Raw genomic sequence first — 121,896 nt, 5'->3', positions numbered from 1 at the left:
CTGGCTGTTCCTCATGCCTGGAATATTCTACATCCTCATCTCCACCTCCTGGTTTCACTGGTTTCCTTCAGGTTTCAAATAAAATCTCATCTTGCCAGGAGAAATTTCTATAAATCCCTCTTATTTTAGTCCCTTTCCTCTGTTGGATAATTCCAAATTTTATCACATGTATAGCTGGTTTGTTTGTAGTTAGTTGAATATCTTTTTATATTACAGTTCTCTTTTTAATTTTTCCCCCCAATTATATAGGATTTTTAGCGTTCATTTTTGTAAAGTACCCTTCCCTCCCCTCACCCTAGGCTAGCATTTGATATAGAGTATACATGGACATTCATGTTACATATATTCCATATTAGTCATGCTGTGAAAGAAGAATCAGAATAAAAAAGGGAAAAAACATGCATGAGAAGGGAAAAGCAAAAATCAGATTTAAAAAATGAAAATAGCATGGTTTTTTTTTTATATTCACAGGTATTTAAATGCTGAATTAAGTTTAGGTGTGGTGATGATGTACTAAGATGAACTCTCCAAGTGAGTATTCACTGCTATTTCACATGCTATAGAACATGTCTGCAAACTTTAGGTTCAATAGGTCTTCAAAGTGAATCCTAGGGCACAACTGACCTTAACACAGGTACTAAGCAGAAGATTCTATCTCAAACTGAATTCATCTGGGCTTCTTCAGTCCCACAATGATGGGATATTTTTTACTCAGGATCCTTGGATACTAAAATACACTGGAATAATTTCAATAATTTAAAGGGCAATCAAATCATTATAATGAAGCTATTTATGCATGAAAAGTTAAGGAATTAAAGTTGGAAATGCTTAGGTTTGATTTTGATTCAATAGAACTTTCTTTTGGACAGGTTGGGACACAACTTTCCCCCAAGAACAATTCCCCCACCCTGTAGGCTTTCCTTATTGTTTAGTAAAAGAAGCCAGATTTAATTAAAACTGTCTGAGATAGAGGTGGAGCACAGTACCTTTGATTAAAAAAAATTACCTAATCAAATCTTTTAAAATAAACAGAAAAGCATGAAAGCTTGGTTGTGACTGGAATTAGGACCAAAACAGTGGAAATAGAATCATTCTCATTTAAACACAGGCCTAACTAATCTACTTAATTTCTCTATTAGGACTGCTGAACAAAATTTTTAAAAAGTAATTCATTATCAAAGTTCTCAGGTTGATGAAACCAATTTAAATAGGGTCATTATGATATATGTTAAAAAAGAAAAGAAATCTCATCATTAGAAATATCTCTTTTTTAAAATAAGGCAGCAGACAACCAATACTCATTAGTGGCATTTTTTAAGATATGCTATCAGGTTGGCCCTATCTCCCTTCTTCTTGATGCCTACAAAGATTATCTTTGTCCAAGGGAATGTATTTCTTTGGGTTTTCCAAGTATTCCATCAAAATATCCTCTCTCCAGGTGATACCTTTCTTTTTGTTGGTATAAGTATATTTCTCTGTGTAAGAGAAATCTGGAGATTGATGAGTCTTTCAGCCAAAAAGTCCTTTCAGATTATATCCCATCTTGTGCTCTCCTCCCTTTTCAACAGTGTGGCATTGTGTACACTTCTGAACAAAACTCTTGCTCTTCTCTGTATCACCTATTGTGAATTCAGCTCAACCTGCACAGCCACATGTGCTCACCATCTCTTTCTCCAATGCGCTAACTCTTGCTTCCTCTTGAAATATCATATATACATTTTTAGGTTTTTTGCAAGGCAATGGGGTTAAGTGGATTGCCCAAGGCAACACAGCTAGGTAATTATTAAGTGTCTGAGGCGGGATTTGAGCTCAGGTACTCCTGACTCCAGGGCCAGTGCTCTATCCACTGTGCCACCTAGCTGCCCTGAAAATATCACATTTTGTCATCATTCAGATTCCATATTTCTTTCTCTGGATGTGGATGGTATTTTCCATCACAGGTAAATTTTAGAATTTTTATCACAGTCATTTAGAATGTCTTTGATTGTGTTAATTGTTGAGAAGAGCTAAGTCTCTCATGCCTGATCATTGCACAGTGTAAAGTGTTAAGATTCTCCTGGTTCTGCTGATTTCACTCACATCAGTTCATGCAAGTCTTTCCATATTTTTCTGAAATCTGCCTGTTTATCATTTCTTACAGAACAATAATATTCCATTATATTCATATATAATAATTTGTTCAGTCATTCCCCAATTTATGGGCATCCCCTCAATTTCCATTTTTTTTTTTTGCCAATTCCATAAAGAACTATTCTTGTACATGTGGGTCTCTCCTTCTTTTATGTGTTCTCTTTGGGATGCAGACCTAATGTATGCACAGATTTATTGCCTTTTGGGAGTAGTTCCAAATTGCTCTATAGAAAGGTTGAATCAATTGACAGTTCCATAAATAATGCATTAGTGTCCCAATTTTCCCACACTCCTCCAATATTTGTCTTTTTCCTTTTCTTCATATATGTCAATTTTATAGATGTAAAGTGATACCTTAGAATTGTTTTAATTTGCATTTCTTTAATTATTGGTGATTTGGAGAATTTTTTCAATATGTCTATAGATATAGATAGCTTAATTTCTATATCTGAGAACTAGATGTTCATGTCCTTTGACCATTTATCATCTGAGGAATGATGTGTATTCTTATAAATTTGATGCAATTCTTTCTGTATTTTAGAAATGAGATCTTTATCAGAAATACTGGTTGTCAAAATTATTTCCCAACTTTCTATTTTCCTTCTAATCTTGGGTCCCAAAATTAACCAAATGGTTTAGCCTGAGACCCATTTTTGGCCAATCAAGGAGAGTAAGAATGATTTGGGGCTTGTAAACCCCAAGCAGTCTTACAACCCTAACCACTATCTAGGTACCCAAAACCATAGGTCATGGAGTTTCCAAGAAAATGACCAAACCCCTGTCCCACTTTTTTATTTTAGGTGAGAGAGTGAGGCAAAGGAAGAGTTATAAGATCTATCAACTATCTTCTATTGTCCTTCCCCATCAAATCCTACTTATCTTCCAAACTTCCTTCTTTGTTAAGGTCATTACCATCCTTCTTCCCAACCTCAGGGTTTATCTTCTGCTTCTGCCTCACTCTACACATCCAATAAGTTTTTCAGTTTAGTATCTAAAACATCTTTCCTGTTTCTGTCTCCTTCTGGTACAAATCTAATTCTGCTTCTCAGATTTGTTGATTGTTTAAAATTTCCCCAGATGTGAAAGAGCTCTAGTCAGAGCCAGGAAACCTGGTTTCTAGTTCAGGTTAAGTTTTATGATCAAGGGTTACCTCATTGTAAGATGTGCTGGAGTCAACTCAAAAATTATTAAATTTTCACTATTTTCACTTCTCAGAATCAGCAGTGGCTCCAGGACTTGATTTTTTGTTTTGATGACTGTTAGGATTTAAGAAAGCAATGGAAAAAAATGTCAATATTGCAGATTAAAGTGTATTGAACTGCCCCCCCCCTTTTGAAAACTAGTTAAACATTTACCAGTACACTTCTGAATTTAAGCCTCTCTGATCCTGAGTTTTCTCATCTATAAAATGAACTGATTAGCCTAGATGACCTCTAGGATCTCTTTGAAGCTCTTAAATTTGATGCGTCTACAAATTAGTAGTTAACTGACTAGAACTGACTAAATGTACCCTACCATTTGAGATCAGATGATTATTCATCCATAAAAGCAAAAATATTTTCCAGTTTGTTCTAGGAACTTGATATAGTAGATCAAGTGAATTATTGTTAGTTTTTGGTCAAATTGACATTGATTGAGGGTCATCTTGTACAACTTCTTTACTAAATTGAAAATCTCACAGTTCTCTTGACTCTGCTAATTAGAAAAAATGTTAACACCTAGTACTGATTTGAGAAAGAACATTCTCTATTAGAGTATGCTCAGAGAACGAATCTATGATATCCTTTATCTTAAAAGGATATAACTAATTATGATAACTTTTAATCCAGAAATTCAATGCTAAGTATAAATCTAAACTGATGCATAATAAAACCAAAGGCCTCCTATACACCAAAATATTTATAAGAGCAAAGAACTGGAAACAAAACAGATGCATAATTATTGGGGGGAAATGATGTTTTTGCACATGTATATAGTGGAATATTATTGTGTGGTAACAGTATGACAAATACAGAGAGGTATTGGGAAAGCATCCATGAATTGATGCAAAGTGAAATAAGAAGAACCAGGAAAACACTATATGTGCAAGGACAACAATAAATAAATGGAAAAAACTTGAAACAATGCTGAGAAATTATAATGATATAACTCGGTCCCAAAGAAGAGTAGAGGAACCTCTATAAGTTCTTTTCAGAGGTTGACAGATCATGGAAAAAATCCTCCCCTGCAAAAACAAAAACCCCAAAGCATTGTTTTTAGGGACAACTAGGTGGCACAATGGATACAAGTACAGGCCCTGGAGTCAGGAAGACCTGAGTTCAAATCCAGCCTCAGACACTTAATACTTACTTAACTGTGTGACCTTGAACAAGTTACTTAACCCTATTGCCTTGCAAAAATAATAAAAAATGTTGCTTTTGTCAGACTTTTTAAATATATTAATTTTACTAAACTTTTTTATTCCCCTCTTTTATCCTTTGCCATAAGTTTTTCTAAAGGAGAGAAGAAGAAGGGATGCATGGGGAAATATATGTAATATAAAAAGAAAAAGAATAAATAAAAAGTAAGTGAATAGGGATGGGATTAGACCTGTGATTTCACAGAAATATGATTAGAAAGCTCCTCTACCAATGATGCTAATTCAGACCTTCTTTTATAGTTTTAGAGAGTTTGATTTGTCCAAAGTCACAAGGCTATTACGTATCAGAATTGGAACTTGAACTCAAGTTGGAATACCTGGCTCTGAAAAAAGTTCTATGCTTTAATCTCTGTTTACATGGACATCAGCCTATATGATATGGCTGTCTAGAAATACCTTACATTCTAATCCTATCTTTCCATGATCTAATCCTTGATATACAATGGGGGAAGGAGCTGAGGCAGCACTAATTCCATCTTTTATTGGAAAGTATGATGATGATGATGATGTTGATGATGATGATGATGATGATGATGATGTTGTTTGTCCATCATTCTCCAAGACCATGACATCAGGGAGGTGATGCCTTAATAAGCAAGTGATTTAGATTTGAGTGAGGAGGTATTGTGCTCACTAGGCTTACTTTCTCCTCCAGAATTAACATGATCAAGGTTAAGTTACTTGTCCAAGATCACACAATTAGTGTCAAGTGTCTGAGACCAGTTCTGACCTCAAGTTCTCCTGACTCCAAATTTGGTGATAAATCCATTGCATCACCTAGCTGCTCTATTGGGAAACAAAACAAAACAAAAAAGGGTACAGGATTGTCTTGCCCTTATGTTATTTACTATTATCTATAAAAAGCAACTCACAGTTTTAATACCAGAAGGCTGTACTCAATCGCATCTTCTTTAGGATATTAAAATCTTTTTGCCTTTCAGTGGAAAATCATTTGTTCCTTATGCTGTAAAACACCAGTTTATCAATTTATCCTTTTCTAAGTTCATTTCTTATATTGATAAGATATATCTAGGAGTTATACACAAAGCAAATGTATGAATTTCAGCCTAAGAGCAACAAATAAAGCAACAAAAAAATTCTGACTCCTACTCATTCAGAGGCATTGACATCCATCTGTAATCTTAATTTGCCTTCCCTACACTCATCTATGGTCAGTGGTTTGATGAGAAACTAGGATTTCTCACAGTTGAAGTAAAAGGAATTACAAATTTCCTTAGGGGCAGGGTGATTTCAAAAAAAACTGGAAAGACTTCGAAGAAACAGGAGAACCAGGAGAACATTGTCCATAGTAACAGTAATATTGTTGGATGAAGAACTGTGAATGATTTAGCTAATCTCAGTAATACAATGATCCAAGCCAATCCTAAAGAACCAAGGGTGAAGCAAACTATCTGACTCCAAAGAAAGAACTATTACTGTTTGAATATAGACTGAAACATGTCATTTATCACTTTCTTAAGTGTTTTTCTTTCATTTGAGTCTTCTTGCACAAAATTGATGAGGTCAATTAACTTCATTCAGTGAAGCACCTTGCAAGGACTTGGTAAATTCCTGCTCAGTTGATAGAATACCAACTCTGGAGTCAGGAGAATCTGAGTTCAAATCTTGTCTCAGATACTTGACAATATGTCCTAGGGTTATATCCAGTTTTCCTGATCCACATCTGGTCACTGGACCCAGATGGCTCTAGAGGAGAAAGTGAGCCTGGTGACTTAGTACTGCCTCTTTCCTCTCACTCAAATCTTGCTTGTCATGGAATCATCTCCCTGATGTCATTGTCTTGATTGAGAATGAAGGACAAGCATCATCAATCAGTCAATCAATCACTAATTTGACCAGTCAAGATATTCTCAAACTTAACCCCTCATTATTTACTCCTTAATCCCACCCTAATGCTGCCCTAACTCCTCCCTTAGCCCTTTTCCAAATGTACTCACTAATATGGAAATGGTTTACTTACTTGCATATGTATAACCTATCTCTGATTGCTCACCATCTAAAAGAGGGATACAATTTGGAATTCAAAACTTTTAATAAAAATGTTGAAATAAATAAAATTAAATTATTAAAAATAAATGAAAATGTTGTAATATTGAAAAAACAAAAAATTTCACCAAGGTTTAGTCTTGGGTTCGTTCACCTGTTAGGATGAACTTCTTTTTATTCCTCTCTTTTTACTATTAAGAGACACTTTTTTCAGAGCTAAGGTCCACCAAGCAAGATGTACCCTGAAAACAAAAATAATTTGCACTTGCCCTCTAGATGAACTCACCCAGAACAAAATCCCAGTATTGTTTCACATCAGCACCAGGTGATCTCTGAGTTCTAAGCAGGGCCTACAACACTTATGTTGCAGTCATGATGTCCTGCTATGAATCAAAATTGTTCTCATTGTTAATGTTAACCCTCATTGTTACTGTTAACCCTCATTGTCAGAACTAGGGTTCATTGCATAGCCACTAGTTTATGTATTGTGATTTGCCCGCACTAAAGCAGGTCCTGGCACACATGTATCTAGTTTCTCTCCTCCACTGGAATAAAGTTTTTTGTTTATGACCACTAGTTTTTTTATTTTTCAGAGTTCACTGTAGTTGTACTAACCTATGTAAGCTGTTTGGTATTTTCAAAGTTAATATCGATTGCATAACCTCTGTGACTCTTTGGTCATTTGTTTTCAGAACTGACAATGCCTGTGTTTTGGGTTTCCCAAATTTGAATCTTGATGCTTATTGGTATACCTCTCTTTGAACTTGTGCCTGGTAACTGCTAAGTGCTGTTCCTGCTAATACTCTTCCCTGAAACTCTATGTAATGGAAACCTCTCAGAGACTGAGTAGGGAGACTTCTGACTTTCCTCTTCTATGAAACAACTTTTTCAAATTATGGATTCATTCTTATAACTAACATGCCATGATTGAATCTCTTAGCTGATTTCACAAATAACAAAAGCAATACAGCTATATACAAAGAAAAGCAAATGATAATTCCTGACCTTAAAGATCTCACTTTCTTAGTGAGGAGTCAGCATGCAAACAACAATGTACAAAATTGAAATTCTTTACTGAACAATTTTTAGCTGTTCTATTTTGAGAATGAAGAAACTGAGTCTGAGAGAGTTTAAGTGACTTGCCCTTGATCACAAACCTATTAAATGTCTGAGGTCATATTAGAAACTCAGGTTTTCCCGAGATTTGTGTCACCTAGATGTCTAGAGCACAATACCAAGTCATGAGGTAACATAGTTTAGCTAAGAATTCTACTTTATCAAACCAGAATTATATAGTAGCACTAAAAATTCTTTTCGCTTATTAGTTGTGTGTTTGAATAGAATAGTGGATGAATTTGGACACTTTCTTATACTTCTCCCTTTATAAAAATAATTATTTTGGACTCCCAGTCTCCTTGGAATATCTGAGACAGGGCTAAGGGTACTAGAGAGGCTGGGGGGACAAGCAACAGGGACAGGCTTTCTCTACCTTCTTGATATGTTTCTGTTCTTGAACAATCTCATTTACTTCTTTTGTTTGTTTTTGTTTTTTAGGTTTTTGCAAGGCAAATGGGGTTAAGTGGCTTGCCCAAGGCCACACAGCTGGGTAATTATTAAGTGTCTGAGACTAGATTTGAACCCAGGTACTCCTGACTCCAGGGCTGGTGCTTTATCCACTGCGCCACCTAGCCTCCCCTAATCTCATTTACTTCTGAATCAGAGCATAGGGAAATGGCCATGTTGGACTTGAAAGTCATGCTCTTTGGGACAGGAAAACCTAGAATGTATACATATATTCTATATATGTAAATATATTCATATATACATATATTCAATATACATATATTCAATAACATGCTCAAAGTTTTATTTAGTTTCATATTCATTTAATTCCAAGGCATTTCTAGCTTAGGGGGAGAGATATCCAAATGGGCAAAGTTTCCCATTCTTTTCAACATGCCTGCCCCAGAACAATTTCAGGTTCTTGATAGGACCCTTGATAGGAATTTGGAGCAAGGAAAAGTTATTTTAAAATATAGTCTGGATAAACATTCCAGACTTGATCTAACAAGTCATTATCTCATTAGTCTCAGACTACTTCCTCGCACCCTTGACTTAAAGAGATCTCTTTCTAGGGGTGTTCTGTAAGACAATTTGCTAAATTTTCAGGGTTAGCATTTTTCCTTACAAATTGGCAAACACTACAAATCATAGATTGATTTATTATTTTGTTGACTGTCTAGACTTTCAAAAGTGATGAATAACATGTTAATAATGCACATTAAATCTTAAAGTATGTATGTAGTGGGTGCCTTTGTTTGTTTAACTGCTGTTGTTCATCCTTTATACATCTCCTGTGCAAGTTTTTATTATTTTTATTATTATCCCTTCCTCCCTCCTCTCCCTCAGTTCACATAGGCAATCATATCCTTACCTGCTCTGACCAAAGGAACATAAACTTGGATCATTCAACTCTTGCAAGATATCTTGGGCTTTACAGCTAGTTTTCTTTCTTTTTTCCTTTTCCCTATTTATTAAAAATAAAAAGCTGGAACAATTAAGTCTTTTGCTCCATGTAGTTTCATTTATGATTTATTGAAATATGCACTGGAAAAGTAGGCTTTGATAAAATTCATTGGGATTCAAATCCAGCTACTTATCATGCCTTCATCCCACGGCACTGCCTGTCATTGATTGTCCAACATTAGGTCCCAGTCCAAGCCTCATGTAGTCATTGGGCTTTGATGGCTCAGAGTTGTGTAAATTGCAATTGTTTCTTTTCTGTCTCACTTAAATCCAATTTCCTTGTAAGTCATGATGTCACCTTCCTGGTGTCATTGGTCCTCTTCGAGAACAAAGGACAAACCATAGTAATATTTGGCAAGAATCTAAGTCAAACTGATCGCTCTATAGTTTATGAATATTTCTCTCTTAATTCCTCCTCTCCCTTTTTTTTTGAAAATGAGGACATTTCCCCCTTCCCCCCCCCCCTTATAGAATATCTTTCAAAAATCACTGACAGTGGCTTAGAAATCTCAAATCTCAATTACAGGTCTCACTGTCTAGGTTTTTTTTTTTGCAAGGCAAATGGGATTAAGTGACTTGCCCAAGGCCACACAGCTAGGTAATTATTAAGTGTCTGAGGTCATATTTGAACTCAGGTACTCTTGACTCCAGGGCTGGTGCTCTATCCACTGTGCAACCTAGCTGCCCCTAGGTCTCACTGTCTAGAAATATAGTTTGTATGGTGACTGAGAAGTGCTCGTTTTTAAGTTTGCAAGGAGGGCATAACTTTAGAATTGTCCTCCTTGGTCCTGGTGGGTCATTTTATTTGTAGAATTCTTAGTTTAGTGCTTGTTATTTGATAGGTACTTAATAAATACTTGTAAAAGAAATGTTCTATTTTAGGCTTCCAGTCTCCTTGGAATCTTTGGGACAGTGTACTGGAGATGTTGGGGGGACAGGAGAAACAGATGGAACAGAATCTCTCTCCCCCCTCTATATTTTTCTCTGCTTGGGCAATTTCATTTCCTTCTGAAGCGGGGAAATGACCATGTTGGACAGGGAAGACAAGTGTATATAGAACACCACCCAAGTTCAATGAGTACTGTCTTAGCCAGTCCTTAGGGGGCTGCCCCTTTGGAGAATACTTGGAACCAGGTGCTAAACCACTCCCTAGAAGAATCACTCTTGTCCAACTCACTATGGAAATATATTAAGTAAGGGCTTCTGGAGTGAAGCTCTCTCTCGTTTTTTCCTCTCTTTTCTTCTTTGCAGTTTACTTTCTCTCTCTAAGCTAGAACCATGCTCTCCTTGCCTGTCACTGGAGCAATATGGTCCCAGCTCCATGTGACCAAATTGATGTTGATCTAAGCTTTTCTTCTTTCTTCTCCTGGACTCCCTTTCATTTCCTTCTCTTTTCTTTTCTTTAAGTTCTTTTCTATGTTATTTCTGGACTTGTAACTAAATTCTTTCCTAAGTCAGTGTTGTTTCTGTGAACTTTTCCAGCTGGTAAAATAAAATAAAACCTGAGTTTTTCCAATTCCAGAGCTAGTCATGAGTTTTTACTTTTAAGAACTCTCATCTTTATGGTGCCATCACCAATTTCCTATCTTCACTTACATTCTTAAAATCTATAATGATTTCCTTTCCCTAATTCCTGCAACTCTAGGGACCTCTTATAACACACACATACACACACACACACACACACACACACACACACACAATAAAACAAAACAAATTCTCACTTTGTCCATGTAGGACAAGATGATCTCTAAGGTCCCTTCTAGCTCTAAAAATCTTATGATCACATGAGATTATGTGTGTAAAGCACTTTGAAAAATCAGGTTACTGTATATAGTGAATGTCAGTTTTCAATGGTTCTCAGTTTCCCTGTTTCCTAAAATAAAGGTTAATCTTTAAGCTAAGTCATGATTCAGGTATCATAAGAAACTAGAATTCTGACTCTCTAACTTGAACATTACACAATTCTAAGTTTCTCTATTTGACCTGAATTTAGGGGCTGGACCATAGGGAAGGAGAGGGAGAAGGGAAAGGGAGAAAGTTGTCTTGGAGGAAAGGAAAGTCTGAAGGAGGGGTACCTCTTCTCTCACTTTTTCAGTTCAAACTATTTTTCCTTAACCAGTCTACATTCCATGAGACCTGAGGGCAAAAATTAATGGTGTTGGGGAGGGGGGAGCAAAAGGAATTGCCCTTCAAACTTTGCCCCCTGAGATTGCTAGCTAACTCCCTTGGTTAGAAGGTCCCTCCTCAGCTGGGCAAGCCTCTCACCTGTCAATCCCTGGTCTCCTTGGTCACTAAACCTTCAGTTCTCCTCTGGAATCAAATGGGAGGGACAAGGGGCCAGAACTGAAGCCAGAGCTGGATCCTAAACAGGGCCTCTGAAGGTCTTTTGTACTTTTTTCCTGGAGGTAGGATGTCTTTTTTTTCTCTTCCCCATTAGAAGCTCTGTTCAATTCCCTTATTTCATAGCTTGGGGAAGCTGAGGTACAGAAATGGGGAAGCATTTGCCCAAGTTTACATAGTCAGTCAGCAGAAGATGAAAGATTAAAGCCATTTTCTTTACTTCCCTGGCAGGGCTGTGGATCCAAATCTCTAGTTGCCTTGTCCCCCTAGCTCCCCACCACAGATTGCTAGAAGTGAGTACAATGATCAAGAAAGGACTCCAGAGAGCCTTTGGAGTGAATGGGAGGGGGGTGTTGTGGTGGAACTGAGGAAAAAACTCAGGGAAGGGAGAAAGACTCTGGGGGGATGAAATGGGGGAGCCCCTGCTGGGAGAAGAGTCCTTTTCTGTTCTCCAGTCTATCTTTGTCTTGGAAATTTCTAGCTATAAACCTCTCTTACCCTTTTCTGCAAATCAGACCCTCATGACAATTTGGAAGTTTCCTTCTGGAAAATTGAAGCCTTTTGAATTGGGGTGGGGTAGGATAAGGAGGAGGAAAAGCTAAAATGATAATTTTCCCCAAGGGAGGCAGCCCCACACAGGGGAAGGGGCAGGGGAAGGGGCAGGGGGTGGCAAACTGACTAGGATGATTCAGGTTGTATTCCCATTTTTTGGCTTGCTGTATGACCTTGGGGAAATCTTTTCTCCCTCTTTGGACTTCAGTTTCTTTAACTATAAAATAAATGGATTGGACAAGATAATCCCTGAAGGACCTATTTACTTCTTAGAACCATTCTGGCTTTCACATCAAACATTTGAGGTCCTTCTTGGTTCTGAAACAGAGAGATGGCAGTGTATTTACTCCCACTGGCTCTGGGAGCTGCAGTTAGAGCGTAAGATAGAGGGTTTCCAGCACTAGGGTTTGTTCTCTATCCCAGAGAGCAACTTTATTAGGAGTCTGTGTTAAAACTGGAATCAAACTTTTGGTCTCAGTGATGCTTGGGGCTGAGGATGGGGTGGCAGAATCCCTTTTGTTTGGGAGGAAGGGAGGGAGGGAGGGAGGGAGAGAGAGAGAGAGAGAGAGAGAGAGAGAGAGAGAGAGAGAGAGAGAGAGAGAGTTAAGATTTTCCTTTTTTTTTTTCCCTTCTCTCCTTTCACAGGGAAAAAAGTACTAGATCATTTCCGCTTGATAAAGTTTCTCAAGGAGCAGAAAGCTTTGGTCAAAGATCAGAAATCCCACTTTCAGGAAGATTTGAGTATCTGGGTTTCCTGCCCATCCCCTCCAGCTTCTGCTTTGCCAGGACCTTTTCTCCTCCCTTCCTTCCCCCACCCCCACCCCCACTCCCTTCTTTCTCCCCTCCCCATTCTGGTCACCCAAGAATTCTTCCCAAATAAGGAGTTTTTAACCTGGGAATTTATGGATTTTCAAAACAAATATTGATGACTATTTCAAAATAACTTTCCTTGGTAACCCTATGTATTTGATTTATGCACTGGAAAACATTATTCTGAGGAGTTCAAAAGCTTTCCTAGACTACCAAAAAGGTCTTTGATTCTAAGGTTAAAAGCTTTACCTTAGATCCTGGACCCTCCCATCCCTAGTTTCACTACCTAGCATTGGAGGTAGTTTTAATCATGACTTTCCCTTCTCCCTCTTCCATTCTCTTCCTTTTCTGCTTCTTGGTCCCATCTTCCCTTCAGCTCCTGACTTTCTCTTTTTCCTTGGGTTCCAGATCCCAGAGACCATGATTCAACCAGGATGGGGATTGCTGTTCCTGGGCCTCATAGCTATGGCATATGGACTGCGGAAGGGTAATGATCTGCTCAATGTATGCATGGATGCTAAGCACCACAAGTTTGAGCCTAGTCCTGAAGACCAGCTTCATAACCAGGTACCAAGCAGGGAGGAAACCTCCTGGGTCTAGGAGACCACAGTATGGAATTCTGAACAGGAGATGAGACTCTTGGACAAGAGGGGATAAGTAGCACTGCACACCCTTAATTTAGGCTCGGGAATGTTCTTTATGTTCCTACTATCAAATGGACAGTTTAATAGTTTCATCACAACAGCAATAACCATCGAACAAAAGAAAAAAAGCACATTTTGCAGATGAGAAAACTGAGGCTGAAGAAAGATGGAATATGTATGGGGTCAGATAGCTGATAAGTGGTTATGCTGGGACTAATCGATATCTCAGGCAAACATTTCAGGCTTCTGAAAGTTTCATAGAATCCTAGAGTATCAGAACCAGGAATGTTCAAACCACTACATTCAACAAATATTGTGATCCGTGAGCTTGGTACTGAGAAAAGTGGGGGAAGATTTGACATAGCTTACCATCAAATGGAGAAAAAAGAGATTAAAAAATATGGTCCAAAGGGAAGGCAAATAAGGACAGAGAGAAAGTTCAGAGAAAGTTCTTTAAGAGGTTTGAAAAGAAAGATGATTAATTTTTTTTAACCTGATAATTTTAAAAGTTTCATTTAAAAATAAAAGTATATTTTTATCTCCACAATTCCACTATTGGAAAAATAGGAAAACAAAAAGCCCAAAGATCTTGTAAGATATATATTTGTGGTTGCTAGGTTTTAGTTGCTTGGAGAACAAAGAGAAAGCAAGATAATCCGGATTCAAGATTTATATTGATTTGGTTGTATGGTTGTTCTTGCATGAAGAAGATCAAAATGCCATCAGTGTGTTGGTTCAAGGTATAGTGTCTGACTTGGTGGTCATATGAATCTGACTGGGAATGCTCTACAACAGGTGGGATACAAATAGTCCATGTATTCTACTGTATTCTACATTAGATGTAAACAGACAACAACAACAACAATTAAAGGAAACATGAAGAGGGAAAGAACACAGAAATTTCAAGGATAGGATGACTATTTACCAGATTGAATTTTTCAAACCAACTTGGGTCAGAGTAGGTGATGTCTAATGGTTCTGATTTTGGGAGAGGCAACATGATAGATAGGGACCTGGACACATAGTCTTTAGACTTGTGTTTTCATTTTATGTGAAATGCTGACATTGGGCTAGTCATTCATCTTTTAAGGTCCCCATTGTTGTTTGGAAAGATTTGGTAAATCATAAATTGCTTAAATTTTTCTCTGAAAAATAGTATGTCAGAACTAAGCATAGAGCAACAACTCATACCCTATAGCAAAATAAGGTTGAAATGTTTGAAATGGTTGCCTGATTTGGACATAAAGGGTGATATCATAAGCAGATTATGAGAATAAGGAATAATTTACCTGTCATATCTATGGAGAAGGGAAGAATTTATGATCAAATAAGAGATAAAGTAATTTAGATCACATTAAAATAAATTTTTTTTGCACAAACAAAACCAATGCAACCAAGATTAAAAGGAATTCAGAAAGCTGGGAAAAAAATGTTCACAGCTAGTATTAATGATAAAGGTCTCATTTCTAAAATATATAGAGAACTGAAGTCAAATATATAAGAATACACATCATCCCCCAATTGATAAATGGTCAAAGGATATGAACAAGTAGTTTTCAGATGAATAAATTAAGTTATCTCTAGTCATATGAAAAAATATTCTAAATCACTATTAATTAGAGAAATGCAAATTAAAATGACTGAAGTACCACCTCACACCTATCAAATTGATTTATATGATAGAAAAGGAAAATGATAAATATTCAAAAGAATATGGGAAAACTGGGACACTAATACACTGATGGTAGAGTTATTTTTATTTTATTTTATTTTAGTTTTTTTAGTTTTTGCAAGGCAATGGGGAAGTGTCTTGCCTAGGGCCACACAGCTAGGTAATTATTAAGTGTCTGAGGCCAGATTTGAACTTAGGTACTCCTGACTCCAGTGCCGGTGCTCTCTCCACTGCGCCTCCTAGCCACCTCAATGGTAGAGTTATGAACTGATCCAACCATTCTGGAGAGCATTTTATAACTATGCCCAAAGGGCAATAAAACTGCCCATGCCCTTTGACCAGGCAATACCATGACTAGGCCTATTTCATAAAGAGATCATAAAAAAGGAAAAAAAGATTCACACATACAAAAATGTTTATAGAAACTCTGTAGTGTCAAAGAATTGGAAATTGGGTAGAAATGCCTGAATAAGTTGTCTTATATAATTGTGATGGAATACAATTTTATAAAAAATGATGTGCAGACAGATTTCAGGAAATCCTGGAAAGGCTTAAATGAACTGATGATGAGTGAAGTGAGAACATTGTACACACTTACAGCAACATTGTGTGATGTTCAAATATGATGGATGTAGCTCTTCTCAGCAATATAGTGATCAAAGACATTTCTAAGACTTGTGCTGGAAAATGTCATTCACATTCAAAGAACTATGGAGTCCGAATGAAGATCAAGGCATTAATGTCTTTAAATTTGTTTTGCGTTTTTTCTCTTGTAGTGATTCTTTCAAAATATGACTAATATGAAAATATTTAACATGATTTGTATATATATATATATATATATATATATATATATAAAACTTACATCAGATTGCTTGCTCTCATGGGAAGGGGAGGGGAAAAATTCAGAACTCAAAAAAAACTTACAATAACTAATGTGGCAAATGATATTTATGTGTAATTGGAAAAAATAAAATACTATTGAATGGGGAAAAAAGAGATGGGAATTTCTGCCCAGCTCCTTAGATCTCTGTGCCTTCCCTTCCCTCCCTCCCCCACCCCAGTGTAGTCCATGGAAGAAAAGAGCCTGCTGCACAGTAAACACAAGTCTTGCTGCACATGAAGAAACCTCTTACCTGTACAACTTCAACTATAACCACTGTGGGATGATGACCCCAGCCTGCAGAAGGCACTTTATCCAGGACACGTGTCTCTATGAATGCTCCCCCAACCTAGGACCCTGGATTCAGCCAGTAGGTAGCTTGAGGGAGAAACAAGACTTCTGCCTTTATATGTGAAACTCCCCTCCCCTCCCTTACTGCTGTAAGCTCAGTCTCTACCCAGGGATAAATGCCAGTGTTAAGAGTTTGAAAACTCATCTTCCCTCTTCCAAACAAGGTGTCCTCGGGTTGGCGGAAGGAACGGATCTTGAATGTTCCTTTGTGCAAGGAGGACTGTAACCAGTGGTGGGAGGATTGCCAATCCTCCTATACTTGCAAAGAAAATTGGCACAAAGGCTGGAATTGGACTTCAGGTAAGTCTTGTCTCAGGATTTTCCTGAGGCTATAGGGAGAGAGGGCCAGGAACAAAGGAGAAGGTTGGGGAGGGACCCTAGGACAAGAGAGTTGGAGACTGGGGGTGACTTATTTTGCATAATATTGTCCCCATTCCCTTCATTTATGACTCTCTGGGTGAAGGAGAAGCTTAAGAGATTTGGGGAAATGTAGTTGATATAAATACAAGATTTAGTAGAGGGCTAGGGTTAGGCATGGAAAGTTGGGGTTAAAGGGAGTAGAGATGTAGGTAAGTGGAAACCTGGGGGAAGGACCAGAGGGGTTGGCAGAGGGCTGCTTACAATTTGGGTATGTGGCTCTGGATTCAGAAGCTGAAGGTACAGCATGTAATTAGTTGAGGTGGGAGAGGCTCTAGACATTTAAGAGTTAGTGTTTGGGGGCTCAGGATAAGGCCTAGGATCCAGAGTTGGTCATTGTCTAGGAGTGGAGGAAGTCTGGAATTTGGGATTGAAGGCTGGTGGTGAAGTGGATCCAGAGTTATGGAGGAATAAACATGAGTCAGGCTGATGTTCTTCATTTCCTTTCCACAGGGATTAACGAGTGCCCAGTTAAGGCTGCCTGCCATCCTTTTACATTTTACTTCCCAACACCAGCCTCCCTATGTGAAAACGTTTGGAGTCACTCTTATAGTGCAAGCTCTTTTGGCCGGGGCAGTGGCAAATGTATCCAGTTGTGGTTTGATCCAGCCCAGGGAAACCCCAATGAAGCTGTGGCTAAATTCTATGCTTATGGCTCTGCCCCAGGCAGCTTCAGTTGGGGGGCCAGTTTCCCCCTCTTGACTTTGACACTGCTATTGCTTCTCTGGGGTTAACCTTCATCAGGCATGACATCCTTTCTCCCCAGTTTTAAGCAAGACCCAACTCTAGTCTTCCACCTCTTCCTCTGCCTAGCAAAATTCGTATCCTGCCCACCCCACTTTTTAGGGGAAGTTAGATATGTTTTCTACCATTTCTAAAGTAAAATTCTCCTTACTCCTTTCAAGTAGGGATCATTTCTTTGATTATATTTGTATGCCTAGTATCTGGTCCATGTATAAGTAGGTTCTTAATAAATATTGATTAATTTAAAAAAATCTCTTTTCCTTATCCTTTCCAGTTCTTTCCCATGCAACAGAAATTTTCCTTTAGCACTCTGTTGATCAGAGTGTTATTTCAGTTGTGTTTGACTATGACACCATTTGGGGTTTTCTTAGCAAAGATAAATGGTTTGCCATTTCCTTCTTCAGCTCATTTTACAGTTGAGAAAACTGAGGCCATCAGGGTTAAATGACTTGACCAGGCTCACAGTTAGTTTGAAACTAGATTTGAAGTAGGCTTGATTCACTGAGTCACCTAACCCCCCCCCCCCCCTTTAGCACTTAACTCTAGCCTGTTTTGCCTGAAGTTCTAATCAAGTAAGGTCTGGATGATCCCTTGACAACTTTGCAATTAATTACCCCTTGGGAGGTGGGGTATATTCAATGATCATCAACTCTGCTCATCACTATCAGGCAAATAAGACAGAATAAAGTAATAGAGGTGAGAATAAAAGGTTCTTCTCAGCTACCCTCCACCTCCAATAAGCAACTGGGCATTGTTGTTGGTGGGGCAAGTTAGGGTTTGCTAAGGTGATCTTGAAGTGATCTCAACTTCTGTTTCTATGCATTCTGGGTCCCTAAAAAATTATATAGTACGATGCTGATATTTGTCCTTAGTTTTCAAGAAGACCATGATGACATCAACTGATAACATGATAAGTGTGTGACTTGGATTTGAGTGAGGGGGTTGCTGGGCTAATTTTCTCTTCTGGAGCCATCTGAGTTCAGTGACCACATATGAATCAGGAAGACTGTAGATAGCTCAGGATGCAGAACAATCAGGGTTAAATAACTTTCCCAGGGTCATACAGCTAGTATACACTCTACTGAAGGAAGAGGCACATTTCATAAACAGAGTGGTATGAGGGGAAAGAACAATGGATTTGGGCACAGGGTTCTCCAGTAAAAAGAAAGGATTGAATCCTTTGAGAAAGATAGGAGTAGTGGTGGAGTTCAGTTGTACAAGGTCTCTAGGAATCCCTTAATCCAGAAGTATCTGACCCTCCTGAGTACCTGCTAGAAACAGATTAAAATATAATCAGAAAATATTTTGTTAAATTTACAATAAAATGTTAAACTTTTAAACAATTTGCGCTCTACGGGGATTTTTATATACTGATTAGGAGCCCATTTTTATTTAGGGTTGACAGCATTGCCCTATTCCAATTCAGTTTTAACCCCATAATGGTGTCTCTCTTCTTATGTTCCCCTCACTTCAGGGATGATCAAAGTAACAGGTTCAACAATTCTATAATGAAGAAAAGGATTCTGGGACCCAGAAAAGAAGAGAGACTTTTCTGAGTCAACATTCAAATCAGAGTATTTTAGAACTGGATGATATTTTTATTTTTATTAGTATCTATTTGTGATTTCATTGCTATCAGGAACTAACTAGTGAGTTCCCTTTACTCAGGCAGCTCTACAATTATAATTTGTAGGAGGGAGTTATAAGTTAGGTGACTTTTTCAATTGGGTTCCATAGCAAGTAGTATCAACTCAGAAATAAAAAAAAATGAGCTACCAGAGGTGATGAGCAAAAAACTCTCTTTATTCTGTTGGAAGAAGGAAACTTGACTGTGGTGCCCATATTTGTTCTAGGATTGAGGAAACCCAAGGCATCCACACTTAAGTCTCTCTCACTCTCTCTCTCTCTCTCTCTCTCTCTCTCTCTCTCTCTCTATATATATATATATATATATATATATATATATATATATATATATATATAGTTGTGACTAAACAAGGAATCAAGCAGTGAGATTTAATCATATCAGTGAGGGGTAACAGCATCAATGAAGCAAGTTTGTGTAGTGTAAAAAGTCTATTCATAGCAGGATTTCATGACAGGACTTCCTGCAGAGGTTTATTTGATCTCAGAGACCACCTGGGGCTGGCTTGAGCCAATTCTGTGATTTAACTGCAGCAAAGTTCATCTGAAGGGTGAGCACAAAGAATTGTTATGCCCAACTCAGGGCATAGTTTGCTTGCTGGACCTTATTTCTGGAAAACAGTGTCACTGAGCAGTAAAAAGAGAGACATTACCCTTTTAGCCAAAGGGGGCAATTAAAATAGAACCTCCTCTGCCATTCAGGTCAAGAAAGGAGAGGCAGGTATAAGCTGTCAAAAGTGAATAAGATTTAACTTAGATTTCTATAACAAGTGACTGAAAATTCCCCTATTTCAGAAATATTATTGATCAAATTAGGGAACAGAGAGGAATTGTCCAGGTCTAACCAAAATATCTCCTGGCAATTAGGTCAATTAGAGTTTGAGTATTTAGAGAAGATTCCCTTACTATAAAACAAAGCAAAGGGTTCACCTTCTAACCCTAGAAACTCCTCTAGGTATATATATGTATCTATCTATCTATCTATCTATCTATCTATCTATCTATCTATCTATCTATCTATCTATCTAATAAGGTCTTCTAAGACTCTTCTGTTGAAATGCATCCTGCATCATCTCTAAGGCTTCTTAGATCTGCATATCTTGCCTCCTCCCCATCCTTATACTGGGGATTGTACCCTTGGAGTGAACAAGCAATTGTGATGTTTCAAATCAGTTCAAATGGATACTGCTATTTTAGTAAGAGGACCCACCTATCTGTGAGAGGTCTGGCCATTGAGCTTGACCCCTTCACTCTAGCTTAAAAACCTCTGTTAACTTTTGTCCTTGATTAGGACAAACTCTGGAAAATTTAACGAAAATTTCTTTCCAATGGGATAAATTCAACCAGGACCTCTCATTTGGGAGAGATCTATCTTTTTTACTAAGCCAAGATGCCACAAGAGGCTAGTTGAGAGATTAGAGTTGAAGGACAACTGAGGGTAGCAAATCTTAAAATTTGTTATCTCCTCCCCCTTAGCAATGATGAAACATAGAAAAAGAATGGCAATTTTTATCCCAGAAACCTATCAGAGTGTCTTTGAGTGAGTAGATAAAGCAATAGGTTTTGTCTAGCCATTGTAACATGCAGAAAAAAAATGAGGGGGAACCAAAATGTAGATGTAAAAGGCTTTGGTGATTAGACACAACAAAAGGGAAGAGGGAAAAAAACTCAGCCCTTGTCCAGAATTTGTTGACACCTATCTCATCTGGCTGTCTATACTTGAGGTCCCTCGAAAGTTCTTCCATTCAGTCAAGAGCAAGGGCTTTTTTTCAGATGATCCAGAAGTCTACAGCCACAAATTTGGCAACTCTGAAGGTAAGTAGAAGAACATAGTAGAATGTCTTAGATTGAGGGGATGAAGTGAAAAGGTACAATCTCCTGAATTCAGAATAGGAGGTGTAACACTCCCCAAATATCTAACATAGCAACAATGACTGATCTGTAGGATCCAGTTTTCAGAGAAAAGGTATGGGTTACTTGAGGTGTACAATTTTGAGAAAACTCCTTACATCAATCTATGGATCTAAGTTTTTTTAAAAGCATAACCCATGTCCTTAATTAAGGGACAATTAAAAAGTACATAGAGTCAGGTTACAGATTAAACTACTTAGAGTGCACACCATGACCTTGTTACACCTCACTGCCTGGATCTTTTGTCTAGCCACAACTGAATGTTTCAAGGCTTAGCATCTATACTTTGGGTCTCCTCAGTACTAGAGCAGACTTGGACACCTGTCTAATTTTCCTAGTCTTATGTAGTTTAAGAAAGTTTTTTGCTTATAACCTCTTTGAGCTCTTTTATTTTATTTTTATTTTTCAAAGTTGACACAGTATAAAGCTTTTGCTCTAACTTCTGTGGCTTTTTGGTCAGAGTTGACAGTTGGTGTAATAACCTCTGTGGTTCTTTGGTTTATTTTTTTTTTTTCAGAATTAGCAGTTGGTGTACAACCTCTGTGAAATTTTTAGTACTTTCAGAGGTAATGCTTACTGCATAACCTCTGTGATTCTTTGGTAATTTATTTTTAGAATTTGATAGGTTATATCTTTTTTAAAATTTTATTTTATTTTTCCATTTACATGCAAAAGTTTTCAATATACAGGTTATTATCTTCATGTTTACCACGGTAGAAATTAAAACTTGCAGAAATGTTTACTAATTTAGTTAAAAGTCACATCCATTATATATTAACACGAGTCACATTTTAATGAAAAATATGCTTTCCAAAAAATTAGGAGAGTTGTTTTTTTCATATTTTTTGCAAATTTCTTTTAAAGGTCTGACTTATTAAGAAACAAGAATTTTTATCTGAGTCAGTTTGTTGAAGTATATGAAGAAAATTAAGTCTCAAACAATATAATTGTGAAAGGGAAGGGAATTCTAAAGGTAGTATTTCAGTATTATGAAAATAGTTTTGACCTCAAGGACTCTTTGAAAAGATCTCAGAGTTCTCTAACCACACTTGGTAGAACACTGATTTAGTCTAATCCCATCACTTAAATGAGGAAGCTGAGGGAGCAAGTCATACAAGTAGAAAGGAGTGCTTCGGCTTTGAACCTAAGAAACCAGGCCTCCTCCTTGCCAAGCATCTCTGGCTCCTACATCCTGCCCACTTGAGGACTGATAGTCTGGGTCCTGCGGTGCAGCCCTAATGCCCAGCTTCCTAATTTCCAAGTGAAAGTGCTTTGAAAACAAAGTGCTTGTGGCGGTGGGTGGGGGGCTCTAAGGCTTTGGTAATGCTACCACTTTCTGCCCCTCTTGCTCAAGGGCACACAAAGGGGTAGGATGGGAGCCAGCAGGGGAGCAGAGTCGGGGTGGCTGCACCATGCCCCGTTTTTCTCCAGCCCGGGAGACGTCCTGGGGGGCCGGGCCAGGAAGTTACCACCCCATAGACCGGGCCTCGGGCAACACATTCTGGCCGAGATCCGCCCGAAACTTCTCTGGCCCAGACTCTGGGATCCAGAAAGTAGACTTGAATGACTCGGGGGGGGGGGGGGGGGTCGGGACAAAGGCGGCGAAGATGGAGAGGCAGGATGGGGAGGGGTAAAGCAAGGAGGAGGGAGACCCGAGGGGATGGAGGGAGCTCGGGAAGCCGGGACGAGGCGGGGAAGACGAAGGAGAGGGCTGAGCAGAGATGGGGGAGGCGGCGGGGCTGGCACGGGCAGGGCAGGCGGAGGAGCGGCCGGGAGAAGCCGCTTTCCCCAGGCCGAGTCTCCCAGGAGGCGGGGAGAGGCAGAGCAGGGCGCGGGGCGGGGGGCTGCGGGGCCGAGCCCGGCCGGAGGAGGGCCGGCGTCCGGCCCAAGGCGACCCGCGGCCCCGGCCCGGCCCGGGGAAGAGGGGCCCGAGGGGCTCCCCAGGTGGGCGCCCCCAGAGCCCGGGCGAGCCCTCCGAGGGGCCCTTTTGGGGAAGAGGAAGGAGTTGCCCTTCGGCGCATCTGCCGGGCGGGGGCCCCTTTCCCAGGCCCGGGAGAGGCCTCGGGGGCTCCGGGGAGGGGAGCCCGAGAGGAAGCTGCCCCGGGGCTTCTGGGGGGCCGGAGTTGGGGCGTTGGGGTGGCGTCCCTCGGGAGCGAGGCCGGGGCTCCTGGGTGGGGGGTCACACTAACGGGTTTTTAGGGTCACGCTAAAGTGGTCTCGAGTGATTTTGGAGGGTCTTGGGGTGACCCGAGGCTCCCGGATGTATGAAGAAAGTCCGTGAACAATGTTTAGGGGATACCAGCAGCGTTTAGAGGTTCTTCTGAGGCAGAAAGTTGGGGGTCACTTGGGGGCCGACAGGCACAGGACCTCGGAGTGCAGATTTGGGGGGAACTTGAGGGATATCTTTGGGGATGATTCGTGGGGGCTTTGGGGAACTCCGAATAGTAATCGCGGAGGACTTGTATATGTCGAATCCCCGGGAATGTGTTTTAGGGGTTCATTGGGCAGAATTTGGGGATCCTGGTGGTCTGGAGATTATGGGGAATCTCCGAGGGTATCTTCTGAGGGTCTCTAAAGGGTACTGGGGCATAATCGGGCAGCGCTCCGTGGATCTTGGGGAGGTGCGGTGGGAGGCGGCTTGCCCGAGCATCCGAGGGGCGCCCCAGGGGGTGCTCGGGTGGCGGGGGCGGGGGCCCCGCAGCTCCTCCTCCCTCCAGGCCCCTCCCCCTCGCGCCTCCTGGCTCCCCTCCCCCCTCGGCCTCCGAACAAACTTTTCTTTCTCTCCCAAGTTGCCGACTGAAGCCCGGGAGAGGAAGGCGCCGAGCGGAGCCCGCGGGGCCCGGCCAGCCCGGACGCGGAGCCCGGAGTCCCGGCTCCCCTTCCTCCGGCCCAGGCCCGGGCCATGGCGCCTCCGCTGCAGCCTCGGTGACCGCCCTGCCCGGCCCGGCCGGCCGCGGGGCCCATGGCGTGCGGGGGCCCGAGCCCCGGGGGGCCCGGCGCGGCGGGGCTGGGCCCCGGGGCCGCCCTGGGCAGCCCGGCCCCCGCCTGGTACCACCGCGACCTCAGCCGCGCCGCGGCCGAGGAGCTGCTGGCCCGGGCGGGCCGGGATGGCAGCTTCCTGGTGCGAGACAGCGAGAGCGTGCCCGGAGCCTTCGCCCTCTGCCTGCTGTGAGTGGGGCCCCGGGGCGGGGGGCTGTGGGGGCTGGCCCGCCCGGGGCTCCGGAGCCGCACTGGGGTGCCAGCACCAAGGGCAGGGGCAGCGGCTGCCCTGGCGGCCCGGGCTGTCCGGGCCCTTCTTCACTTTGCTCTGTGGAGCTGCGGGCACCGGCACCAGGGCATGAGGCTGCGGGAGGGGGCTCCTAGTTGTGGCCTGCTGGGTTTTCCGCAGGATGCAGCGGGCAGCCTTGAGATTCCGGGAGTGGGGTCGATCTGAAAAGGCAGCTCGGTGCAGATGGTGGTCCTTTGGGCGCTCAGTGTGTTTGGGTTTATGTGGGGACCAGGAGGAGCCTATACACGGGGGCTCAAAGTGTTGAAAGGGGCACCAGGAAAGGCTTTGTGCCTGTTGGTTGGGGTGGTCTTAGTATCTGGAATGCCTCTAGGTCCATTAATTCTGTCGAGGTTTGCCATATCATACTCCCCTGGGGATACTGAGCTGGGCCTGACCCTAGGTGTCCCTCCCTTTCTTTTCTTACAAGGACCCAGCAGCTGCTTGGCCACAATCCCAGCCCCCCAAGTTCCTGGTGAAGCCGAACTCCATTTGCTCTTCCTCCTTTTACCTCTTCTCTCTGTGTAGTGTTAGGCAGCACTGGGTAGAATTTTGCTCATTTATAAAGGGGGAGAGTACTGGGGAGAATGAGATAGTCACAAGATCTCAAAATTGGAGGGTGTATTGAGGATGTGTGTGTGTGTATGTGTGTGTGTGTAAATGTACAGAACTGTTAGGATGATGTGAGTTAGGGTGTAAATAGGAACTCCTGTGTGTGTGAATGGATACAGTGGGGGTGTGAGGAAATGTTTATGATTTTGAGTATGAGTTTTCATAGGCATGTATGCTTGTATGAGAGGCAGATATTGGGGAGTCCACCAATGAGAGGACAGATGTGAATGGGGAGAACCAAGCAAGAAGTGTTTTTTTTCCCTTGAGGTATTGGCTTTTGGGTTTAGGGGTGCCTCTACCTCTTTTGTTGTCTCTGGCTCCCTTTTTTTGTCACATTTTCCCTGGGGGCTGTTATATTTAGTTAGGCTCTGAATCCAGTCTTGGTGGGGCCCCTTGGTCTTTGGATTTAGGACTTTAGGTTTCTGGGCTGGGCTTTGGGTTAATGTGGGCACCATTCTCTAGATTTAAGGCTGTCACCCTTGGGTTTGGCTCCGAGCACATCTGGAACAAAATAGTTTAGGAAATCTGAAGAAGCTGGCTGAATCCTTCCTCTCTCCCTCTCATCCCCCCCCCCCCCCCAGCCTCAGCTTTAATCTCTGGGGAGTCTCCACAGAGGCCTGAAAGGCCTGGACTTTCATTGTCTCATCCGTGTTTCCCTTCATTACTATGCCTTGAATAATTGGTCTTGAACTGAGTATTTTCCTTGAGACCCTAAGATTAGTTCCATTTTTAAAATTTTAAACCTGGTCTTACCTCTGTTCCAGTGTCTTTCCCCTGTCTTCCACCTACTTCTCTCCTATACTGTCTCATTTATTCAGTTCCCCACTTTATTTTCCCTGTTTCTTTTCCCTTTATTCTCCCCTCCCTATTTCTTTTCCTCTTTTTCTCCCCTATATGCACATATACACACTGTCCCCTCAGGCCCCTAGTTCATGCTTCTACCTCATTCCTCTCTCATTTCCCTCTCCCCTATAAATTCTTAATCTTTTTGCATCTTCTCCCCCATCACGCCCTCCTTTTCTGCTGCCTGTTACCTCCTGCTAATGAGGATGGGGTAGGGCTTAGTATGGGCAACAGAACCTGGGACCTTATTGGACCAGCTGTCTAAATAACATGGATCCCTTGCCACCCCTTCCCCAATGGAGCCAGTTAGGGAGTAGGAATGGGGGGATGAATATAACTCATCCTCCTCTTGAGGAAGTCTCCTCCCCTCTAGGGTCCCAGATTATGAGGGCTTAGGGGTTGGCAGGTCAGCTGCTGATGGGGAATGGGGGACAGCTGTGATCAGGGGTGGAGAGTTAGACCTGTTGTTGACTAGGACCCGGCAGCCAGAGAGGCCCTGAGACTGCCTCAGGGTAGCTCTGTCTGTCTGGAGACTTCAGGCTCCTTGTTCCTGTCTTGGAATGGAGTCTGGGATGTCTGGGATTTTCTGCTCTACCTGAGTCCTGAGCTGGAAAGTGCTGTGGGAGAGAAGTGGAGCAGAATAAACAATGGCCTACCTGATAGTTCTCTAACCTTTATGACACAGACACCTTCAACTTTAGTGTGGTAGAGAGGCAGAGGACTGGGCATTCAGAAACCTGAATGTGGGGCTCTCCACATGGCCTTGGGCCAATCCCCTTATCTCTGAGTCACAATTTACTCATTTGTAAAATGGGAATGATGCCTCCAAAAGCAAGGAAAGCACTTTGTAAGTTTTGATGTCTTTCTGTAAGTGCCAAAAGAATAAGAACCGTTATGCTTACTGCCACATGGGAGTTTGCAGACACACTTTCACACACAGTCACCATGGACTCATAATTAATACATGGCCATAGGTGGAAACATAGACCCACAGATATAAACATTGCCCAATCATATTAATACATACACACACACACACATACACATACATACAAGGATAGAAACAGCTGTCATTTGCCCATTCTAAAGATTCCTAGTAGATAGAATTCACCGAGTATGTATATAGGGATCTTTTTGGGGCAATGGTAAACAGGATTGTCCATGCCTTTCCCCCATAATTAGACATATTCTCAGGTGATTTCCATCTCTAATTCCAGTTCTAATCCCAACTCAGTCACTTTTTGAGACTCCATTGGGCAAATTACTTGTACTTTCTGGGTCTCATTTTCTTCATGGGCAAAATAAAGGGACTGGGCAAGCTGATGCCTTCTAACTTGGAATCCTGTGATCTGTAGCAAAGGAACCCCTCACTTCCCTCCTCCATCCTCCAGCCCTCCCCACCCTCCGAAGTCATTGAGTCAAGATCTGACTCTTGGTGCTGCCAGCAGAGCCACTGGGGTGACAGCTGTCCTTTCCTTCTGCTCAGCTGTTGCCCTTTGTCTGTCAGTGCCCACCCAGCACCTTCTGCCCCTGTCAGTCCCACCTCCCCAGCCTGGCTAGCCCCAGTCCTTCAAGACACAGATCTTTCTCCTTCCAGTCTGGGCAACAGTAAATGAACATGCCTACCTCTGCCAGCCAGGCACAGATGCATACAAAGACAATATGTTTATGTTTGTACACACATGTATGTGAATTATGCCTATATTCAGATAGACACTCATGTGTATGTGTATTCACACATGGTACCTTTTCCTGGGACTGTCTTGAACCTTACCTGGTTGGGGGTAGGGAGGTGGGGAGGGTAAGGTGGTGGAGGACAGTGTTTAGACAGCTGGGAAGCTGACAAAGGCCCTGCCTGTCGCCTGGGGCACCACAAACAGGGCATGCTGCCTGCTCCTAGCCTGGACTCCTCCCTACTCTGCCAACATCTAAGGGGCTAAGTGGAAAGTTTACTCTGGTCTTTCTGTTTGTATTGGGTTTTTTTTGGGGGGGGAGGGTAGCAGCTGGGGATTGAGTATACCAGTCCATGTTGGAGACCTAATCCTTTACCCTGTTCATTGCACCCCCTCAGGTACCAGAAACATGTTCATACCTACCGAATCCTACCTGACGGAGACGACTTTCTGGCAGTGCAGGTGGGAGATTCTGGCCAATTCTTCCCTTCCCCAGGCTTGCATCTGCCTTGGACAAGTTGTGTTGCTTTGTGTGAATCACTAAACCTTTCTGAGCCTTTAAAATGAGGGGTGGAACTCATGATCTATGAGGTCCCTTCAGGCTCTGAATCTGGGATCTAGATGCCCCCCGTAGTCACTTCCACAAGTACTTATTAAAAGCCTGCTGTAAGCTAAGCCCATAGCCCTCTTTCTCACCTGCCCCTTCCCTCTTTTCCAAGACTAACTCGGATTCCCACCCCTTGATTTTCCCACAGTCATCCCAGGGCATTCCCGTCCGCCGGTTTCAGACACTGGGAGAGCTTATCGACCTCTATGCACAACCCAACCAAGGTCTGGTTTGTGCCCTATTGCTGCCTGTGGAGCGGGAGGCTGAGGTCCCTGATGAGCGAGACTACTCGGGTAGGTCATAACCCCTGAACTCATCTCCTGAGTCTCTATTATCACTCCCCTTTACACCCCCTTCATCCTGTTAGATTGATAGCTGGGAAAAGAAGCTGCAGATGATGGACTGGAGTTGGGTTAGGCTGTCTATATAGACAGCTCTGCTGGGATTTTTTTCAGATGGGGAGGATGAGAAGCCCCCACTGCCTCCTCGCTCAGGTTCTACCAGCTTCTCTGCGGGCAGTAGCATTAGCAGTGTGGCTAGGCCCAGCAGTCCCCCACCAAGCTTGGAGTCCCCCACTACTCCTGCTGCAGAAAGGTAAGTCTCGTCTCCTTCCTTAAAAATAACACCTTCCTTCACAGAGAAGTAGACTCCTCCTACCCCACTGCAAACACACACATAAGTGAACCTGCCTCAGTCCATGAAAATATCAGATTCCTTTATCACTTATAGAAAGACACCTCTCCATCTCTAGCCCAGGAGATGTGAGTCCTATCTCCCTTCCCATCTGCTTCGCTACAAAGAGATGAGATTTCCCCCTAGGAGATTGACTTCACATGAAGTTGCCATTACCTCCTTCTTGTTACCAAGACATTGACATAAGCACCACCCCCTTGCTATCAGGGACCCCAGGGGAACAAAAGGAGATGGGGGTCAGAACTGAGAACATATTGGGGTCCCTTCCCCTGAACTTTCTTCTTCTGCCTTCTGCAGTGCCCCCAATGGGTTGAGTACTGTCACAGTTTCCCATGAGTATCTGAAAGGCAGCTATGGGCTGGACCTGGAGGCTGTTCGGGGAGGGGCCAGCAACCTTCCCCACCTAACCCGAACTCTGGTCACTTCCTGCCGAAGGCTACACAGGTAACCCCTCACCTCTGATTTCTCAAATCTACCTGGCCTGTAGTTACCATTTCCTCATCTGTGCTGTATATTCTTTCTTTCTTTTAAAAAAAAAATATTTATTTATTTAAGGCAATGGGGTTAAGTGGCTTGTCCAAGGTCACATAGCTAGGTAATTATTTATTTAAGCTTCTGAGGCAAATTTGAACTCAGATCCTCCTGACTCCAGGGCCGATGCTCTATCCACTGCACCACCCAGCTGCCCCCCCTGTATAGTCTTTCTACCACAGACCAGAAGGTAATTTGAAGAACTGTCCAGGAGACTGGGGACTGAACTAATATAAGGCAGTAGGATCAGGAGAAGCAATGGAGTCAAACTTGACCCTGCTTCCCAGATATCTGTTTTTGTTTTTGAATCTAGTAAATCTTGATTAATCATTTCTTCCTTTCAAAGTCAGGAAAGTAACTCTCCTGTCATGGAACACATAGTCTAGTGTGAGAAAGCAAGGTCTACACAAGAAAGTAAAAGCAAAGTGCACACAAAGTTATTTTGAGGGGAAAGGGGCAAGAGTTTGGATAACCGAGATGTCTAGAGCTACGGGCAAATGTTCATTGGGGATTTTGTTGTCATATAACATACCTAAGTTTGTTCTGCATTACTAACATTTCTAGACAATCTACAAAAGATAAATTAAGTCCCAGTTTCTGGAGATGCAAATGTTCACACTGAAAAATTTAACCACAGGCTCTCCAGAACACCCCCAAGGATTGTTCCAGAAAAGTTTCTCAGGGTAGTTGACACATAAACAGTGCCTTAAAGAATTCTCTGATTCCCATTAGACTGTGAGCTCCTTGAGGGCAGACTGTCTTTTACCTCTTGTGGTAAACAATAAATATTTTGTTTTTGTTTTAGAGGAGAAAGCATTGTAGACATGCTTCTCAGGCATCTTCACTTGGATGTCCAAATAGAATTTAAATTTTCCCTCAGACTCATCTCTCCTTATTTCCTCAAACTTCCTTATTTCTGTTGAAGTCATTATCACTTTGTATCCCTCATGTTCATAAGCCCTGAAGTCATCTTTGACCCTTTCCACTTCCAAACCCCCCATTTTGAATCAGTTCCCTGATCTTCTTTTCGATGCTACTTCTCCAACAGCTTTCATACCCATTCCCTTCTGTCCATACATATTCACATAATCTCAAACCTAGCTGAAATCCTTATCACCTATCTCCTGGGTTATTTCAATAATCTTGTTTTTGTTTTTGTTGTTGTTTTTGCAAGGCAATGGTTAAGTGACTTCAAGGTCCCACAATTAGGTAATTATTAAGTGTCTGAGGTCTGATTTGAAATCAGGTCCTACTGACTCCAGGGCTGGTGCTCTATCCACTGCGTCACCTAGCCGCTCCTCGATAATCTTCTAATGGACCTCCTGCTCTCATCTTTTCCCCCTCCAATTCATCCTCCAGTCAAATTTCAAATTGACAGCTCTCAAAAAGTAGGTCTGGTTATTTGTCATCTTCAGTAGCTTCTTTATTACCTTCAGAATAAAATACAAAATTCTCAGTCTGATATGTAGAACTCTCCATAATCTGGCTCCCACCCACTTTTCCAGTCTTATTTTACTTTCTTCTTGCTATATGGTCTCTGTCTGAATCAAAGTAGCATTCTGGCTGTTAGCCATTCATGACAGTCTCTCATTTCCTGTCCTGTACAAATGGTCCCTCATGTCTGGAATGCCTTCCTTCCTGACCTGTAGCTCTTGGAACCTCTAGCTCTTTTCTAGGTTTTTTTTATTTTTATTTTTAGGTTTTTGCAAGGCAAATGGGGTTAAGTGGCTTGCCCAAGGCCACACAGCTAGGTAATTACTAAGTGTCTGAGGCCGGATTTGAACCCAGGCACTCCTGACTCCAAGGCTGGTGCTTTATCCACTGCGCCATGTAGCCATCCCCCCTTTTCTAGGTTTTTTAAAAAAGAGATTGTAACAATTTTTTACAATCTCCATAAGTCTTCAGTAACTCTCCCATTTGCCAGGGCTTTATTTATTAGTTTGCATTTATTTTGTTGGTTTCTTGTATCTACTTATTTCATTCTGTTTTGATCTTGATTTCTATCACCTAGCATGGTACTTGGGACAACAGTGTGTGCTTCATGAAAGCTTATTGAATGTTAGACAAAACTTTCCAGCAATTAGCACTCTCAGTGGAATGGTCTACTTTGGGAGGTAGTAAGCTCCTCATTATGGAAGGTCTCCAAGCCAAGAATAGATCACTGTCAGCAATGTCATAGAAGGTGTTCTAGAAATTCAGGGGTGTGTTGGACCATTTCCATTCAGGGATTTCTCTTCAAGCAGTAAGGCTAGATTGAAGTCAGGAAGACCCAGGTTCAAATCCTGCCTCAAATACTAACTATCTGTGTGACCCTGGAAAAATCAGTTAACTTTTTTTTTTTTGCCTTTGGCTTTGACTTCATAATGTATAAAATGATGATAATATCTATGGTCTCCTTTATTTTTAATTCCATGCTTTTATAATTAGAGGACTTTTGCAGGTCCTTTTGGTTATTATTCCTAATTGTTACAATATATTTTTCTCCCTTCTCCCTACCTCTTACTCCTGGGCCCAGTGAGGTAGACAAAGTACTGTCTGGCCTTGAGATTCTTTCCAAGGTGTTTGACCAGCAGAGCTCACCAATGGTGACCCGGCTTCTTCAGCAACAGGTGGGTCTGGGACTGGGGCATCTTTCCTTTTTTTCCTGGAGGAGGGTCCTGGTATTAGACCTGGAACCTGGATAGGGGTAAGGAAAGGAGGAGTCCTGGGGCTTCCTCTGCTTGGGACTTGGGGAAGTGAGTATGGATTTGGACCTTCATTAACCTTAGGGGCCCTTCCTCTCTTCCACCTGCAGAGCTCTGCCCAGACTGGAGAGCAAGAGCTGGAGAGTCTGGTCCTCAAGCTGTCGGTGCTAAAGGACTTCTTGTCTGGCATCCAGAGGAAGGTGATCTGGCTTCCTTGTCCTTAGCCTGATCTTTAACTTAACCCCTGAACTCAAACCTTAGTCCCATCTCTGACAGTAACCTGACCCAGGAGTCGTACCTTTGATCTGGATTTATTACCTACCCCTTACATCTGACTTTATAACTCCAACTTTGACCCCAACTCCAACTTTGACCCAGCTCTTTTTCCACAGGCCTTGAAAGCCCTGCAAGATATGAGCTCTACAGCACCCCCAACCCCACTCCAACCGTCCACTCGTAAAGCTAAGAGCATCCCTGTGCAGGCCTTTGAGGTGGGGACCAAGGGAGAGGGAAGGATTGGGAGGATGGTCCTGGTCTCTTTGGGGTGGTCTTAGGGGGCTCCTGAATTTGTTAAAGTGATAGAAGTTTGGTCATATGATTGGCATTTGATCAGGGGAAGGGTGTCTCTCAACATGGGAAGTCCATAGCTTTGATCTGACTGGTTGCAGGTAAAACTGGATGTGACTCTAAGTGACCTTACCAAGATTGGGAAGTCTCAGAAGTTCACGTTGAGCGTTGATGTGGAAGGTGGGCGACTTGTATTGCTCCGGAGGCAGCGGGACTCCCAGGAGGACTGGACCACATTTACACATGATCGAAGTGAGTTCTAGGATGAGGGAGGAAAGGGGAAGGAAGAGTCAGGTAAGGGGCCCAAAGGGCAAGGGAATCTAAGAAAGGCTTGGTCAGTTCAATTCAGCCTACCTGGACCAGCTGGACACAGGGCATTCTGTTAGGGAAGGACAAAGTCTAATCAGAGGGTTAAGACTCAAGTAAAATGGCTATTATTTTCAATAAATCTGACTTTAAGTTCCAACTAAAATTTCATACTTTTACAGGAAGCCTTTCCCAACTCCTCTTAATTTTAGTCCCTTTCTTAATTATTTTCTATTTATCTTGCATATAACTAGTTTTAATATATTTGTTTGCATGCTGTCTCCCCTAATAGATTGTGAACTGTTTTAGGGCAGAGTCTCTTTTCTTCTTTTTGTGTCCCTAATGCTTAGCACAATGCCTTGTTCACAGTAGGTTAATAAATGTTTATTGATTGATTGATACTACATGATAAATGTACCTTGGAACACAAGTAAAACATTAGAACTTGACTTTAAAATTTGGCTAAAAATTCAGCATGTGAAGGAGAGGGAGACTATTTTCAACCTCAAGTCTAGGGAAGAAAGGTATAGATAGGAGGTGAGTACAGGGGGAGTTCTTTGGGCAAAATTGTTAAGTTTTGTTGGAGTAATATGAAATAAAAGTTGAAAATGATTACTGAAGGCATCAAATACCCTGCCAGAAAGTTTGAATATTGCTGAAGCATTTTGAGTGAAGGCCTGATATGAGTAGATGTTTGGATAAATAGGATTATTCTAGTAATTTGGAAAAGGTTCTGATAGAGACAGCCTAAGATTGAGAACCTGGAAGATCTAGGTTCAGAACCCATTTCTAACACTGACTGAGTGGTCCTAGGTAAGTCATTTAACCTCTCTATAGCTCAGGATTTGATGTATTAACTCATAGAAGAGTAGATCATTAGTTTTGTGACTTCAGAGGCCCTTCTAGCTCAATTCCTGTTTTTACAGATAAAGAATCTTAAGGAGATTGTCCAAGGTCACACAGGTAGTAAGCAGCAGAGGTGGGATCTGAACTCTGACTTCAAAGCCATTCATCCATTTTTCTCCTGGACCTTGCTGTTTCACCCTGTGTAATCTGCTTTGATGGAATAATTTTTTCCTACATTGATGAGAAATCACAACTCTAGTATGTGAAAGATGGATTGAAGCAGGGGAGAAGAAGGGCAGGAAGACCTATGAAGATGCTGTTTTGGAGGTCCAGGCTGGTGGTAGTAAGAATTAATATTGAGGCAGGAGAGAGAAGAAGAGTGATTGAAGACCCATTTCAGAAAAGGAATCCATAGGATTTTGTAGATAACTAGTTGGATGTTAAGAGGGGAGGGAGTAGGAGTCCAGGTAACCCAAGGTTATAAATTGGTAAAACCAGTCAAAGCAAGTTTAAAGAGGAACATGATCATACGTTTTGCTTTGAGGTATTAGTGGGACAGCCTAGCTCAGGGGTCAGCTTACTGCTGTTTTTGTACAGGTCCTCAGGGTATTGTCCACTCTTGGCTGATGGCACAGGAGAGAGGTCTAGAGGCTAGAGATAAAGCATTGGGGGGCATCTCCCCAGGGTGGGAGCTGCAGCCAGGGCAAAAACTGATGTTGTCAAGGAAGAGAATGTTATTTGCTTCATGCCTGCAGCAAAGTGAACTTGTAGGGACAATGAGGTTGGAGAATCCCAGGGTGCCTGGGCTACACTTTCCCATACCCTTCCTGAACCTGGGGGATGGGACCACGCAAGAAACATTAAATAGTCAGAGTGGTAGATCATATTCTCTCATGTCCAACAGTGAGAGGAGATGACACAACATGGGGCAAGTGCTTGGGGTGGGACTGGGTGGGGGGGGTAGACAGTAGAGGTTGTTGTGTCTGACATACAGGGCACAGTAGTCTTTGCATATGTCTGTTTGACTTGGCCTTTTCTCCTGGGGTCCCCTCCCCACTCTTAGTTCGCCAACTGATCAAGTCCCAGAGAGTCCAGAATAAGTTGGGCATTGTGTTTGAGAAGGAGAAAGAGAGGACCCAGCGGAAAGACTTCATCTTTGTCAGTGCCAGGGTAAGATAGAGGGGATTGGAGAGGGGTGGGAGGGGGATGAGGGAGAAGGTACAGCTTGCCCAGAATGTGTAACATTGAGGAAAGTGGTGACAGAACCAAAAGAAGGTTGGATCATGTGGAACCTAGGCTTGGGACCTAACTTGACTGGTGTTATTTTGTCAACTACAAAGGAGTAGTAAAAGCTGGGGATAAAAAAAAAAATCTAAAAAATCACCTGAGACCCTAGAATCATTTGGTCCAATGCCCTAATATTACAGAGGAGAAAACTAGGACTCAGGGGGGAAGTGAACTCAAGTCTTTAAGGATCCCACAGGGCTTATAAGTTTAAGGAAAGAAATGGTCAAGGCCAGGAAAATTAGCTAAGGCAGAAGAAGGAGAAAGGATTCATAAGTTGCTATAATTAAAAAAAAATCCATCCCTTAGTGGACAGCCAGATGAAGTAGTTGGTAGAGTGATGGATAGAGCACTGAGTCTGGAGTCAAGAAGACCTGAATTCAAATCCAGCCTCAGATACTTACCTGTCTGCTTCAGGTCATTTTTACAGAACCCCAGAATTGAGGAGGTGGATTTGTGGAGTTAGCTCCTATTTAAGGCCATAACTAAAAGGAGGCTGGGGAGACAGCTTCCATTTTGCTCAATGTTCAGGTGGGAAGATCAGCAGCCTCTCCCTGGCTCACTGTCTTTTTTTTTTTTTACTTCCTAGAAGCGGGAGGCATTCTGCCAGCTGCTGCAACTGATGAAGAATAAGCACTCCAACCAGGATGAGCCAGATATGATCTCCATCTTCATTGGCACCTGGAATATGGGTCTGTGTTCCTTGGGCTTGCAAGGGGCATGCTACAGCAAGACTCCCAGTGGACAAGAGTGGAGGGAGGAAAGGAGTTATGGGGGGTCTTGGGGGGTGATGTGGATGAATCTAAACTGGGAGGCTTAGGAATAAGAGTGGCCTGAGTACTGGAGGTCAGAGTTGGGAAGGCCTGGGATCCTCAGAAAAAAGATTGGCATGGAAATGAATTAGGGTAGACCTGTGGCTCTGTCACAGAAGCCATGGGTACCAGCTTGGGGATCCTGGCAAGATACTTAGCCTCAGTATTCCCATCCATGAACCAGAAATAATTAAGATTTTACTACTGACATCACAGAGTTTTAAGAAAAGCAATTTGTAAGCCTGGTGTAGTAGTTGGAGTTGCCATCATTTTTCTCTGCATTGCTGTTGTTATTTGAGAAGTCCCAGAGCTGAAGAAGTAGGGTCTGGTCACTCTCCTCTGATGCCCTGTCCCTTGTCCTCCCCTAGGCAGCGTGCCACCCCCCAAAAACATAACCTCATGGTTCACCTCGAAAGGCCTGGGGAAGACTCTGGATGAAGTCACTGTGACCATCCCCCATGACATCTATGTGTTTGGGACTCAGGAGAACTCAGTGGGTGACCGGGAGTGGCTGGACCTTCTTCGAGGTGGCCTCAAGGATCTCACTGACCTCGACTACCGTGCGGTGAGAAGTGTGATGGGTTCTAGCAAGGTCACCTCCCTGGACAAGGGCACCATGGGAGGATTTGGTCTTTCCTATTATATTTAACTCCCTCATAGCTCTATCTCAGTCTGGTTCTTTTTTTCCCTTTTATGGACCCAAAGATTCCTTTTATTCAGCCAGGGCCTAAGATACATACTTGATGTTGGGGAAGATTCAGATCTGAGGGAAGCCATAGTTCCTGTCCTCAGAGAGCTTCCAGTTTAGTAGGCTTGGCTATTTGCTGGAGACTGGGGCTCCTCTATCTTCTCCTTAGCTTAGTTCCTGAAGAACAAGGGGTAGTGGCCAACCTCATGACTCCCCCTCTAGACTGCAAGCACAGAAACTGGATCTGGCCCAGCCTTGGAGCTTCTGAGGGAGAGGACAGGGAAACGGACAGTGATTGTGCTAAATGAATAACTCTGGATGGTGGTGTCCAGAGCAGGGGAAGGGATAACCCTAATACACTCAGCTCCCATCTCAAGTGTTTTGTCTTCCATTCTGCAGCCACATTTTTGGGAAGATTTTGGCAGGCTGGAGTTCATCCAGAACAGAGCGACCAGACTGTGGAGAGTTCTGGGGATCATGCAGTAGGAGGATCAGTTGAAGAAGCTGGGAAAATTTAACCCAGAGAAGAGAAAGGGAATTAGGGAGGAAGTGGGCTAGCTTGGGGGAAGAGGGATTATTTTTATTAAGCTTAATCCTAAAGTTTAGAGATATAGAAGATCCCAGAGAATTCAGTTGAGATCATTCTACAAAGAGAAATCATGAGACCCACATTAAGGAAACAATTCATCTGGTAGTTCTTGGCAGCCAGAACTTGAACACAGGCCTCCAGACTCTAAATCCATTGATCTTTCTCTTACACCATGGTACTAAGAGGTCAGAACATATACTAATAGTCAGATAGGTGGGCTTGGAATTAGGAAGACCTGAGTGAAAATCCTGCCTGAAGACACTGTGTGACCTGGGTAAGTCCCTTAACTGCTATTTGCCTCAGTTTCCTCAATTGTAAGATGGAGGTATTAATAGCATCATTTACTTCTCATGATGATTGTGAGGCTCAAGTGAGGTAATATTTGTAAGGCACCAGGTATATAATAGCTACTTAATCTTATTTGTTTTCTAATAGGTGATGGTGATATAGGCATTTATATGTAAATACATTATTTAATGAATATTCGCAGTAGCCCAGGGGGACTGGTTGTATTTTCCCCATTGATTCTAGAAAGCATCAGACCTGGATCCAAGTCCAGAATTTGTTCTGTTCCCCTCCCCTTCCCCTAACACAAACACACACACACACACACACACACACACACACACACACACACACACAAAGTCATGCTTCTCAGAGAATAGGATTAGGACTAGTTTATGTGTTAGTAGTACAGGAGTGACAGTTAACAAAGACAAATTTCAATTCAATATAAAGAATTTTTGGACACAGAGCTATCCACAGTTTACTGGTATTGCCTTATTAGAGAATAAGTTTCCTAACACCTGAGATCCCATTAAAAGCTGAGTAATTTCCTGGCAGAGGTGTTGATGTGGTGGGAGGTTGGATAGGCTACCGGACAAGATTCTATGTTCTAATGAAAAATAGGAAGAGTTAATTGAAAATTTTAAAGTACTGATTTGAGTCCTGTCTCAGACCTCTACTATGTGTCCTCGGGTAAATCACTAAGTCCAAGTATTATCCTTAAAATCTGGAAGGTGGCTGGGAGGCTACTTTTATCATCATCCCTGTTCTCCATTTAAAATATCATTGAGTTAGGTCTCTTTCCCTCCATTCTCACAGGAGGCAGTCATCCCTTTTTCTTGCTCAAGGCTAACCTGACCACTCATGGCCTTGACTTGATTCTTTCCACTCTCCTTTAGGACCTTGCTGTGTTAATCATTCCTTCTTTGTTTTGAGTCCCTGCTGGCTTTTTTCCTTCAGTCCACAAACATGCACTGATCTCCCAAGTCGCTGATCTTACCATCCTATAGAGTTATCGTCCTATCTCATTTGTCCCTAGGACTCCAAACACTGCCTTCACCCCTTCACTGCACACTATAGTCTAAGATGATCCAAGTTCCATCCATACTGCCCCACTCTTTCCAAGGTTTTCAGTGATATACTGATGACCAAACCCAGTGGTCTCTTCTCATAGAATTTAAAGGTGGAAAAAAGATCCTTTTAACCCCTTCATCTTATAGAGGTATAAACCACAGCCTTGAGAAGAAAGTGCTTGATCCAGGGTCATACTCTCAGTTTTTATCTTCACCTCTCTGTAGCATCTGACATGACTGACTTCTCCTACCTTCTGGTTACTCTGGTCTCCCTCTTGCGTCTCAGAAACTGAGTGATGCTTTCAAAGACCAGTCCTTTTGATTAGAAGTTCTTGCCTCTCAAATTCTGTGGGCATCCTTCCCTTCTCCTAACCTTCTGAGAACCTACTAGATGTTACTGCTAAGCATTTTACAATTATTTCAGTTGATCCTCAAAACAACCCTGAGTAGATGCTTTTATTTATTATCATTATTTTATAGATGAAAAAGCTGAGTTAAGTTAATTGGTTTGCCCAAGGCACACAATAAGTAAGAATCAGGCAAGATTTGAACTCGGGTTTTCCTGATTTTAGGTCCAATGCTATGTCTACTGTTCCATGTAGCTGCCTCAGAATCTCCCAATCCCCTTTCTTCAACTAGTTATCTGCTAAGTGAGTATCAGCACACTCACAAGGTTTCAGGAAAACTCATGAGAGGCAACTTGTTTGTATTTAGTAACTAGGTGACCCTGGACAAGTCACTTAACATCTCAGCTTCAGTTTTTTACCTATAAAATGGGGATAAATAATAGTACTCACTTGTCTGAATCAGAAAATCAGAACCAGCATCAGAATATTTAAAGTGCTTTGCAAACCTTAAAGAACTAATTATTAGCTGTTATTATCATGGTGAAATGTATCTCAAAAATAGCTATAGGTGGGAACCATAGGACCATTGAATGTTAGGACTAAGAGATTAAACCCAACTCTGCTCAGTTTGACTGAGGATGAAGCTAGCTCCAAAGGGAAAGGGCTCTCTCCCCAAGGTCTCACAGACCTTAGAAGAGTTGGGTATGTGATAGCTGGGCTTTGGAATTCCCATTTCATAGTGTAACCCTGGCTGGGTGAAGAGAGTTGATCATTTGGGGAATCTAATTAGTGGGGAAGAGCAGGTCAGTTCCCTGGGTCCAGAGCCTGACCCTTCATGCCTGATAGGGAGAAGGAGCCAAAGTCCTGCCCTTGAGGAAGAAGAACGATGTAAGTTCAGGTCCATAAGAAGGGGGTTGCAAGAAGTGTCCAGGGCTGAGAGCTGGGAAACCTCAGTGTCAGCTCTGTCTCTGCCATTGCCTCTGTAACCATGAGCAAGTCTCTTCCTTCCCAGGATCTCAGTTTTCTCCTCTGTAACAAGGGGATTTGGACACAGTTTTCTTTCTTTCTTTCTTTCTTTCTTTCTTTCTTTCTTTCTTTCTTTCTTTCTTTCTTTCTTTCTTTCTTTCTTTCTTTCTTTCTTTCTTTCTTTCCTTCTTTCTTTCCTTCCTTCCTTCCTTCCTTCCTTCCTTCCTTCCTTCCTTCCTTCCTTCCTTCCTTCCTTCCAAGGCAATGGGCTTAAGTGGCAGCTAAGTATTAAGTGTCCAAGGTCACATTTGAACTCAGATCCTCCTGACTCCAGGGCTGGTGTTCTATCTGCTGCGCCACCTAGCTGCCCCATGAACATAGTTTCTCTGTTCTGGATTTGTATATTCTATGCTTTTAATATTACTTCCTGTGCTCTAAGGTTCCACCCCCATTTCACTTTAGTTCTGACATTTGTGCTCTAAGGTTCTTACCAGCTCTGGCATTCTATATTCTAGGATCCCTTCTAGTTCTGGTGTTTTGTGTTCCAAAGACTTTCAGCTTTGGGCGTTTGATATCCTATATTCTAAGGTTCTCAGCTCTGCCCTAGTCTCTCAGGTGTTGTGTGGTAGAGTACTTAGATTCTAGAGCAGGTCTGGGAAAGTGTCCTAGAAAGAACTGAGACTCAGATTGAGTCTACAAGGATAGGGAAGTTTCACCTAGATGAGCAAGAAAAAGAGTATACACCAAGGGGAGATCAGGAATGTGAGAAGATTGGGAATGACTGGAGAAGAACGTGGGGAAGAATTGGCACAGGGGAGGAGGGCAGAGAATTGGACTTAGTGAAGCAGCTAGGTCCCTACCTACTTCACCAGTTCTCTCCCTTTTAAGATGAAGATCTGCAGAAGGTTTGGGTTAAGGTCACCCAGAGAATGTTGCCACCATTTTGCATCCTCCTGCCCTTAGGCTATATAATAAAGAAGGGCAAGTTACCTCCCAAGAGCTTTTAGGACCCTGGACTCTTCCAGACTTTATTCCCTAAGGGTGGGAAGGATGAAGGATACCCCCCAGTTCAGGGCTGCCTAACTCTGGCCTCTCTTCCATGTCCTCAGATTGCCATGCAGTCTCTGTGGAACATCAAGGTGGCTGTGCTTGTGAAGCCGGAACATGAGAACCGTATTAGCCATGTCAGCACATCCAGTGTGAAGACAGGCATTGCCAACACCTTGGGTAAGAGACTGAGCTGAGGTTAGGGACAAAAGCCCTGAATTTAGAGTGAGAGCTTGGGGCTTCTTCTCCTTATTTATTGCATGGCCTTGAACAGGTGACTTCTCTTTGAATTCAATTTCCTTATCTGGAAAAGGAGGGAGGACACGTTGAACTCCAAAGCAAAGATCCTGAGAGTTCTCCATAAGGCCACCCTATTGAGGTTGTACCTTTGGATCTCCCACCTTGTCAATTCTACCCCACCCCAGGATTCCCTATCTTGGGGTCTTCCCGAGGCCCAGCCCATTGAATCCTGCCTTTTGTCTATCTTCCTTCTCCTGTCCTAGCAGTGTCCAGGAATCAAAAGTGATTTGGGGAGGGTAGGGGGACCAGAACTTACTTGAATATTAGGAGCTAGTGATTGAGAAAAAGTTGGGCATGCCTCACCCTTGGGGATACTTGTACCTTTCTGTATTCTTGGATTTCCTGGGATGATCGTGCAGTGGTGAGGAAGATGCCCGGTTCTTTCTCTTCCTGTTGCCAGGCAAGTATAGCAGACAGAATCCTGGACTGGATCATTGACCCTAGATTCTCATCAGTGGCAGAGGCAGAATTTGTTGTGGGACCTCAGCTGGTTCACTGCCCCTCTATGGGTGACAGGTTCTTCTTCTGAATAACAAAAGGATGAGAAAGGACAATTAAGGTTTCTTTAGTTCTAAAATTCTAGGTAAGAGAACCATAGGATCAGACCTGGAAGAGATCTTAAAATCATATATTCCCGGGTCTTTTAATATTCTGTGTGTCATTGTCCCCTTTTCCAGTCTGATAAAACCCAGAATCCATGCTCAGAGTGTAATTTTTTATAATTTATAACTGAAAGAAATGCTACATTTTAATTAGAAAACAAATATGAATTTTTTTCCATATTCAGGTTCAGACTCCTAGGTTAAAGAGCCCCTGATATAGGGAAATCCCCTAATTTCATGGAGGAGGAAACTAAAGGTGAATGACTTGACTAAAACTAGTAAATAGGAGAACTTAGGACCTCAGACTTAAAATCCAGTGTCTTTCTGTTTTCATATTTTTCTCCTCAGATCATGCTTCTAGTCTTTTACCATTGCATTTGATCCACAGGAGTTTCTCCTAGTTTTGATGGCTGAGGTCCTGCACCACTCAGAGATGAACCCTGGCAACCACTGGTCACAAGAAAATAGGGTTCTAGCTGATGGGTCTGTTAGTGTATCCTGGTCAGGGAAGGCACAAGGGAATGTGTAGTGTTGGTGTAGTGTCTGGGTATCTGCAGGCACATTTTTACCTCCCCATTTGGGAGGATTTACATAGTGATTCATCTTGGTGTCTGAATTTAGGGAGATTTCTTCCTCATTTGATCCTTTTCTATAAAAGCAGTGGGTTAGACAAAGTTATCTCTAAGATCCTTGAAAAGGTAGAGTCCGCAGATTCATCTCATTTCTTTCTTGAGTGGGAAGGGGTGGGGAGGTGGGTTGGGGGCGGGGAACAACTCTTGTAACCTCATGTGGTTTTCCTTGATGTAATATGAACCTGCCATGTCTTCATCCTGGTCCTCAATCTTCCCCCACAGGTAACAAGGGGGCAGTTGGTGTCTCTTTCATGTTCAATGGCACTTCATTTGGCTTTGTGAATTGTCACCTCACTTCTGGCAATGAGAAAACTGCTCGGTAAGGAACTAGAGATGGGGGCTGGGCTCTGTCAGAGATTATTGTCTTCCCCTGGTTCACTCATTCTCTGAGTGAACCCTCAGTCACCCCTATCTTCTATCAAAGAGAAAGTTCTTATCCCAGAAGCTAGGCTCTTTGGGTTTTTCAAACAGCAGATTACTATAATCATTTCCTGTTATCTCTTTTGCACCTAAGTCTATTCCACTGACCCACCACTCTATTTCTTAGCCAGTACCAGACAGTTTTGATGAACTGATGCTTTATAATATAATTTTAGATCTGGCAAGGCCAAGCCACTTTCTTTTGTACTTTTTTTCATTAAAAAACCCTTGATATTCTTGACATTTTGTTTCTCCATATGAATTTAGTTACAATTTTTTCTAGTTCATTAAAGTAATTTTTTGGAAGTTTAATTGGTAAGGCACTAAATAAGTAATTTAATTTAGAATTGTCATTTTTATTATATGAGCTTGGCCTATTCATGAGCAGTTGATATTTGCCCAGTTATTTAAACATCCTGTCCTCTAGAAATTCTCTAGTCTCCCTGGATGACCCTTTTCTTCCATTTTCTGCCTTGTAGGAGGAATCAGAATTATCTGGATATCCTTCGACTGCTGTCCCTGGGTGACCGACAGCTCAGTGCCTTTGACATGTCTCTGCGCTTCACACATCTCTTCTGGTTTGGGGACCTCAACTACCGGCTAGACATGGATATTCAGGTTTGGGAGGAGACAGATATAGGCAGGGATGGGTCCATTTATTTACATGCATTCTGTATTTATTAAAAAGTACCTATTATTAATGAATATGGAATACGTGGGTGTGAATGGCCAGGTAAGGACAGAGAATAGATCTATAGATTTTGAAGGAGGTGGGCACAGATTGTCAGAACTGGAAGAGGACTTGGTAAATAGATTGTGGAATGTCATATCTGGAAACATCAATTGGCAGAACTGGAAGGAACCTTAGAACAGAGAATGTTAGAGCCAGTAGAGACTTTAGAACCCTAGAAGATACAATGCTAAAGTTGGAGGAAATCTTAGGACAGAATATCAGAGCTGGGAGGTATTTCACCTCTACCCCCTGGCTTCCTTTAAGACTCAGCTCAAGTCTCCCTTCTGCCGGAGATCTTACCCACTCTTCCTCATTGCTAGTGCCATTCCTCTGAGAGCACTGTCCTTTTACTCTGGATATATTTTGAATGTATATAGTTATTTCCATGTTTCCCTCATCAGAATCCCCATCAAGCATGTTTTTGCTTTTCTTTGTATCAATAGCATTTAACACAGAGACTGATCCATAGCATTTCATAAATGATCATTGACACTTAGATCAGAGAATATGTCCTTAGGACTTAGAATGGAAGGGAAAATGGATGTGAACAACCATTTATTGGGGTTGGGAGGTCAAAATTTGAAGGCTTTAGATTTATTCATTGGGGTTACTTTTTAGGCAAATGAAGGAGAAATTCTCACCTGATTTTTACCTCCCTTTTTCCTTTCACCCCAGGAGATTCTCAACTACATCAGCCGGAAGGAGTTTGAGCCCCTTCTTCGGGTGGACCAGCTCAACTTGGAGCGTGAGAAGCACAAAGTTTTCCTGAGATTCAGTAAGCGTGTGTGTATGTGTATGCAGAGGTAGACTGGGGCAAGGAGAGAGTCAATGAAGAGATGCCTGTCTTTTGAGATGTGCTGAATTGATGAGTGGTAAAGACAAAAAGACTCTGGGGTTAAAGTAGAGGAGAATCTCTTAAGATAGGGTTTTTGTTTTTGTTTTGTTTTTGGTGGGGGGGAGGGTCTTTTGATGGGGGGGGTCTCTTGCTTTGGGATTCCTGACTGCCCTATTTTCCATGCTAGGTGAAGAAGAGATCTCTTTTCCCCCCACTTATCGCTATGAACGTGGTTCCCGGGATACCTATGCCTGGCACAAACAGAAACCAACTGGGGTAAGTAGGGAAGAATTGGATGGTGGTGGGGTAGGGCAATGGCTGATTCTGCTCTGTGATCTTGGAGGAACCACAGAATAATAAATCTCAAGTTACAGAATTTATAATGTTATAATTTTGCAATTTCAGGCTTCGCATCTTAAAGCACTCGGTATTTTGACTTGGTTGTCCCAAGACCCTCAGAGCTAATAAGGGCTTTAGAAATTTCCCTGGGGGGTAGGGGGCAGCTAGGTGGTGCAGTGGATTAAGCACCAACCCTGGAGTCAGGAGAACCTGAGTTCAAACATGGTCTCAGAAACTTAATGACCTAGCTGTGTGACCTTGGGCAAGTCACTTAACTCCATTGTCTTGCAAAAATCAAAAAAAAAAAAGAAAGAGAAATTTTCCCTGGGGGGCTGGTCCTTAGTCCATCCTTTACAACCTCCTTGATACAGGATCATGTAGACCCTGCTTAGAAAGAGGCCATTTAATTTTTCCCATCTGTCAAATGGCACAAGCATCCTCTGCTCTGTCAGCCTCATAATGCATCGAGTGAATACATATGTATAAAAGGGCTCACTCTACACATATGAGAATTGTTGGTGTTATAAGAAGCCCCTCAGAGATGGAGTTGTGATAGAACTAGTTGCCACCTTCAGCCTGGGATGGAATCCAGCTTCCCAGACACTGTCCTGGAGATTGTCACCTCATTGATAGTCTAAGACCTTCAGAGTCAGCAACGGGATTAACCCCCTTCACCCATAAGACTTCCCTCCTTACCCTGGGTTGTTGGAACTCAGTCCTGTTAATTCACCACCACCACCACCAGCTCTAGCTCCTTCCCTGTGGCATAGCCATCGACTGCTGCCCTTAGTCACTTCAAGTAAGGGCTAGTTTTAGCAAGAGTTTACTAGCAATGAGGGATAGAGTGAAATTATCCAGAATATGTAATTTAGAGGGAGTTACGGAAATATTGAGCCTGGGGCCAGAGAATCTTGTCAAAGACCATTTTTGGTTGGATCACACTGTCCAGTTCAAGTTTAGGTGGCTAAAAAAAAACCCAAACCAACCCCACCCCATTCTCTGGGGTTCTGGGCTTCCCTCCATGTGGAGTTGGCCACCTAGCTTCCCAGGGTGACCCACCAAGTATGCTTCCCCTCTCTTGGCTCTGGTCTAGCCAGCATTGAATTGGCAACAAGAAAACTAGGAGGGTTCAGATTCCAACTCAGTCAGTGACTCACTCTATGATCATGGGCAAGTTCTTTTCCCTTATCTCTAAAATGAGAGGTTTGGACCATGTGACCTTAATTCCTTGTCAGCTTGAACAGTCTATGATTTTGAAATTAGATAATCTTTGAGGCTCCATTCCTTCGCTATGGTCTCACCATTCCTACATTGTGTGTTTTAAGGCATTTCTACATTCTACATTATTTTTTATTTAATTAGAAGCGGTATTAAGGACTGGATAGAGGGCAGAGTGCTTGTTATGTAGAAAGGGCTTAATAAATGTTTGGTGATTGACTACCCCAGTTCCATATAATCCTGCTCCCTCACGTTTCCCTGTATTCCTGGACAAAGCAGTTCTCTGTACAATTGTAATAATGAGAGACACACCCAGTTTTTGCCAGCAGTCATATGGAAGAGCCATTCCTGTACCTGGACTACTCCTTTCCTCCACCTTCTAAGCTTCATTCCATCTCCAGGTCCGGACCAATGTACCCTCTTGGTGTGACCGCATCCTCTGGAAATCCTATCCTGAGACCCATATCAATTGCAATTCTTATGGTAAGAATTGGGGTGCCATGATGGTGACGACTGATGGAAAGTGGTGCATCCTAGCCTTGGTGGGGAGGAGGTGAAGGTGACAAGACTTTTGTCTCCTCAATTTTCTTGCTGCTTGCTAATAACCCCATAGGTTGCACAGATGACATCGTCACTAGTGACCACTCCCCAGTGTTTGGAGCCTTTGAAGTTGGGGTTACCTCCCAGTTTGTCTCCAAGAAAGGTAAGAGAGTGAATCCTTGGGATTCGTGGGAATCCTTGTCCTCTCCCATGATAGCATCTCTTTTAGACTCTATTCTCATTCTTGGGACCAAAGATACTAGTTTCTCTTCTTTTGAGACCTTAGTTCTAGGTCCTCTGCTTTGTCCCTATTTTTTTTCCTGCTCTATTGGTGCATTTGGGGTGGGGTTGTGGGGGAGGACATGCCAGGACCTAATCTCTCATATTCTCAGGTTCTAGATTTTCCTTCCAGGATTGAAATTATAGCTTCTCTACTTTTTTTTTAATCTCAATTTTTAAGTTATTTCAGTTATCCTCTGATTTTAGTTTGGGCTTTCCTGGATTCAAGGATTAAAATTCTAGGTTCTGTCTTTTTCTTTTAGGTTCTAAACATTTTCTTTCTCAGTTGAATTGTTCTAGATTCATTCCTTTAAGAAATAATTTATCTCACTGTGTTGTTATGAGGCTTAAATAAGATAAAAACTATAAAGCACTAGGCTAGTTTTAAAGAGTTACATGTAGTGGTCAGAATAATTTTGACTTTTCCTTTCCCCTTGGGCCCATGTTCTTGATTCTCTCCCTCAGTTTATATCCCAGATTTCCCTTTTTTTCCCAGCTCCAGGTTCTAGACTCTCCCTAGACCTTTTAAAGCCTGGTTTCTATATTTCTGTGACTTCAAGTTCTAGATTTTTCCCTGTGGGAACTTAGATTTTCTCTTTCTGGATTTATTGCCCTTGTCCTGTTTCTGTGAATCTGTGGTTTGAGACTCTGTGACTGGTCTTCATCCTATTCCATCTCATCCCACCTGTTTTCTTGGAAAGAAATTACTTTCTTCAAATTCAAAGAATATAAGAATTGGAATAAGTAGCTTGTGTGACCTTGGGCAAATCATTTTCATCAGACAGTATGCTAAGCACTGAAGATATATACAACCTATAGACAAGAGAAATAGGAAATAATCAACAGAGAAGGGCACTAGAATTAGGGGGATGGGGAAAGACTTCTGAAGGAGGTGGGATTTTGGCAGGGACTTGCAGGAGGCTAGGAATCTAGGAGACAAGAGATAGGGAGGGAGAGTCAGGCATGGAAGAAATGGAGAGAATTCCAGTGAAAATACATGGAAGCCAGAAATGCAGTGTCTTGTGGGAGGTGTACAGTGTCACTGGATGGCAAAGTCCCTGTTTAAGAATGAAGTGTAAGACATCTGGAAAGGCAGGAGAGGGAGCCAGGTTATGAAGGGCTGTAAAAGCCAAAGGATTTTATATTTGATCCTGGAGCTGATAAGTAGCCACTGAAGTTTATTGAAGAAGGAGGTGACATGGGTAGACCTGCACTTTAGAAAGATCAATTTGATAACTTAATGGAGCATGGACTTTTTTTTTCTGAGTCATTGTTTCCTCATCTGCAAAATGGGGTAATAATACTATTAGGCAATTAATTACAAGGCAGAGTGAATAGAGTGCTGAAATGAGGAAGACCTGAGTTCACATTCAGCCTCAGACACTTACCGGGCAGGTTTCCTCAACCATTAAATAGGAAACATAATACCTTCCAGGGTTGATGTGAGAGGTCAAATGAAATATTATTAAAATATATAGCACATTTTTGTTGATGTTCAGTCATTTTCACTCTGACTCTTCATGAGCCCATTTGAGATTCTCATGGCAAAGATTCTGGAGAGGTCTGGCATTTCTTTCTCCAGCTCATTTTAAAGATGAGGAAACTGAGGCAAATGGGGTTAAGTAACTTGCAGGGTCACACAACTGACATCAGTCAGTGCTCTCTCCACTGTACCATCTAGCTACCCACCTGATTCATAGTAGGTGATTTATTTTAGCTATTATAATAATAATAATTATTATTATTATTACATCTTTTGAAGATTCATGTGAGGGGAAGCATTATAGAAACAAGTTGCTGTTGTAATTTTTATTATTTTTTATCAGATATATGACTATGGGCAAGTCATATAACTTTTCTAAAGGAAATGAATTTGGCTTCTCACTCAGTCCAGGAGAGCTGGACGAATATCCACCCCAGGGCCTATGATGAATTGAGATCAGTAAAGACCAAGGGACTGTCTTCCTCATCAGATTGGGTCTGGGGGTTGATTATGGAGAGAATAATTAAAACCTTCTGGAAGAGGAATCACCAGTTAAGACTCCCAAGGACTAATCATGGAACCCATGTCTTCTCTGGTAGAGAGGTGGTGGGCTATAGGGACTGAACAAGGCATGTCCATTCAGATATGGTCAGTGTGTCACTTTGTTTTGTAGAACTGTGTATCCGTGTTACAAAGGAGGTCTCTTTGGGGTTGGGGAAATTGGAAAATGAAAGCAGTGATCCAAAAAAGTATTGATAAAATTTCTTTTTTTGAAAAGAAAAAAGAGGGATTAAAGATTTGTTCTGCATGACCCTAGAGAGAACTAAGAACATTGGGGGGGGGGGGGGGGGGGGGATGGTTTGGGTCCATTGTAATGAGAAAGTTCCTAACAGAGCTAAGAGTGAAATGAGTTATATCTGGAGGTAGTCACTGGCAGTCATTAAATGAAGGTTGATTGTTTGTCCAGGACACCAGGAAGCTTTAAAAAAATTCCAATTCAGGGGGTGGCTAGGTGGCTTAGTGGATAGAACACCGGCCCTGGGGTCAGGAGTATCTGAGTTCAGATCCGGTCTCAGACAATTAATAATCACTAGCTGTGTGGCCTTGGGCAAGCCACTTAACCCCATTTGCCTTGCAAAAAAAAAAATACAATTCAGGATGAGATTCTTCTGGTTCAGAGTCTGGGGTTCTGATGTCAGGTTTTGTCTCTCTTCACCTGCCCTTTCCCCTTACCCCTCTTCCCTCTGGTTTAGGACTCTCCAAGCCATCAGATCAGGCTTACATTGAATTTGAGAGTGTGGAAGCCATAGTCAAAACTGCCAGCCGCACCAAGTTCTTCATTGAATTTTACTCTACTTGCCTAGAAGGTCAGATCTGGGAAAAGAGGGATGGTGGGAAGAGGCAATGCCATGGATCTCACTTGGGTAGAATAAGGGCAGGAGAGGATTGTGGAGCATTTAGTGAGACCCTCTTCTCCCTTTTCCAGAATACAAAAAGAGTTTTGAGAATGATGCCCAGAGCAGTGACAACATCAACTTCCTCAAGGTTCAGTGGTCCTCAAGACAGTTGCCCACGGTGAGACTCCTTGTTGGGGAGGGCAGGGAGGGAAGAGGGCTTGAAACTGAGATAGAAGGAAATGGGTCTGGGGGGGTATGTAATAATAGCTTTAAGGTTTGCAAAGAACTTGACAAATATTCTCCATTTGATCCTCACAGCAATCACAGGAAATATACTGTTATTACCCCATTTTATAGATGAGGAAACTGAGACAGAGATTAAGTGATTTGCCCAAAACACCCAGCTAGTAAGTGAGACTAGATTTGAACTCAGGTTTTCTTGATCTTATTGTGTCATCTGGTGTGTGTGTGTGTGTGTGTGTGTGTGTGTTTGGTTGGAGGTATTATATGATTGTATTTAGGAGATAGAAAAAAATGGACATGTTATAGTGAAGATGGGTAAATTCCTCCTTCAAAAAGGAGGAAAAAGGTATTTTTATTTTTTGAAATTATAGGCTGATGAACTTGAGTTTTATTTCCTGACAAAATTCTAGAACTATCTAGATGTTTTTATACTAGCTATAGTGCCTGAATAAGATGAAATGTCATAAGACATAAATGTAAAACTTGAAGATGGGTTTACCAGAGTGAAAGAAGTAAGTGAACCTTATGTGAGTCAGCAGCGTGATTTGACAGCTAAAATAGCTTGATCCATTTTCGGTTTCATTAATAGAAGAGAATGCTCAAAACAAGGGACTGACATTGCCTACCTTTGTAAATCATTTCACCTTTCAGTGCCTCAGTTTTCCCATCCATAAAAGGAGGGAGTCAGACTTGATGATCCTCAAGAGGAGGGACTGAGGGGAGCTCACTGTCTAATGGTTGTGATATGTCTCGGAGGAGGGTCTGTGTTGGAGGGTATATTGGTGTCAGTGGTGTGACCCTAGCTTTTTCTAGAGTGGGGTAGATGATGCAGTGAAGAGATTCCTGAGCTTAAATATGGCCTCAGATACTTTGGGCAAGTCATTTATCCTCTGCCTCAGTTTTCTCAACTAGAAAATAGGATGCTGGCATTGGGAAGTACTTTTCAGGCTCGTTGTGAGGGTCAAATGAGATTGTATTTGTAAAACACTTACCACCTAGTAGGTATTGATAAATGTTCCCTTTTGGACATGTGAGTACCTCCGTAGGTATGTTTGGTCTCACCACACATGAAAGAGATTGTTGTATTTCTATTGGTTGATGGAGGAGCAGTTGTATGCATGGGGGGCAATGTGTGAGGAGTCACTGTCCATGGTGTTATCTGTCTCTCCCATCACCTCTCCCCCAGCTGAAGCCGATCCTGTCAGAGATTGAATACTTGCAGGATCAGCACCTGTTGCTGACCGTTAAATCCCTGGATGGATATGAGTCCTATGGTGAGGGGCAAGGGGTGTGGCATATCTTGGTGGGGGCAGAGAGGAAAGGATTTCTAAGGAAGTTGGAAAAAGGGGAGAGGAGAACCCTCTGGCAGAAGGGATGGATAGTAATCTCTGGAAGAAGGGAGAAGAACATTAAGAAGCTGAGGTCTCTGGGCAAAGGTTTCTGGGATGTGTGCATCTTTGAGGGAGGGAAGGAGGATGCGGTTTCTAGGGCAAGGTTTGGACTGGGGAAGTCTGAGACTGGTGGATAGGGGTGGGAAAGGAGCACAGAATCTAAACCTCTTTGTCCAACTCCTAGGCGAGTGTGTGATTGCCCTCAAGTCCATGATTGGAAGCACAACTCAACAGTTCTTGACTTTCTTATCCCACCGCGGAGAAGAAACGGGGAACATCAGAGGCTCCATGAAGGTGCGGGTGCCAGCTGAAAGGCTAGGCACCCGGGAGCGGCTCTACGGTGGGGGCACTACCAGGGTTGTGGGTGGGAGACTCTGATCAGAGGAAGACTTTAGTTCTGGGAGGGCAGAGCAACATGGGACTAAGAAATCTGAGGCAGACCCTCAGTGGCTGCTTAGCTATTAGGGTCCTGACCATGCTCTTGAACTCCTGCTATTTCCCCTAGAATGGATCAGTGTTGACAAGGATGAAGCAGGAGCAAAGGGGAAACCACCATCTGTGTCCCGAGGCAGTCAGGACTACAGGTAAGGGAGAGGGAAGCAGACTTAAAAGACTGATCTAGTGGCAAGTTTTGTGGCCAACCCTCCTTTCTTCCCTTGCCCCTGAATCTCTCTCCTGCCTTTCAGGTCTTGGAGTCGAAAGCCAGGCCCTGCTGAGACCTCCTGCCCTCTGTCCAAGCTATTTGATGAGCCTGAGAAGCCACCTCCCACAGGAAGGCCTCCAGCACCACCTCGTGGAGCACCTCGTGAGGATCCTCCTTCTACTCCCAGGTGAGGGTCCTCCCCCCCCAGATAAGGATTCTCCCCATTTGAGGCATCGTAGAATATGGCAAAAAAGGGCATTGGATTTGCAATCAAAATCCTGGGACTAGGATTAGGAATCCTACTTTAGCTTCTCCTCTTTAGATCTCCTCATTTTCTTCTCTATAAAATGAAAGGAATAGTTTAAGTGAATTCCAAGCTCTTTCCCAGCTTTGCTGTGTGATCCGTCTATCTCTTCCTTTTCTTTTTCTGGTCTTCCTCCTACCTATGCCTCCAGTTTTGTTTGCCATCATTCTGTAGTTTGAGGTTTGTTGGGATAACCCTACAGAAGCTAATGTTTCCTTTTAAAATGTATTCCTCTGTTTTTTCTAAGTTTCCACCCGGTGGACTATGAATGGGCCTTTTGTGGTTTAAAGAACCAGGATTCCCCTGGTTGTGGCTAAGGAGACAGTGGAGACAGTGTTGTCTAGTGGACAGAGCACTGGCATTGGAATAAGCTCTGGTGTTTATTAACGATGTGACCTTGGGCCCTTTCACACCAATGAAATGGGAATAAGACTTGTACTACCTGCCTACTTCACAGGGATATTTAGGAACTTAAGATACTATATAAATAGGAATTAGTATTTGTCACTTAGCTTTGCCTTTTAAAATAAAAATAGAATTCTATATCAGCATATCTAGGTATAAATATCATTTATGTTAGTACTAATTAAATTGAAACAGGATGCTCAGTTTACAGACATAAATCTTGCTTTTTATATATGCTTGGATTTTTTGTCTATAGACAAGCTCCTAGACTTTTCTCACTACTATTTATTGTTATCAATCACTACTTAATCTAATCCTGCTTCCTTTCCTAACTTGAATAGAAATAACTCACTGGGAATCTTTTAGAGTCAGATGCCTTCTTGGAAAGGCAACAAAAGTCTTCAGGCTGCTTTCCTCAGCAGTCTCTTACTTACCATAATTAAAGGGCTCATGTTTCCATTCCCTTTGGCTCCTAGTGTCCCCTACATGAATTTGGCTCCGGTTTCACTTGGAGTTAAAGGCCTCTCCCCATGCAACTTCCTCTACAGCTGTGGGTTGTCTTAGAATAGAATCCTCATTGGAACAAACTTCAGGGACCATTTAGCACAGCTCCCTTATTTTCCTCAGGAGGAAAGAGAAGTGAAGGAACTTCCCCAATTCAATTTAATTCAGTAAACATGTATTAGGTACCTACTGTGTGCTTAGCATTGTGTTAAGCACTGAGAAAAGTCACACTTTGAATCAGTGACAGTTGGAACTAGAATACAGGACTCCTAACTTCTAGGTCATCCCTTTCCCCTCTTCATCATGCTGTTGCCTTCATCTACCCTCAAATCCAGTCTCTACTGAGCCATCCTTTCTATCCCCAGGTCAAAGCCAGAAGGAGCTCCAGAACCGGAGGGGATGACTGCACCCCCAATGAAGAATAGCTTCAATAACCCAGCCTACTATGTCCTGGAAGGGGTCCCACACCAGCTGTTGCCCCTGGACCCCCCTGCCCCCACCCCTCCTGCCAAGGTTCCTACTCCTTCGGCTACAAAGAACAAGGTGGCCATCACAGTGCCCCCCCTGCAACCATGCCGACGACGGCCCCCTCGAGCAGGAGAGGGGAGCTCATCAGATGAAGAGGGTGGCACCTTGCCACCCCCTGACTTCCCTCCACCACCACTGCCTGACTCAGCTAGTCTGGATCTGCCTGTGGTGGGCCCTGGGGGCCGGGGCCGGGGAGGGGTTGAAATGAGGGGGCCACTGAATCCTAAGTCCCACCCCCGACCCCCACTGCCTCCAAGCTCCTCACCAGCCAGTGCCTTCCTAGGGGAAGTGAGCAGTGGGGATGACCGATCCTGCTCCGTGCTACAGATGGCCAAGACATTGAGTGAGGCTGATTATGCTGCTGGACCGGCCAGAGGGGGACTGATTGGGGGCCCCCTAGACCTGCCTCCACGAGGCCTTCCTCCAGACTATGGCCGTCCCCTTGGCTTCCCCCCATCTCGAATCCGAGAGAGTATCCAGGAAGACCTGGCGGAGGAGGTTTGTGTGTGTATAATTCTGGGGCAGGGGAGATAGAGGGGTGTGTGTGTGTGTGTGTGTGTGTGTGTGTGTGTGTGTGTGTGTGTGTGTATGGGCTCTGGGGGTTCCTGGCTAGCCATAATGTTAGTGGCCTTTGACTTTGCCACCCAAATAGCATCTAGCATCACCTCTTGGGTCTTCTCTCATCTCAGAAACTTGTGTCCCTCTATTACCCACAAGATACATTTTTAGCCTTCAGGGTGCTCCGCAGACTGACTCCAGTCTTATTTCCCATCAGTCTCTTAAATGGAATACCATTTTCCACCCAATTCGACTCTTTGCTTTCATCTTCTATCCTACCCCTGCCCATTTGTCCAGGCCATCTCCATGCCTGAAAAACCTTCTTCCCTCATCTGGGCTTGTTGAAGTTTATCTGTTATTTTAAGGTACCACTTCCTTCTTGAAGCTTTTACTAATTCTCTGAGCCAAGAGGAATTCTATTTCCCCACCACCCCCAATCTTTCATGCTTCTGTTGACTTCTCAGTCTGGAGGAAGGCCTCGTGGAGCAGGTCTAGGAGGCCCCTTGAATTTTAATTATTTATGAATATATTCTACTTCCCCATAGTCTACTAAATTTATTGGGCAAGGACATTTCTTTTTCAATTTTGATTCCCCCAGATAAACACAGGGGGCATTGCAGAGTAGGTGCTTCATAGTGTTTGCTTGAATTGAGTTATTGACCAGGAGCATCACCTGTCTCCATGTTGCCTCTGTTCCTGTCTTGTCTTATTCCACCCCCTACTTCTCCTCCCATCCCTTCTGTGTATCTCTGTCTAATTGGGGATGGGGGAGGTTGAGGAATTGGCTATGGACAGACCAGGACCCTGAGAGTGCTTGGTGTGTGTCCACAGGCTCCATGCCCACAGGGTGGGCGGGCAGGCAGCCTGGGCGAGGGGAGCATGGGCGCTTGGCTTCGGGCCCTCGGCCTGGAATGCTATGAGGAGGGGCTGGTTCATAACGGATGGGATGACCTGGAGTTCCTCAGGTGAGCAGGGGGGAGGGGTCCAGAGCTGCGAGTTGGGGTGGGGTGGGGTTGCATGGGCTTCAAGGCACGGGGAGGGGGCCCCCTCAGGGTAAGGGATTAATATTGAGACAGCTCAGTGACGGGTCCTGGTTCCTGCAGTGACATCACTGAGGAGGACTTGGAGGAGGCCGGAGTCCAGGACCCAGCTCACAAACGCCTCCTGCTGGACTCCCTGCAGCACAACAAGTGACCTTCCAAGATTGAGTCTGCCCTGGTCTGAAGGGCCGAGGCTCCAAGGGCCCTGGTCCAGCCTGGGAGGGCCCGACCACCCAGTGTGTCCCCTTTGACCTCCCCCTCTGCCCCAAGCCCCTGTCATGAAGGAACTTGCCCATTCTGCCTTACTCACTGCTGAGGATGGTTGCCATAGTTACTAGTGTCTCCCTTTGCCTCTTTATTGGGGAGATCCAGCCTCAGGGGAGGAGAATTCTCCAGGTCTCTCTCTTTCTTACCCAGTGGAGCACTCCATCCTTGTTGGCCAATCAGTGTCCCTCTACTCCTGCTTTGACTTTCTCTCCTCCCCTTAGACTCTGAGGCTCTTCTGCTTAATCCAGGGAGACACTGGTCCAAGGTTTTGTCCCCCGAATGCTCCCCCTTCATTGGGGCTGCTGGAGGAGGACCGATTTCTGTTCAGACCCTCCTGTCTCCAGCAGACAAAGGGCACCTGTACAAGGGGGTCCTTGTTACATTTCACATTTTTCCCCTCCTCATCTTAGGGACCCCCTGAGCCACAGGGAGCACTCAGTCAGGTCCTCACCCAGACTGGCATCCCATACAGAAATGAAGGAGCTATCCCCTTCCTCCCATTTGGCTGGGCTGGGGTCCCCACTGCCATGGGGGGGAGGGGAGGGAGGGTTCTGTGTTAATTTAATCGTCTGGGTGGGAGGTGGGAGGGAAAGAGGGATGTGTGTGGACACTTTAATGTTATTTTATGAGGGTGTGGAGTTAGGGCATGTTTTGAGTCTCTAACTCCCTCAACAATAAAGGACCTGTTTGCTTATCCACTGCAACCCACTCACTTCATCTGGGATGCCCACCAAAAGCAGGAAAATTCAAAACTTCACTTTCCCTTTCTACAAAATGAAAGCCTGGTTTTTTAATCTTCCAGCAAGCTTTAAAATTCTTTGTTCTGGATCTAGGAGTCTGAATAGGGAATGGGACACACTGAAATGGGGGGGGGGTAAAGAGTGAGGGAGGAGGATCCAGAGAACGTAGAACTCAGAAAAGGGGCAAGACAGTAGGCTCCCAGAGGAGCCTGTCTCTGGGTGGTCAGAGGAGGGGTGAACCAAACCTCAGCCCTCAACCTTGCCTTCTTACCAATCTCCTACCAACTGATGACCAGGGTTCTTCCTGCATCTGCTCCAAGACCCATAGTGAGAGGAAGTCCATTGCCTGCCCAGGCTGTACCTCTTTAGAGCAGCTCTGTTTGGGGGTTTTCCCTTTGTCAGAAATTTGCCTTTTCCCACCCTAAACCCATTTGACAGCCCTTCCCACACTTCCAGACAATTATCACAGGTTCCTTTCTTTGGGCCAAATAGCCCCAGTTTCATTCTTGTTCTAGCCTCCAAATTCTTTCCCCATCCTGGTTACCCTCTGATGGACAAACTACCTGTTGTCCTAAATTTGGGGGTCCAGAACCACACAAAATAGTCTATCTGTGGTTTGATTATCAACAGACCTGAGTAGTACTGCCTCCCTGCTCTCTCTCTCTCTCCCCTCTTCTTTCTCCCTTTCTAGCCTCCAGTTACCTTGTTTTTTCCGTCATGTCTGACTTGAACTATAGGAGAATAACCTAACCTGGATCTAACCCTGGGACAAAGCCAGTTTGGGGCTATCATACCTTCCTGATAAAGCCCTTTAGGCTGAGGAATTTGGAAGGACTATCCCCTATAGCAAGATTGCATTTTTACCATACTGGAGAGGCTAATAATCTGTCCAAAGAGACCAATTTTAATCAAGGGTCACCTGACTGATGTGGAGAGTGGATTTCTGGTGCTCCCTGCTTGGTGATATAAGGCAGCCTCCTAGTTTCACTTTGGATAGAGCTCAAAGCTTAAGTCTCTCCTGTCTTTCTTAGGGTTACCTGAAATGGTTTCAATAAATTAATTTTATTTGAATTGAGCAGAATTTGATCTCAATAAATTACAGATGAGTTTTAGAAAGGAAAACAAAAGTCAGAAGAAAAAAAAAGTAATTATGCCCTTGCCTGGCCTTTAGGGATCCTGGTCTGGGGCAACAATTACCCTTCCTCCCTGCCCTTGACCCAACCCATGAATGACCCTGGGAAATGAGAGCAAAGAGTTCAGGCAGTTCTGCTCCTTACTAGCTATGTGACCTTGGGCAATTCCCTTCCCTTCTCTGAGCCTTCCTTTCTGCCTCTGTAAAATGAGCAAGGTTCATGGTCTTTAAAGTCCTTCTCAGCTGGGTTCACTTGTCTAGGAGTCAGGACTCATTTTGGGCAGCAGCCTCTTCCCCCGTAGAGTGGTTCTGGCCCTAGTGGTAGATGAGCCACTGCATCCATCTTACTAGTTCCAGAGCCCAGGAAAGGGCCCAGCCGTGGTTGATGACTCCCTCCATAGTGCCTTCTCATACACCATACTTCGGAGTATCTCCTTTTCCCAACTTCATGAGGGCTGGGCTGGTTTAAGAAATTTCCCAAGGGACTAGGGGAGGGAGTGGAGAAGGGGAATCAGAGGAGGGCATACTGAACACTGAGGACGGAGTCCCCAGAAATGGGGCAGTCTCCTATTTCTCCAGGGGAGGGCGTATCCAGACATAGTGGATGTTTGGGATGGGGAATTGCAGGAAAGTGGTATCTCTGGTTGTCATTGATATCCAGGTCCTGATAGCGGGCCTCGGTCATCCAGAGAGAAACATCTTTGGCCTCAATAGTGCCCAGAGTGTGAAAAGGGATACTTTGGAGAGGGTGGCCTCCAGCCATGGAGCATCTCTGCTTGGGATGTAGTCTTGGGAGAGTGGGAAGGGGCATTGATTGGCACATTGAGAGAAGGGTCATCTCTGACTATGGCAAGATCATCCTCACAAGGTCGGGGTGGGGGGGGGGGAAGAAGTGGATGTCTCAATGAGGCAGATCCTCAGAGAAAAAGAGATCTGTCAGGGCAGGGTACAGGGAGTGGGCTCTCTCTCATTCCAAGAGAAGCTCAGGAAGGAAATGCCTGGGGGAGGTAGAAATGGGGTCTCTGGCAGTGACAGAAGGGAGGAAAGGAACATCTCAGTGGAGTGAAGGGCAATGTCTCTGGCCATGACAGGATCCCAGAAGGGAAGGCAGTGACTGCCCGCCCCATCTGGGAAGGAGAGGAAGCAGGAGCATCTCAGCTGTGCAGCTCCCAGGAGGCTGGGGCAGGGGGTGAGGAGCACAGTTAGAAGAGGTTGGCTTTGAGGGCAGCAGTGGCTGAGGCCGAGGTTGGAGCTTTCCGGTGGAAGGAGGAGAGGACGCCAGAGAAGGGACCGGGCCCTGGCTCTGCAGGCTGCCAGGCCTTGAGCAACTCAGCAGGGCTGGGTGCCCCGGGGCCACCTCCTCCTCCCCCTGGCCCACCAGCCCACAGGGGCCCTTTGAGAGGGGCAGGGGCTGGGGCAGGGGGCAGACCAGGGCTGGGGCTGAGGCTGAGGCTGAGGCTAGGACTTGGGCTGGCTAGACCCCCAGGGCCTGGCAGGGAGGCCGTGCTGTCTGGTGTCGGACTGCAGTTGGACTCCTTGGACTCATCATCCTCAGATGAGGATCGGGTCTCCCCCTTCTTGGTGCCCGGAGGACCTGCCCCTCCCCCAGCGCCTTTGGCACTGGCTGCCCTTTCTTGCTTCCGAAACTTCGCCCTGCGATTCTGAAACCAGACCTGGGAAGAAGAGAGGAAAAGAATGGGGGGTGATTAAAGAATTTCCATCTGGTCCACGGGGGGTGCTAGGCAGATGTCTAATGGTTCACTTGCACTGGAGAGATTTGAGGACAGGAGTGAGGAAGAGTCTGATTCTGCTGCATTAAAGCCGGAGGATGGAGGAAACGAATGTTTTGGACCACCCCCTTTCTATCTCTTCTTCCTTGGATGCCATAGTGACTGGGAAAGGGGGAAAACCAGAAGGCAGGAATCATTTGTTAAGTTCCTACTATGTGCCTACTATCTAAAGTGCTTTCCAAGTAATTTCTCGTTTGTAAATATAAGTGGTGGCTAGGGAAACAGAGTCAGGATGGAGCTGTTTTTCAACCAGTTCCCCCCCCCCCCCTTTAGATGGAGGGGAACTAAAGAGACATAGAGGGAGCTTCCCTAGGCTTCTTTTTCATCTCTCCTTTCCTAATCCTTCGGGCTACCTCATTTCCCCCTCCCTCTTCACATACTCTGGCTCTCCTCTCAGCTCCTTGTTCTAATCCTTCTCAGCTCTTAGCTCTTCCTTCACTTTAGAATTATCAGTAAACACCGAAACACTGAAATATTTTCACACATACATTTATTATACATGTCAAATATGTTTTCCCTCTTTCTGCCTGTTCTCTATTTCCTCCTATTTCTCTCTGCCTCACCCTTTGTTTCTCCCATGGAGACCCCTTCATCTTTTCCCCCCTATCTCTTTTCCCATCCTCTCTCCAACTTCCCTCCCCACCCCATTGCCTCCATCCTTGCTCCATCTCTCTCCCTTCATCTTTCTCTTCCATTTCTCCAGTCATTCCCCAACCTCCATTTAGGTTTCTCTGCTCCTCTCCCTTTCCCCTTCCCTCTCCCTTCTTCTCTAGCCTCCTCTCGGCCTCTCCTTGCTCTGCACTTCTCCAGTTCCCTTGTTTCTATCCTCCTCTGTCTCTTTCCCCTTACCTTCCCAAACTTCTCACTTTCCCTTCTCCTCAGTCCCGCACCCCTTGGCACAGGTGAGGTAGAGAGGAGTGGTTCCCTGGTTTCCAGACGCCGGTCCCTGACTGTTTTCGGATTAGCGGGTAGAGACCTGATAGACGCTAGCTGTGGAAGCGCAGGGAGGCAGCCGGGACCGATGGGGAGTTTTCTCCTCAGGAGACTGCCACGGTGCTGGGTTTCCATCCAGCCCCTGCCCCTTCTCCCGTCTCCCCACCCCGCATCCCCGGCGTAGCCGGTGGGTTTCCCGCACCTGCACTCGGGCCTCGGTGAGATCGATCTTGAGTGCCAGCTCCTCCCGTGTATAGATGTCCGGATAATGGGTCTCTGCAAACACTCGCTCCAATTCCTTGAGCTGGGAGCTTGTGAAGGTCGTGCGGATCCGACGCTGCTTGCGTTTCTCGCTCAGCCCCGACGGGTCCGAGAAAAATTTGTACGGCACTGGAGGGGAGACATAGGGAAGGAGAGACACAGACAGATGAGACGTACGGAGAGGGGAGAGACACGGAGGGACAGGAGAGACACGGCGTGGGAAAGAGATGGGATCGATGAGAGACTCGGAGAGGGAACGTCAGAGATAAACAGGGAGGGAAGAGAGACACAGTTGTTGCCAAAGCAAAAAAAGACAAGGGAGAGATGGAGAGAGATGGAGAGAGAGAGAAGAGGCGTGGAGAGAAGGGAGACAAGGGATAGGAGAGACAGAGTGGGGTTGAGACAGAGATGAGGTTGAGGAGTGACTCAGAGACAGGGAACACCAGAGATAAACAGGGAGGGAAGAAAGACACAGTTGGGGCCAAAGCAAAAAAGACAGGGGGAGAGATGAGAAGAGAAGAGGAAACAAATATTGAGAGAGGGGGAAAAGCATAAAAGAGATAGAGATAGAGAAAGAGATACTCAGGGAGGGAGACAAGAAGAGATCATTCAGAGGAGAGTTAGGGAAAAATATGAGTCACTGTGAAAGAGAAGAGAGGCATGGCAACTAGAGAAATAGAGATAGGAGGTGGGACATGGAGAGATTAGGAAAAAGGAGAGATGCGAGATGAGATGCTGACAAGAGAGGGGAGAGAGATGGAGAAAAAGGGAGAGATACAAAGAAAATCAGAAAGAGGAGAAAAAGACATGGGGAAATGGGGAGAAAAGAGATATGAAGAGGATAAGAGAGGAAGGGAGAAATAGGAGAAAGAGAGAAAGAGGAAACAGGGACAGAATAAAGACATGAGGAAAGGGAAGAAGCAAAGTGGCAGGATGACAAGAGAGACACAAAAAGATGGGGATAGGAAAGATAGAAAGACATTTATAAAGAGAAAAGACATAGAAAGACAAATGAAGAGGAGAGATAAAGGAGAGACACACAGGAAAAGAAGAGACAGATGGGAAGGAGAAAAGAAATGTAGATGATAAGAAGGAAAGAAGAGAGAGAGACAGATGGGGAAATAAAGAGAAAAGACAAGGAGAAACAGGTTGAAGGATAGTTATAAAAACACACAAAGCAGAGGGAATGAGAGAAAGCAGGGAGACAGAGAAGGGAACGAGAGATGAGGTGAGACACAGATAAGGCATGAGCCATAAATATGAGGAAAGAATCCAATTATGGAAAGAAAGGAGAGATAGAGAAAAGAGAGACAAGAGGTGAGAGAGAGAGAGAGAGAGAGAGAGAGAGAGAGAGAGAGAGAGAGAGAGAGAGAGAGAGAGAGGAGATATTTATGAGGATAGAGAAATGAAACGAAAGGGTAGGGAGACAAGGGATACAAACAGATGGAAGAAAAAGGTACAGAAAGATGTGGAAGAAAGGAGATATAACAAATGGAGAGAAAGAGAGATGAGAGGAAGAAAGAGATGAAATATAAATGGAAAGGAAAGAGACTCAGAGAAATGAGAAATGGGGAAAGGAGACATAGGAAAGAAGAGATATATGGAGAGATGGCAAGTGAAGAGGAGGAGAATATGGAGAGAAACGAAATGTGGAGATAAAATGATAGAAGAGACAGATACAGAGATTTAAGACTGGAGAGAGGCAGTGAGAAATGAAGAAAAGAGAAGAGAGATGGAATTGAGATAGACAATGGAGAAAAGAGGAAAAGAGGATCTCTACATCGATGAAGGGAAGAAATCAGGAGGAAGAGAAAATTAAGGAGAGATAGATATGTATAGATGGGGACAGAGATGAAGTGATGTGGAGACAGAGGAGAGAGACAAGGTTATTTGAGGCCTGAGGAAAGAGATGGTAGGGAGGAGACTGAGGCAAGGGATAAGGAGATCAAGATGAAGAGATAAAGAAATAAACATATAGAAGAGAGAAATAGACAGATGAGAAGAGAGACAGAGAACAAGAAGAGAAAAGGAGAGAGGAGAGGTGAGGAAACAAAGAAAAAGGCACAGAAAGGCATGGGAGAGAGGAGAGATAGCAAAATGGAGAGATATAGAAAGATGAGATGAAGAAATGAAGATGAAAAGGAAAGAGACTATGAGATATGGGGAATGGAGAAAGAGACATTAAAAAAGACGAGATGTGGAGATAGAGGAGAAACGAGATTAGTAATGAGAAAAGATAGGAGAGAAGGAAAAGAGTAAAGGATGGGGGAAAAGAGAAAAGAACAGGAGACAGAGAAGGAAAATGAGATGGAAAAGTTACAAAGACTAATGCATAGGGGAGAGAGAAGAGAGTAGAGAGCAAAAATACATGGAGAATCTGAAAGAGAAGAAATATGGGGAGATAAGGAGAGACAACGAAAAGAGAGAGTAATTGAAGAGAGACTTTGAAAATGAGATGGGAAGAAGTGAGACACAGAAATAGGGAGACAAATGAGAAGGAAAGAAAAATGGAAAGATGAGAAAAACAGAAGATGGAAAAAGAAACTGGGCAAAAGAGGAGTCACAAAGATAGAATTCAGAGGGAGTGATATGGAGAAGTAAAGGATGGGGGGGGGATTAGAAATAGAATAGAGGATAGGCATGAGAGACATTAAGAGATAAGGAAAAGCAAATTTCCTAGGTAGGGAAAGGTATGGGGAGAAAGTGAGGAGGTGAGGGGGGGATGGGACAGGCTAAATTCCTGGCTCTTCATCTCTCCAGCTCTCTCCTATCAGCATCTCTCCTAGTCTTCTCAACTTTCTCCATTTCTCCTTCTCTCCTGCTCCCTTTCTCTCCATGTCTTCTCATCTTTTCATCTCACATTCTGTTTCTTTTCTGCCTTTCTCTGATCTCAGGTGCCTGGGGAATGTGTGTGTGTGTGTGTGTGTGTGTGTGTGTGTGTGTGTGTGTGTGTGTGTAACTATAACAATGGCAGGAGCCGTTCCCATCAGAATTAGGGTGAAGGGTGCAGGTTAGAATCCTTCCTCTCCCTTACTCCCTTCTCACATTTCCTACATCCCAGGACCTTTCCCATTCCCCCTCCCTCAACCTGCCCTCTGGAATCCCTCCCTCAGATCTGGCCAGCTTTGACTTAACCTGTCTTCATCTCCACTGCTACTGGAGCCCTTCTGCTTTCCTCTTTCTGTCTGTCCTTCCCATTTAGGTCTGACCCTGGCTGCTTCCATTCCCTCCAGCAGCTCACTCTGCCCTGCTCCCCACCTCTCCCCTCCAGATCACTTTGCAGCCTCATTCATGACCTCTCTTGGACTGATTCCAGTGGCAACAAGAACGTGGAACTTTGAGGTAGATGGGTTCTAGGTTGTGATACTAACTTACTATGTGAATTCAGGCAAATCCCTACCCTTCCCTAGGCCTTAGTTTCTGCCCCTTGAAAAAAAAATGAGGGGGATTAAATTTAATGTTTGCTGACGTTTTGTTCTGGGATAAGATCTGGTCACTAATACACATCTTTCAACTGTCATTTCCCCATTTACTCCCTCCTTGTCCTTTCTCCCCTTCTTTTCCCCCAGAAGTTTCTCGCTTTGACCTTGCCCCCCAAATACTCTAACATTGCCTCAATTCTTCTGGCCCCTGTTCCTGTTTTGTTAGCTTGTTCTCCTGTCCTATGGTCCTTATCCTAAATCCCCATTCCTGTCATCTCTGGTCCATGATTCCATTCTCCTTTTCTTCCATCCTCTCCTGATTTTCGTTCTTCCACCTGTTTCCTCAGGCTCCCATCATCGTCTCCCCTATTTTTGCATCTCTTTGACTCTGTTTCTCCAGTCCTGCTGTCTTCTTTGCCATCCTCCTCTTTTCAGTTTTTCTCTATCCCTTTTCCTTCTTGCTCCTACCCCTCCTCCCGGAGTCCTCACTCCACCCTAGCTCTAGTCTCTGTAGCTTTCTCCATCCTACACTTCCACATCTAGTCCTCTATTCCTTCTTAACCCTTCCCCTATTTAGGTTTCAGGTTTCCACTCCATTTCTTTATCCATATCTCTAGCATGCTTCTCACTCCAATGCACCTACTGTCTTTTGGTCTCCCCATTCCTTTACCAAAAAGCCACTTTTTTTACCTCCATCCCACTCTTTCTCAGAGTCTCAGTGCTTAAAATCTAGTATCCAGCCCAGCCTAGACAAATCTGTTCCCACAGGCACATCATTTCTTCTATTCTCACATGACCTCCTGATCTCCCCTCTCTAGTACCTGTCTTTCCCTCCTCTTTCATGGTTCCCATATTTCTTCATTTCTCTGCCAGAGAAATTTCTTCATTTCTCCTCTCTCGTCTACAGGTCTTCACACCCTCACCATCTCTCGCTGGTCCTCACCTGTATACCCATCTCTTTTCTGGTATTCCCATTTTTCCCCCTCAGCACCATCCAGATCTTCTTCCCCTAATTCCCATATCCTTATCGTTCTTGATCCCCACATCACTTCCTTTCCATAATTCTCTCTTTCCTAATATTCCCATCACCTCTAGATGTCCCCTAATTTTCTGGTTCCCAAGTCTCCCTTTTTATATTCATTCCCACCTTCCCTTCTGGTGCCCTTATCCTCGCTCCCCCCCCCCCCCCCAGATTTCTTCCTGTATATTAATCTTTGGTATCAAAGGCCCCTGAATAGTATATGAGCCATATCTTTGGTCTCTCATTTATCTCTTTCATCTGTCTTTATCCTCACATCCTCATATATTCTAGCCATCTGGTCTGGTACCCACATCTTCTACTTCTCCCATCTTCATCTATCCTTACTGGCCTGTATCTCCCCATCTCTTCAGTCTGGCTTTGCATCCTTACATCCACGTCTCTGATCACTTTGGTCCGATATCCAGGTCTTATGGGAGGGGGGTCACCTTCCTTATCTTTCTTTCTTCCTCCCCAAACATCTACATCCCTTCTCCCCGACATCGTGGTTACCGCATCTCCATTTTCTGTGCCCACCTCAATGTCTCCATCTCCTCTGCTCATTCCCAGGTTTGTTTACCTCTCTTTTTGCCCCTTTCCCGTCTCCTTTCGCTGACTGCCACTGGTCTCTTGGTTTCTAAGATCCCTCTCTGGTCCTTCTGTCTCCTCTGTGCACTTCAGGCCTCTCCGGTCCCATTTCCATACCCTGGTCCCCATCTCCATCCCCAGGGTTCTCCCAGGGTGCCACTCGGAGGATCTTGGCCAAGCCTTGGGCCAGGCTCCTGGGCCCCAACCGTGTCCCCTTCCCTTAGATGGCTCCCATCCCGACCCCGGGACAGCTGCTCACCTGTGGAGTAGGGTGCGGGCTGGTGATCCCGCAGGGCGCCCAGGCCGCAGGGAGGCGAGGCAAGGCCGGGGCAGGCGGGCCCCGCTGCGGCTGCGGCGCTGAAGGCAGGCCGCCCCAGGGGGCTGTACTGGAAGGCGCCGGCCTGGCCGCAGGGGCTGAAGTCGCCGTAGGCGGACTCCATGGCGGCCACACAGGAGTCGTAGGAGTTGAGGTAGGAGTAATCCATGGGCGCGCGGCGCGGGCAGGAGGGCTGCCTGGAGGAGGGGGCGCCCGCAGACGGACTGGTGGATGGAGCGGGGCGGGGGGCAGCGGCCGGGAGGCCGAGGCGCAGAGGGAGGAGTCGGAGAGCTGGGCTGCCCAGTCCCGTCCCGTCCCGTCTAGCCCAGTCCCACCCGCCCAGTCTCGGTCCCGCTGTCCCGCCGAGCGCGGCGGCCGCACCTTATAACCGGATGGACGGGGCGGGGGCAGGGGCGGGCGGAGGCTGGGGGAGGGGCCGGGAGCCGCCCCCAGACCCCCGCCTACCGGTCCCCCTCCCGGGTCGGGGGCGGGGCCGCCTCTCTTCCCTTCCCCCGCTGCCTCCCGTCCTACTGCGGGGTCTGGATGTGTGAGTACTTCCAGGGAGATCCCAGGGCCCCCGGCCTCCCTCTCCATCCCTGCCTCAGTCCCCGCCCGGGTCCCGACTGCCGTCGGGGCCGCTGGGTGGCCAGAGCCTTCCCCGCAATGCTCTCTTTTCAGGGAGCAAAGTACCAGATTAGTGCAGGGTTGGATGGAGAGGGACCCGGGGGAGCGGCCCGGGGGTGGGAAAGGGTGCGCCTGGAGGGGGCTTCGTGGCTTGAGACACACGACAGTGCCCTCTCCCAGGCTCTTGTCTCCGAGTCATCTTTCCCACTCCACTCCACATCCAGCAGCGGAAAGAGAGAGACTGTGGGGAGGTGAGGAGAGGACTTCTAGAGAAGGGTGATCGTGTGTGTGTGTGTGTGTGTGTGTGTGTGTGTGTGTGTGTGTGTGTGTAGACTGGGGGGATAGAGTGGGGCAGATGAACAGGGGGACCCTCTGGACCGCTCAGACCGGGTTGTGAAGAAGTTAATTCGATTCCAAGCCTTGATAACTGAGTTACTGCATCTGCTGCCCCGCCCCCAGCCTCCTCCCCCACCAAGTCCAGGCCTGAGCCAGGGATGAGTGACAGAGACAAAGGGAGAGTGACCCAGAGATAAGAGACAAAAGCAAGCCAGAGACAGAGCAGCAGAGGAGAGAGAGAGAGAGAGAGAGAGAGAGAGAGACAGACAGACAGACAGACAGACAGACAGACAGACAGACAGACAAGAGACAGACAGAGACAGACAGATGGAGATAGTGACAGAGATCAAGAGACAGAGAGAGAGAGGTTGGGGCAGAGATCGGAGACTTGACAGAAATATGCCTAAAGATACTAAGTTTAAGGAAGAATGAGACAAAGATGCAGAAAGAGATCTAAAGAGGCCCAGAAAGAACTGCAGAGAAACCAAGATGGAAAATCTGAGACATTGAGAAATCCAGACAGAAGCAGAGAAATGGAGAACTAGAAACAAAAATAAATGTATGTACAGAGATAAGGATCAGATCAAGTTGAAGGGAGACAGACCCATCCAGGAAGACAGGAGACATGGATCTCTGTGAGATCTGTTCTCTGGAGAGCAACAGAGAGAGTCCAGAAAGATGGAGAAGAGAGAAGGAAGACAGGTCTTGAGGACTGGGGATGTCTCTTTTTTACACAAAAGTCTACCTGAGACCTCCAAATCCCAAGTCTGTCTCCAGTTTAGCTCCTTCCATGTGTGCCGTCCCAGGAACCCCAAAGCCCCACGAGTATCCTCTAGGGGCTCTCTCCAACCCCAACGCAGGGGATCCCCTTTATAAGCGAACACATACCTAAACAACTTACTTTCACCTACTAGATCAGAAGTGCTTAGAAAGAGAAAAAACCTTGGGAACATAACCTGTTAGAGAGACCAAAGAATTCGACCTCTAGCCATCCTTTTAAAGAAGAAAAATGGAGGTTTAGAATGGAATTAGGACTTGCCAGGGGACACAAGTGAGATGAACTGTTTGAAGGACCTGGGGAGGAGTCCACTGGGGGATGGGGGTGGGGTTGGAGACCATTGCCTCAAGAATTCATAGAGCTATTTGTGTCAAAGGGGAATTAGGTTTGTTCAACCTCACCCTGGAGAGTGGAACTAGTAGAGGTTTGCCTCGATTTAAGGGGAGATTTTCCTAACAATTAGATGTGTTCTATAGAGAGAAGGGGCTGTCTTTGCAACCACTGTCTTCAAAAGGAATCTAGGTAAGCTCCAGTCAGCTAATGATCTCTGAGAGCCTTTAAAATCTAGAGATTCTGAGGGGAGGGGAACTGGGCCCAAGATGTCATTGGGAGGTGTGGACTCTTACCTTTCTCTGCAAATTAGAGCACTGAAAAGTTAGGTGACTAAACCAAGGTCACTGTCAGATAGCTTGAATCAGAGGTAGCCCTCCAAAGCAGGTTCCCATAGGGTCAAGGTCAGCTCTCCCTTTTCCACCCTGTGATTCTATGGCAGAGATTCTTGTAAAGATAGCTTACAACATTCTTTTTTTTTTGGGGGGGTAAGATTTTAAATTCTACATTTTTCTCCCTCCCTTCCCCCTCCACTTGAGAGTGAGCTATAGGTTATACATGAACAACCATCTTGAACCTATTTTCATATTAGTTATGCTGTGAAAGAAGGATCAGAACAAAAAGGGGAACGAACCGTGAGAAAGAAAAAACATAAAACATAAAACAAATTTTAAAAATTGTAAATAGGATGCTTTGGTTTGCATTCAGACATTTCCTTCTCTGGAGGGAATCTTAACCTAGAGTCTAGGCTAGGAATAAAGTTCAAGGAATCCCTGAATTTGGATGGTAGAAATTAAGTATTTCTTTTCAGCAAACTCTAACTGAAATTTAGCATTTTCTTCAATTATGAATTTGAAAAATAATTCTAAGAAAAGGTCCATAGATTTCAACAGACTGGCAATGAGATTCATGATATGCAGGAAAAAAACCCTTAAGAAACCCTGGCTTCCTCCAAGTCCTAAGTCTAAAATCCCACCCTTTATAGGAAGTTCTTTCCCTACATGTACATATACATTCATATATATATATTTTTTCCCATACATAGTTGTTTTCGTTGGTTATCTCCCCCTATAATCTTCTCAAGGGCAGGAACTTTTGCCCCCTTTTTTATCCCTCATGATAATAATAATAATAATAATAATAATAATAATAATAATAATAATAATAATGATTTGTCCTTCATTTTTGAAGAAGACCATGACATCAGGGGGGTGATGCCATGATAAGCACATGAATTGGATTTGAGTGAGGGGGGTGCTGTGCTAAATCACCAACCTCACTTTCTCCTCTATGGCCACCTGGGTCCAGTGATCAGCTATGGACCAGGAAGACTGGAGATACCCCTGGATGTGAGACTATCAGGGTTAAATCTCTTGCCCAGAGTCACACAGCCAGGGATATGCACAGTGTCATGTGCTCCATCTGCTGCACCAGCTAGCTTCCCTCCCTCAAGCTTAAGAAAAGTTTATTGACTATTCTATGAGATTCTATGATTTGGCCAAAATTCATCTCATGGTTCTCCTCTCCCTACTCCCTTCAGGCACTAATCACCCAATGTGCCAGGTCCCATCATATAGAGCTTCACAGCTCACAGAGGGACACTGTGATATCATGAATAGGGTGCTGGATTTTTTTGAGGTGGTTCAGATTCCATCCATCTATTCTTCCTCTATTAAATGTCAAGCTCATATCTGCAATATCTGGGTTTGGGTTTGTTGTAAGATTTAAAAGTGATAATGTATATAAAGCACCATTGGAGTGTCCATTTTTTTTATCATTACAAAGAGGGTCTCTTCACAACAAATCTTGTGAGAGAATTAAGGAGGGGATTATGATCCCTATTTTACAGAGAAAGAAACTGAGTCTCGTTTTCATGGCCATATTCTTTTCTTGGCTCTTCTCTACTCTAGGTTATTAGGACCCTGCATTCTTGATTCTCTTCTTAGCTCTTTGACCTCTCCTCATTCTCCTTTGCTAGATCATCACTCATGTTCTGCCCCCTAACTGAGGTTACCTCTCCAAGGCTCTGGCATGAATCCTCTTCTCGTTTCTTTCTACATGTTCTCATTTGGTAACTTCATTAACCCCTGTGGCTAACTTCTCATCACTATGCTGATAACGCCCAATCCCATTGTTGTCCTTAATTCTTCAGTCTTCCTAACCTCACATATCCAATTAGTTACCAAGTCTCACCATTTCTACCTACACAAAATTTCTTGAATCTTTCCTTTCTCTCTAATCACATGGCCACTTGTCAAGTCCAAACTCTCATCACTTCTCATCTGGACTATTACAATAACCTTCTAATTATTCCCTTTCCTCTTTAATCCATCCTCCACGTAGCTGTCAAAGTGATATTCTTTTGTTTGACCATGTCACCCCCCCACTTCCAATCAACACCAATGACTCCTTGTCACCCACTGAATTAGACTTCCCCTTTGGAGCATTTAAATCCCTTCACAACCTGTCTGCAGTCTACTTATTTTAGCTGCATTTAAAATTTTTTTTACAATTATATGTAAAGATAGTTTTTGACATTCATTTTTGAATAATATTTTATATATGTATACGTATGTATTTGTTTTTTTTGGGGGGGCAATGGAGATATGACTTGTCCAAAGTCACACATCTAGTAAGTATCAAATGTCTAAGACTGGATTTGAACTCAGGACCTCCATACTCCAGGATCAGGGCACTAACCACTGTACCACCTAGCTGCTCCAACATTTATTTTTTGTAAGAGTTTTGAGTTCCACAATTTTTCTTCCTCCCTTCCTTCTTCCCTCACCTTGACAGCAAGTAATCTGATATGGGTTATACATATACAAACAACTATGTTCAATATATTTCCATATTAGTCATGTGTGAAAAAAGAGTCATAACAAAAGAAAAAACCACAAGAAGAAAAACAAAAGAGATTTTAAAAGTGAAAATAGTATGCTTTGATATGCATACAGACTTCGAAGTTCTTTCTCTAGATGTTGATTGCATTTCCATCACAAGTCTTTTAGAATTGTCTTTAATCATTGTACTGCTGAGAAGAGCTAAGTATTATAGTTGGTCATCACACAACGTTGCTGTAACAATGTTCTGGTTTTGTTCACTTCACTAAATATCAGTTTCCAAGTTTTTCTGATATCCACCTTTGCAACCTGCCTTTTGAGGTTTATTACATACTGTTGATAAGACCATTGATCTAAGGTTAAAAGGAACCTTAGAGATGTTTCTATGGAAGCCCAACATTTTTATTTTGCAGATGAGGAAACTAAGTCCCAGAGACTGAGTGAACTCAGTCAGACAGTTAAGTCAGTAGCAGATGTAAGATCTGAATCCAGATGTACTGATTCCAAATTCTGCTTTCTATCCACTAAACTATAATCTCCTGCACTCACTCTGTGGTACAACCAAAATGACCTTGTGCTTCATTTACAGCTAGTATTATATCTCTCTCTCTCTCACTTTCTGCTTCTTTTCCAAGGCTATCTGTCCCCTGTGCTTGGAATGAACTCACTCCCTCTTTACACCTGGGTCTGGGAATTTCTCCTTAGAATTTAGCTCAGATGCCACCCTCTCTGAGAAGCTTTTCCAGATTGATCAATTTTCCCTCCTCCCAACCCCCACCTTGTATTTACTAAATATATATGGATATCTGGCTGCATGTTTCCTGGCAGTCAACAAACTTACATTTTTTCCCATTTTATTTCCAGCACCTAGGACAGTAACTGGCACATAGTTGATGCTTAATAAACTTTTGTTGACTGTTTAATCATAATTATCATCAAAATCACATTTACATAACAATTTAAGGGTCTAATCTGGAGCTCTTTCTCTTATACAGGAAATTCAGCTTGTCTCCACTGTGGGGGAGAGAGAAGGAAGAAGAAGAAGAGGAAGAAGAGAAGGAGGCACAGCTCTGGGTCCCTTGGGGAGATCAGTGTGACTGAGGAAAATCGAATAAGAAAGATTTTAAGTGCCAAATGATGACTCTCAATCTAGGTACAGAAACATAAAACAGAATGTCAGAGTGTAGAGAGGGACCTTAGAATGAAGAATAGGATAGGATTTTGGAGCTATAAGGAGACTTTAGAGATCACTGGTTTCAACCTCCTAATTTTACAGAAGATAAAATGAGATGGGGAGTGAATTAAAAAGGTCACAAGTAGAGTTAATGTCCAAACCTTGATCCTCTTTCTTCATATCTAGTTCGCAGGGAATGAACTGTAGTTCTAGAGTACTTATGATGAGCCATGCTTTCCACCACTAGTTGGAGAACTCATAAATAGAAGCATGGCTTTTTTGGGGGGGGGACATAGCTAATGTAGGAATTTGGTTTTTTAATTTACATATTTGTGATGGATTTTTTTTCTTGCTTTCTTGATGAATGGGGAAATGAGAGGAGAGAGAGAGAGAGAGAGAGAGAGAGAGAGAGAGAGAGAGAGAGAGAGAATTTAGAACTGAAAATGATTTATTTTGAAGTTGAATGTAAAAAAATCTCGTATTTTTTTCCACCATACCATGCGGCCTTCAAGTACATAGATCAAAGGACATCAGAGCCTTAGAATATAGTGTCAGAATTGGGAAGGACCTTAGAACACAGAATGTCAGAGCTGGGAGTGGCCTTAGAACAAAGAATATAGAATGTAAGGAGAAAGGGACCTAGGAGGCTATCTTATCCAAATACCTCATTATACAAGAGAAGAAACTGAGTTTCAGTAAGTAGTCAAGTCTTGCTCAAGCTCATGAGGTGAGTCATTTGCAGGGATTACTTAGAAGAAAGGGAAGAATAAAATTAGAAAGAGGAAGTAGAAGGTAGTTCAGGAAAGAGATCTTAATCCTGGCACAAAGATATAATATAAAAGTGATGAGGATAGTTCATTTATACTGAAGGACCTAGAGCTAGAAAAGACTTAAAAAGCCATAGAATATAGCCCACTTATTTTATATGTAACCTGGATTTCCTGCCAAGCCTCAAACATTTGGTATATCATCCTTCTAACTGGTAGAGAGAACCATGGAGTAGGCACAAGATCTTGAACCATTCATTCATTTCTTCATGGGAGAGATAGTTTCTTGGACTGCAGAGTATCTGAAACCACAGGTGTATCACTCTTTGATTAATTATCCACACTTGATTGGAAATTGGGTTATAAACAAATGAGGAAACTGAGGCTGGGAGAAGTGAAGGGATTTGACCAAGGTCAGAAGTGGCAAGTGGAAATTTTAGTATCTGGTCCTATGACTTAAGAGTCAAGGGTTCTTACTCTTTAGAGTTCTGGAGATAATCTATTGGGACTTTCTCTTCCAAAGAAAGGGAAGTTAATAATGTCTTAATTAGTCTTAATGATAATTTCATTCTTCAAAAAGTAGAGAAACAAACAAAGGACATTTTTTTAAAATAAAGCTGTTGTTTATTTTTTCCAATTTCACATAGAGATGGTTTCCAACATTCACATTTTTTTTTGATTTTTGTAAAGTAATGGAGTTAAGTGACTTGCTCAAGGACACACAGCTAGGCAATTATTAAGTGTCTGAGGTCAGATTTGAACTCAGATCCCCCTGACTCCAGGACTGGTGCTCTGTCCACTGTACCATCTAGCTGCCCCTCCAACATCCATTTTTGTAAAATTTTTCTCCCTACCTGCCTTCCCTTCATTCTCCCCAAGACAGCAAGCAATCTGGTATAGGTTATACATATACAATCATGTTAAACATATTTCCATTAGTCATGCTATTAAAGAAGAATCAGAACAAAAGGGGAAAAACCATGAGGGGAAAAAAAGCAAAAAGAAAATAAAAGTGAAAATAGTATGCTTTTATTTGAATAGTATACATTCAGACTTCGTAATTCTTTCTCTGGATGTGGATAACGTTTTCCATCACAAGTCTTTTAGAATTGTCTTGGATCACTGTATTGCTGAGAAGAGCTAAATCTATCATAGTTAATCATCAGATAATGCTGCTGTTACTGAGTACAATGTTATGCTTCTGTTCTCTTCATTCAGTATCAGTTCATGTACATCTTTCCAGTTTTTTCTGAAATTCATTTCTTATAAATTCATTATTTCTTAGAGAATGATAATATCACATTCATGTGCCAAAAGTTGTTTAGTCATTCCCCAATTGCTGGGTATCCCTTCAGTTTCCACTCCAAGAGTAGCTGATAAACATTATTGTACATATGAGCCTTTCCCCTTTTTAAGATCACTGAGATACAGACCTGGTAGTGACATTGCTGGATCAAAGGGTATGCATAATTTTATAGTCCTTTTGGAATAATGTCAAATTTCTCTTTCAAATGGTTGGATCAGTTCATAACTCCCCTGGGACAAACCCAGTAGTAGTATTGCTGGATCAAAGGGTTTACACAGTTCTAAATTGCTCTCCAGAATGGTTGGATCAGTTCAGAACCCCACCAATAGTGTATTAGTGTCCCAGTTTTTCCACATCCCCTTCAACATTTATCATTTAAGAGAGAAAATTCTTTTTTTAAGGTTTTTGCAAGACAATGGGGTTAAGTGGCTTGCCCAAGGCCACACGGCTAGGTAATTATTAAGTGTCTGAGGCCGAATTTGAACTCAAGTACTCCTGACTCCAGGGCTGTGACACCTAGCTGCCCCCAGCCCAAGGGAGAATTCTTGATCTGATTCTCTATTAGAGTCCCAGTTTTCACATATTCTTTCCAATAGTTATCATTTTCTTTTTTTGTCACATTAGCTAATCTGATAGTTATGAGATGGTTCAAGGAAGAATTCTTTATTTCTTTGTTTATTCTTCATTTTTTTAATGTTAATGTTAATTAATTAATTAATTTATTTTTAGGTTTTTGCAAGGCAAACGGGGTTAAGTGGCTTGCCCAAGGCCACACAGCTAGGTAATTATTAAGTGTTTGAGACCGGATTTGAACCCAGGTACTCCGGTGCTTTATCCAGTAGGCCACCTAGCTGCCCCTAATTTATTTTTTCAATTATATTTAAAAATAGTTTGCAGGGATGAAACAAGGATGTCCATTATCACCACTACTGTTCAATATTGTAGTAGAAATGTTAGCCTCAGCAATAAGAGAAGAAAAAGAAATTGAAGGAATTAGAATGGGGGGGAGACAAAACTCTCACTCTTTGCAGATGACATGATGGTATACCTAGAGAATCCCAAAAAGTCATCTAAAAAACTATAATTAGCAATTTTAGCAAAATAGCAGGACGTAAAATAAACCCTCATAAATTCTCAATATTTCTATATATGACTAGCAAGATACAGCAGAAAGAGCTAGAAAGAGAAATCCCATTCAAAGTAACCTCAGACAAAATAAAATACCTGGGAGTCTACCTGCCAAGGCAGACTCAAAAACTTTTTGAAAACAATTATAAAAACTCTTCTCACACAAATAAAATCAGATTTAAATACCTGGGCAAACATAAACTCTTCATGGATAGGTCGAGCTAATATAATAAAAATGACAATTCTACCAAAACTAAACTACTTGTTCAGCATCCTATCAATCAAAATTCCAAAATCTTACTTTAATGAGTTAGAAAAAGTTGTAAGTAAATTTATATAGAGAAATAAAAAGTCAAGAATTTCCATGGATTCAATGAAAAAAAGTGCAAAAGAAGGTGGCTTAGCCTTACCAGATTTAAAATTATATTATAAAGCATCAGGCCTCAAAACTGTCTGGTATTAGCTAAGAAACAGAGTCATGGATCAGTGGAATAGACAAGGTGCAATAGCAGGAAATGATTATAGTAATCTGCTCTTTGATAAACCCAAAGAGTCCAGCTATTGGGATAAAAACTCTCTCTTCAATAAAAACTGTTGGGAAAATTGGAAGTTAGTATGAAAGAAACTTAGATTAGCCCAACACCTCACCCCCCATACCAAGATAAGATCTAAATGGATACAGGATTTAGACATAAAAAACAATATTATAAGCAAACTAGAAGATCAAGGAGTAGTTTACCTGTCAGATCTATGGAAAGGGAAACAGTTTTATGACCAAGGAAGAGATAGAGAACATCACCAAAAACAAACCAGATAATTTTGACTATATTAAATTAAAAAAGCTTTTGCACAGATAAGACCATTGTAACCAAGATCAAAAGAAATGTAGTAAATTGGGAAACAATTTTTGCAACTAATATTTCTGACAAAGGACTTATTTCTGAAATATACAGAGAACTGAGTCAGATTTTCCAAAAAACAAGCCATTCCCCAATTGACAAGTGGTCAAAGGATATGCAAAGGCAATTTACAGCTGAGGAAATCAAAGCAATCCATAGTCATATGAAAAATTGCTCCAAATCATTACTTATTAGAGAAATGCAAATTAAAGCATCTCTGAGATACCACCTCATACCTCTCAGACTGGCCAATATGACTAGAAAGGACAATGATCAATGTTGGAAGGGATTCGGGCATCTGGGACACTAATACATTGTTGGTGGAGCTGTGAACTCATCCAACCTTTCTGGAGAGCAATTTGGGATTATGCCCCAAGGGCAACAAAAATGTGCATACCCTTTGACCCAGCAATACCACTACTGGGTCTATACCCTGAAGAGATCATGAAAAAGGGTAAAAACATCACTTGTACAAAAATATTTATAGCAGCCCTGTTTATGGTGGCAAAAAATTGGAATTTAAGTGAATGTCCTTCAATTGGGGAATGGCTTAACAAACTGTGGTATATGTATGTCAGGAACACTATTGTTCTATTAAAAACCAGGAGGGATGGGAATTCAGGGAAGGCTGGAAGGATTTGCATGAACTGATGCTGAGCAAGATGAGCAGAACCAGAAAACATTGTACACCCTAACAGCAACATGGGGGTGATGATCAACCCTGATGGACTTGTTTATCCCTTCAGTGCAACAACCAGGGACAATTTTGGGCTATCTGCAATGGAGAATACCATCTGTATTCAGAGAAAGAATTACGGACTTTGAACAAAGACCAAAGACAGTTACTGTCAAAATAGAAAAAAAAAAAGCATTATATTATTATGTAATTTTACTATCTCATACTTTATTTTTCTTCCTTAAGGATATGATTTCTCTGTCATCATATTTAACTGAGATCAATGTATAACATGGAAACAATGTAAGGACTAACAGATTGCCTTCTGTGGGGGTGGGGTGGGGGCAAGGAAGCAAGAATGAGGGGAAATTATAAAACTCAAAATAAAGAAAATCTTTCTTTTAAAAAAATATAGTTTTCAACATTCATTTTTGTACTTTTCTCCCCCATTCCCTCCCCCCATACTAGGATAGCAAGTAATTTAATATAGACTATATATGTACTATTGTGTTACACACATTTTCATATATCATGTTGTAAAAGAAGAATCAGAATAAGGGGGGGGAATTATGAGAAGGAAAAAGCAAAAAAAAAACCAAACAAACTTAAAAAAGTTGAAAATAGTCTGTTTTTATCTGCATTCCGGTTCCATAGTTCTTTTTCTGGATGTGGATGGCATGTTCCATCACAGCTCTTTCAGAATTCTTTGATTGCTGTCTTGCTTAGAGGAACTGGGTTTTATCATTGTTAATCCTTATACAGTGTTACAATTGAGGTATACAATGTCCTCTTAATTTTGCTCATATCACTCAGCCTCAGTTCATATAGGTCTTTCCAGGTTTTTTTGAAGTGTATCTGCTCCTCATTTCTTATAGAGTAATAATATTCCATTTTATTCATATACCACAGCTTGTTCAGTCATTCTCCAATTGATCGGGGCATCCCCTCAATTTCCAATTCTTTGCCACTACAAAAAAGAGCTTTTATGAATATTTTTGTATATGTGGGTATTTCCCCCTTTTTTGTGATTACTTTGGAATACAGACCCAGTAGTGGTATTGTTGGATTAAAGGCTATGCACACAGTTCCAAATTGCTCTCCAGAATGGTTGGATCAGTTCAGAACTCCACCTACAATTCCTTATGTCCCAGTTTTGCCATCTCTCTTTCAACATTTATCATTTAAGGGAGAATTCTTGATCTGATTCTTATCAACAAGGAAGAATTGGTTGCTGGGTGGAAATGATGGAAAAATTTGAAGGAAGCGAACATCCCATATTAAAATTTGTTGCCGAGGAAAAGAAAGCTGAGGATTGTATCCTAGATTTTGGAAGAGCAAATTTCCAAGGTTTCAGAGGAGAAATAAGGAGGACACTATGACAAGAAAGAATACTATCTGCAGGGATGGCTAGGTGGCACAGTGGATAGGGCACCAGCCCTGGAGTCAGGAGTACCTGAGTTCAAATCTGACCTTAGACACATAATAATTACCTAGCTGTGAGGCCTTGGGCAAGCCACTTAACCCCATTGCCTTGTAAAAAAAAAGAATACTATCTGCAGGGAAAAGTAACTCTTAAGAATGAAATTCTGATGAAAGAAAAAAGGAGTTTCTAAAGAAATAGATGTGTTCAGGGAACTCACCAATTAACTTACGTTTTAGAAAGATGCATACAGAAGATGGAAATTAATGAGTATGAATACAAAAATGTGACACAGTACTGTAGGAGAAATGTCAGCAGTACTAAAGCTCAGAATGAGATGAGAGTATAGAGGAAAAGTAAACACTGAAAAAATAATTTTGATTTTGGGGGTGGCTGGGTGGTACAGTGGATAGAGCATTGGCCCTGGAGTCAGCAGTACCTGAGTTCAAATCCAGCCTCAGACACTTACTAATTACCTAACTGTGTGGCCTTGGGCAAGCCACTTAACCCCATTGCCTTGCAAAAAAACCCAAACAAACCTAAAAAAAAATAATTTTGATTTCAAAGGAAGAAATCCAAGCTTTCATCAGTCATATACAAAAATGCTCCAGATTGCTAATAATAATAAAAAGAAAAATATTTTTTTGGCAAGGTTTTAGGAAAAAAGGCACATTAATACACTGTTGGTGAAACTGGATTTTGGATCAACCAATATGGAAAGCATTTTGGAACTATACTCAGAAAGTAATCTGCACATCCTTTTATCCAGCAATACAAATGAATCAAGATAGATGGGGGGAAAATCCCATTTATACAAAAGTATGTATAGCAGCTCCTTTTGTAGTAGCAAAGAATTAGAAACTAAGCAGGTGCCCACTGAAAAGGAATGAAAGTTTTAGACAGGGGGCAGCTAGGTGGCACAGTGGATAAAGCACAGGCCCTGGAGTCAGGAGTGCCTGGGTTCAAATCCAGTCTCAGACACTTAATAATTACCTAGCTGTGTGGCCTTGGGCAAGCCACTTAGCCCCATTTGCCTTGCAAAAACCTAAAAAAAAAGTTTTAGACAAATTCTAAGAAGACATTTGAATTGATAGAGAATGAAGTAAGCAGAACCTGAAAGAGAATTTATACAATAACAGTAATGTTGTAAAGGAAAAGAATTTGGAAAGACCTGAGAACTTTGTTTTCCCAGTTCTTGCAAGGCAGTAGGGTTAGGTGATTTGCCCAAGGTCACACAGCTAAGCAAGTATTAAGTGTCTGAGAGTAGATTTGAACTCAGGTTCTCCTGCCTTCAGGGCTGGTGCTCTATTCACTGAGCCACCTAGTTGCCCCTCACTGCAATACCTAGCTGCCCCAAGAACTCTTAATAATAAGACGGCAAACTATAGTTCCAAAGGACAGGCGATTAATACTCCCCATCTCTTGATAATAAGGTGGACTCAGGTGCAGAAAGACATGCATTTTTGGATATATACAATATGGGGACTGGTTTTGTTTGACTATGTATAGTTGACATTTTTATTTCTTTCACTGGAGTGGGGAAAGAATTTAGGAGGTAATGGTAGCTAGTGATGAAGTTATCAAAAAGAAAAAAGGAGAAAGTTAGAAAAGAAAGCCATTGTAATATTTAAAAAGTCACAGAAGAGAATGAATTTTAGTAGGAAACAGACAAACTAGACAACTTTGAAAGTAGCAGTGAATGTATTATATATTTAAAAAGAAAAGTAATGTATAATAGAGATTTTTCAAGCAGTCTTCTCTGTCCTATTTTGGTGTAAGAATGCTTATTTAGGGGCAGCTAGGTGGCACAGTGGATAGAGTATCAGCCCTAGAGTCAGGAGTACTTGAGTTCAAATCCAGCCTCGGACACTTAATAATTACCTAGTTGTGTGTGGCCCTGGGCAAGCCACTTAACCCCATTTGCCTTGAAAAAAACCTAAAAAAATGCTTATTTAATTTGATGTTATTTAAATTTAGAATAAAAAATTAAAAAAAAGCTAGATTGTGAAGAGAGGAAGATTGAAGAAGGGATAGAACTATTGAGGGTGGGTGAGATGATAAAAGATGATGAAGGGAAGGTAGAGTTTTATTTCATTTTGTCGAGAATGATCTTAAGACAGAACAAAAATAATTAATGATGGACTTGATACCCATGATAAGTAGAGTAGGGAGAAAGCTTGTAAGAAAGTACCTGCGATGCCCTTGATGATTTCCTGTCATCTGGTGGCAGAGCCAGAACGAGTAATTTTTGCACTCCATACAAAGAGCATAAAGTTACCTGGGGCAAAACAGCAGAAAAATCACTGGCAAGCCATGTTCACCCCTCTCCATTCCCATCCGCAATATTTGTAAAACTGATTCTTTTTGAATCCTTGTATGACTACTTTCATCTCTGTCAAATTTCATCTGATTAGATTTGGCTGGAGCCTTCTTTCCAAGTTGACAAAACAATTAATGACTGCTCTTTGAGTCTAGTCATTTATTCAGTTCTGAAACCAACCAATTGGACTAATGTTTAGTCTCCATCTCTCCCTATCCATTTCATAAGAGTAGCTGGACAGATTCTGTCGACTGCTTTGCTCAAATCAAGGTAAACTGTATCTACACTCTCGCCTGATCTATGAGTCTAGTAACCTTATCAAAAAGGAAATGAGGTTAGACTGATACAGCTTATTCTTGATGAAGCCATGATGATTTTGTGATCACTACCTCCTTGTCTACATGTTCATTAGCCATTCCTACAATAACATATTATAGAATTTTGACATGAATTTTCCAAAGTCAGACTCTAGCTTATAGTTTACTAACTCTCCTTTCTTTTCTTTCAAAAAATAAAAATAAGGACTTTTTTCTTTTTCCATCTATCTTGTATCATTTCTTCATGTCTCCAAAACCTTTAAATATCACTGAAAGAAACTCATAAATGACTTTTGCTAGTTCTGGAGTTGAGTTTCAACAGTTGTACCTCTTAATGTATGATTAGGGGAGAGATCTCATTTGGGTTAGGAAGAGCTAAAAGAAAGGTAGGAAAACTAGGGCTTTGTTTCAGGGTTTGAAAATTCAGAGGATCCAAACCTGCATTCCTTCAGCAAGAGAGAGGCTAGTTATAGTAGCTAGTTCTCCCACCTACTAACAGGTTTTGTCTTATATTATTAATTTTTTTGATAAATGTTTTATTCCTTTTTAACAAATTAAAAACTAGAAAAGAAAAAAAAAGAACACTTCCATGTCCCCAGCAGAATATGAGGATTGAATATAAAACAATAAAATTCCATTTCAAGAAAACCTATATAATAAATACTACACATTGTTTTCAAAGCTACCCAGTTTTTCTTTGCTTTTGTTTCCTATTGTGCATTTTTTACTTTGTTTTTTTTCTTCCCCCCTCAACCCAAAGACTACAGTTAAACTCAGATTATATATAAACACACATACATATGTATATATCTGAGCATATATATGCAAATACATAGATCTATAAACATATATGGGGTGGCTAGGTGGCACAGTGGATAGAACACCTGCCCTGGAGTCAGGAGTACCGGAGTTCAAATTTGGCCTTAGACACTTAATAATTACCTAGCTGTGTGGCCTTGGATAAGCCACTTAACCCCATTGCCTTGCAAAAACTAAAAAAACCAAAAACAACCAGTATCAACACTCAGCTCACTATCTACTGCCCCACAATGACTTGCTATAGATGGGATACATGAATGAGCTCATTCCAACCAGCCCATCAGTTGTATCTCAAATTGGTAGGAGATGGGGGTGGGGTTGCTCTGAGGATGTCCCACCAGTGTGTAATTGAAAGAGCATTGGATTTGAAGTTAGAAGATGTGAGTTCCAACCCTGCTTCTTCCACTTGGTACCTGTGTGACCTTGGGCAAGTTACTTTTCTGGCCTTTAGTCTACTCATCCATAAAATGGAGGGTAGGGTGTCAGGTTTTGATTTGGAAGGGAACTGACAAATCTATGCCTATCACTCAATGATCCTCAGTATCCCAAATGGAGCCTGTCCTTCCTGCTAACCCTGCTCCTAGACATTAATTTTGAAAATGTGATTGGTTGTGGTCTTTCTCATAATAATAGGTCCCATTTAAAAAATTCTTGACAGCAAGTTCTTTGTGAGGGTTAGGTGGCATGGGAATCTTGGCCTCCACTGACAGATAAGGACACTGAGACTCAGAGGGAAAGTGACTTGTCATATGATGAGTGGGCTTTGAACCTGAAGCTGTGGATTTTGAGTTTAGTGCTTTTTCCATAGTAATAGAATGAAAACTAAGGTTTATGTAGCATTTTTAAAGTTTGTAAAGCATTTGAGCTTCACAACAACTATGCAAGGTAGGTGCTATTATGACTTTTACAAGTGGGGAAACCAAGGCAGAGGGAAGTTAAGTGACTTGCCAAGGACCAGTATCTGAAGTAAGATTTAAACTTCGGTTTTTCTGATTAAAGTTCCAGCACCTGGTATTAGGCTCGGTAACTTTTTATCTGGTGCTGCTTGTTATTCTCCCATGTTAAAAACTTGGCATTCTCTTGTAATGCTTTCTTCTCCCTTACCTCTCATATACAGTGGTGGGCAATCCTCTCTAGAGTATTTCTTACAACTTTCTTTTCCTCTCTATAGGTCCCCATTTGGTCATTATTTGGATTCGGACTGGCTAAGAGTGAATGTAAATAGTAATTGTTTTGGCCAGAAACCTTGAGGGTCTTCCCCTCCCAGATTGCTTTTTTTCTGACTAGGTTAAAAAGGCCATTCTCTATTTCATTTCTTACCTAGCTTTAATCACTGAATGGGCTTGCCTCAGTCAAACTGAGTTGTGTTAAAAGACAGCTTAAAAAGGCCAAGGTCTCTCGTTGAGTCTAGGGCCATTTCCAGTCATCTGATCCATGTCTGGCCACTGGATCCAGATGACTCTGGAGGAGAAAGTGAGGCTGGTGACTTTTCACAGACCTCCCTCACTTGCAGGTCATGGCATCACATTCCTTTTTTTCCCCTTACAATTGAGATTTTATTTTTCCTGTTACATGTTATGAAAGTTTTTCAACATTCATCCATATGCATATGCATATTTTAAGTTACATAAATTCCTTCTATCCTCCTTTCCCACCCCCCCTCCCCACAGTGGTGAACAGTCAGGTGAATATTGTACAAACACATTTGTATTAAACATGTTTACAGATTAGCCATTTTCGGTATGAGGAATCAGGGATTGAGGGAAAAGAAAGAACACCATGAGATAGGAAATAAATACATAAGAGAAATTTTTTAAAAAAGTGAATTTAGTGTTCATTCAGATTTTGAAAATTTTGTTTTGTTTTGTTTTTCTTCCTAGATGGGGATACCATTGTCCATAGCTGGTCTAATAGGGTCGTCCTAGCTCTCTGAACTTCTGAGAGGAGCTGTTTCCATCAAGGCTGACCATCTCACAATTTTGTTCTTAATGTGTACAGTGTTCTCTTGGTTCTGCTCCCTTCCCTCAGCATCAGATCCTGTAACTCATTCCATGCTTCTCTAGAGTCCGACCATTTGTGGTTTCTTTTTTTTTTTGGTTAGGTTTTTTCGAGGCAAACAGGGTTAAGTGGCTTGCCCAAGGCCACACAGCTAGGTAATTATTAAGTGTCTGAGACCGGATTTGAACCCAGGTACTCCTGACTCCAGGGCCGATGCTCTATCCACTATGCCACCTAGCCGCCCCCCGATTTGTGGCTTCTTATAGAACAATAGTATTCTATAACATATACTACAACATATACTACAACTTAGCCATTCTCCAATTGAGGGACATTTCCTCCATTTCCAATACTTTATGGCATCACATTCCTGATGTCATAATGTTCTTCAAGAATGAAGGATATTGGGGAGGCTAGGTGATACAGTGGATAGAGCACCGGCCCTGGAGTCAGGAGTACCTGAGTTCAAATCTTGCCTCAGACACTTAATAATTACCTAGCTGTGTGGCCTTGGGCAAGCCACTTAACCCCATTGCCTTCCAAAAAATCTTAAAAAAAAAGAATGAAGGATATTGCCTAGCTGTGTGACCTTGGGAAAGTCACCCTTAACCCCATTGCTTTAAACACAATTTTTAAAAAATGAGGGATAAACAAAAACAGTTCCTACTGCACTATGGCGATAGAGGTCTTCAGTTTCTCCCATCAATTGGAGGATGGCTGAACAAATTGTGTATATAATAGAATATATATAATATATATAATAGAATATATTGCTCTAAAAGAAATGATGAGTAGGGAGATTTCAGAAAAATCTGGAAAGACTTAAATGACCTATTGCTGAGTGAAATGAGCAGAACTAGGAGAACAATGTACACAGCAATAGTAACATTGTGCAATGATCAACTATGATGGACTTAGCTCTTTTTATAAGTTCAATGCTCAAAGACAATTCCAAAGGATCTGTGATGGAAAATGCCATCCATATCCATAGAAAGAACTATGGAGAAGAGGGCGGAGCCAAGATGGCGACAAGAAGTGATCGAGTCTTAGGAGCTCTCTGATAAAACTCACCAGCTAAGGACTCTAACTAAACTTTCGAGAGACAGAACCCACAAAGGGACCCAGTGAGGCAGTTCTCCTACTCAAGGTAACCTGGAAAAGAGCAGAAAGACTCTGCTCCCCAGGATCGGAGGGGTGGCCTGCCAGAGGGGTGGCCCACCAGAGCCAAAGAACTTCAGCCTCCCGGAGGCAACCCCAGGGCGCTGGGAGCTGGGCTCACAGCAGCGGGGAAGTCTGTAGAGCTGCACCCCAAGGAGCACTGGGCACAAAGTGGGGGAACAGAGGGGGACCTCTGCCAGAGTGAGCACGTGGAGCCCAGCCCTCGGGGCACACAGAGAAAAGCTTGGTCTTTCTGCAGCCCAGAGCCAGAAACAGAAGCAGGCGGAGCCAGTAAGCAGGAGCTTCCAGGGCATGAGCCCATTGAGCTGAGGGAGGGGAGTGAAGAGAGAGAGAGACTGCTGAGCTCTGTCCTCTGCCCCTGGAACAGGACTCTGGGGCTCTGAACACATTCAGATCCTGATCACAGTCTAGGCCCCCCCATAGAACAGCAGCCCCCCCCCCCCCCCCACCTCAGCCCCGTGGCAGAGGGAGGTACTTATGGTCATTCACAGACCAGGAGGGAGGACAGAGCCTCACACACTGAGACCCTTGTGGTCTGTGAGTGTCCCAAAAGCTCAGGAAGCACCCCCAAACCAGGCCCAGGCTGGGAAAATGAGCAAGCAGAGAAACAAAAAGAAGACTATTGAGAACTATTTTGCAAATGAGCCCAAGAAGGATCAAAACACTCAGTCTGAAGATGAGGAAGCACAAGCTCCTGCATCTAAAGACTCCAAGAAAAACAGAAATTGGGCTCAGGCTATGACAGAGCTCAAAAAAGACTTTGAAAATCAAATTAGGAAGGTAGAAGAAAAACTGGGGAAAGAATGAGAAAGATGCAGGAAAGACATGAAAATGAAGTCAGCAGCTTAGTCAAGGAAATCCAAAAAAATGCTGAAGAAAATAGCATGCTAAAAACCAGCTTAGGTCAAATGGATAAAAGAGTTCAAAAAGTTATTGAGGAGAAGAATGCTTTAAAAAGCAAAATCGGCCAGATGGAAAAAGAGATAAGAAAACTCTCTGAGGAGAACAAATCCTTCAGACAAAGAATACAATTCAGGGAGATTGATGAGTTTACCAGAAATCAGGAATCAATACTCCAAAACAAAAAAAAAATGAAAAATTAGAAGAAAATGTGAAATATCTCATTGAAAAAACAACTGATATGGAAAACAGACTTAGGAAAGATAATTTAAAAATTATTGGAATACCTGAAAGTCATGATCAGGAAAAGAGCCTTGACATCATTTTCAAAGAATTACTACAGGAAAATTGCCCTGATATTCTAGAAGCAGAGGGCAAAATAGAAATGGAGAGAATCCACCGATCCCCCAGAGAAAGAGATCCCAAAAAACCAATCCCTAGGAATATTATAGCCAAGTTCCAGAACTCCCAAGTCAAAGAGAAAATATTACAAGCAGCCAGAAGGACACAGTTCAAATATCATGGAGCTGCAGTCATGATCACACAGGACTTAGCAGCAACTACATTGGAAGCTCATAGGGCTTGGAATATAATATACCAGAAGGCAAAAATGCTTAGAATGCAGCCAAGAATGAACTACCCAGCAAGATTGAATGTCCTCTTCCAGGGAAAAAGATGGACTTTCAACGAACTAGGAGAATTTCAAATGTTCCTATTGGAATGGCCAGAGCTGAACAGAAGGTTTGATCTTCAGATACAGGACTCAGGTGAAGCATGGAGATTGGAGGAGAGGGGGAAAATATGAAGGACTTAATGATGATGAACTGCATGTATTCCTGCATAGAAAAATGACACTGATAATACTCATATGAACCTTCTCAGTTAATAGAGCAGGTAGAGAGAGCTTTTATAGTTGAAGCACAGGAGAAAGCTGAATTCAAAGATAAAATATGGTGTAAAAATGAAGTCAATAGAAAAAAAAGGGAAATGGAATGGGAGAAAGAAAAAGGAGAGGGGGAATAGGCCAAGATATTTCACATAAGATTTTTTTTTTATTACAATGAGCTATTGCAATGATATGGAAGGGGGTTAGGCAAGGGGGAATGAGGGAACCTTTGCTCTCATCAGAGATGGCTAGGAGAGGAAACAGCATATATACTCAATGGGGTATAGACATCTGAAGTAAGAAGGAGGGGGGAGCGGGGGAAGGGGTGGGATGTGAATAAAGGAGGAGAGGATGGACTGTGGGGGGGAGAGTGGTCAGATATAACACATTTTCTTTCTTACTTCTTGCAAGGGGCTGGGATTGGAAGGCCTGCCCAGGACCATAGGGCCAGGTGGATTCTGGGCCTAAGGGGTGGTGTGGGGGCTCAGGGCTTCTTGGCCCCAGGACCAGGGATCTGTCTGCTGAGCCAGTCAGCAACCCTACAGCAGAGTCAGAGTGAAAGGAGAGAGAAAATAGAGTACATGGTAGTGGAGAAATAAGAAAGGAGGGAGTTGCGATCAGCAATGGCAACAGTGGAAAAATATGGAAGTAACTTTTGTGATGGACTTATCATAAAGAATGAGATCCACCCATGACAGAGTTGTTGGTGTTGGAACAAAGACTCAAGCACATTTTTTGTTATTATTTGGGGGAGGGTGCAGGGCAAGTGGGGCTGGATGGCCTGCCTGGGGCCACATAGCAGGGTGATCTTTGGGTGTCAGGGGCCCGGATTTGGACCCAGGTGCTCCTGGCTCAAGGGCCAATGCTCTGTCTGCCACCCAGCCACCCCTACTATTATTACTATTTTATTTTATTTTGGTTCTTTTTTTTCTTTTTTTTTTTGTTTTTTGCAGGGCAGTGGGGATAGGGTGGCTTGCATGTCCCCCGGCTGGGTGATTGTTGGGTTTACGAGGCTGGATATGGGCTTGGGTGCTCATGGCTCCAGGGCTGGTGCTTCGTCCATTGCGCCACCTGGCCATACCTACAATTATTACTATTATTTTTTAATTTTAATTTTTTTTCTCTCCCCTTTACCTTTTTCACCCAAGCAAGTCTATCTATATTCATGGGGGAGGAGGGGTATTTTGTTTACTTGTAAACAGAATATTTTATTAATGTAAAAAAAATTTGTACAAAATGAGAATAAAAAATAAATTAAAAAAAAGAAAGAACTATGGAATTTGAATGCAGATCAAAACATACAATTTTCACGTTTTTAAATTTGCTTTTTCTTTCTAGTAGCTTACCCCCTTTATTCTGATTCTTCTTTCACAATGTGACTAATATTGAAATATGTACAACATGATTGCACATAAATAACCTATATCTTGCTGTTCAAGGGAGGGAAAAGTTTCACAAAATGAATGCTGAAGCTCCTTTCCACTGGTTCTGCCATATTCCAGAGAGTTGCCAAAATGACAAACACAAAAGGAAAAAGGAGAGGAACTCGATACATGTTTTCTAGTTCCTTTTGAAAACATGGTGTCGTCCCTCTGGCTACATATATGTGTATATACAAGAAAGGTGATATTGTAGATATCAAGGGTATGGGCATGGTTCAGCAAGGAATGCCCCACAGATGTTACCATGGCAAGACTGGATGAGTCTATGTTGTAGGCATTGTTGTAAACAAACAGGTTAAGGGCAAGATTCTAGCTAAGAGAATTATTGTGTGTATTGAGCATATTAAGCATTCTAAAAGCAGAGATAGCTTCCTGAAGCGGGCAAAGGAAAATGATCAGAAGAAGAAAGAAGCCAAAGAAAAAGGCACTTGGGTTCAACTGAAACGTCAGCTTGCTCCACCCAGAGAAGCACACTTTGTGAAAACCAATGGCAAGGAACCTGAGCTGTTGGAACCAATCCCCTATGAATTCATGGAATAAATGACTTAAAAAATAACCAATAAAAGATTTCTTGAATTTTGAAAAAAATGAATGTTGAAAACTATCAATATAAATGAAAAAATAAACATGACTAATCAAATAACAAAACTGAGAGGTGAAAGGATTGACTGAATGCCAGAGTTTCAGATCTTCATATTCTCCCTATCTTTTTACAGGTCTCCCTACCTCCTGTTGATGACTTCTTCAAACCAATCTTCATACAGTGACTAGAAAAATCCATCTTGTGCATAAATCTGATCATGTCACATACTCCCTAAAAAATCTTCAGTAGCCTAATATTGTCCCTTGAATAGACCATGGGCATTCAGGGTCTTCTACACAATGGCTTGAAGCAGGTGGAGGGGTAGAAAGAACCATAGACTTGGATTCTGAAGACCTACTTTCAAATTCCAGCTCTGTCTTATACCAGCAGTATGACCTTGGGTCAATCCTTTCACTTCTCAGTTTTATTGTTATTTGATTAGTCACCTCCAACTCTTTATGATCCCATTTTGAGGGATTTTCTTGACCAGAGTACTAGAATGGTTTACCACATCCTCCTTCAGTTCATTTTACAGCTGAGGAAATTGAGACAAACAGGGTTAAGTGATTTGTATATAATAATTTATATAAATCTAAGATTATAATATGCTTTACATGTAATTTGATTTATCTTTTTCTTATTAGGTTCAACAAGTCAAGCATGATATGGTAGTATCATTCAATTGCAACAAAGGGCATGGTGTCCAGAATGAGGGATGTGATTGTCCTGGTGTACTATTGACCCTGGATGACATGGATAATACCGATATAGCATTGGAAGGTTTGCAAAACATTTTGCACACATTCTCTCACTAGAACTCTCAAAATGACTTTGAGATAGATGCTATTTTATTACCTCCATTTTCCAGCTGAGGAAACTGAGGCTCAGAGATGTTAACATGCTTATTATAGTCATACAGGAAGTAAATGGCACCATTTGGACAGGATCATGCATCCAGTTAAGTGTTTGAAGCAGGATTTTAACCCAGGTGTTTCTGATCTCAAGTTTAGGGCTCTCTATCCACCCTGACATAATCGATCAGAAAAGTAGGCTGTAAAAGGATCCAGCAAAAGGAATTCGGGATGCCTGGTCTGGTTAAGAGATGGCTTAAGAAGGTCTGATAAACTGTCGTTGTTTCTGAAAAAACTTAGCAGTGTCTGCATCTAGTAGGTGCTTAATAAATTGTTTATTGATTGATCAAACAACTGGTGGGTAAAAGGAGCAAATTTGTTCTTTAGGGTCTTTGAGGGCAAAACTAGGATCCATTTGGGGGCAGTGGCAAGTTTCAGTGAAGCAGAATTAGAACTGTCAGAGAAATGCAGAAGAAACTGTGGGATTTGGTATCAGATGAGCTGGGTTCCAATTCTAGCTCTGCCACCCTCTACTCAAGTGACCTTGGACAAGTCATCTGACCTTTGTAAGCCTTAGAGCATCTCTGAGTGTTTGAGCCTAAATGGAATGACCTGCCTTGACTGCACCTCTCTTACCCCTCACATCTCATGGTATCTTTTGAAATTGGAGATAGGGTTTCACCCTTTTTAAACATTCTGAACTTACATACCTTTCTCTCCTCCCTCGCACCCTTCTTCTTTGCTCCTCCTTTCCTTTCTAGCAACCCCCTCTCTAGCTCCCCCTTATCCTCACCATCCCCCAGCCCTTAAAATTGAGGAAAAAGGCAAATAAGATCTTTAGATTTGATATGCACAGTCAAGCAAAACAAATTCCCACACCATTCACATCTAAATGTTTCATTCTTCAGCTTGATCCTGATCTTCTGGAGTCATGGTTAGCTACTGCATTGATAAAAGTTGAATCTTTCAATGTTTATCTCACAATGATGTTGTTAGTGTATAAATTGTTCTGGTTCTGCTCACTTCATTCTGCAATGTTCCATATAAATCTTCCCAGATTGCACTGAATTCAACTCTTTTGTCTTATAGGACAGTAATATTCCATCCCATTCCTATATGATAACCAGCTTAGTGATTCTCAGTAGATGGCTATCCCCTTAATTTCCAGTTCTTTGCCACCACAAAAAAGAATTGCTATATATTTTTTTACATGGATCCTTTTCCTCCCTTTTTGATCTCTTTAGAGGTAGAGGCCAAGATAAACATTAATTCTATTTTATATGAGGCTTTTTTTCCCTTCCTCCATCCCTTTTTTTGGGGGGGGTCATGATTAGGTATTTGGCATTAGGCAATTTTCTGATTGGCTTATTCTTTGAGTAGAAGGAAGATGGTGGAGCTAACTAAGGTTTGGAATTTGACAAGCAATGAACAGTGATAGGACAAGGGGATAAGGGATCAAAGAACCAAGAAAGGATCGTGGCAAGTATACAATTTCCCTGGTAGATTTCCCCTAACTTGCTGTCTTTAAAAATTTTTATTAATGCTTTTTGTTTTAAAAATCTAATTTTTTATTGAGGCCTTTTATTTCTGAATACGGCTCTCTCATTCCTCCAAACCATTATGCCATCTCTTATAATACTTAAAGAAAAAATAGCAATTTAACAAAACCAATGCATCTAGTCTGAGTATAAACAACATTCTTTGGAAAGAAGTAGAAAGATGCATAGAGGAAATATTTATAATGAATAAAAAGCTGCATTTTCTTGCCTTTTCCTCTGGAGTCAACCTCATTCCTTTTAATTACTCAGCATCCAGGTTCTAGTTTTTGGTCTTTCCGTAGTTATTGAGTATATTGTTTTCCTGATTTAGTTTACTTTATCCTGCATCAATTCATATATGTCTTCTCATGTGTCTCTGAATTCTTTAGAATTGTATGGTGTTTTCTTGGTTTGGTTTTCTTTGGCTTTCCTCAGTTTATCTCAATCTTCCACTTTTGCTTTGGGTTATTTCTTACAGTACAATAACATTCCATTTTATTATTATTATTCCATGTTATACTGGTTTGTTGTTTGGAGCACTACTGTCTTTGAAGAACTAAAGAAAAGGTTGGGTGTGAGTAGTCAGAAATAGATAACCAACAAAGAAAAGTAGTTACCCAAAACATCAAGGAATTTGTAAGACAGAAAAAGAAGATAAACTGTTTCCAGAACGAGAGTTGGATATGATGGATGGATATATTACCAGAGACTTCCACAGATACTCTTTGAGATAATGGAGGGAAACAAGGTCTCCAGTATGTTGAGTGGCACTTCTGAGATGAAATGGAGAGTTACACAGGAAGGGAGCAAATGAATTGAAACCTTCATCCCTGGAATTTCCAAGATTGAGATGCATTTGAGTATTTTAATATCATTTGAGAATTCATATGACAATCTGTCCAGTTCAACTGATAGTTCCCACTCTTTACTTTTTTTTTTTTAACAACCACATTGTAATTTGGCATATGAGGCACTTTTCTGTATGACCTCCTTGGACACTTGCCCAACTGTGAATTGAAGGGGATGAATAATCTATTCTTTCCTTGTGCAATAATTGTTTTCCAGAACTGGATATTGACTGGGTCAAGTGTATTGGTGAGTCTGTCTTCTAACACAGGTTGTTTCTGTCTCTTGTCATATTTTTGTGGCTAGTTTTTGTAATGAGGTAAAAACTCAACTGCTTTAATTTTCATTTCTCTCATCACCCTTACTTTTAGTGATCTTGAACTTTGAGTACTACATTTAAATAATAGGATCTTAGGAAAATGGATTTAGAACCATAAAGTTATCTCAGTTACCTAGTCCAACTTGTACCCCATTCTGCAGATGAGACTAAAGCCCAAAGTGGTTAAAGGATTCACCCATAGTCACAGTAAATAGTGGTGCCAAAGTCTGAAACTGTCTTCAGTTGTCTTTTACAGATGAGGAAATGGAGATCAGCAATAGCTAAGTGACTTGTCCAGGGTCACACAGCTGCTAAGTGAACTTTCCCCTTGTGACATCCTGAAAGAGAACCTCTGGCCTCTGGGACACACTAAGGAAGGAGGACAGCTGGTAATAGGCACAGAAGAGTGGCAGCAGGGGTGTGATCAGGGATTCAGGATGGCAGACAAAGCAAAAGCAAAAATCAATCTCATTAAAAGGGGTAGGAAGGACACTTACATCTTCTTAAAAGGCACCATTGGAAATGAAGCTATATTATTATTAAACATGTTTGCACCCAGTGGTATAGGGTTCAAATTCTTAAGAGGAGAAGCTGAGTGAATTACAGCAAAACTTTAATAATGACCTCAACCCCTCTCTCTCAGAACTAGATAAATCTAACCACAAAATAAACAAGAAGTAAGTTAAGAAGAGTGAATAAAATCTTAGAAAACTTAAAGACATGATAGACCTCTGGAGAAAACTTAATTGGGATAGAAAATACACATTTTCCTCTACAGTACATGGTATCCATACCAAAACTGATCATGTACTAGGGCATAAAAACCTTACAATCAAATGCAGAGAAATAATGCAACCAGATCATCGATAAAAATCACATGCAATAAAAGGCTATGTAAAGATAAACCAAAAATTGGAAACTTAATTTTAAAACAACAAATCATAGAAATAATTATTTCATCCAAGAAAATGAGGCATTCCAAAATTTATGGGATGCATATGTGTTCTGGACACCTTTGAGATCTTGGGCAAGCATCTCCCCTTCTCTGGGTCCTTTTCCTCACTTGTGTAAAATAAATGGGATAACCCCTGAAAAATTCCCTGGAATTCTAAATTCCATGAGTCTTGAGAAACTGAGGTGCTGAGCAGAGGCCTAATCCCGTGCACCATTCTACCTTTTCAATCAAGAGTAAATCTAGATCTGTTGCTACTTCTTGTCATCCTCACACTGTAGATTTAGCAGGCACTGAATGACTTGAGTATATACGATTGATGGTCTCCCACCTCTTTCCTTGAGAGGCAAGGTATCCAGGGTCAAGTGGCTGCTACAGATTAAAATAATGTTCTGTTCTGGTGGCAGGAACAACAATGAACATCTCTAAGACTACTTCATGTGCATCCACAACTCTGACCAGCAGTACTTACTTAGGGCCTTAAGGCTTGCAGAGCACTTTACATGAACTCATAACATCCCGAGTCCCCATTTAGAGATAAATAAATAAAACTGAGAACAGGAGAGAAAACAGGTAGGATTTGAACCTGGACCTTCTTGACTCCAAACCCAGCTTTTTTTTTTTTTAAGGTTTTTGCAAGGCAAATGGGGTTAAGTGGCTCCCCCCAAGGCCACACAGCTAGGCAATCACTAAATGTCTAAGACCGGATTTGAACCCAGGTACTCCTGACTCTAAGGCCAGTGCTTTATCCACTGCGCCACCTAGCCACCCCAAACCCAGCTGTCTGTTGTACTGCCCAAGGCCCCAGAGAGGTGTTCATAGGCCCCATGTTTTGGCATGGAGATCTAGGTTGAACCACAGCCTTGATTCTTAGCTACTAGAAAGCCAAGCCTGGGGCTACTCCATGCTCCACCTGAGGTCCAGGGATGTCCCCGACAGTGTGCTCTGAAAGTTGCAGACAACTGGAAGGAATAGTGCTGGGAGGGATGGTGCTTGTCTTTCATTGCCCAACACCATCATCTCTTGCTTTGGGAAGCCATGCCTGACCTTCCTAACAAGCAACAACTTGTCCTTTCAGATCTTTCTAGCACTTTTGCACTTAGACCTAGATGACTGAGTGTAGGTTTCTGTGTTGGAGTCTTATTTTTGTACTTAAATAAGCCCAGTTTATCTAAACATTGTGTCTTGTCCAGCACCAGCCTAGTGCTCTGTACAGATACTTTAGTAATGTTAGTTGAATGAATGCTCCAGTGTATATGGCTCATGACTAATAGACACAAGTTGAGTTTGGAAAATATTTATTTCAGGAAGACCCAATGTGGATGAGAGCAGACATGGCAGATGAGACTGCCTGGCAGACCCTGAATCCCAGTCTGTTCTCGCCAGCCGCCTGAGGCCCCCAGTCTCTCTTGTCCCTAATTCTCAACTTGCAGTCATGCCATACTCAACACAATTTCTCTGGTCCCTTATGCTTTCCTCACCCACCCACTTATGCCCAGTCTTCCTTTCTTCTCTCCTACCCTCCATCATTGACTCTCATTCATTCCCTGAGCTGTCCCAGAAATGGGAAAGAAGAAGTGTAATTCTCAGTCCTCTTGCACCTGGGGCCCTGGACTGGCATGGAGTCTTTTATGGAAGGTACCATTCTGAGCTATCTGAATAACTAGCCAGGCTAGCTCACCTGATTTTGCTGATTAATTTTCCTCTCCACATCCTTGAGGAGATGGGTTCCTAACTGGCCTAGGACCCCCTTCTGAAAGCCTTTAGATGGTGTGGGAGTCACCCTCTGACTGGGTTCCAAGTTCCAGTCAGCAGTGGGGCCTATTTGCCTATATGACTAGTGGTAGATGGCGAAGGAAAAATAGGAGTGAATATAAGCTCCCAGTGTTCTCTTTTGTCCCACAGTCGAGGGGGGGGGAAGATCAGTTGGGGCCTTCCCCAGTATAGTTCTATGATAAAGAAGGGGATAACTGGCTGGGACCCTCTCAGCAACTCAACTATGTAGTGGGAAAGGCTGGAACCTGGCCAAGGATGAACTAGATGAAGAAAGAATCAAATTCATTGTGTCTAGAAAGGGCACAGATAAACCATCCCTACCTTGGAACTGAGAGGGAAGAACAGGAAGATTTCCAGGAGTAGCCCACCCCCTTCCTCTGTCTGTTGAGGTTTGGATGCCATAAGACCTTAGCTGGACTCTGGACCTCCTGGGGTCAGGGGAACTGGTCTCAGGAGCCAGATCTGACCAGACTTTATTGTTTTCTGGGGCATGGTACAACCTTGCTGGGGAGAGGGGTCAGAGCCAGATCCATCCCTAGTACTAGAGCGTATAGGAAACTTTCTCTGGATGGAGGGGTGCCCGGATGTCCAGTTTGCGGCTCTTGCTATCCTTGTCCACAATCTCCAGCCGAAGCTTGGGTGGCCGCTTCTCTGACTGGGGGGAGGGATGTTCCGGGGTCTTCAGGAGTTGTTTGTCTGAATCTTCTACTGTGATTCTCAGAGTGCAGCCCCCTGGAAGCAGGTCCTGCTCATATGCAGCAGCCAACTGGTTCACAACGCGGCGTTCCACCTGCAAAGGTATCAACACTCACATCCATACTTCTCTACCCCTAGCCCAGCCATGCCCACTTGGCCCAGATGGCTATTGGGGTCTCAAACACCTGAAGTTTTGCAAATTGTCCCCCCAAGTCTTCCTTGAAGGAGAAGCCTATGGATTCAGAGGATTAAGTGACTTTTTCAAGATGAGTTGGAGATGAGATTCAGATTCAGATTCAGACTCAAAGACCCCAAGTCTATCATTCCTTCTGCTCTATCACATGGTTTCTCAACAATGTTTCTGAGGAGGGGCCTCCAGACATCCAAGAGAGTCATAGACCCAGAAGGAGCGGGGCTCTACCGGGGTGGGGTGTCTCCTCTGGCCTGGAAAAGGACACACCTCCATTCTGACCCCAACAGAAGAGAACTCAAAAGCCCATCTAGACTCCAATACTTGATTCTACCATCCCCCTCCCTAACAATTCTGGATCAGGAACTTGGGAGTCACTTCCACTAAGATGGAAACCTGGACCTTACCATCTGTTCTGCCCTTGCTCCCTAAGAGCCATCACCATCAGGCCGTTCCATTCGCCCTATGGCTAATCCTCATGTAACAATGTAGTTTGTTGTTTCCCTACGTGTCCCGGCCCTTACCACAGAGTGAGCACCCCATAACTGGGCCAGGTAATCCTGTGCAGGATCATTTAGATCTCTGTGGACTTTTTCAAAATGATTCTATTTTTTTCCATCCCATCCTGGAAAACCTAGATCAGATTCCACCTGGGTCAATAAGTCAATAACTGTTACTTAAATGCTGATAATGCGCTAGGCTATGCTAGGTGCTGGAGGACAAGAAGACAAAGACAGTCCCTGGCCTCAGGAAGCTGCCATGCTAGAGATGCAGACGGTGATGTGAGTACATGTGAGATGCCTCCACAGCAGATGGAGTCAGTGGGGAAGGCTCTGGTGGTTGAGGCAGGATCTCCTTCCCTAACTGCCTGGCCCACAGGGGCTTCTCCCTCCCTGGAACTCAGACAGCTTGATGGGTTTGTGTCCCACAATCTCATTACTTAGTTGGGCCCAAGAACTCTCTCCTCTGTGTCCCCCTGAGGGCCAGGACTGGGCATAGGATTGGCACATGTCAGAGGGGCCTCCAAGGGATCCCTCCTCTCAATATTCTTAAATGCACAAAACTAGTGTAAGAACACTGGAGATGAAGACAGGTGGCCTGGCTGTGAGTACGGAGCTTTGCTTTCCTCCCATGGGAGAATAGCAACATCATCTCTGCTTGGCTCTACCTTGCTCAGGGATGGGAAGGCCTTTAGAACCATACTTGCTGATAATAACATTCCTGTGACACAACTACTGAATTTTACATCTACATTACTCTGGAGGGTGGTGGTGGGTGGGCCCAGACAAGATGATGCTCTCAGACAAGGGGTAGGGATGTCCCCTGCAGCTGTTCTCTGCCTTTTCTGAGGTCTCCAAGAGAGGCTTCCCATTTGAGAAGTTCACTAACTTGCCTAGAATCCCACCCAAAGCCCAACCTTCCTGGCTCAGAAGCCAGCTCACAAGTCACCATGAACAGGCTGCCTCTCATAACAAGAGTTTCTTATATTTGACTTTTTACCAGAGAGCAAGAAAAGAAAAGATGAATGAAAAGGCTTTTTTTTTTTTTTTTTTTTTTTTTTTTTTAGTTTTTGCAAGGCAAATGGGGTTAAGTGGCTTGCCCAAGGCCACACAGCTAGGCAATTATTAAGTGTCTGAGACCGGATTTGAACTCAGGTACTCCTGACTCCAGGGCTGGTGCTCTATGCACTGCACCACCTAGCCGCCCCTGAAAAGGCTTTTCAAAGGGCCTCAGTTTCAGGCATGAGAGGAGAGGAGTGCTTGAAGTTGGTCCCTTTCTAGTTTTTAGTGAAAAGGGGAACCTGTGTCCAAGCTGGTCAACCAGAGCTGACTAGCGAGCCAAGGTCTGGGGACATTCCCCAAGGGTGGCTTACACAAAACAGAGAGGTAGAAGCCATGGAACTGAGCTAACAAGGCCTCAGGACTAAGGCACCTTTCTTCTTGGGACCCCCATGCCTTCAGGTCTGGATTGAAATGAGTACAGAAATGTTGAATGGCAGGTGGGCCAGCAGGCTAGGTGGTCTGAGCAAGCCCATGCAGGCAGCTGATGGGCAAGCAGTACTAGGCCCTGTGTACCTGGGGTGGGATGGGGCGGGGGGGAGGTGAGGACTGAGGGCCCAGCCTGCTTAGAATCTAGGGCTCTGAGACTAACTCTCCATTCAAGTCTTCTTTCGAACTGTCTCAGAGCCTGAAGGTGCTAGGAGGCTCTGGAAACCTAAGGCATTAAGAGTATGAACTCCAAACTAGAAGGGTTTTGAGCACTATGTGAACCAGATTGGTGAGGGATGAGTTACACCTCACAAGACCATCTCTTGGGGGAAGAAGCGATCTGAGGATGTTGAGGGAGCCCCCACAACAATGATATCCCATCTTATGAAATATTGAAGGTTTTGACATTAAGACCATACCTCATGTCGGATGGAACGGGCACCATAATGAACATTGTAACCATCTACCAGTACATCAGCTACCTCTCGGTCCCAAAGCAGTGTGATATCATGCCTCTGCTTGGCCTGAGAAAGACAAAGACAAGAAGATGAAGCTCCACAATGGAAATGAGTCTTGTTGACCAGAATCTTTCTCCTCCGAGCTCTTTGTTCATTCAAGTTGTATACCTTGCTTCATTCATTTTTAACCAAAACTCTAGGGATTAGAGAGTGGGGACTGGCTTGAGGGCTGATCTCACAATTCTCAGAAATTCTCTCAGAAACAAGAAAAACATACCCTAATTTCCATCACCTGATCCCCACCCAAAACCAGCCTCCCCCCCAACAACCCCACTCTTACTCTCTTTGCCCAGAAGGTCAGTTCCTTGTTAACTAATTGAATAAGCTCCGAGTGACAGAAGGGAAGAAAGTAGACAATCTCATTTATCCGACCCAGAAATTCATCCCTCCGGAAGTGAGCCTGGGAAAGAGATGGGAGAGTTTATCTTGGGTCACAGGGAGGGGACCAGTTCAGGGGATTTTCTTCTGCTATTGTTTGATACCTTCAGAATTGGTCGAATCACGTTCTCCTTGAAGTTTTTTGAGATGGTGATCTTGTCACTCAGCTGGACATCCCCTGTGGGAAAGACAAGAAATTGTCTCGTCTCTTTCCTGAGCAAGCCCAGGGTATCCCACATGTTTTGAGGAACTGAGAAGGTACTTTCCGAGTCCCTGGGAAGCAGGAAGGATAGGTCAAGACTTGAGTATTTTGGGGAGGAGGTCAAACAGGAAGCCGATAAAAGTCCTTCTCAAGATACTCTTGCTTCTGTCCATCACACCAGAGTCCAGTGTCTACTTCATGCTTCAGAAGCCCTTCCCAGAAAGATACAGTTCATTTGCCAATTACCCTGGACAATCTCTGACAATCCTGCCTCTCAATGATCTCGGGCAATTACTGTGGTTGAACATTACTTTTGTTTCTGTTGATTTTATTTGTCCCTTCTGTCTCTCCCTTAAACCAGGAACTCTGAGGACAGGGGCCATGCCTCCCCCCCCCCCCTTTACCCCCATCACTCTTCTTGGACCATGTGTTCGAGTATCAGCAATCCAAAAGAATGGCAATTCTCAAAATGACAACACTAGCCTTTCTAGGAGTTATTTTTTCTATTTCTGTCCCTTTGTGTTGCCTAGAACAATGCTCTGGGTATATACAGCTGGTGCTGCACAAATGCTTAATTATCTAGTTTCTTGCCTAACAAACGCCCTCTGGATCCTAGGCTCAAGACCGACCTCGCCCCCCCCTCCCCAAGGATCTAGGAAAGTTATATTCTGGTAGAAGAGATGAAGCCTGCTCTCCGGCCACTGAAGGACAGCCCATACCAAGATTCTCAGCAAGTCTATTTCGGCTAAGCTCCAGAGCTTCCTGGCGAAGCTGCAAGGCGTGCTGGGCGATCTCCTCACTGGCCACATTGGATGTCATGATGAAGATGGCGTCCTTGCAGTCGATGGTCCTCCCTTTCCCATCTGTTAGGCGGCCCTGCAGCAGCAAGCCCCACCCCAAACGCCACAGTTTAGGGAGATTCTTAAAGTGGGCTAGGGATTCATTGCTGATCCCTTCCATTGAGGCTTATTTTATGTTCCTTGATACTCCTCCTCTGCCAGGAAGTTTTCTCAATTTAAATGTACCTGGGCCAGGGTCACTTTAGAATCCCCAGAGTCCTTAAGAATGGAGACCTGTCTGACTTCATTCCCCTTCCCCATTAACCAACATTTATTTAGGATCTACTATGTGCCCACAATTAGGCTGCTCCTCATTTCTCTTTCTCACACCTACTTAACCAAATCCTGCCTGGGGTTGGGGGCTGCGGCAGCCTACAGGCTTCCCTGAGGCTGAAGTAGCCAGAACTAATTCTGGCACCAACAACAGATACGCAAAGGAGCCCTGCATCTCTAGAGGCCCCTCTCAGTCCTGTGACTATCCCCCTCTCATGGCTCTCACCATTCTCTGCGTGCCACTATGGTCAGCTGCCTGTTATTTCCCTTTCTGGACAGTGAGATCTCTGAAAGGAGGGGCTGGGCTTATTTTTCTGTGTTCCACTTATTGTTTAGACTGATAACTGAAAAAAAATTCATATTATTAAAACATAAATTTTTTGATTTTAAATTCTGATCCCTAGGGCAGCTAGGTGGCACAGTGGATAGAGCACCGGCTCTGGAGTCAGGAGTACCTGAGTTCAAATCTGACCTCAGACACTTAATAATTACCTAGCTGTGTGGCCTTGGGCAAGCCACTTAATTCCATTGCCTTGCAAAAACTAAAAACAAAACAAAACAAAAAAACCCCCAAACTAAATTCTGTTCCCTAAAGGTTAAATTTCAGTTATCTAGAAACCTGGACCAACTATCTAACCCTTTTTCCCATGTGACAGTCTCTTCTTAGCTCAACAGCAATCAAAGTCTGCCTTTTCTGATGCTGCCTGGGAAGGGAAAAGGACAGGTTGGCTGGGCTTCCACACTAGCCACCCAAAGATGGAGGACTGAATGAATGTGAAAGGGGTGCAGAAGCTCTTAAGGTGTGAGCCTTGTTTCTGGTTGAGCTTCTGCTGTCCAGTTCCTGTCTAGAGTCCATCTAATGCCACCCACCATTTCAATGATCCCAGTGATGTAGATGTCTCCCAAATCTCTCTGTAGCTTTGGGTCTCATTCTTCAAATTGCCCACAGATTACTTCTCCTGGGATATTCCATTGTAATCTCAATTCAACATGTCACATACAGAATTCACTCTGGTTCTACCCAAACCTGGTCCTCCTCCCAACTTCTTTTTTTCTTTAGTTTTTTTTTGCAAGGCAGTAGGGTTAAGTGACTTGTCCAAGGCCACACAGCTAGGTAATTATGAAGTACCTGGGGTCACATTTGAATTCAGGTCCTCCTGACTCCAGGGCTGGTGCTCTATCCACTGCGCCACCTAGATGCCCCTCCTCCCAACTTCTTGCCAGACTTAATGATGCCACCACAATCTTCCATGAATCTAGCTACCCCTGAGCCATGGAGCTCCCTTTGAATCTCCTCTTTTACCCATGTGGGTGATCACTGTTACCAAAGGCCATCAGTTTTATCTCTACAGAGTACACCTGACCTTTCTAATACTAAGGCCAGAAATTACTTAGGCCCTCATCTCCCTTCACTGGGCCAAGTACTGGCCAAACCATATAAAATGGTATAAAACAATCCCAAATCTAAAGGGGGAGAGAAGGCTAGATTTAAATTTTGACCATATAAATAGAAATGAAAGAACATGAACTCCACATCTAGTAGTTTAAAAAGGAGGGCCTTGGCAGTAGGGAGGCAGGAGGACAAGCTTCCTGTAGAAGGTACATTTGAAGGGAGAAAGGAGAGGGTTTCTCTGAGTAGGGGACAAGGAAGGAGCCTGTCCTCCTTTCCCTTTAGCCCTGGAAGGTTCCTGTGCCTCTGGCTTCTCTTTCAGCCTCCACTGTGAGAAAGTGCCCTGACCAGTCATCTTTAGCTCCTTCCAGGTCTCTCCTAGTGACTTTGAGTTCTTTACTTCAATGGAGGGCTTTTCAGGATCCCTTCTCCCATTAGAATGTAAATCCCCTGGGAGGGGGATTTTTTTTTTTGGGGGGGGTGAATGTCTATCTTTTTGCTTTTGTTTATATTTGCAGTCTTAGCCCAGCACAGGTTGGCTGACTTGACTTCCAAGCACTGGAGATGGCTAGTGCAGAGGTACAGAGGTAGGTGTATAAAGGGGTAGTAAGGTACACTGAGACTTGGACCTTTAGGAGGCTCCCTAACACTAATCTTACTTTCCTCTATTCTATAGCTTAAGCAATCTCCTCAGGTACAAAACCAACCCTATCACTTCCTTGTTCAAAATTATTTAAGATTTCCCTTCTGGGGAGCTGGAGTTAGGAAAACTCATCTTTCTGAGTTTAAATCTGCCCTCAAGATACTTCCTAACTGTGTGACCCTGGGAAAGTCACCTACTCCTGTTTATTGCAGTTTTCCTTATCTGAAGGAGGAAATTGCAAACCCAAATGGGGCTTACATCTGTTGAATCCCAACTAACATACAACTTGGCTTCAATTTTCTCATCCCTTCCCTTTGCCCTCTGTAGTCAGGTTAAACCCTCTTAACTGTGTCCCAACTCCTTCCTTTCTCTGGGCATTCACACAGACAAGCCATGCATTTTCTTCCTCATCTTGACTGAAACCCCTCCTCACCTCCTTGGAAACCTTTTTTGTTCCCTTGTTGTCTTCTCTTTTATCTATCTATCTATCTATCTATCTATCTATCTATCTATCTATCTATCCATTCATTTTGAATTCTACAATTTCCCCCCATTTTGCTTCCCTCCCCCCAGCCCCACCAAAGGCAGTCTGTTAGTCTTTACATTGTTTCCATGGTATACATTGATCTAAGTTGAATGTGATGAGAGAGAAATCATATCCTTAAGGGAAAAAAAAATCAAGTATAAGAGATAGTAAAATTACATAATAAGATAATGGGGAAACCTTTTGGGTGCCAACCCCTCTTCAGTCTTCTTATCTTTATTTTACCTTCCATTTCCTCAGAGCTAACTTCTGGATCCCTCCTTTGCTCCATCTTATTTTATCTCATTATATTGTCCTCTTTCCCTGCTCCTAAGAGGACTGTAAGCTCCTGGAGAACAAGGGCTTCATCTGTGTACCTCATGGGACAAGCCTACTATTTGATGCATGACAGATAATTAATATTTCTTAGATTGAATCATGTTCATTATTGGGTGCTGGGGATCTGGTTACATGGAGTCACTTTTGTCTTGACCCTGCCATGGATTGAGGGGATTCTGCACCTTTATCCTGAGACTCAAGTTTTCCTTTGTAAAATAAAGAGGTTAGATTATATGGTCTAAAGAATCTTCCAGCTCGATATATATTCTAGGAATAATATTCTTTGTTTTAAACAGTTCTTTTCAGGAGCATTCCACTGACATCTGACTGCAATGCATCATGGTGACCCCCCCCCCCCCAGGTTATCAGAGGGTGAGCTATGCTGGGTTCTCCCAAGCTGGAAAGGTTTGAATTGAGGCCTGCCAATAGTCTGAGTCTCTTGCTGAGAAGTTTGACAAGAAGCTCATGACCAGGTTGATTGCAGAAGGATTAGAGGCTTGGCCACAATAGCTCTTGGTGCTGGCTACTAAGATGTGGAAGTCCTCCATTTGCACTGGTGGAGGGAATCTCTTCCTTGCCCCAGATTCATAAAATACTGAGGTATAGTCTATGCTCTCTGGTTCCTTCCCATGCTGACATTTCCTGGGCCTGGGTGGAATACTCGCTTCTGTTCAGAGGGGTCTCTTGCCACCAACACTGTGGCTCAGAACTTCCATAAGGAATTAGGGGTAGGGTGAGGGCAGGGGTTGGAGAAAGTCATATATAGAAGTGTCAAGATGCTGGTCTGCCTTTTTTCACTCTGATGAATGGAGAGTCATTGGTACTTTGAAGCCTTTGCAAAAAATAAATTTTGGAAATATAAGACATCATTTGCACTGAAATAGCCTAGAGGTGAGAAGTCAGGAGATCTGAGTTCTAGTCTTGGTCTTGCCACTAACTTGCTATATGGCATGTAGGAAGTCTTTTTCTTCCCTTGCTGGGGACCATTTTTCTTCCTCCCTAAAATGGTTGGAATCAATGGTGTCTGTGGTCTCTTAGGTTTTCAGGTATTCTGTTATCCATACCCATGGGAAATCTAAAGGCACCTGGAAATGAGCAATCAGGGAGGTGAGGTTTTCTTTCTCTGCCCTCCTCTGCTCTTCACTTGGCCCAGAGCAGTGAGGCAGTATGACAATACTGGTGGAGCACTGGCCTTTGTGTCAGGAGTTGACTCTTGAAATTGAAAGTTTTATAAACCAACCCTAGGCAACTCATTCTTCAAAAAAATTTCATTCCTGAACCTCAGTCTAACTTACAGGAGGATCTGATTGCTGATACATAAATGATGGCAATTTTGGGAAGAAGTATTTATTCTAGTTTAGAATTTATGATAGGGAAGGGGAAGAAAGCTGCGAATAGCTGGATGTGTACCTTAGATTTTGGGGTTCTGGGAAGGATCCTAAGTCCTAAAATTCTATAAGCAGAATAAGCCCAAGATGGATGAGAGGCTCTTGATAATGAAATTCTAAAGGCACAGAGACTATTCCAAAGAGAAAAACTAAGGGAAGTTGTCTAAAGGGGTTGATGTGGATGCACAGGGAACTCTGACAGAGTTCAAAAAGGCATGGATAGAAGATGGAAGGAAGGTAGTTAATGAAGAATAAATACAAAAGACTGGCATGGTTCCCATAAAAATCACTGTCAGAATCAATAAAATGCAAGATGAATTGAGGTGGCAATGACTGTTAAGGACAATAAGAAAGGCTTTTAAAAACTATATTGGAGCTCAGAAGAAGACCAAAGAAGAAACAGGACCAATGCAAAGGATTGGATAGAACATGAAGAGGAAGCAGAACTATGTGACTTACTTTGCTTCAAGTTTCTGGGCCAGAAAGAATAGAACAAACAGTGTGAGGATGAAACCTCAAATAAGTGATGATGATGTTTGTCCTTCATATTCGAAGAATATGAAGACCATGACACATCAGGCAGATGATACCATGTCATGAATTGGATTTGAGTGAGGGGGGCTGTGCTAAGTTACCAGCCTCATTTTCTCCTCCAGAGTCATAAGGGTCCAGTGGCCAGATATGAATTAGGACAACTGGAGCTGGCCCTGGATATGAGGCAATCAAGGTTAAGTGACTTGCCCAAGGTCACACAACTAGCAACAGCAAAGTGTCTGAGACTGGATTTGAACTTCCATTTTCCTGACTCCAAGGCCGGTGCTCTATCCATTCTGCCACCTGTCTGTCCTCTGACATACTCATCAATGGAAAGCAGGCCCTTATTTCAGGGTCTTTCTTTTGCCAACAGATCAAATACTAAATGGTCTGTTTGACATCTGAAGTCCTTCATAACTTAACCCCTCCCTCCTACAAGTCTTCTTACATCTTACTCTTTGATCCACAAACAAGATAACATCTTTTGGTTCTTGACATTCTTCCTGGCTAGCTCCCACATCTATAGCACTATTCATCCTCTGCTGACTTACTCATTTCCTTGGTTTCCTTTAAGTCACAATTAAAATCTCACCTTCTACAGGAAGCCTTCCTCAAGTCCTCTTAATTCACTTTCTGTTAATTAGTTCCTATTTATACTGCATATAGTTTTGTATTCATTTATCTACATGCAGTTTTCTCCATTAGATTGTGAGTTTCTTGAAGGCAGGGATTGTCGTTTGCCTCTTTTTATAACTGTAGTGAGATGAAGAAGCATGTAATTTCCCTTGGTGCCAGTAAGGGTCATCAGGTGTAGAGGAACTCTATCCCAGGATAACAATAGCTGATCATTCATAAAGCATTCTACATCCCTTTTTATACTTGATCCTGACAAGGACAACCTGATCTAAGTACTACAGGCAGTGACTGCTATTCTTATTTTACAGATGAGGAAACTGAGGTACAGAGAGATAAAGTGATTTGGGGGGCAGCTAGATGATCCAGGGGATAGAGTAGCATAAGCACCAGGCCATAAGGATCAGAGTTCAAATTCTGCCTCAGACATGTAACTAGCAATGTGACTCTGGGCAACTCACTTAACCCACCTGTGCACTCCTTTTCTCTCCCTCTTCCCCCTCCCCCCCCCAAAAAAAGAAAAAAAAAGATTTGCCTAGGGTCACAAATGGGACTGAACCTGGGTCTTACTGACTGAAGTACTTGTTCCACTCTTACTGGTGAAGTTTTTGAAAGACTGTGGAGAACAGGGCTCTGCTGAAGATGTGGAGATGGCAAATATATCAGTTTGCAAAAAAGATTAAGTGAAGTACCTATTCTGTGAGCTAGACTCTAATTTCTGCACTGTGGAACTAAAGGGATGATCTGGATCATTTAGAAAGGAAATGATGACCACTCAGGGTCAGCAGGGTTTCAATGAGAACAGATTTTCCTACTGGATAACCTTGTTCCTATCCTTTGGCAACGAACATCACTAGATTGGTTGATGAGGGTGTGCCACAGACACAGGATGGCACACAAGACCTGAGAGTCTCTCTCATGCCAATCTTACCAGAAAGATGAAGATATATATGAATGAAAGGATAACTGGGTAGATTTGGAACTTGATGATTGGTTGGACTAAGAAACTCAGAAAGGGATGATGCTAACTTAGGGCGCCTCTAGTGAGATGCCCAGGAATGAATTGAAGTACATAAAAGGTTGTCATGAGGAAGAGGGCCAAGGATTATTCTGTTTCATACCAGACTGCAGAACTAGGAGTAATGAGCAAAAGTCACAGATAAGAATATTTAGGCTGGGTTAATTTTCCAAGAGTAAACCGTGAGACTTTGGGAACTAGTGAGTGGCCCCAGAGATAGATTATGCTTTTGTCAGAGAAGTTACAGAGGGAATTTATATGAAGTTCTTGGTTCAACTAAAGGATTCTCTCTACTGAGACTAGGATGATTTCATCTTCCCTGAGCCTTAGTTTCCTCATCTGTATAACGGGAATAAATTCTTTTTAAAATGACTCATGTGAAGGTTATTGTGGAGAATGCACTTTGTCAGTTCTACAGAAATGGGAATGATCGTCGTTGTTACTGACTGTGGCTAGCCTAATTTCAGCCCAGCCACCCTTGAAAGCCCTCCTTGCATCCCAAGGGAAGAAAGCTATCAATATGCCCCTAACTCTCTGCAGAGTCCCCTTGCTGCCCAGTGAGGTTACATCCCTCTGACTCTGGCTAGAGCAATAACAAGCAGCAATTTCATTTTAAGAGCTTGGAAGAGCAGCAGACAGAGCCTGCCACTGTGCTGAGTAGGGAGGGGGCGCAGGTGCTGTGTGACGGCTCCAAGGGGTGATGTTCACCACTCCTAATGTTCCTATAGCAGCTGACATGGGAACCTTTGCAAAGACTCATTTTCCTGGGCAATAAAAAAACCCACCCAAACAAACAGCTCAGGCCCCATCCGTCCCGGTCCCGGGGGCTGTCTGCCTACCCAGCCGAGAACACAAATCCTGGGTGGGGGCTGGAGATGAGTTCTGAGGTTATTGGCCTGTCAAACCTGCGCTGCAGGAATTGATTTCACATTGAGCTGCTGGGCGGGTGATCTATGCAAGAAACAATTGCGATATTAATCCTTAAAGGGAAGGGGGGCGTAGGGCTGAGGGAGGGCACGAAAAAGGTTTCTTAGCAGCCCCAGGTCAGGCAGTTTTCTGGTTGGGTCCATTTCTGCCTGATACTCTACCCCACACAAGGAGCCTTGAGGAACTGCTCATATATAGAGAGAATTTCTATATATGCTTTACATTCGTCGTCTCACTTCATGGTGAGGTAGATAAACAATGAATTTGGATTCAGGAGCACTGGTAACAATGCCAGTTCTGCCATCCAAATTCATCAAAGGCTCATCTAATGAGAGCTGGGAGGGACCTTAGAGGCCATTGGGATAACCTTTCATTTCACAGGCTTGCCCAAGGTCACAGAGATGGTCAGGGTCAGAGCCAGTTCCTTCCCCGCGTCCTGACTGGAGGAAGGCCTTGGTCAGAGGAGGGAGGGGGAAATATCAAGAATTGAGAACAGGTAGTGGGGGTGGGGTGGGTGGGTGGAGGGGGTGTGTGATGTGAAGGGGGTTTACAAAACCAGGGGACCAGCCTGAGGGAGTTACCAGGGAAGGCTGGGAGTTCTATGTGTCCACACTAATTGTATTTCACACGAAGAACACTAATTGGCTAATTGTATTTCAGCCACCAGCTGTAGGGGCTGCCTTTTCCTTTGCAGCTGCCTGGGCCCCAGAGCTCCCCTCTTTTCTCTGGAGGGTTGGAGAGGGGGTTGCAGATGGACTGCCTCCTTGACCTGTGGCCCAGCCTCCTGGATAAGGGCTATGTTGACTGAAGGGGGGGGTGTCCTATCCTATTTTTGTGAAGGGATGGACATCCCAGAGATATAGCTGAGAGAGCCTGGGAAAGGCAGAGCATCAGAAAGAGTCCCAGGAAGCAGTCAGTGGGAGGCCAGCTGCAGCTTGTCTCCATGCGGCAGCAGGAAGAGTACAGGAGACCTGGGCCAAATTCTCATTCTGCCACTAACTAATGTGACTGTCAAGAGTCTCTTCCCTTCTTTGAGTCTCTGTTACTTCTTTGTAAAATAAAGACAAGCATCTCTGTGGATCCCAGAGGTCCCAGGAGATCATGTACAGGAAAGGATTTGCAAAGAATTGACAAAATCACAATGTATCCAAATAGGAACAGCCTAAGGACCACCGAGTCCAAGGCTATACTTGACCACTTGACCAGGAATCCCCTCCCTCTCCACAATATTCCCAGTGAGGAATCATGGGGCCATCCCACTGCTGGGAGCGTGCTCTGCCTGAGCTGCTAATGGCTTGTGGTGGGACAGACATTATGAGGGTGGCAGAAGAGTTTCACAGAGCACAGAACATTTAGAGCAATGTTCTAAAAAGCAGACTAGTTGACTATAATTTTATGATCTCAGGATAAAGTTTGGTGAGGCACCATAAAGGGGAAAAAGCACTGGCCTGGGGGCCGGAAGTCCTGAGTTCAAATGACAGAGCTACTGAGGCACTGTACAATACCAACTAGGGTCACTGCTTCCTTCTCGGTAAGACAAAGATGATCATTTCATTTTCTACTTCATTTTGTATACAAAGGGACCATTTTGTAAACTGCTAAGCACCATAGAACTGTGAATTAAGATGCAGATAATGTATTTGTGATGTTATTGAGAAATCCTGTTTAGGGAGGGTAAGGTTGCTGAAGCTATGCTGATATTATTAAGAGATAGGGTGGGGGGGTGGCTAGGTGGCACAGTGAATAGAGCATTGGCCCTGGAGTCAGGAGGACCTGAGTTCAAATCCAGCTCAGACACTTAATAATTACCTAGCTGTGTGGCCTTGGGCAAACTACTTAACCCCACTGCCTTGCAAAACAAAACAAAACAAAAACCTAAAAAAACCTTAAAAAAAAAAGAGGTAGGGTGGGACCCCAAGAGCCCTGGTGAATGAAAACTATCTTTACATGTAATTGGCAAAAATAAAACACTATTGATTATTAGGAAAAACACCAAAAAGGCACAACAAAAATTAAAAAAAAAAATCTTGAGTGCTAGGTTTCGGTCTTTGCTTGTTTTTTGATGTTCTTGTGATCCTAGGGGATTTCTCAGGCCATTCTTCAAAATCCTCTATCTACGAGCATATGCCCAAATCTTGCTGATTCTCCTTACAATCTCTTATACCCATTGCCTCTTCTCTATTCCCCAGGTAACCCCTGTTTCAGGCCCATATTGCCTCTCCCATGAATCTCCTCACAACTATTCCTAACTATTCCTGTTCAGGTCACATGCCTGGTGTCAAATAAAAACAATAATAACTATATTCCTAGTCAGAAGTTGATTTCCTTTGCTACAGTGAGGAATGGAATATATCCTCCTCTAGACTTTGAAGACCTATCATGCTCTCCTAAACCCAGGAGAGAATGGTGTCCTCTAGACTTGAAAAGGAGGACTTGCCCTGCCCATTGGTACTTATACTCATCAAAAATGTCACCCCCCACACTGGACCCAGAGAGCATTGTAGAAGGATGGCTCTCTTTGATATCACGTAATAGAATGGTCTCCAGGGAGGTTTAAGGTTTTGTCTACAGTTGTTATGTCTATTCTGGTCCCCTTCCCTTGCTGTTTTCTAATCTCCCTTAGTTTGGTGTGGTCATTATTAGAATGGTCTCCACCTATGGGTTAAAGCTGAGCAGTTAGGTGGTGCAGTGGATAGAGCACTGGCTTTGGAGTCAGGAGGATAGAAGTTGGTAAGTGGCAAGTCCCTCAAGCCTGACTGTCTGGCATTCAGGGCTATCTCCAGTTGGCTCTGACTCATATCTGGTCACTGCACCCAGATGACCCTGGAGGAGAAAGTCACTAGCCTTAGCACAGCACCCCCTGATTTGAATCTAATTCATGTGCTTGTTGCCATGGCATCATCTCCTTGATGTCATGGTCTTTGAGAATGAAGGACAAACATCAGGTTAAAGATAAATCCTAGACAATAAAACCTCATGTCTAAACCTATATCTCTTGGCCATTGTTTTATTTTAAGATGCTTTGGTGGCTCTCATTCCCAATGGGGGAAGATAAAGGCCCATATGCTTGACATTTAATGCCCTTCACAGCAGGGGTCCCTGGGCAGTAGGCCCCCAGACTCCATTTGGAATGAGGCACAAGAATGATTTTGTCCTAAGACTTTGAGGAGGTCATTTCAATATGGGGTCTGGGTGGGGACCCAATGAGAGCTTTACCAATCGCAGTGCATAACTCTGAGCAGCTCCCTTGATCTCTCTAGACCTCAAGGGTTTCTATCTGATAAATGGAGATAACAGAGTTGACCTGTTTCAATCTTCAAGACCAAGGAAAAAATGTTTCACTTTGGACTTTACCATTAGTTTCAAGGAGCTTTCTTTGGGTTCATGATCCTAGGGTTGAGTTCCTTCCTGGTTCCCCTCCCCTCCCTTCCCAGTCCGGTTCTCACACCTCATCAAACAGCTGCAACATGATGGTGAGCACGTCAGGATGGGCTTTGTCCACCTCATCGAAGAGCACCACAGCATTGGGACACTGCTTCAGCTTTTTGGTCAGTTGGCCCCCTTCCTCATGGCCGATGTAGCCGGGTGGAGATCCGATGAACTTGGCCACCTGGTGGGGAGATGACAGCTTCAAACACGTGGGCAGAATGTGTCCAGCACTCTGAACCCAGCCAAGGGGAATGGTTTATCACCAACAGAAATGATAGCCCACAAATCTCTCTTGATGAGATGAACCCACTCCACTCATGATAGAAACTGCATGGTGCAGATATTGGTCTTTTCTAATCCCCCAATACATCTGGGTTACTTCTCCTGTTAGGTCATATGATAAATTTTAGGCTTCTGGAATTAATTTGATGCTTTTCATTACCATGGCTCTGTTGGTAAAGGAGAAAGGTACATGAACCTTCCTTGTTTGACTTCCTGTCTGATGACCCAACCTGCTTTCCTGGCCACATCCCATACTCACCTCATGTCTCTCCTGGAACTCTGACATGTCCAGTCGAATGAAGCCCTGCACATAAACCAGAAATCACACGTAGGTGTTTAAGCAGAGAAAGTGGAAAGAGTTATTGCTTTAATGCTCTGTCTTCCAACAATTCCCAGGTCTCCCAACTATTCTCCATCTCCATTCCCCCTACTCCCCCAAATCAGTAGTTGTTTTGACATCAAGAGACCTCGGTTCAAATTTCAGTACTGAAACTTTACTAGCTGGGTAACCTTGAGCAAATCCTTAAACCTCTCTGGGCTTCAATTTCCTCCTTTGCAAAGCGGGGACAACAATTCTCTTGATTCACAGGACTGCTGTGCAGAATATGTTTTATAAACATCAAAGCAGTGTGCACATGGAAGTGATTGCTTCTGGTAGCTGCACTGTTGAGAAATTCCTTCACTAGTGAGCCCCATGGCTATTATGTGACTCTTACAAATTGGAGAGAACCACTGGACCCAGATAGGGCAAAAGGAAATCTAGCAAGAATCTTGGGCTAAGTTTCAAGACTTGGGTTTAATCCTGATTCAGCCAGTGGTTCTCTGTAAGACACTGGACAACTAAGTCACTTCTCCCCTATGGGACTCAGTTTCCTTTCCTACTGAGCCAAATATCACATGTCACTTTATGTTTTATAATTTAAACCTAATTCAGTATAAAGATCCCAGGCTTTGGGTCAGAGGGCCTGGGTTCAAATCCCACCTTTGACGCTCCCTCGTCTATAAGGCACTGGACAAGGTGGCTTGCATTTGAAACTTAATTCTAGATCTATGATTCCATTATTCTTGCCTTGGGAATACTGGATACTAATAGAGAAAGTCATCAAACTGAGTGACCAATCCTGTATTCTAAATCTGTGGTAAATGACCATAGGTTGGTCCAAACTGTTGCTCACCAATACAGACTTTTCTGAAATTTATGTGATCTTATGACATATCTGGGCAGCTTGATGACATAGTGAATAGTCTCAGGGCTGGAGTCAGATCCATATGAGTTCAAATCCACCCTCAGACACTTACTAGCTGGATGACCATGGGTGAGTCACTTAACCCTAACTGCCTCAGTTGTCACTGGTATAATGAGCTGGAGAAGGAAATGGCAAACCACTCCAGTATCATGGTCAAGAAAATCCCAAGAGGGATCATGAAGAGCTGGACTGAATAATAGCCTTTTATAGTTTTTTTTGTTGCTCAGATTCTGGCTTGGTTTCCACTCATCTTTCTTCCCCCACAGTCTACTTTCTAGTCCCAAAGGACAAAGCACAATTCCCCTGGGTTTTAGTTTTTGCTCAAATTGTTGCCTATATCTGGCTTTGTCCTTCTACCTCTGGCATCCAGAAATCCCAAATCCATTGCTCTTTCTTCAGGGGAGTCTTGCCTTGATTTTTCCTCAGAAAATTTCAGGGACCTTATATTGGAAATAGGGAGATGGGGAAAGGGGAAGGGGTAGGTAGGGTCAGAGAGCCTTTAGAGAAAGATTTGAATCTTTCAGATCTGGTTTACCTCAGATTCTACAAAACAGCACAAAAGTAACTGTTTGTTAAGAGGCTAAGGGACAAGAGTCTCTTTGGAGCAGAATCATTGCTGGTTTTGAGAGGTGGAAGCAGCTGATCTGCCTGAGATGAAAAAAAACTTGAGTTTTTAATGCTGTCTTCCCAACTGCCTTCTAGAGAAGCACAGGTGCTCACTACAGGAGCATCTGATTCAAGTTCTACTCCAAGTACAAATCCCCTCTTGTCTCACTTCCAGTGGTCATTTAGCCTCTTCTTGAAACCTCTATCATTGAGGAACTCATGGTCACTTTCTTCTTTGAGACTGTTCTAATTCTGAGGGGAGTGCTTCCCTCACAGTGACAATCAGCCTGGCCTCTCAGGACAAAATAAAGGCCTTGAAACCTCTTCCACAATGTTTGGCTATGGGTATTGTCATGCATCTTTTTAATTTTCTAGACTTAAATATCCCACATTTCTTTCACAGATCTTTGCTGCTCACTGATTAGATGTCCAGACCTTCATCCTGCTCCCTCTTCTCCTGGGCCCACTCCAATTGGACATTTATGAATAATAATAATGATAATAACTCTTAACCAAGATACCTCAGAGAGCAGACACGGGAGAGGGTCTCTTTTATACATATAGAAATCCTGGGTTATTGGGATTAGGATTACAGCCTCAGTCTCCCCCAAATGGCCACAGGCCTGAGGCTTCTGTTCTACTTGACAGAAGTGTCACAGAGGTCTAAAGAGAAACAAATAAGGGTGGAAATACTCTCCTCTTGATGTGGATAAGGCATGTGTTTCCCTTATTTTTTGGGGAAAAAAATCAAGCCCTGGAGAGTGAAATCACTTGGTCAAAGTCACACATGGATTAAGTGGTAAAAGTGGTAATGAAGCCTGAGCCTTTTGACTTCCAACCCAGGACTCTCTCTACCAAAGGAGAAAAAGTCACTCTGGAGAATGGAAAACACGGCCTGTACTAATAGCTAGAATTTAACAAGCACTCTGAAGGTTTGCAAGGTGCTTTACACAAATCAATTGATCAAAAACCATTTCTTAAGCAGCTACGATGAACCAGGCACTTTATGATTTCACCTGATGCTCACAACAACCAGGAAGAGGCAGGTGCTTATCACATTCCCATTTTGCATATAAGGAGGTGGAGGCGGACAGTGGTGAGTCACTTGCCCGCCAAGTGTTGGGGTTCACCCTCGGGTCTTGCTGACTCCAGGCTCAGCACTCTCTTCACTGTGACCTCACAGCTTCTGTCCAGCAGAGGGGCAGAAGAGGATCCTGCACCTGGACACAGGGCCTGGAGGTGGGAAACCTCCAAGAGCTACAGACATGGGAAGTCATAGGATTCAGTGGGGGAAGGGTCCATCTAGTATAGCTCATTTACAGATGAGGGAAAAGGCCCAGAGTTGATGAGTGACGATGGCAGAGGCAGCAGGATTAGAATCCAGGCCCTTTGACCACCCCCTTCCACCCTCCCCCCCAACCCCGGACTCCTTTTACTAGTCAACGTGAGCCCTCATCACTATCATTACTATTCCTGTTCTGGTAACCACCGCTACACCTGTGCCATATGACCAGGCGATTTTTGGATTAGCCAACAACTTGTTGTAATGCAACTCATAATGTGAGTTTATACTAGTGCTGAGGTTTTTGAAAATAACTAATGGCCAGCTCTGCCAGGCTTCTTGTTCCCTCCACAGACAACATTGTGAAGTGGGGTCAATTCTGCTATGAAGGTAAAATTCACCTTGGACATAGTACTGTTGTAAATACATACACTAAATTAAAAGTCACTAGTCCTAGGTTCCAGCTGGGGCTGTTGCTGATATAGTCATAGCTGTGGGTTGCACGGTTGAGTGGTTTTTATCTCTCCAGGCCTCAGTTTCCTGATCTGTAAAGTGGAGCCTACACTATATACTTGGCCTACTTCACAGGACTGTAGTGACCATGCTACAATTATTCTCTAGGGGAGGTAGGATGCAAAGGGGAAGTGATTGGATCTCCTTCTATGACACCTAATGAGGGTTTGACTCTGCTGCCTACAAAAATGTTTGAATAAGGAAATTTCTTTTCCCCACTGACTCTGCTAACAAACCCTGCTCTGTGTCAGCAAATCTGTAGCTATTTTGATTCTCAGGGCTGCATGTATGAAGATGTATGAAAACAGACTAGATAATATTATAATTTATAATTAAATATTAACCTTTCTGACAGTATTAAAATGAAACGACCAAGAATCCTTCATTCTTAATCAGTCAGTTCCTGTCTCTAACCACATCTCTCCTAATAGTCTGCCTAGTTTATGACCCTTTCCTGAGTGCTAATTGTCGGAATCGCTGGCAACCTGATTAATTGTCTTTCAGCAAGCTATCTGTGGTGACTATTATATTAGTGTGACACATAACACCCACTACCACGTGGCCTACTCTGGGATTTGCTGACTTGGGGAGAACTGGAGAGCAGGGGGCTTGGAGAAGTGATGCTGGGAGTGGGCTCTGTCCTTGGCTTAGCTCTTCTCTGAGCAAGGGGACCAGTAGCATTGTGGGAAGGCAGGGTGCTAAGCCTGGCCACTATAGGACGTCAATGCCCTAGGGGGTCATTGTGGTCCCAGAAACAAAGTGGGGACCCTGAATTAGGATGGCTGAAGATAATGCTAGATTTGAGGGAGGTGACCAGGTTTGAGTCCTAGCCCTAGAACATATTAACTAGGTCATTGTGGTTTCACCTCTGATCGGTTTGCTCATCTGTAAAATAGGAACACTCATACTTGTGCTATCTACAGCCCCAAGCTCTTAGGAAAAGGCTTTGTACATCTTCGAGAACCCTAACAAAGGAGCACGAAGGGCTGGATCATGCGAGATCATGAATGGCCCAGAGCTCAGGGCAGATCCTAGTCAGGCTGGGCTGAAGCAGCACTATCCTCTTCTCTGACCCCTGAACTGGAGCTGCACCTGGTCCTTTCCTCTGCTCTTATCTCAAGCTTCCCTGTACTAGCTTGTACAGAGTTGTTTTGAGGGTGCTGTCCTCATCAGACTATGAGTTCTCTGAGAGGGGGATCTAATTCATTCATTTCTTTCACTCTCTCAAACTGAGAACAGTTTCTGGCAAATAGGAGGCACTTCATGAATGGGTGTTGACTTGGAAAGCAATCTGGAACCTACCTCCAAAAGGACCAAACTCTGTATTCTCTAACTCAGCAGGAACATTACCAGGTCTTTGCTCCAAAAAGATCCAAGAGGAAGAAAAAGAACCCATATGCATAAAATTATTTATTAGTAGCTTTTTTTGAGGAGATGAACTAAAGGCTAAAAGGATGCCCATCAATTGGGGAATAGTTGAACAAATTACAGGATAGGAATGTAAAGGAGTGTTAATGGTGCTAGAAGAAATGGTGAAGGGGCTGGTTTTAGAGAAAGCAGGGAGAGTCTGAATGAGCTGATGTAAAGTGAGCAGGACCAGAGGACAATTTTCTCATCAAAAACAACTTTGGGGGGCGGCTAGGTGGCGCAGTGGATAGGGCACCGGCCTTGGAGTCAGGAGTACCTGGGTTCAAATACGACCTCAGACACTTAATAATTACCTAGCTGTGTGGCCTTGGGCAAACCACTTAACCCCATTGCCTTGCAAAAACTAAAAAAAAAACCCCAACAACTTTGGAAGACTCAAGAATTCTGAGACCTGACCACCAACTATACATGATTTCGGGGGGATTAATGATAACTATGACACTCAGCTCCTGAAAAAAAAAGCAATGGGTCAAAGATGCATGTCTGAGACAATGAGAAAAAATAGGTTTTGCTTAACTATTACACATTTAAGGTTTTTGCTTTTCTTTTTTTTTTTGATGGGGGGAGAGGCAAGGGTGGTGGTAGGAGGAAGTGAAAAAGTTTTTAAATAAAATTAAATAATTTTTTATAAATTTTATTATATACATGTATGTATATAACATAAAAATTATAAAAATACTAAATGAGACAAAATTTAAGAAAATAATAACAAACAATTGATCAGCTGGCCTCCACTTAAATGCCTCCAGCAAATGAGAAACTAATTCTTGCAAAGTAGAAAAGCAAGTATTCTGAAAGCATTAGGAGGACACGATCTCAAGTAACAGTATAAATCCTGCCAGAGTTTCTATGGAGAACAACATGGGGACATTGAGTCCTCAGGTACTCTCCAAGTCAGTTCTGGGGAAGAGTATTGGGGGGGAGGTATCAGAGGAGTATTAGAGGAGTCTTGGAAAAGACTGTTAGGATATTACTTCTCTGGATGAAAACATTTCTTGTAGGACTGGAAAGTTAGTTCAAAAAACATTTATTGAGAACTACCTATTTGCAGGGCCTTGTGCTTAAAAGTTATAGGATAGAATTTTGGAGTGATAAGGGATCTCATGAAATCATTGAGTCCAAATTCTACCTGGAATTCTCTCATCAGATGGCCAACCAGTCAAAGCCTGAACACTCCCTATGACAGAAAGACAAAAATTGGCAAAGACCTAATTTGTGTCTTCCCAGGATTCATAGTCCAGTAGAGGGATATGGTGTATACAAGGATGACTACAATGCATGGCAGAATGTGATGAGAGGCAAAGATGTGGCTTTTTCTGGGCCAGAGGAGGGAGGAATAATTTCCAACTTGGGGATCACAGAGAATTTCATAGAGGGAATGGCAACCGAAATGGACCTGGAAGGATAGGAAAGCTTCAGTAGATGATGGGCAGGGAAGGGAGACAGATTGAAAATAATGTACAAAGATTTGGAGATGTAAATAGAAATGAATGGAAATCACTTGGAGAATATCAAGTCATCTTCTTTGGCTGAAGGGAGGATGGAGACACAAGGCCAGAGACAGGTTGATTCAGAAAATGGAGGCTGAGGGGGGTGAACATTATCCATCATACTATGTGATATGGAGAGTTATGGAAGTTTCCTGAGAAAGGTATGATCAGAGCTGAATCATGATTTAGCCCCAGCATTTAGGAAGAATGATGGAAAGATGCATTGTGGCATAGAGGCCACTGAAGAAGTAGTTTTGACTGTCTTTGTGAATGGAGGTTGGAAGCCTGGGCTTACATAGGGCCATGGAGATGGGAGAGCCAAGGAGACAACTTAGCGAATCAAACTCCATCCTGTGAATGGGGTAGTTGTCAATGCACTAGTGGCGGGGGTTGGAGGGAAAAATGAAATCCCTCCAAATTTATAGGTCAATAAAGCAGACTTTTAAACACAGATGCCTTTAGAAATGATTATTACACCCCCCATTAATATGCAGTGAATCAGTTAACTTTTTCAGCCACTCTAAAGAATTTCTATGTTAGAAGATCTTCAGAGAGCCCGCACTCCTAATCCCACTTTAGTAGAAAAGCCCTGGGGAAACAACCACGACTGACAAATGGTCACTATGCCTCCAACTAAAGGTGTTCAGAGACCTGCCAGCCTGATCCATTATGGCACAGCCTCCACGTAGGAAGTTTCTCTTTATATTAAGTTGAACTTGACCTTTCTCTAATATTATTGTTCTGTTGTCTGGGTTCAAATAGAACAAGGTTAGTCTCTCTTCCACATGACAGACTTTCAGATATCTGAAACAGATATCTACTGTGCTCTTTACCCCCAGGTCACACTGAACTTGTGTCCATTTAGAGTCCTAGATCTTTTCCCAGGATCGATGGCTTAGTGACATTTCCCATTCAGGATCACATCTGAGTCTTACAACTGTTTCTGAAGGTCAGCAGCACAAGGCCTATGCTCCCCATTTGATAGATGAGAAATCATCACAATATTCTTGACAAGTGGCTGTCCAGAAAATGGAAACTGAGAGCCTGAGTAATTTGTTCAAAACAGAATGGCAAATCAGTGACCAAGGTGGCACCAGAAAGCCCCAGGGGTTCCCTAAGACCCCTCCTTCAGAGAGCTTTCCACCATCCCCACTGCCCGTGGAGGCATTATTTCAAGAATCCCTCTCATGAGGCAGTAAAATAACCATGGTAGCAGAGATAGGTGCTTTGACCCTGTCCTCAAGGAGTTTTCTCTCTTACCTTCTTGCCGTCCTTGTGCATATACTTGGCTGTCTGTTTGGCCAGCTCTGTTTTCCCTGGTAGAGAGGAGAGAGAAAGGCAGAGTTCATTTCTTTTCAATTAGCTATCATTTCTTAATTCTAAAAGCTCAGTGCTGGGAATCTAATGATGAAGAAGACATAAATGAATGCAAGTGTCTGTAGCTCTGGTTAGATCAAAAGGGCACAGAAGAGGAACAAATGGATCATTCGACAAGAGACTGGAGGCAGGAAACACTCCCCAGTGGGGGGGTGAGGAGGGGGGGTTCAGGGAAGGCTTCATGAAGAAGTAGGGCATGAGTTGGATCTTGAGCTAAGTAAAGATGAATTGGAGAGAGAATGAAGGAAAGATGACCACAGAGGCCTGAGAGTCTGAATTCAGGTGAACCAAACAGTCTGTTATTGGGTTTGGGTAGAAGAGAGGTAATGGACTGTTGTCTGCTGTGCCTCATCCTAAAGAGGAGTCTAATTCAGGACCTGAAAGCAGCCTGGATTTCTGATGGGGATTTCTTCCCTTGGAATCAAGGTCTTTCCTAATCCTTCAAGTGCTATTGCTCTAGGAAGACCTCTTCATGAACCTCCCCAATTTTTCTTCTCTGTATGCCTACTGGACACTAAGTTGTACTGTCCTTTCTCATATCTGATTGTGTTTTAAAGGCTTGCTTTCCTAGCTGAACTCCCCTAGGGAAGGGCCCAGGCCTCTATTTCCTTTCTCCTTTCCCAACCTTGGGATCTGGTGTATGTCAGTAAACCCTGAAGCTGCAATAAATGAAATTATATCACCATTACTAAGGAATATGATTGCATGCCCCTGACCAGTGCTATCCCCAAGAGGACCTGGTATCTCCATTTCTTGGTGGTCAGTTACAGGTGGTCTTGGTTTCTGGATTAGGAAAAGATCTACTGTCAGGTCTCAATTATCTACACCAGTGGAAGGCAGGGGTGGGGGTGGGAAGGGAAGGTGGGAAGGAGGGGCAGATAATTTCAAAGTCCTTTTGGTCTGGCTTAGGAGCTCAATTGAGAAGTGGCTTTCCTTTCCTGAGTTGGATTTTTCTCTGCTAATATTAAGCAATGCACTGCTGGCCCGCAGGCTGGGCTGGCAGTGTGTGGAAACTATCATGGAAAATATCATGGATAATCTGCTAAGCGGAGAAACCACAAGCAATTGTGCAGCCCAGACTTGAACTCAAGACTCCCTGCCTACAAGCCAAGGGCTGTACCTCTCATGCTGTCTTTGAGCGGGGGAGGCTATCAAGCCTTGGAGCTAAGTGGTACAGGGAGAGGCCTCTCCCAGATACCAACAGCAGACCTGACCACAGCCAGACAACCAGGACATGACATGACAATTTTTACAACTGTGATCCTCAGAGCCAGGGGATATGGCAGGTTGGTGAGGCCAGAGCAGAACTTTACCCCAGGATCTGACTGCCCCCACAAAGCCTGAGCACCAGATCAGTGTGTGGCTATGCTCTGAAAGGCACTGTTTCAGACTGCAGATAGTTCAGTCAGTCTGGCTTTGGATATGGGACATAGACCCTGACCAGAAAACAAGAAAAGACAGCTCAAGAATCTGCTTTAAGAGAACCAAACATTAAAATGCCTGACTGGGAGAGTAACTGCTGTGGATAGATAGGAGGGATGTGAGAAGGCTTCCTAGAGAAGTGGATGATAATAACAATGGACACTACATAGCTCTTTATGGTTTACAAAGCACTTCACATATAGTTTTATTTGAATTACACAAAAAATCCTGTTTAAGTCCTAAAGAAACTCATTTTGTAAATAAGAAAACTGAGGCTGGGACCAGTCAAGACACTAAGCTCCTGGTCACACAACTGGCAAGTATCAAAAGCAACATTCAAACCCAGGTCACTTTTGACCTCTTCTCGTCACTGTCCCATATTGACCAGAGATTTGATGAGCTGATAGGGATGGCGGGAATGAAACTGGCAGGAGGGATTTGGAGATGACAGCAAAAGAAGTTATTTCACTTTTTTTTTTTTTAAATGAAAACTCAGGGTGAGCCTAGAGTAACAGCAGGAGAGAGGGTAGGCTTGCCCAAGGTCACAAGGGTGACAAGTATCCGGCTGAGGGCTTTCAACTTGTTCTCTGACTCTAGAGTTTTTGAGAGAAGAGGGTGAGAAAGAACTGCTCCCTGAGGAAGGCTGCCTGGTGTGGAAGACAGGCAGGACAAAGGGGAGGGGACCCTATTGAGGTCAGTAGTCTGAAAGCACCCTCTCCCCTCATCAAACTGGTAGGTGACAAGGTTCAAGCGAATTTCTCTGTTTCCTCTTGGTGGCATTAAACAAGAAAATGGTCTGGAAGGGGAGGGTTTCCTTTCCTGAGACATCAGTGGTCCCTAGGCCTGTGCAGGGGAAGCCTTAATGAACGTTTCTACCATATGGCTCTTAATTTTTCCAAAGTCGGTGTGGGTATGGAGCTGAAGATAACTATGAATCCCCTTTCCCCTCGTACGCCTCTGACTGTGCTTGGCCAGGCTGCTTGTCACACAAAGCCCAGAGAAGCAGGACAGGGATTCAAGTCTGAAATAGTTCACAGGAAGCTCCTCAGTCTCTCAGTCAAAGAAGAGTGGAGCTATTGATTGATCAAAACAACAGATAACAACATATAATGCACCTCCAGCAAGGGCTGTTTTCAACTGAATACCCTGAGCTCCTTCCTCCTCATACCTAGCAATAGGGCTCAGTATGACTTTCTCCTCAGGTGCAGTTTATGCTGATCCTAACAGAAATAGTCCTTTCCTGATCTTGATCACAGAAGAGATGGCTTGGGGACTGAAACAGCAGCTGTAGTTATCTACAGAGTAACATCTTCAGATGGATACCTGTGAGCCAGCCAGACTGGGGTCTGCACAGTAAGAACCAGGTGATGCCCTCTGCTTTCCACAGAACATATAGCTATCTGGAAAGATAGCTCTCTGAGGTTGGGCATGGGTGAAATGTTTCTCTTGAACATTCCCTTACATACTCTGTATTGGTCAAACTGGATGACTGCCTTTCAGATGGAACTCGGACTTCCTGTTCTTATCCCTTCTGTTCTCATGAAACCTGACACCTGGTATGCCCTCCCTTCCTCCCCAGCTAAGATGCCTCCTCCAGCCGATTCTCCCCCATCAAAAATGACAATGACACACCTCCTGAATCTCACAAAGCCCTGGGTCCCCTAAAAACTTGAAAGTGTGTCCCTGCTATCTGTACTCCACC

The 121,896-nt window shown here is 43.2% G+C and overlaps 4 protein-coding genes across 10 annotated transcripts in view; 2 read left to right on the top strand and 2 right to left on the bottom strand.

The window, feature by feature from the left end:
* Positions 1–11,340: 11,340 nt before the first annotated feature.
* LOC141508567 (folate receptor alpha-like) lies at positions 11,341–17,749 on the top strand. Of its 4 annotated transcripts, XM_074217312.1 has the most exons (7): positions 11,341–11,490; positions 11,657–11,718; positions 12,623–12,714; positions 13,196–13,354; positions 16,168–16,356; positions 16,502–16,637; positions 17,208–17,749. In XM_074217312.1, exons 4-7 carry the CDS (start codon positions 13,208–13,210, stop codon positions 17,486–17,488), a joined length of 753 nt encoding a protein of 250 aa, XP_074073413.1. In that variant the 5' UTR covers positions 11,341–11,490; positions 11,657–11,718; positions 12,623–12,714; positions 13,196–13,207; the 3' UTR covers positions 17,489–17,749. The 4 variants fall into 4 exon arrangements, with proteins under 4 accessions (XP_074073413.1, XP_074073411.1, XP_074073412.1 ...); XM_074217310.1 differs by lacking the exon at positions 11,657–11,718; XM_074217311.1 differs by lacking the exon at positions 11,657–11,718 and having other exon boundaries at positions 12,623–12,718.
* Positions 17,750–24,015: 6,266 nt separating this feature from the next.
* On the top strand, positions 24,016–55,982 carry INPPL1 (inositol polyphosphate phosphatase like 1). Its single transcript, XM_074217308.1, has 28 exons — positions 24,016–24,221; positions 27,845–27,908; positions 28,202–28,346; positions 28,509–28,647; positions 29,044–29,190; positions 31,793–31,886; positions 32,072–32,161; positions 32,354–32,452; positions 32,630–32,780; positions 34,744–34,850; positions 35,554–35,656; positions 36,145–36,341; positions 40,834–40,951; positions 42,528–42,624; positions 43,205–43,343; positions 44,134–44,233; positions 44,481–44,569; positions 46,252–46,333; positions 46,464–46,553; positions 49,406–49,519; positions 49,639–49,727; positions 50,979–51,066; positions 51,368–51,523; positions 51,689–51,767; positions 51,870–52,013; positions 53,405–54,065; positions 54,957–55,090; positions 55,229–55,982. Exons 1-28 carry the CDS (start codon positions 24,016–24,018, stop codon positions 55,317–55,319), a joined length of 3,813 nt encoding a protein of 1,270 aa, XP_074073409.1. The 3' UTR covers positions 55,320–55,982.
* Positions 55,983–58,506: 2,524 nt separating this feature from the next.
* PHOX2A (paired like homeobox 2A) lies at positions 58,507–65,801 on the bottom strand. The gene is made up of 3 exons (XM_074217309.1): positions 65,576–65,801; positions 60,230–60,417; positions 58,507–58,977 (listed from the first exon to the last, which is right to left on the bottom strand). The coding sequence occupies exons 1-3, from the start codon at positions 65,799–65,801 to the stop codon at positions 58,507–58,509; spliced, it is 885 nt and encodes a 294-aa protein (XP_074073410.1).
* Positions 65,802–94,144: 28,343 nt separating this feature from the next.
* The window catches only part of CLPB (ClpB family mitochondrial disaggregase), a 177,126-nt gene continuing 149,374 nt past the window's right edge, over positions 94,145–121,896 (bottom strand). For all 4 annotated transcript variants that reach the window (XM_074217294.1, XM_074217295.1, XM_074217296.1 and 1 more), the window contains 8 exons: positions 118,656–118,711; positions 111,089–111,133; positions 110,567–110,728; positions 99,331–99,487; positions 98,514–98,587; positions 98,312–98,431; positions 97,933–98,037; positions 94,145–95,429 (listed from right to left, as the gene is read on the bottom strand). In XM_074217294.1, the coding sequence (XP_074073395.1) occupies positions 95,181–95,429; positions 97,933–98,037; positions 98,312–98,431; positions 98,514–98,587; positions 99,331–99,487; positions 110,567–110,728; positions 111,089–111,133; positions 118,656–118,711 (968 nt within the window). In that variant the 3' untranslated portion in view covers positions 94,145–95,180. The remainder of the gene's footprint in view (positions 95,430–97,932; positions 98,038–98,311; positions 98,432–98,513; positions 98,588–99,330; positions 99,488–110,566; positions 110,729–111,088; positions 111,134–118,655; positions 118,712–121,896) is intronic.

This window comes from Macrotis lagotis, chromosome 1 (assembly GCF_037893015.1).
Source record: "Macrotis lagotis isolate mMagLag1 chromosome 1, bilby.v1.9.chrom.fasta, whole genome shotgun sequence".
NCBI classification, from domain to species: Eukaryota; Metazoa; Chordata; class Mammalia; order Peramelemorphia; family Peramelidae; genus Macrotis; species Macrotis lagotis.
Note: the sequence above shows the minus strand (reverse complement) of the source record. Positions and strands in the feature narration are given on the sequence as shown.

Bases quoted from the DNA above. Each gene is read 5' to 3' on its own strand.
- INPPL1 (XM_074217308.1), top strand. From the start codon at position 24,016: ATGGCGTGCGGGGGCCCGAGCCCCGGGGGGCCCGGCGCGGCGGGGCTG. The intron at 28,648-29,043 runs GTAAGTCTCGTC...TGCCTTCTGCAG, and splicing joins ACTACTCCTGCTGCAGAAAG to TGCCCCCAATGGGTTGAGTA. The intron at 32,781-34,743 runs GTGAGTTCTAGG...CCCCACTCTTAG, and splicing joins CACATTTACACATGATCGAA to TTCGCCAACTGATCAAGTCC.
- PHOX2A (XM_074217309.1), bottom strand. From the start codon at position 65,801: ATGGATTACTCCTACCTCAACTCCTACGACTCCTGTGTGGCCGCCATG. The intron at 60,418-65,575 runs GTGAGCAGCTGT...TCTCCCCTCCAG, and splicing joins GCCCGCACCCTACTCCACAG to TGCCGTACAAATTTTTCTCG. The intron at 58,978-60,229 runs GTGCGGGAAACC...TCTTCTTCCCAG, and splicing joins TCACCGAGGCCCGAGTGCAG to GTCTGGTTTCAGAATCGCAG.
- LOC141508567 (XM_074217310.1), top strand. From the start codon at position 13,208: ATGATTCAACCAGGATGGGGATTGCTGTTCCTGGGCCTCATAGCTATG. The intron at 16,357-16,501 runs GTAGGTAGCTTG...CTTCCAAACAAG, and splicing joins TAGGACCCTGGATTCAGCCA to GTGTCCTCGGGTTGGCGGAA. The intron at 16,638-17,207 runs GTAAGTCTTGTC...TCCTTTCCACAG, and splicing joins AGGCTGGAATTGGACTTCAG to GGATTAACGAGTGCCCAGTT.